This window comes from Toxorhynchites rutilus, chromosome 2 (genome assembly GCF_029784135.1).
Source record: "Toxorhynchites rutilus septentrionalis strain SRP chromosome 2, ASM2978413v1, whole genome shotgun sequence".
In the NCBI taxonomy this organism is placed as follows: Eukaryota; Metazoa; Arthropoda; class Insecta; order Diptera; family Culicidae; genus Toxorhynchites; species Toxorhynchites rutilus.
In genome coordinates, this window is record NC_073745.1 from 242,012,678 (window position 1) to 242,142,520 (window position 129,843).

At 38.1% G+C, this 129,843-nt stretch overlaps 1 protein-coding gene across 2 annotated transcripts; it reads left to right on the forward strand.

Annotated features, from left to right (window-relative positions):
* Window positions 1–6,741: 6,741 nt before the first annotated feature.
* LOC129768605 (LIM/homeobox protein Awh-like) lies at window positions 6,742–102,517 on the forward strand. Of its 2 annotated transcripts, XM_055770356.1 has the most exons (7): window positions 6,742–7,257; window positions 54,470–54,755; window positions 83,953–84,134; window positions 101,434–101,651; window positions 101,735–101,956; window positions 102,028–102,153; window positions 102,213–102,517. In XM_055770356.1, the coding sequence occupies exons 2-7, from the start codon at window positions 54,744–54,746 to the stop codon at window positions 102,236–102,238; spliced, it is 786 nt and encodes a 261-aa protein (XP_055626331.1). In that variant the 5' UTR covers window positions 6,742–7,257; window positions 54,470–54,743; the 3' UTR covers window positions 102,239–102,517. The 2 variants fall into 2 exon arrangements, with proteins under 2 accessions (XP_055626331.1, XP_055626330.1); XM_055770355.1 differs by lacking the exon at window positions 54,470–54,755.
* The last annotated feature ends 27,326 nt before the right edge of the window (window positions 102,518–129,843 follow it).

Consider the following 129,843-nt stretch of genomic DNA (forward strand, 5'->3'; position numbering starts at 1 on the left):
TGTTACTCTGACGTCTTATTACGAATCGATGTGCCCCGACTGTAGCGTCTGAAGCCGTGTTGCCAGTACCAACAATCATAGTAACCCATGAGTCGCCAGAAAAAAATAACAGCTTTATCAGACGAACTCTAACCGTTATGGCGAAAACAGTGAAGCTACTCCGTTCAGAAGTGTGCGGTATCCCGCCATTTTTTTAACGCAAACGTTATGGAATACATGTTTAATACAGAAAATATAATTAATTGAAGACATCTCAAATCGGACGATTCCTTCCGCGAGTTCCGCGCTTACCAACACATTTGGCGATCCGGTTTTATTTATATAGTTAAGATATTGGAGTGCGTTTTTCCACCTGAAAATCCATTTCCACCTTCGAACAAAAATCAATTTCGTTAGCGCAAACATCAAATGGACTAACAACGCTTGGCACGATGTAATTGTAAAACAAAATGGAATTAATTTTTCCGAATTTTCCCATTTTCCTTCAGAGTTTTCCGAAACCTTCACATGCCAAATTTGGCTTCATTTGCTTGATTAGTTCTCGAGTTATGCAGAAATTTGTGTTTCATTTGTATGGCATTTGCTTGATTAGTTCTCGAGTTATGCAGAAATTTTTGTATCATTTGTATGGCCCTCCTTAGAGAAAGAGAAACCCCCATAACAACGTTTCGTACTCCCTAAAACCCTAAAATGCCAAATTTGATTCAATTTGCTTGATTAGCTCTCAAGTTTTGTATAAATTTGTGTTATTTGGCAGTTATATTGCTACCCACAAAAAATGTACGATATTAATTTAGGAGTCATTTTTATGTAGAAAATATCGATTTTAGTGCGCCGGCGAAAAATTCTGTTTGAATTTGTTGAAAATGCAACAAGTTGATATTTTTTTCACTGTAAGTGTTCTATTCAGGATATACTGTGTAAGTTCATGCAGTTTAAAAAAAAGGTGTATTTGACGAAAAATTCAAACAATCAATTTTTTCTTTGTAAGCCTATATAAAACAATATTTTTCATATAGCACCAGAAATATTGTTTTAATTTTTGCATACCTAAAGCCGCAATAAAGTGAGCTTACAAGGCAGGGGCAAACAGTGTTCTTGGGGTTAACGGGCAGTGGAAACTACATTGCCACGATTTTTTCAACTATTTCAATAGTTTTTTTTTGTTAAAGGTAAATATGTGTTCTTCTTCGCGTATGGGTCATGTTCTCTGAAGTTTGAGTCGATTCCTTGCTTAGTTTCCAAGGGATTGAAAAAATCTAATAGAATCATCGATACGTTTTATTCCTATATTTATTCATTTACAGTTATAACCAGGTTAAATAAGAACCCTAAAGATACAAAATTATGTTAATCTTGTGGTCGGTTAAGGAGAAGGCGATTTTTATTGATTCTCTTGTTATATAGGAGTCAATGAGCTCGATACGTTTATTAAATACGCGAGCCATGATTGCAATCATCTATATGTTTTGACTTAGGGTTGCGTTTTCCGGAATATCTAAGGAGTACGAATTATAAAAATATATATCGTTTGTTATCGAATTTTGAGCTTAGCCATTTAATGGGCGATTCATGATATTTTGCATCTATCGGTTTGGATACTCCCTAACAATGTATTGCAATATAATAATACAATTCCCGATCTACGACTGAAACCAAACGACCAAACAACTACGATCGAAACGAACTTTCAATCATTCGAACGACTCGATGACCAAACCTATTCTACTGTTTTCGTACAATGTTTTTCTATTGTTTGTTGGATTAGAAAAACTGACAAACTCGATTTTCAAACCAATCGGATTCCGGAATATGTACAAAGCGATTTCAGAGATTTCACCAACGACACGATCGCAAGACTAGGTGAATATCTAATATATCAACGAATAAATACTGAAAATATCATTCACAAATACTAACAACGCAGACATTAGCATTGAAAATCGTTGAGTAATACCATATTCGCCTCAGTTGAGTAAAGACTAATTAATACATTTGCAAGTCTGTGGATAAAGTAAGTGGCAATATGGCTGTGATGCTAAATTAGAATACCGCTGTGAATACTCCTCAATTGAATGACAACAACGAAGTAATATGGTTCCAAATAAGAACTATACATCAGCTCCATTGTTGTCTGGCGTATTTTCCTCCAATGAGACAGCATTTGAACGATATGAGTATTGATTTTCTTTATTTCGTTTTTCAACTTGACGACAAAAATCAATTACTTTTTGTTCTTTACATTTAACTTAAATACATTAGTTATGTTAAAATACATTAGTTATGTTTTATTTAACACCAATACTTGCAAGTAAAAAAATCATGCTACATGTTATTTAGTATTGTCTCAGTTAAACCGCATGTCTAGACATCCTTCGTACAACGAAATCCAACTAGCACCAAACAAGCGTTCAACATAGCATGCATACAGAGCCATACATTGGTGGCTTGAAGCAACTGAGATTATCAACACTTCTCATCATTTTGCTCTACTCTCAAAAACTCTCTCAGAAATGGTTCTGTTAATATTACTGGCCTCGAAAAAAGTTGCACCACTTTCTCATGCTCGAGATAAGCGCAGCTGTTGTCCTTAGTGGAGAAAGTTTCCCTACTGGCAAGCTAAACCGAATGCATCACTTTCTCATGCTCATGCCATCATTTTTGGGTGAATTTCAAAATCATATGCTTCGGATTCTCCGATTTGGGTCAAATATGCACCGTTTTGTTGTAAAAGGTAGCTTCATAATACCTCTCTCATAGAAATATTGGTTCTTATTGGAGAAAAACTCTAGCAATAGATTTTTACAATCTTCTCTTGATCCCAATTTCTAAGGAAGTTTCACAATGCGAGAAAAAGGTGATAATCGCTTGGCGCTAGGTCCGGACTAAATGGTGGACGCATTAAAACATTCCAATGAAGCTCCCGAAGTTGTGTGGCCTTGAGTTGTCCTGATGGAGCACAACACCTCCTCTGTTGGCCAATTCTGGACGTTTCTGGTGTTGCGCTTGCTTCGAACGGTTCGTTTGATGAGTGTAGAGATCTTAATTTAGTGTATTGCACTAACAAAAATAAAAAATAATATATTCAACATTAAAAAAAATAAATTAAAAAAATGAATTGCATATATTTTACTGTTACAGTATCGGCACCACTAACACCATTCACAATTTGTTTTGTGTTCTATTTATTTATGAATATATCTAATTTTCTTTTTGTTGACACCCATTGTTAACACCCTGTAACAATGAACTGGATGGAACAAACAAAAAACATCAAAAGATTTTGACGTAGAACTACGTCTTTCATTAAGGGTGCCAAATCAGAAAACAGGTCACCTTTTCATGAAATAAAGTTAACGTTAATAACTATTTTGCCGCGAACGGATTTTGATGATTTACATACCACCCATCAGAAATTCCCTAAGCTTTGTATTTTATGCTATATATTACAATCTCCTGATGTGTAAACGATTTAAATTGATGAAAACTAGAAGCATTTCCATTTTCCCATACATGTGTTCTGCTCATTTGTGAGCTTCCCTACCCATGCAACTTATCGGCGATCAACGGAGGGGAATGATTTGAAGTCTCCGTGAACAAAGAAAAGAAGATGAAGAAGCAAATTATTATCGTGGTGCGAATTATGCAACCACGATAATAAATATATACAAAGAGGGAGGTAGCGGAAGAGGAATATTTGCGCTAGGGTATGAATAAAGGATCTTTGTAGAGGAAAATGTTTCAGACATTCGAAGCAGTTAACATCGCTTGTTTTCTGTCATCATAAGGGTTTCGTTGATACCTTTGACATTGCATCAGTGCATCGAAATGACGCTATGGCGAAGTAGATGTTAAGGTTGTGCTCCACATATTTATTTGAGGATTATCAAGCTAAACCGTGCTGGAATGTTGTGAGTTATATGGGTCCGTGTGCCAATCGCCAAACTGCCTTTAACAAGGATGGAGTTTGAGTTAATCTTGATCATAATCAGATTAGCATACAGAATTTATTTCGTTCATTTAGTCACCAAAAAAGTAAATGTCGTTCTAGAATTTTGTATGTGATTCGGTTTAGCTTGCCAGTGAGAGAGTGATGCAACTTTTTTCGAGGCCAGTAATATCAACAGGACCGTTTCTTTTGAGAGTGGCGCAAAATGATGAGAAGTGTTGATAATCTCAGTCGCTTCAAGTCACCAATGTATGGCTATGTATGCATGCTATGTTGAACGCTTGTTTGGTGCTAGTTGGATTTCGTTGTATGAACGATGTCTAGAGGTGCGATTCCACTGAGACAATACTAAATAACATGTAGCATGATTTTTGTTACTTGAAAGTATTGCCATTGTTGTTGTTTCCATTCGGTGCCAAAGAAAGATTGATGTAGTTATAAGATGTGGAATAATGGTGCTGGTGCAACATATATATAATTGCCTGTAGCCGAGTGTATGTCAATTGGGAAAATAGAGGAATAGCGTTCGAGGTAAATTATCAATGCATTGACATGAAACAAAATGCGACATGCGATCAGCTTGTGTATTGTTCTGCGAGGGTAAGAATGAATCATCAATCAATCATCGTTAACTGATTCTACAGTAAAAAAAACATTTCAAGGCGACCAAGCCATTCTACTAAACAGTTATTTCTGAAATTTCGCAGCATTCTAAATTATTATCCGAAGTTATTGACAAGTGAATTGAACAAAATAACAGCGTAGTTCTGCGTCAACAATGTGGTCGTGTCTTGGGCACAACCTCCTATTTTTTAGTGTGACCTTTACCTTTACTGCGAGTCTAAACTTGAAATTGTATGATCGATATTACGCGAGATATTGATCACTAAAGCCAGCTATCGAGCTAATAATGGATAATATTTTCCCCAACCTAATATTAGCCTTATTCGGCTTCATTTTCAAGTGTCGCAGACGTCAAAATTCGAGTTTTTGAAAACCGAAAAATCACCCAAGAGGGTTGTATGAATTCATGGTTTTCAAAAAAAAAATTTTGATGCCAAATTTCTTGAAATTGCATGAAACGTCGGGATTTACTGTTATCTCGAAAAATTTCTTTAGTCAAAAATTTACTTTTGCTCTCTTTCATTTTTCCGTTCGATGAGTCGGTTTTTGATATTTTTTTTAGATAACAGCAATTCGCAACGTTTCATACAATTTTAAGACATTTGGCATGATTTTTTTTTTCGAGACACATTAACGGAAAGAACCTATGCACACAAACTAGCGTTAGTAGAAACCATCCTCGGCAGAAAAAAATGCTTTTTCGTGTCCTAAAAGGTTAAGTGAGCAAATAAAATCATCTGTTTCAAAAACCCTAAAATATTTGTATGAATGGGAGCAGACAAGAGATCTCTATTGGGATTGCACCCAAAAAAATCCATCTGATGTCAACGGGAACCGAACCAAAGTCGACTGGAATGCAAGGCAGTCGACCACGCTATCCGTATAGGCACTGGTGCTGTTGCATAAATGCGTGATAATATTAAGCCTCATTATAAAATGAGGTTAGAGAGCGTTTTCTGAGAGTAAGAAGGAGAGCAAAAACGTAAATCTATATCCTTTTCGGTCTGGGCCGTATATGTGGCAAAGTATGCGAAAAGTTTAGATGCGTATTTATTAGCAATGTGTCTCATGTTTCGCTTGCTCATATTGTTCTTATATTGCTATAGCCTATATATTATGCAAATACTATGCCAGTATGGAAGAGTAGCACTGGCATAGTATTTGCATAGAGTAGAGTAGTTTTTTGTTATGTTTAAGCTCATTTAACATAATAAATCGGGATGCCAAAACATGTGTAAAAAATTAATTTTGGGTGTCGAGACTTCATAACCAAATCGGAATATATTTTTTTCCATTTTTACTTCAAAGTGCAGTAAATGACTTTCAATTCAAGTACTTGAAATTTTTATTTCATGACCTGATTTCTTTCTGCGTCCAGATATTAAATGACTCAGGCTTTATCTCCATACCAATTCATGCTAGTAATGAAGTACGGGCATTTTTGTAGGCGAAACTTTCTAATGTCCACAACCAGTGTTATTCGAAACAACATTTTGCCCAAGAAATTGTAATCAAATCAACAAGTTGCGAACGAAATGCTACAAACTTTGCTTAAAGGTTCACTTGTGTCACATAACTTCCCTTTAAATTTAGCATCCCGTGGTTCGTTGTAGAGTGAGTAAATTCATTATTCATTCGTGTAGTAATTTAATCTCAATTGCTCTCAATAAAAAGGCAAACTTTCGACGAGAATGAAAAAATATCGCTCGGAAATATCGGAGAGGACAAGAGAACACATACACACACTGTCTAAAACTCTCCCCCACTTGAGCGCTCTCGACTGAAGGATCGTTCTCATCCCTTAATTTAAAATTCATCAATGCCCAAATACGTTCGTATAGATTAAACTTCTGTATATATAAAATAATATAGAAGACATGAAAATTTCTGCGCTGCTTGGTTGTGAGGAGGGATCACAGGTCACGCCCACTCTCTGCTCGTTTGTTGTGTTGTTCTTTCACTATGTGTTATCATCTTCGCTTATATACTCTCTCGAGAGAGCGGAAGAGAGAGCACGCCGGCACCGCGCTGGTTCTCACGAAAGCTCTGGCTCAATCCGGGAAGTTCTCTCGTTCACTCGCTCACGGTCCGTTGTGATGCTGCATGCAAAATCCAAAATGAAAGGCCACCAAAGCTCCTTGGCTCATGAATGGTCGGTCGGTCGTCCGCCGTAGGGGATATGCGTTGCTGCGCGTGGAGGCCAGCGCAAACAAGTGGAAGAAAAAATAATCAAAACAAAAGATTTCAGCAGCATCCCCCGGTGAGGAGACTGAAAATAATTTGCTAGAGAGAGTGTGTTGGATAGCGCGCCAGAAATGGTGCTCCAGTCAGTCGTGCTGATTTGATCGAATTAGACCAGGTGTTTCGGGTTGTGACCCATACTACGTGCACCGGGTTTCGCGTGATATGTTGCGATAACTCGCAGATCTTGGACCTGGGAGATTCGTTCGGTGTTGCTTGCGTGTGATCAGTGGCGACGGTTCTGTTGAAATACTACAGGGTAGGTTGTGACCGTTGTTTTTAATTACGACCCACAAAAGCCCCTCAGTGCGGTTATCAATCAAGTGATAGAATTTTCACTGCAGTCTGAGTGCATGGTGAAAATAGGTTACTGCGAGATGTGATTTTGTAGTGATCCTCAATGAAAAAACGAAAAAATGGATATCAAATTAGAAAAACTGAAGGTATGTTCTAAATAATAATATGTGGAGATATAATAATCCTTATTTCAAATGAATCATTATAATTTATGAACATTGAGCAATTTTACCAAAATTTTATTTCACAGAAATAATATTGTACCACATTTTTTCTCTTCGGTTAGTAATAATGAGAACGGCATTAAATGGAACCACTATAAAAAAGAAAAAAAACACCATTCATACCTTGACGGTTCATTGCTGAGACGAACGAATCGAATCGAATAAAATATTTCGACTTATGAACAATCAAAATGTGATAAAAAAAAAGTACGCCGACGCGGGGTGAGGCAGAGAAATCGAAAAAGTACAAAATCATTTCATTTTCATTATTCAAGGCATTTAATTTGATTTTATCGCAGTTCGCGGCCACGGTTTTGAATCGCGGATCGAATTGTGTGTAGTCGCGCGCCTTCGCGGTGGATCTTCGGATAATCACGCACGCATACAATGGTGTACCCAACAGTATGCCAGATAGTAGAGTGTGGGGTCCGCAACGTGAGCTCCGCCGAAAGGTGTTGAAATTAGAAAATGACACGAAGCCTTCGGTGGAGGTTTTTCTTTTCTGTTTCGTCATGTCCAATTTGGCCAGTCATCCTGGACTGTGATGCTCTGTGATGGTCCAGATGGATGGCATGCGGAGTGACACCGGTTGCTTTCTGGGGATCATGGTGATCGTGGTGTTGTGGTTTTTTTTTTGTTTGTGATTTTGACCGGCGGCCCGTCAAAATATTTTAAATGCCAACGGCGGGGTTTTGTTGATTCTGGCTCTCTTGTTCTTGGGAATGTTGTGACGTTGGGGATTGTGCCGTGGAGCCGCGTTTTAAGTTATGTTGATGCATAATATCATGAAGGAAAAAGATTAATGCACGAATCGAATGGCATCGGGTTTGCCTTCCCGGATTGTTTCATTTGTTTCCCATGTTTTCTTTTGATGTTTCGTTATGTTATTGCAGATTAAGGATCTTCTTAGAATAAAAATAAATATTCAACTGTAACAGAGAGAAAAATCGGTACATTCGTTCTTCTTTGTTAACGGTAAAAGAATCTTACTTGGTTGGATCTTACTTCAAAATATGAATATTGTGTATGTGTCTGATACTGTTACAGGGAAACTTCGATATAACGTACCCTCGTTATAACGTACCCTCGATATAACGTCACTCGATATGACGTACATTTTACCTCGATATAACGTACACATTTCCAAAGTGTAAAGGAAAATTTTTTTCAATATTTTTTTTCTGATAGAACAATGAATTACCTGTATTGTGATGCTAAAACAAGTTTTATACTTTCAATAAATCCCGAAATACACCTGGTTTTGTGATTCCGGATTCTAAATGAATCAAGCTTTAATCAACAGTACGAAGGAAAACATCATGAGAAAGGCTGGCTTCGTCTTCTGATTGAAGTTAATCATTAACTTTACTAAAACAGCAACACAATAATGTGTTATAGACTACGTTTGTGAGTACTTTATTATGCTTCGATATAACGTACAATTCGATACAACGTACAATTTTGAAAGTGAAATGTACGTTATATCGAAGATTACCTGTATAGCTAATAGAGGTCCCAAGTACCAAGTCAAAATTGCCACTTTTAAACCGTGCAAACCACGTCTGACACGTTCGCTCAGTTGGCGCCTGGTTACTATAAACTTCCACCAAAATGCGATACATTTCCGCAGCTTTTTTCTCCATATTGAAGTAATGAAGTAATACTCCTCGCAAAAACACTCTCGTTGGTACGAAATTCGACATATTTGAAGTTGTATACGCTTCAACTTTTTGACGTATACTGAAAAAGACGCGCAATGACAGTAGCTTTCCAACGAATGCCTGAAAATTTTATTCACTGGAATAATATTCAAGTTACGCCATCTGTAATAAAACCGAAGGAACTTACCGGTGCACCTAATATTATATTATACATGTTATTAACCTATTTTAGGCCAAGCGTTCGAAAAATCGAACAACAACTTTGATAATTTTTCATGTCTTTGCAAAGCTACTATATGGTAATGTTTTTGCATCAAAAGATAGCTTAATATATTAGCTACCACTTACCATCAAGTTCAGTTTTGTATAACTTTATTGGGCAATAAATTCGATTTAAAGAGTATGTTTGGAACGTGTTTTTAATTTCAACTAAAAAACCCAATAAAATACAAAATTATGTGAACTTTTCTAATGTATTTATTTTATAAAAGAACATACATTGCAATATGGGGCAAAAATCGTTCGATTGAGCCTCATACATGAAAATTACAACCGGGAAAATTGAGTGTTCGAAAAATCGAACGTTGGCCGTAACGAACATTTTTTTCTGATGAATTAATACCAACACATCTAACCTCTGCAGCGCCTTTCGGTTCATTTACTTTGGAAGACGGAAGTTTTTTCATTTGTTTTTGCATTCTCATTAGTGAATGTTTGCAAATATCAATAAATTCAGTAAATATTATTGAAAATCTGTATGATTTTTTGTCCGTAATAACCTTAGGTAATTCTGGCCCGTAGAATTTCGTGTGTAGAGGAGCTGGAGGGAATGATCAGTACATATAACAAGGATTTTGATGAGATTGCTGGTGTGAATATTCTTTCGCCGGACCGAATAATAACTACCCAATCCTCGATTCTATTGTTTTTTCACATCATTTTGGTACTTTGCAGGTATTGGAAAATGTTTTTTTCGGGAAATGGATACTTAGAAAGAAATAATTCTTAAGCATAATCTGTCCACGGCCAACAATAAAAACAACAGCATATGCTTGCCAGTAATAAGTTGAAATTACATCAAATAAGAAATGTCACATCTCATCTTAGGTGGATTAACTTAGGTTTATACTTAGAGACCTCTATCCTCCTGTGCTTGTTCGTTCGTGAATATAAAATTGATGCATTTGTGAATACCGTATATTTGCTAATTGAACTGATTCTCAGTTCGCGGTATGTTTGTGCTTGCAAAAAAAAAATGCGGGTTTGGCCAATGTTCGATTTTTCGAACAGTCATTTCCCATAAAATGGAAAATGGGAAAAAATAATTCTTGAACATTGGGGTTTCTTTACCATCAATAATCCAAATTACACCAATGGCTTTCGTCAAAAAAATAATTTTGACAGCTTGGTTGTTAATGGGTTAATAAAATGTAAACCCTAGAAACTTTTGTTTGCGTTAATTGGCAATTGTGAGGCGTTTGGTCATTGATTGAGAACGATTTGTTTTGTTTTGTTTATACACTCAGTGTGTCAATTAGGGCTTGATTGATTTTGAATCCGAAATAACAAAACCAGTTGTATTTCGGGATTGGTTAAAAGTACATAAAATGATTTTTTATATAAAAATACGGATAATTTATTTTACTTCTGAGAAAAGTGTTGATGAATTGAAATCTGTCCAACATATGAAACTCAAATTTCTGCATAATTCGAGAACTAATCAAGCAAATCGAGTCAAATTTGGGATGTGAGGGTTTTTAGGTACAAGAAACGTTTCTATGATGGTATGATACCCCTCCCTCCTCTGGAATGGAGAGGGGGTCCCATAAAAATATTACGCATATTTCAACCAAAAATATTCCAACCAAACATGATAATAGAAAATTTTCGGAAAACTCTGAAGGAAAAAGGGAAAATTTTGTAAAATTTAATTCCCATATGTTCTCCAATTACATAGTGACAAGCGTTGTTAGTCCATTTGATGTTTGCGATAACGAAATTGATCTTTGTTCGAAAGTGGAAATGGGTTTTCAGGTAATGAAACGCGCTGCTATATCTCCTTCTATCTATACCAAGAAAAATGTGTCGCCGAATGTGTTGTGTTGATAAGTGCAAAACTCCAGGAAGGAATTGTCCGATTTTGGGCTGTCTTTATTTTATCATTTATTCATGTAACGGAGAAACATGTTATTTGCAAGCGGTTGAAAAATATTGAACGAGAATTGTGTCTGAAAATAATCTGATATTATAATGATGAGTTTTGGTAGAAGTACTAGGAATGTTATAGTAAAAGGTAAATTCAACGGGGTCGATTAAGAAGGTCAATCAATGAACAGTTCTGTGATTGGACCCATGAGCTTGCGCATAGTAAGAAAACGTGAATGTTTGAAGGTATTGGAAACAAAAAACAAATTTTTGGCGGGACTAAGTTTGCCGGGTCAGCTAGTGTAATATAAAATGCGTGAAAATTGCAAAATAATGCAAAAAGTGCTCTGGGGGGAAGACGGTCCACTTTCGACGGGGTAAAAGCGCCATATGTCGTGATATTAAATGTTTTTCATATCAAATAAAATACCATCTTTTTGCTCGGCTCTTTACACACAAATGCCCCAAAAGTGCATAAGGAAATCGTCGAATAATCGTCCTTATAGATTCCGATAATTTGGTAAATTTTTCACAAATATTCGCAAAACTCTGCACGTGGAATATTGATGGTTTTTTAGAAGTTCGTGTGTAGTTTATGAACAACCTTAAACATTTAGTACCTTAGACAACACTGGTCCCTATTATTTTTACTAGACTAAACTGTTTGAAAATAGCATCGCTCCGTCTTACCCCGTCATGGTCCGTTTTGCCCCACGCGTGGTCCTTCTTACCGCCCGCCTGTGAAATAAAAAGCATTTTTTTTATCATTTCAAAAATTAATAAAAAAACGCAAAAAAGTTATACAATCAACAGTTACACATTTTTTAGTGGTAGACTATTAGATACTCAATGATATGCAGTACAACAAATAGGGGAAATCCTGAAGGACGTTTAAATGAAAATTGGTTTTCTTAGGGGGACGGTCATATCCCGCCTTCCCCTACATCCTATTAAAAACAAAACGGATCAAAGTGAAATGTTTACTGTCGAAAGATACAGGTTTTCCGAACAATTTGCTGTCAAAAAAATCAGATACGCCTCCTATGACCGCTGCTTTAAAACCAACAGTGATCCCGGATTCTAAATGTTTGCATGTGAAGCTTTATGTCAACGCGAATTAAACAACGTGCTGTTATCGAATTTTTGATTTTTTTAAATTTTTTTTGAGAAAGTGAGATTAATCGTCGCCTACAGGTTGTTCATTGCGATGACACTGTTGATAGGTCTACTGTGTTTCAATGGGTAATGAAATTTCGTGATTACCAACCTCGAAACCTCTTAATTGTTGCAAAAAACACGTAGCGAATGCCTAGTTTGATTCAAAATTACCAGAATAATTGTATCAGAAGCGTAGTTACTTAGTTACTTATCAGCGTACCGTCGCACTTTCGTTGACCGTTCAATGATCACTAACTAGTTAAACCAAATGCAACTTCACAATTTCTTTTGTTAGTATCAATAAAAGTGCTGAAAGTCCAGTGGAAAGGTTTGTTGCACAACTTGAGTGAGATTTTTAGATATATGCCAAGGATTTTTCGAAGTCTGTCGATTGCTAGGAATGTAGAAAACAGTGAAATTCTCCTCCGAATGAATAATTGTGAATTATTCAAATAATAGTATAGAAGGTGTAAGATGTTAGTGGTGGGAAGAGCATTCAGCTCTTACTCTATTTTTCCATGTTTGTTTATATTGCATTTGTTGGCCAGCCCAAAAACGAGAGAAAAATAGCCATTCCATGCCAAAAAGATACAGTGGTTCTCAGATTCTCGCGAAAAGTCGTAATTTTGTTCTTTATCGCAAAACATTGGACCCGTATTTTTTCGTGGTCCGAAAAAACAATTCTCATTTTTTTTGACGTAGGACTACGTCTTTGATTCCTATATAGGGGGTCACTCTACGAAAAATGTAACGTTTATTAAGAGTTTTCAAATGCATATTACGCAGAATCGTTCTTACGATATATGTTAAAATATATACCATTTGACGGCAAATTTATCCAGCATTTTTTTGCCCCAGACATCAACAGTGGAAATAATAAAACAAGTGAACAATTTAACAAATGAAAGGATATGTGTTGCGAGCGGATGCGAAGGTAAATCATGTATTATACATTCTTTCTTTCAACTTCGTTCCCATGAATGTTGTATGTAACACAAAATTGCGTGCTATAATTCGTATCTAACGTATCTAACCGTATCTAACAAATTACCAAGATGTTGAAGTAATCAGATGCAAGATTTCATGCATCACTCAAACTTCATGAAAGATTTCATCAAAGCAACGAGGAAAGTGTCACCCATGCATTGATCGTACATTAATTAGGAGGAAACAGCGATTATCATGGAAGACTTATTAGGATCGGCATTACATCGCATCACAAAAATGAAACGAAATGAAATATTAACCCTTTGCGGTCGTTTGTCTGCTCTAAGCCACCACAGCGAGGAATCATATTAAATACTTTATTCAACGATGTAATAGTGTATATTTTTTCTAAGCGAATTTTAATGTCTACTGAACTTTTTCACGAATGTATACGGAGTTTTCATGAATAAGAGGTAACGGTACTCGGTAAAAACAAAATAGTATTAGCATGGATTTCACTTAAAAGAGGATTCCGACCGCAAAATGTTAATATTCTCATATTCATAATTCTCGATGACTCAATTCCTTCTATGATAGATTGAGCAGTAGAACCAATACGACTTGATTGGGATTGTCTGTAAACGAACATTATTTCATCTAAAAAGCTACTGCGCCCGATGCCTAATAATAAGTATAAGACAATGGAAAGAAATCACAATACCATAGCTATCCATTCAAAATAGAGCAACTTCATGATTTCATGTGTATTTTACCTCAAAATATCACGAAATCGTGAGTATTTTTAACTTGTTTTTTCGTTTCTATCCCATAAATTTCATATTCAATGTAATCAACGACGATATAACTTTTTTTTTGGTTACCGATTCACATATACTTCATCGACCATTCCACCCTGTGATGTGTTCTACTGATATTCATCAATCATTTTCAGTTAGACAGTTGAACTTCCTGCCAGAAGCTTATTCTCTTTCTTTGTTCGTTACAAACCGTTTGGAGGTTATGCGTATATACAACAAACGGCCGTTTTCAGGGTTACTATTTAGAGTTTCAAAATAGTTAAACTAACAGATTTCTCAATAATGAAAAGAATTACATTTAAAATAACCAAGTGTCCTGAACAATCACAGTCCTACGTCAAACTTCCGTCCGTGCCCCTAGGCTCAGACCCTTCTACCTTTTTTTTTCTCTAAAAATGACATTTAAACTACTGGTCCGATTTAGAATATCGATATATCAAATTAAAGAAAATTGCCTCGACATTTTAGGAAAAATACAACAGTTGCAGAAAATTTGAGTTTTGTTTTCATTACATTTGTTTTTATAGTTTTCATTGTCTCGGGACCAAGGGTACTATATATTTTTTTATATTATTTCTTGAAAGCTGATAATATTTTACATAACGTATCTCGAAATCAGAAAGGTGTTTTTTTTTGTTTTTGGGTTATTTTTTTTCGAAGTTCAAAAAGCTGTCTTCGTTCAATATTTCCATGCGATTAGACTGAATCCATGCAACTAGAATCCAGTTTTTCGCGAGTTTCATATTTTTTCAAGGAAGAATAGCTAATTGGCTTTAATTTGATGTGTTGATCAAATAAATTGGTCCCGCAGTTCAAAAGTAATAAATTTTTGAGAAAAGTCATTTTTGGAAAAAAAAAAAAGGATGAAATGATTTTTCGGACCATCGGTTAACTTTGGAAAATCAAAACTCAATTTAATTGGATATATCGATCATTCAAATCGGTTCAGTAGTTCAAAAGTTATGGATTGTTGAAAGTTCGAGGGGTTGTATTCGAGACACGACCGCTTAGGACGTAGGACTACGCAATCTTTTTTTTTAAACTTGTTGGTTTATCATTTCGGATATTTTTTTGAAATTTCATAAATAACTTTTTAGTAAAAAGTTCCCGGGATCCCGAAAAGGTTTATTGGCTTGCGTGGTTTTGTTGAATCATTTCGAGAAGCAACGATTCTTTCTTGCCTTTGCGTGAACCATACACTAATAGGTCATATGCCGCAATTTGTTTCTTTATATCAATGCACGCATTGCACTGAGTATTCAACGAGAGGCATCTTCCGTGCATCGCCATTCAACAAGCACCAAACACGAACAGATGCACACAGTTGCAGCGATAAAATTGAAACATCGCGAGAATGACCGTTTATGAAAAATCGTTTCTCGACCCTCGGTCAAAACCGTCAACAAAGCTAGGAGCTTGTTGCATCAGAACAGAGCCGATGAGCCCCTTCGTTGTTTCTATTATAGTGGCTGCATAAGTTGCCCGTTATAGACAGCTCTGATCGGGAAAGCACACAAATGGACTGAACAAATGTATGGGGAGATTGGAATGCTTCCAATTTTCATCAATTTAAACCATATACAGACTATGTGATTGTAATGTATAGCATATAAAAAATAGTTATTAACGTTAACTTTATTTCATTATTTCATTATTTATTTCATTTCAGTTTTCTGATTTGGCGCCCTTAATGTAAGACGTAGTCCTACGTCAAAAACACGCTATTTACACAACCACAACCACAAAGCACGAAAATATTACACCACAATTGTAAAATGAAGTTTTATCTAATGAGTATATACGGGAAGTGTTTTCTGAGAGTAAACGGGAGAGCGCAAACAACGAGAAGCCTTTGATACGTGTTTATCTGCAAAGTGTCTCTTATTATTTAAATTGCTTTTGAATTGCTCTTTCAAATTATCTTCATTGAATTTCCATACATTATGCCTGCTAACCCCTTCCGCGTACGATTTAATTCTCAAAAGACCAGACCAAATGAATATGCTTCGATGGGTTACGCATCGAGTAATTTCACTACTCTGCTGGGGCTCTTAGCGCCTTGTGATGCAATGCAAGCACAACACGAGAGAGACTCGATGTTGTACGTTTTGGGACAATCATTTCACATCGAGGTTGACACGATATTGAACGTGAGAGGGTTAAACAATACATTCCTTATCATATACGAAAAGAGATTTTGGTTGAGTTTGAAAACATTTTTCTGCAGCTTCCCTAATAAGAAGTAATTTTTTTTGATAGACTGAATTTCCCTAATACTCGACTACTTTGATTATATTTAATTGTTAGATTTCTTAATGTTGCATAAATAAAGGGTGTGTCACATCAAATTGCATCACGGAAAAAACGCTGTAGAAATTCGCCCAGTAGACCGATCCTTTTGAAAATTTTAGACAGTAAAATAAAAACTATTAAACAACTTTTGGCATTTTCTTTTTATTCATACTTCGAGCCCAAGTCCGTATGCTCGCACCTTCCTCTTTACCCCGTCCATAAGGTTCTGTACAACGTCAGGTTGTAGTTTTTTTGAACAGAAATCCATTTTCTCTTGAAGTCCGCCTCCGATTTGACAACTTTTGGGTTCTTCCGGAGGGCCTGCTTCATAATCGCCCAATATTTCTCTATTGGGCGAAGCTCCGGTGCGTTGGGCGGGTTCATTTCCTTTGGCACGAAGGTGACCCCGTTGGCTTCGTACCACTCCAACACGTCCTTTGAATAGTGGCACGAAGCGAGATCCGGCCAGAAGATGGTCGGGCCCTCGTGCTACTTCAATAGTGGTAGTAAGCGCTTCTGTAGGCACTCCTTAAGGTAAACCTGCCCGTTTACCGTGTCGGTCATCACGAAGAGGGTGCTCCGCTTTCCGCAAGAGCAGATCGCTTGCCACACCATGTACTTTTTGGCAAACTTGGATAGTTTCTGCTTGCGAATCTTCTCTGGAACGCTAAATTTGTCCTCTGCGGAGAAGAACAACAGGCCCGGCAGCTGACGAAAGTCCGCTTTGACATAGGTTTCGTCTTCCATTACCAGACAATGCGGCTTCGTCAGCATTTCGGTGTACAGCTTCCGGGCTCGCGTCTTCCCCACCATGTTTTGCCTTTCGTCGCGGTTAGGAGCCTTCTGAACCTTGTATGTACGCAGGCCCTCCCGCTGCTTGGTCCGCTGAACGAATGAACTTGACAAATTCAGCTTATTGGCGACATCCCGGACCGAATTTCTCGGATCACGTCTAAACTGCTTAACTACGCGCTTGTGATCTTTTTCACTGACGGAGTATCCATTTTTCCGTTCTTCACCTTCCGGTCGATGGTTAGGTTCTCGAAGTATCGTTTTAGTACTCTGCTGACCGTGGATTGGACGATTCCCAGCATCCTACCGATGTCCCGATGTGACAACTCCGGATTCTCGAAATGAGTGCACAGGATTAATTCACGACGCTCTTTTTCGTTCGACGACATTTTTCCAAATTCACGAAAAATTGACAGTGAAGCATGGCCAACGTGATCTATACACTCTTATCTGATTATAAGCGAAAGCTGAAGATATAATTCCTAAAAATTAAATTTCTACAGCGTTTTTTCCGTGATGCAATTTGATGTGACACACCCTTTAATAGTGTGATAAAGTAAAAAGTCACAGGAGGGTTGTGTTCGAGACACGACCGATAGATGACGTAGGATTCCGTAAGGCTATCTGTTGATTTTGGATATGTTTGGAAAATTAATCTCTTTGATAATGATTTGGTGGCCCTCAAAAGGGTCGTTTTGTTTAGTTGTTGGGTATTGTTTGTTCACTCCATCAGTGTTTACAACCGAGCTATGATGACAGAATGATGGTAATTAGTCGTTAGATGGTGCGTATTAGATAGAAGATACCGAAGTGGAATGAGATATGATGAAAACCGCCCTTTGTGATCCTAGACGAGAAGCCTCCTGTGTTATGTATGGATAAAATAAAGAAAAAAACTCATCTATGTTATATAAGATAATTATCAATACCAAACACAATTATCAATTTTTCTTATCAGTAAAAACATGTTACTTTAATATAGAGAAAACATATTTGAAATGGAAAAGGAAATTTTCTTTTATTTTTTTTTACTTTCTGAGTGTTTATTTAACCCAATCCGAATTTTAATTGGACTAACAACACCTAATACTATATGTAGAGCATATGGGAAATCACTTTTTCGAATATTTCTTCACTTTTCCAACTTTTCTCGCCGTATGAGCTTTCCTTGGGTGAAAATGAACACAATAAAAAAGACAGCTAAAACCGAACGACCCGCTCTCGAGCGGGAACATACCTTGATTTTTATTTACGAAAATTGAAATAACACAACTCCTACAATATACAATTCAACACTTACACTTGTGCTAAATTTTTCACAATACATGATCGGTCATTGACATGAAATTTCACGAAGCAACCAACATTAAAGTTCCAAATTTAAATTTTATTTCCTAGAATTAATCGTATCACTTACCTTACATGCAATATAAAAACTTGCATATATTTGCAATGCCGATTTCCCCCGAGCACCTCGGTTTTGATGTCTCTGTTAGGGAACACATTTCGGTAAAAACAAAAGTTCCCCCTACTTTCATGTATTTGCAATTTTGTCAATTTCGACCAATCAGAAGTGAGTATTTCCGTTAGGATAGGGGTTGAGATTTTTGAATTGTTTGATGGTTAGTTTCATGGCATATATTCATTTATTCAATATAAAAAATTGTTATGGAGTGCTGAAATGGATTGACACAAAAATTTCATCAATTCAACATAAAATGACTGAGCAATAAGCGTTTGAAATTGGACAATTTTCACGATGTGCTCGATTTTCGATTTTAAATTTGTACCCCAATATGTTCCCGAAAGACGTAATCCTACGTCAAAAAATCGTCATAGCCTGATTCACTTTTGATTTTGACGTTGCACTTATACGAATATATTAACGGCAAGACATTCAGAAGCCAAATATATGCGATCATTTCACCAGTTTTTGCACGGGGTGCCTTTCTCCACCCAACAGTCTAAGATCACAACAGTTATTCGGCATCTTAAATATCTTTTGTATTGTTTTCTCATATCGTTCCCAACAACGTTCCACCGTATTCTTTTGTATTTTTTTTCCAGTTGAGTGTTTGTCCCCATCGCAAAACACGTACGTTGAGAAAATTAACATTTTATTCATATTTATGCTAATGAGGTGAATTCTTACATTATTTATGTTATGATTTACATACGAAATCTGTTTGCGGATAAGCAACAACAACAGCGACAGCACCAAGCTCTCGGATTCGGGAAATGCACCGTTCAAAACTAGTTCTCTGTGTGACAGCTCTTTAGTCGCGTTCCGTGTTTAACGTCTGGTCTGGTTGCTACCAATAAAGATCAAATTGTAATCCAGCGCGGCGGTCGTTTATGGCTTTTTAATAGTTTTAAATATTGGGTTACCGAAACGCGTATCGTATCGTCGAAGTGTTGACTCATTCATGCGACGAAGCCTTGCCGGAGCCATTACGAGTCCCCAGAAATTGATACCTCTCTGCAGAGAGATTGCGATCAACGGACCGCGAGCAGCAGTGGCGCAGCGTCTGGTCTAAGCTATCGAGTCCGGGACCGGATCAATATCTCACAGACGGCCGAAAACAACAAGGGATATGGGTGCCGAAGTTTGATGCCATGCGCACGCGGTAAAACAAACGCCTTCCATCTTAAGATCTTTTTTTTCCACTCTTAGGACACTTCAACGTGTTCCATCGGACAGATTCACGTTCGGGCGATTTCGCGGAACTAAAACGAAATTTGTTACTGATAGGGCCACTTTCGAGCCCCTACTTAAGCTCCCTCCAAACAACTTCTGTCCCTCTTTTCGCCACTTCTCGCATTGGGGCCAACATCCAAATCACGGAGGACTCTATCGTTCGAGTACTATTCAGCGATGGTTTTACGAAACATTTTATAAAGATGTCCGCGGATGGTGCGGTTCTTCTAATCTCGTGGCTCATAAGAGTGAAGCCGGCCGGAGGAAGAAAAACGCCACTTCAGTTTGAGCTGACTCGAGTTGTTTTAGTGGGATGGATGGAACCGGCACGTACTTCAATGGGTAAGTACGTTAGCGCTTGAACCGAACAGGGAAGGTAGCTACGCGGTCGATTACCAAACTTGTGGCTGGAGCTTTGGCGGCACTCGAGAGTGTTGGGGCGTCTGTCAGAGTGACTGATGGGTCTAAAGCTTCTTGAGCAGTGCGCGATGGATTTAGAAATTGTTTTGTAAACATGTGTTATTTTGGGAAGTGCAAACAATGCAGCGTGTTTACCGACATTTATGCGCATGGAAAATGGTTTCATGTTTATTTTCCACCAGAGTAAGCTTTCATGAGTGGGGCCGATTCTGGCGTTTGTGTGGATATACATATCATGAAGGTGCGTTTTGAGAAACTTATCCGTACTGATGATGATCTTTATCTTTTCTTCCACTGCTACTTCCTACCAGAAACATTAATACAATTGTTCAGGACATGTATATTTTCCATACTTCTAACATAGCATAGCTTTCTTCGCCTCGTAAAATAACAGTCTACCATTTGCCAAAAATGTTAATTTTAGATACTTTTATACCTTCAATAATACTTTTAGTTGTTTTTCTCATTTTGTTCTCGAGTTATCCAAACGACTGTAAAAGCTTATGGCTATACAGAGCAATGTGCAATTAGAAAAAAAAAACGATGAAACGAAAATTTGAAGCTAACAAATCTCTGATTTTCCTAGAGTTCTTCCTCTGTCATTCCGCCAATAACGATTTACAACCCCACTTCGAATTCCATTCTTTTCTAAAATTCCTGAAAATCAAAAGCCCTCCCGCATTCCCAAAATCATCCATAGGCAAACACACATTCGAGCGCACTTCGAAATATATTGGAAAACGATTGGCAATATCCAACTTCCTTGTTCCACCGAAGGTGCAAAACAACAAAACTAAACACAAACCCGCAGACACACTCGAGAGGGTATCATCTGTTTCAAAACAATAAATATCGGCACCCGGGTACCCCCCGTCGATTAGCCGGTCGGACGCTCAGTCGAAAAATATGTATCCTGCACCTTCACGAGGTCCGAAATATAAACGGCAAATGCCCACTTAACAACACCCTGAAAGTGAGGTTAGCGCTAGACAAAACGGCTGAAAGATAAATATATTTTTGACGTAATTTTTTTCCTCTCTTCTTGTCATTCACCTTTGTGTTGATTGTCCTTTCCGCTTTCATGACTCACCTGAGTACAAGCGATGGAGAGAGACAAAAAAAAACACAAAATTGTTAACTTATGAAGGGCGAGTGACTTCGGTTGGCAAATTTCACAACTGTCATGCCCAGGTGAGATTAGGGTATCGTTGGTTTTCGGCTCCTCTGTGCGCTTTCGTGTCTCCGTTCTCTATTTGTTATTTATTAACTTTTTATCGAAAATTAGTGTGAAAATCTGCAGTTTGGCAGAGGACAGCTGAGGGCCCTCGAGCAGAAGGATCGACCCATTGTTCATCTGGTCGTTGCACGCGCCCAAACCTCCGCCTACCAGATTCGATACACCCAGCAGGACTGCCTGAACTACGAACCGAAGATAAACATCGAATCGATGAATGGCCATTTGTTTGTTTTCAAGTGGTGCTTTACGGCGCGCCACATTCCCTAGACAGCAAAAAGCCTCCCGATCCCGACCCTCGTTTGTTGTTCCTCACTCGGCCAAAGGGGTAAACCGTAACGCCGAATCCCGAGCAGGTCTAGCCGATTTTCGAATCATCGTGCAGCAGCACACAAAATCCGTATCGAGTAACCTATTACTTAATCTTGACCGCGGGAAGCGGAACGCACCGTTCGAATTGGGAAGGCATTAAAATTTCATAGAAAATATTTCAACATTATCCCAGGATCATTAATAATTTATATGGCTGGGGTTCTTTCTTTGTTTTTTGTTTGTGTTTTTTTTGTTGTTTTCTGTGCTCACTCAGTCTTCCCCCCGGGCGCTGCATGGTTTCGAATCTATGACCAAGATTTCTCCACGGGTAAATTCCAATTTGTATGCTTAATATAGCGTGGAGAAGCGCGAGAGAACTGAAAAAACATGATCAGGGAATTGGTTGTAACCATAAACGTAATACAAACCAAAAATATCACCGTGAGCATTCATGTGGTAATGCAAAGATTGAATTTAAAAAATAGCTTGACAATCGATTAATTTATCAAAAATATAAAATGACAATATTGAAATGCTGAAAAGTTGTTGTAATGTGTTAATACACCCAAAATAAATATTCAGTACATTTTTTGGCATCATCATACAATACATTACATAAGTTTGAAAGTTTCATTAAATAGGCTATCAAGCGAGAGGCGAGTTTGTGTATAATAAAGGGTGTGTCACATCAAATTGCATCACGGAAAAAACGCTGTAGAAATTCGCCCAGTAGACCGATCCTTTTGAAAATTTTAGACAGTAAAATAAAAACTATTAAACAACTTTTGGCATTTTCTTTTTATTCATACTTCGAGCCCAAGCCCGTATGCTCGCACCTTCCTCTTTACCCCGTCCATAAGGTTCTGTACAACGTCAGGTTGTAGTTTTTTTTGAACAGAAATCCATTTTCTCTTGAAGTCCGCCTCCGATTTGACAACTTTTGGGTTCTTCCGGAGGGCCTGCTCCATAATCGCCCAATATTTCTCTATTGGGCGAAGCTCCGGCGCGTTGGGCGGGTTCATTTCCTTTGGCACGAAGGTGACCCCGTTGGCTTCGTACCACTCCAACACGTCCTTTGAATAGTGGCACGAAGCGAGATCCGGCCAGAAGATGGTCGGGCCCTCGTGCTGCTTCAATAGTGGTAGTAAGCGCTTCTGTAGGCACTCCTTAAGGTAAACTTGCCCGTTTACCGTGCCGGTCATCACGAAGGGGGCGCTCCGCTTTCCGCAAGAGCAGATCGCTTGCCACACCATGTACTTTTTGGCAAACTTGGATAGTTTCTGCTTGCGAATCTCCTCCGGAACGCTGAATTTGTCCTCTGCGGAGAAGAACAACAGGCCCGGCAGCTGACGAAAGTCCGCTTTGAAGTAGGTTTCGTCGTCCATTACCAGGCAATGCGGCTTCGTCAGCATTTGGGTGTACAGTTTCCGGGCTCGCGTCTTCCCCACCATGTTTCTGCCTTCCGTCGCGGTTAGGAGCCTTCTGAACCTTGTATGTACGCAGGCCCTCCCACTGCTTGCTCCGCTGGACGAATGAACTTGACAAATTCAGCTTATTGGCGACATCCCGGACCGAACTTCTCGGATCACGTCTAAACTGCTTAACTACGCGCTTGTGATCTTTTTCACTGACGGAGCATCCATTTTTGCCGTTCTTCATCTTCCGGTCGATGGTTAGGTTCTCGAAGTATCGTTTTAGTACTTTGCTGACCGTGGATTGGACGATTCCCAGCATCTTACCGATGTCCCGATGTGACAACTCCGAATTCTCGAAATGAGTACGCAGGATTAATTCACGACGCTCTTTTTCGTTCGACGACATTTTTCCAAATTTACGAAAAATTGACAGTGAAGCATGGCCAACGTGATCTATACACTCTTATCTGATTATAAGCGAAAGCTGAAGATATAATTCCTAAAAATTAAATTTCTACAGCGTTTTTTCCGTGATGCAATTTGATGTGACACACCCTTTATATATGTCATAGCAACATGAGAGAGCAAAACAAGAGACACTTTGCAAATAAACACGCATCAAGGGTAAAAATAAATTAGTTTGCGCTCTCCGTTTTACTCTCGGCCAAACAAGCTCTCTTCTGTGTAGACTTACAAGATCCAAATTCATTTTACAATGTGGTGTAATTTTTTAATGTATTGATATAACAGCATCAGTAGTTATGTGGATAGCATGATTGGGCGAAACAGCGTTACAACTAGGTTCAGGAATAAAAACAGGACACGTATGCCAAAAAATTTTACAATTTTGATATTTTTCGAAGAATTTCAATTTCGAAAACTAATCAAGAAAATGCCAAATTTGGCCTGCGAAGGTTTTAGGGGACACAAAACGTTTCTATGGCAAATAGACACTCCTCCGGTCTCTCTGAGGGAGGAGGGGGGCTGCCATACAAATGAAGCATACATTTCCGCATAATTCAAGAACTAATCGAGCAAACGGAACTAAATTTGGCATGTGGAGTTTTATGGGGAAGAAACATTTCTAAGGTGGTTCGACACTCCTCGCTTCTCTCTAAGGGGGTCTCCCATACAAACGAAACACAAATTTCTGCATAACTCGAGAACTAATCAAGCAAACGAAACCAAATTTGGCATGTGGAGGTTTTAAGATGCAATAAATGTTTCTATGGTGGTTCGACACTCCTCCCCTCTCTCTTAGGGTTGACTGTCATACAAATGAATAACGAATTTCTGTATAACTCGAAAACTAATCAAGCAATTGGAGCCAAATTTGACATGTGAAGATTTTAGGGGGCACGAAACGTTTCTAGGGTGAATATACACCCCTCCCCCCTCTCTAAGGGGAGAAGAGGGGGGGGTCTGTCTTTATTCTATCATATTTTCTGTATCAAACATTTATTACATGTAACGGAGAAACATGTTATTTGCAAGTGGTTGAAAAATCTTGAACGAGAATTGTGTCTGAAAATAATCTGATATTACAACGATGAGTTTTGATAGAAGTACTAGGCATTTTTTAATAAAAAGTAAATTCAACGGGGTCGATTAGAAGATCAATAAATGAAAAGTTCTGCGATTGGCTCATGAACTTGCTCATGTTAAGAAAACGTGGATATTTGAGGGTATTGATAATGAAATACAAATTCTGGGCGGGACGAAGTTTGCCGGGTCAGCTAGTATATAAATATAATATTTTGTGACAATATAAAAAATTAATATTTTGGGAATTCAGGGATGTGTTCGAGCTTATTGGTGACTTTTTTCTATCGTTCCATCAGTTTACGTGAATTTGAAAATTGTTTCCGGGTTATAAGTGGCGTTAAAATGCAGTGTATTTCAAGCCGGATGTAATGGAAATATTATCCAGAGATGTCAGCTCTCCTTCGCAGAAGAAAAAGTTTGTTCCGCAACACTTGTTCTCGCCAGAAATAATTTCGTAGACCTACGTTATTAATGCGGCCGAGTTTTTGATACCACTATTCTAATTTTTTTAACAATTTTTTTTAAGAAATCAAAATGGGTGGAAAGAAAATCGGCATGCATGTTCGAAATCTTGTTGTTCAGGATCATTTGTATCAGATTTCACAGCGGATGATTGCAGAGAAGTTCGGAATAAGCCGGGGAACAGTCCATGAAATTGTGCATAATCATAAACCTTACTGTTCGCTTGCTGACAGAACCGGAAGAGGTCGTTGTTGGAAAACCAATAGCCAGAAGGATCAATAAATCATGACGTTTTATATATAATATTATCCAGGTTTTATATAATACTAGCTGACCCAGCTAACTTCGTCCCGCACAGAATTTTTTTTTTGTTATCAATACCTTCACACATTCACGTTTTCTTATTATGAGCAAGTTCTGGGTCCAATCGAAGAACTGTTCATTGATTGATCTTCTATTCGACCTCGTTGAATTTACCTTGTACTATAAAATTACTAGTATTTCTAACAAAACTCATCATTATAATATCAGATTATTTTCCCCCTTTTTTCTTCAGAGTTTTCCGAAAATTTTCAATTGTCATGTTTGGTTGGAATATTTTTGGTTGAAATATGTGTAATATTTTTATGGGACCCCCTCTCCATTCGAGAGGAGGGAGGGGTGTCATACCATTATAGAAACATTTCTCATACCCAAAAACTCTCACATCTTAAATTGTGCTTGATTAGTTCTCGAGTTATGCAGAAGTTTGTGTTTCGTTTGTATGGCAGCCTCCCTTAGAAAGGGAGAGGAGTGTATTTACCATAGAAACGTTTCGTGCCCCGTAAAACCTTCACATGCCAAATGTGAAGGTTTTACAAATGGGTTTGATTAGTTTTCGAGTTATGCACAAATTTGTGTTTCAGTGGTGCTTTACGGCGCGTCACATTCCCTAGACAGCAAAAAGCCACCCGATCCCGACCCTCGTTTGTTGTTCCTCACTCGGCCAAAGGGGTAAACCGTAACGCCGAATCCCGAGCAGGTCTAGCCGATTTTCGAATCATCGTGCAGCAGCACACAAAATCCGTATCGAGTAACCTATTACTTAATCTTGACCGCGGGAAGCACAATCCTCTCCCCTTAGAGAGGGGGGAGGATTTGTATGACAACCCACCCTTAGAGAGCGGGAGGAGTGTCTAACCACCATAGAAATATTTATTGCACCCCAAAACTTCCACATGCCAAATTCGGTTTCATTTGTTTGATTAATTCTCGAGTAATGCAGAAATTTGTGTTTCATTTGTATGGCAGCCCCCCCTTAAAGAGGAGGGTGGAGAGTCTAACTATCATAGAAACATTTATTGTACCTTAAAACCTCCACATACCAAATTTGGTTTCATTTGCTTGATTAATTCTCGAGTAATGCAAAATTGGTGTTTCATTTGTATGGCAGCCCCCCCTTAGAGAGGGGGGTGGAGAGTCTAACTATCATAGAAACATTTATTGCACCCTAAAATTTCAATATGCCTAATTTGGTTTCATTTGCTTGAATAATTCTCGTGTAATGCACAAATTTGTGTTTCATTTGTATGACAGCCCCCTTTCAGAAAGGGGGGAGGAGTATTCTACCACCGTAAAAACATTTATTGCACCCCAAAACCTCCACATACCAAATTTGGTTTCATTTGCTTGATTAATTCTCGAGTAATGCAGAAATTTGTGTTTCATTTGTATGGCAGCCCCCCCCTTAGAGAGGAGGGTGAACAGTCTAACTATCATAGAAACATTTATTGTACCTTAAAACCTCCACATACCAAATTTGGTTTCATTTGCTTGATTAATTCTCGAGTAATGCAAAATTGGTGTTTCATTTGTATGGCAGCCCCCCCTTAGAGAGGGGGGTGGAGAGTCTTACCACTATAGAAACATTTATTGTACCCTAAAACCTTAATATGCCTAATTTGGTTTCATTTGCTTGATTAATTCCCGAGTAATGTAGAAATTTGTGTTTAATTTGTATGACAGCCCCCCTTAGAGAGGGGGGAGGGGTCTCAAACTATCTCGAAAACCTTCCCCAGCCCTAAAAACCCCTACATACCAATGTTCATGTTGATCGGTTCAGTAGTTTCCCAGTCCATAATAATCAGACAGACAGACAGACAGACAGACAAACAGACTGACAGACAGAAATCCATTTTTATATATATAGATCCGGCGGCCGGATATTCGGCTCTCTATTAGCAAATACAAAATTGTGAGAAAGGGCGTATGACACTTTTCGTTTAGAATAAGTACCCATAAAATTTTCTACAAGTAATTTAGAATAGTTTTATTTTGATAATAGTTTTATATTATTATAAATAGATTGTGAGTGTATTGAGATAATTCGAATACTGGCCGAATGAGAGTAAAAGTTACATTACACATGTTACAGTCTGAGAGGGGGTACACTTACTTCACCACAAATCGAAATTATTATGATCGGCGACGATTTCACTAATTTGAAGACTTGTCAACTGTTAGGTTTGGTGGAGAAGTGCATTGAGGTTTTATATATTCGAGGTAATTCCACATGTTCCGGCATCAAAGAAGTATTTGGATAAGCACGTGACTGCACAAAGAACACCGGACTTACTTCGTATGAGAACATGTTTAAACGTTGGAGCGGTTGTTTTAACTGCTTAGAAGAAGATCAAAATTATCTGATTGCAATCTTTTTAAACGCAAGGTTCAGGTCTGATCATAACAACTTATTGCCGTCTTTAACGAAACGAAACCGATGGAGCTGAATAAAACTTTGATGATATGAGTTGATAATAATTTAATTTCAATAAGATTTTGACATCACACCTTATTTTTAATCACGTGTAAATGAGGTTTAGCAGTTCGGCTGAAAAGTTATTAAGGTTGACGTATAGATGGCACCTCTTGCAAAAATCTACTTCACCATCACAAAGCACCATCTTTCAATGGATACGTGTTAAAATTCGACAGCAATCGGTCGAGTGGTTCGTGAGTTACAGCATTGAGAGTGAAGCAATTTTTGTTATTGTGAAAAAAATGAAAAAATCCAAATTTCGTGTATTGATGGCAAAATTGGGCTTCGAATTGCTTCCGCATCCACCGTATTCTCCAGATCTGGCCCCCAGCGACTATTATCTGTTCGCATAACTGAAGAGAATGCTCGTTGGCAAGAAATTTGAGACCTATTTTGAGGGAAACCGGAAAGAGTACTATAAAAATGGTATCGAAAAGTTGCAAGATCGCTATAAACGCTTTATCGCCCTCGAAGGCAATTATGTTGAATAATAAAAACATAATTGCCTATATTGCAATTTGCAAAAAAAAGAGTTTTACTGTATTACCTTATAAACTTTTCAGCCGAACTGTTATATGCAATTGTGTTATAGTTTATCTTATGTTAATAAGAATTTTGTTTTAGTTAGTGAGTCACTATCCGGTATCCGGCCGGATAACAAATATTGGCCGGATAGGCCGGGTACCGGATAGTTGCCGGATATACGTTTCATCTCTAGAGGCAGTGTAATGGTGTGGGGATGCTTTTTCTGGGCTGGTGTTGGAAATCTGGTGGGAAGCTATTATACTTGTTTTCTATTTTTATTTTGCATGTCATTCAATGGCTTAAGTTTTATGAATTGAATCCAACTAAATATGATGAAAATGCAATGAAAAAATGTTAAGACTCATAAATTTGCTATTTTCGCTCAACAAAATTGTTTTTATTCAATCAAAATTGAGAAAATCGTTATCTAATCAATACAATGTAAACAATACTTTACGCTTAATACGCTCAAGATGTATAGAAGTATTACTACTAGGTGGGCCAATCTGCTAAAACCACTCTGCAGCCATCTTGAAAGTCTACTGTGTTCTGTTTACAAACAAAACACAATACGTTTTTTATAACCAAATTGCCATATGATACGGCCATTTGCTTACAGACGTTTATTCGGTGGAAGCTAGTTTGATCTCGTGAATTTTTATTTCGTTTTGTTGAGTTTATTCGGTGCGGAATAAGCACACAACGTTCATAGTCGCTACAAAAATAATGGGCCTGATCACCAACGTCACTTCACGGTGAAAACGAAATAAATTGTATGTGATTTGTATGCATTCATTCCGTTTTCACCGTGAAGTGATGTTCGTGATCAGGTCCAATGTGCAATACGGCAATGGTCAAAGGACGGAGGAGCAAATTTTGCGAGAAAAGAAAATGCATCCCGGTTGAAGTGAGTAGCTAATAACAATAACATTTTCAATTAACAGTAATAACATTTGTTTAATCCCCAAGGAACCCCCACAATTTTCATTTATATACCTGGTTCTACGATGGCTTACTCTACAAATATACGCGGCTAAGTACACGATAAAAAATACGGATCCTCTGAAGCAATTCCGTGCAAACAACGTTATTAATCGCGATCTGAAGCCGTAGAACATTCTGCTGACGGACAATTGCAATGAAAAATTAGCCGATTTCGAGTAGTCCGCTCATATCCATTCGAATCGATGGAAAACGATGTGCGGCACTCTGGATTACCTGCTACAGGCCATGTGAAGATATACAATGACTCCGTGGGACAGCACAGTGTTTGATAATTCTGTGCTTCGAGTTTTGCGAGAACATTAAAAATGTTTGAGACGTTAGCAAATTTACGATATTGAGAGCAGTTCGGATTTGGTGTGGAGAGGAGACGATCTAGCTTTTATGATTATGAGCATAGGTGAAACTACGCCAAGTTGTATGAAGGAAGGAAGGAAAGTATTGAATTAAAGAGACTTTAAACTCTGAGAGTAAGTTGTATGAAGGTTCCCGAATACAATAAAAATTATAATTTTTATGTTTTTAATTATATTTTGTCGTTATAATGATTATTACATTTCAGTGTGGATCATGATACCAGTCAACTAATTCGGTGAGCTCGGTAAAGGCAGCAGAAAAGTCGAAAGTAAAAGAACCCCGGTAATGATAAGCTATGCTCTTATATTACATCAAATATGCTGATTTGTATGAACATCCCGATGAGAACTGTTAATCGGCAAACGATTCCAATACGGTCGAGATACTAGCGAAGGGAATCATTACAGGATTGAATTCATTCGTTTAGAACATATTCAAGAGGCGGTTGAACTTATTCAGCAAAACCAATGCATCGGAGTTAGCTGTTCGATTTGTAGCGAAGATGATTGTGAGGATAAATATCTATAGACAAGAAGAGTGACTCAAATGATTCGTATGTCTAAAACGATATGTAAGTTCCATGTTTTCAAGATGCAAATCCGTTTTTTTTATACCTCGTATAACTAAAAATCCATTATATTATAAAAAAAACTCTTCTAATTGATTATATCTTTTCGTACACTTGAATTATTGTAATACTATAATAGATCACTTCTATTTTTAGAACTGTTATCCAACAAATTGTGATCCATTAATTTCACGGCTTTTTCAATCCTTACTTCATTTATTGTCCACGCTAGACTGACATATCTAAGTATGAACAACGTATCTTCGAGTTCACCAATATACAATAATGACCCAGTTTTTTATTACCCCGTGGCACCATTTTTCTAATCGTAAAACATTTTTTTCTACTATACAAAATATTATATAATTATTATTATATCTTTGCGTGTATGTTTACATTGTTAGCTGGAATAATATATAAATTACATTATCGTACAGATTGGATCATCGATTTCCACGTCAAATGTGAAATATAAAAGGAATAATTTATTGGACCAAAGCAGCGTTTCAAACAAAATTTTTATTGCTGTATTCATCCTCGAAATGTAAATTTAATTCCACTAATACAATTTTGTATTTAAATTGGAATATTGCTGAATACCAATAAGAAAACTAGTTTTGTGATTTTAAACAAGTACATTCCAGGCAAAATAAATAAAAGTATATTCCTGAAGTTTCCGATTATGACAAATGTTTTAAATTATCTACAACTCGAAATGACTGAATTTAAGCAAAAAATAATGATAATAATTATTATTTTATCATATGAAGCATTTTTCCAATCCAATATCATTGCTTATTCGATTTCTCTATTCACTGTTTGCTAGAGATAATCACCAATTGCAATTAGCGTCTAGTGGTCCTTGCGGTTGATATGTTGGTCTCTGCTCCATTGGATCACTCGCTATCAACGCCAGACCCGAATCTAAGTCTTCGGATATTTTGTCGCAGATTATATCGACCAGTCTGAAATGAATGGCAATGAATTTTGTATAGAATCATAGCACCTCAACCATACCTCCACGTATACGTTCTCTAACTGTTTGCCACGTTTAAGAAATGCTTCACGCTCGTATTTCATACCACACTCACTTCTTATATGTGGTACATTGGTGTACTTAACATTCCACCAGAAAGAGTGGAGAAGTATCCTATGAGTAGCTCTTTATCTGCGTTATCCTGTTGGAAAATATTTTTATAGTGCATTAATTCTTACCGCAATATATCAATGTTCATAGTAAATATCAATCTTACCAATTCTGAATAGAGTAAGAGCTTTCCTCGTTCGTAATGCCATACATACGAATTATGTAGTTGTAATTATACGACATCGTTTGCTGTCCAACAGTGTCCTGTTGAGTCTATAAATTAAGTGTTGGATGCAGGAGTAGTGTTTTAACCGTAAAACCAATTCCAACCGTGAACACTAAAGAAACTATTAAAGCATCATCGGCTACACCGCTTCCCGTAACATTATAATTGAGCTGCAGTTTAGACAAAAAAGCGAATACACAATCTCTACTTTATGACAGCTTCCATGTACATACATATATATCAGCAATCCCTCTCCCGCCTTACTTCGAAAACAATCCCCTCTCATACTTTTCGCTACTTACCACTCCCCTCGCTAACTTATTGAAGAAACGGCCTCACCTTAGTAATACTTCCATTCATCTTGAATACGCTTAAAGATCGATTGTCAACAATACCGCACAGCTCTAACGGTCATAACATGAAGATACGAGGGGTTATTCAAAGGTTTTGAATAACATAAAGATACGAGGGGTTATTCAAAGGTTTTGAAATATTTTTTTATTAGGTTTATTAATATTTTTTTGGCGGTGGGCTCTCATTTTTGTTTTTGCACACATTAAAGAAGTCATAATAGGGAGTAAACAAAATCTAACAAACACGACAAAACTTGTTAATTACTTGATAGTTACTAAATAATGAGTGGAACAAAATCGCATTAGAAGTCACAACTAAGCCTGTTGAATCAATGCCACGGCCATGCCAAGCTGTCATTCATGCCAAGGATGGCAAGGTTACTTTCATATCACATGACTATGATTTGAATTCAAATTCACCGATTGAAAAATAAACATGATTCTGATAAAGCTTCTGGCATAATTTTGGTGAATTACTTGGGAAACTTGAAAATGAATCAGGGATGGATAAACGCTTTGTTATATACTGTATGTTCTATGAACATGGATGCTTTTGGTTCGTTGAAGTCGAAGTTCTGATTGTTGACGATTCTACCAGTAAAGAAGTTAGCCAGCATGAGTATCGATCTTCAATGGTTCTTGAGCTTGAGCTTGAGCTTGGGTAGACTGTACAATTCGTAGTTGCTCTCCGTGATTGACTTGAACCAACCAAATTGCACAAAGAACACAGAATGACGCTTGGGATTAGCAAATCATTCTCGTTGTGCAATTTTCGGTGATTCGAGCTTTAAATGGTCAATAACGACGCCGGCCACGTCCTTACAGTCACCAGAGGAAGGGAAGGAATGTTAGTACGATATTCGCCGCCCGAAGGCCAGAAGGGTCGCCTCTATAGCGTGGTTCCCTAGCGTTTATCATGGAAGGGATAGTTGTTAGTGGGAATGGTTAAGAAAAATCAGGATTCACTGCGGTAAGTGATGTGATTCTAAATATGTGAACTCTCAACTATTAGGCGAAATAAGATTTGAAGAAAATACATACATTCCGTTATTCATCGTGCGTAGTACATAGATATTTTTCCTAACCTGAGAAGGTCATAAAAACTCTAAAGAACTGGAGAGTTAAAGAATTGAATAATTGAAGAATGAATAATTAAACAATTATAGAATTAGATGAGGAAGAATTACAAAATTACAAGGTACTTAACACACAAACTACCTGTCCACAATCGGGAATACACTGCCTTGTTTTGTTGTCGTGCGCCACAAAAAAAAATAAGAATAGCGTGAAGGTAGAAGAGAATCGAGCCGTATTTATGCGAATAGAGCGTAGGATACAAACCCGCATCAGAATGACTCTCCACATATAAAACAATCATTACTCACAACTACACATAGAGTCTCAAGAACACTGTTAACACATTAAGGAGCGCACGTTTTGGGGCAAACTTGAACGCTTCATTTGTTCGGATTCCACGAATGAGATAGTTTCTTCCGATGTGGATGAGACGAAGGCGAGCCATCGGTAGTCCTTGTTAAGACGCGTCCACATTACGCCAATCGGCCTTGGCTTGCCGACGTGCCGAAAACCGACTCGAATCAAACCGAACCCAACCCGAAACAAGTGGGTCCGGTTCGAGAAAGTCGAACCAAAACAAAACGAAGTAAATTAGCGTTGACGACATTGTGCTCTGTGTGTTCGTGACGACTTCGTGCATCCGACGGGACTTCGGCTTCGTGCACCCGATGGGGCGTCCACATTACATAACGAATCGAATATGCCGCCTGGTACAGACCGATCGGCATCATTCGGCATGATGTGGACGCGCCTTTAGATTCTTGGATTTAACCTTCAAGTGTAAAAAACATTGAACGGTTCGCAATTGTTAAGAAGGTTTTAGCTTTAGAAGATTTGATATAGAGAGAGAGTAATAGAAATAAAATGGTAAAGTAAAACAAATGACTCTGCCTTTCATCGTCGACCTCCCTGCGTAAACACGTGCTTCAAATAAATAATCTGAAAACAAAACCTTGAAATTTTGTATTGCAATAACGTTAAATACGCAGTTTCGATTTCGGTAGTGAAAGAAACCAGTATTATACACAAGCGCACTATGAGTAAGGGGCAGAAAAACATGTCGCAACACGAAGTTAACAGCCTTCGGGACACTTTGCATCACAAACAGATTTTGAAAACAAAAATACCAGGAACATAAATCTTGTATACAGTGGTTGTGCTGCGAATGCAAAATAAATCTTGCTTGTATCAACGATGAATTGGGAAACAAAAACAAAATGTAATACTCTACGCGCGTATGTGCGTAGTGAAAACAGAAATACGGACACATATACTTCCAAAACTCTCCTTCTCCCCACCAACACAAAAACACGCCGCCGATGCATGGAGCACCTGTAAACCTTCCCGTACAGAAATGCACTAGAAATCCGAATCGGCACACAAATTACATAATCCAAAGATAGCTACACGTAAGGAACAGTCACTAGAACCCTCTAGCTCCCCCAATATTACAGAGTTATGCCTCTCTGCGCCCATCTCTTAAATAAATGGGAAAATGTTTGTGATCATGTTGACCAAAACCCCATGCAAATCAACAATCACACAGACACATGCATCTCACTGCATCGGCTGAATCGAACAAACACACATCAATAGGCACACCACTCGCATGGAAGAAACATCTAAAACACACACAGAAGCAAAAACGAATTGCGCACAAAATGCTCACGCCGAACCATGTTAAAAAGTTCACAGAATTCACCGATAGCCTTTGGAATTCTTCACAAATTTTCACCGTTTCCGTTGAAATTAGCTCCACCAAAATACAATTTCACCATCACTCAAGATGAAGACATCATGACGCGAATCCAGTTGGTATCGAATGCCATCGAAAATATGCGCGATCCCTGCGGGGGAAAGCACAGGACACTTTCGTTATAAACGCGAAGCGAATCAAATACACGTCCACACCGGGCGACGATACGATCGCAACTCCGAGTATCGATCTTCAATGGTTTCATGAAAAAACTTCACCGGTGTTTCAAAATAACATTAATTATTTTATATTATAAAAATTTCACAGAAGTACTCACAGCAAGAATATAATACATATTTGCTAGCCTGGTAAGACCAAATTTCTCCAAATTTCGAATATACCATTTTATGAATTTTGGGGTCAATGTGATCGGTAATCAGACTCTTAGAACTAGAGGAGCTGATGAATGAATTGCTCTTGCAATGCAAGCGTTAAGGAGCTATGTTATTCTTATAAAGTGGTTAGTCATGAACTAACTACAACGCCAATGTTTTCGTTGATATCCGGATGGCATGTTTTTTCTTCCTTTAACTTCACCAACAAAAAAAAACTTAAGCCGTTCAACCATCTCCGATCAAAAAGCCATAAGCACCAACAACTAGCATGATTTATTGCCGAGAGCATGAAAAAGAAACGTCTGCCACCTGTTAGTGACCGATCTCGTATTTATTGCATTCAAATGATACCTCTCAGCCTTGTTCGGTTCCCACACGCTTTTGCCACACTCAGAAAGCCGACCCATCCTACTCAAACACGAATGCATCAGTGTTAACGTGAAATCGCAGATAGGAAAGCAGTGCACAAGAGCCACCGCAGCGATTAATAACTATTATCATAAAGACATGAAATATATGATTTCAATAAAACAATAAATCAATAAAAAGCGCGCCCCGTGAAAGGTCTTCATATCGTCTCGTCAGACGAACGGCTCGAGAGATCGCGGGACCCCGAATCCACCTGAGCCGATATGTGATGCGCGCGATATGCATCCCATTCCTCCACACAGAAAAAAAAATATTATCTTCTTTTATAATGCTATCAACGGGATTCTGAAATCTCGCCCCGGCGGACAGTCCCACGAATCGCTTCAGGAGATTATATTTGGAATTGGAAAATAGACAGAACGGTAACCCTGCTGGGCAGCGGTACGTGGCGATATGGCGTCGTCGCAAACAGGAAATCGAATGAAATAAATTAATTGTGTCGGCTCGACCCGGTCACTTTGGGATCCGTGGACCAGAGAACGCAATCGGCTCGAGTCGTTTGATATAGAAATTAATAATTGTCTCGGGAGTTTACAGGCGGCATCAGGGTGGAGACATAGTGGACATGTTTGTCACAAAAGGTGCCCTGCGATCCACATGCGCAGGGGGCCCTTCCGATGACTGATGTGTGACCATTATATGGATTGGGTGAAAATTCGATATTGATTGGAATTGATACGCCACCATTTATTCTAGGTGAAGCAGAACGAGGAGAGCCCGATGGTGAAAGCTGTGCCTACATTTTCAATTGAAAATTTGTGCAATGAATACAAACGTTAGTGTAATGTTCTGCCATCATGTAAATGGATCGAAATATCGAAATATTAGCTGAAATAGTGGTTCACTGTATCGCTACTTTCTGGAAATTAATTACTGTTATATGGTTGAGTTCTAACATTATTTTTTATTCAACCTCCTTGAACTGAACCCTTTTGTCAGGTTTTGAGAAATTTCAGGACCAACTTGTTGAGACGCTTTTGTTTTCAATTACTTTTTGGGTTTTATGGAGCTTTTGGTTGGTATCCCTCGAGATGTGAGTTACATGATCCACCACACTATAGAATTATATACCTACAGCTGACCCGGCAAATTAAGTCCCGTCACAATTTATTTTTTTGTTATTAATACCTCCAAACATTCACGTTTTCTTACTTACGATCATGGGCCCAATCGCAGAACTGTTCATTGATTCATCTTCTAATTTACCCTTTACAATTTACTTTTTATATAAATTTCCTCCTACCAAAACTCGTCATTATCATATCAGATTATGTTCAGACACAATTCTCGTTCAAAATTTTTCAATCACTTGCAAATAACATGTTTCTCCGTTACATCGAATAAATGTTTGATACAGAAACTGTGATAGAATGAAGATAGCCCTAAATCGGATAATTACTTCTTCGAGTTTTGCTCTTATCAACACATTCGATGATCCATTTCTATTTATATAGATAGAAGAAGATATAGGAGTGCGTTTTGGTACCTTAAATTCCATTTCCACTTTCGAACAAAAATCAATTTCGTTGGCGCAAACATCAAATAGACAAACAATCCATATAATCATACCATCATAGAAACCTTTGTCGTACCCAAACACCCTCACATCCCAAATTTGGGTTCGTTTGTTTGATTAATTCTCGAGTTATGCTGAAATTTGTGTTTTAGAGAGGGGGAAGAATTATTAAACCACCACAAAAACGTTTATTGCCTCCATGAAACATACCAAATTTGGTTCCACTTGCTTGATTAGTGCTCGAGTTATGCAGAAAATTGTGTTTCATGGAAGTTTTCTTATTTTTATTAGAGTGCCCATTTCTATTTTAGGGTGGTCCAACTATTCTTTTAACCCTTTTTTTCCGAGAATCACTACTGAACCGATTCCGATGATCAACACATCAAATTGAAGCCAATTAGCTAGTATTCTCTGAAAAAATACGAAATGCGGAAACAAATTAATTTTGCTTTTGTAATTATGATTGTTTTTGTTTTTCTTAGTTTACATGGTCTCGCGACCAAGGGCGCTATATAACATCGCAATAGATCAAACTAATGGTCGCAGTGGTTCAATGCTCCTACATAAGAAGGGCGCTATATTTTTTCTTGACAGCTGCGAGTTTTTTACATAACATATCAGCAATTCCAAATGAAATCGTCCTAAAAATGCAGATTTTAAAAACTTGTATTTTTGATTCCAATGAAAGTGTGTATTCCGTTTGGGTTGGAGGAAATATGAGTTTTCGACTCAAGCGTAACTTCTGAAAAGGGCGTATCGATTTGAGTAAGAGAAGTCTTTGATAATTTATATCTCAAAAACTATGAGTCGTACCGAAATAGTGTCTTAGAAAGAGTTATAGGGTATTGATGGTTGAATATGGAAAAAATGTACACTGAGAAAAAAAAATTAGTACTCTTTTTTTATTTACAAAATAAAAATTCAATTTGCCATATCCAAAATACATATTTTTCAATTTTTTTTTATTTTTTCATACAAAACAGAAGTCATGTAGAGAATTCAAAAAATGGGTCCAAGATGGTAAAATTATTTTTGACGAACTTTGTGGAACATCAAATTTTTAGGAATTTTCGAAACTTCGAGTTTTTGTATGTTAGCAGTCATTTTTAATCACAACTTATGAATCCTGATGTTATTTAAAACAAAAAAGGTTATTATCAATCTCATCAAATCAAAATTCAACCATTCTCGAGATATTTAAAAAAATATTTGTAATTTATTGTCTTTTTAATAGTAAATAAGCCATTTGAATATGTTTGTCGTGTTATACCATCATGTTCATGAGATTTTATGAATTCGCTTATAATTTCCAACAACTTCTCCAAATACATCGTTATGGTAAAGACATATTGTTATCAGAGCGCGCCTTTACTCGACTGGCAGCGCTTCTCCATACATACAAACCAAACCGAAGAAACCATACCTCGACCAACAGTTTACACACAGTCCAAATGGTCAGCAGAGTAGTGGTCAATAAATATGGATAGGAATGATGAAGAGGAAAAAGAAGGAGAAATCGAAGAAAGGGAAAATAGTTTTGGAGAAGAACAAAGGTTGAAAATAAAAGTGATTTAGAAAGGAGTGATTTAGAAAGGAGGTCTAAAGAAATCTGTTAAAGCCTAAAGTCTAAAGAAATTGTTAAAGCCTAAAGATTGACTAAAGAAAGTAAAGTAAAGAAGTTTCAATAGCTGTAAACTATCTAACAGTTTATACAAAACGTACGGTGTCAAATAATCCTAACGCTACTTAAATCTAATTGCTATCATTAGTTATATTCGTCAAAAGGTAATATTTTGCCTAAATCTAGTAAAAATTATACCTAACTTAAAAATATTCTAAATCTAGTAGATTAATCTAGGAATTTGTAACCGATAATCTGAATTCACAACTTCAACGTAGTTGGCATCCCGAGAAAACATTCATCAGCTTTACTGATCAGGTGGAAATAGTAAACGTGAGTTTCAATTGTATAAGAAGAGAACCTAATCGAACTACATATATTGTTTCCTATAGGAATTTTATAATTCTTCATCCAAGTGAAAATACAAAGGATTTATAAAAACGGAGAATAGATTATTTCGGTGCGCCAACAGTTTATAAAATTCGTTACATATTACGTTACATACATATGTTTAGGAGTTACGTTACGAAACATTCGAAGACATGTGGGTTAATACAAAGTGTAGCGAAACTAAAAAATCTTTTTTATCTTAATACAAACTTCAATCAATCAAAAAATTGTTGGAAATTATAAGCAAATTCATAAAATTTCATGAACATGACGGTATAACACGACAAACATATTGAAAGAGATTATTGACTATTAAAAAGATTATAAATTAAAAATATTTTTTTAAATATCTCGAGAATGGTTGAATTTAGAAGGAGATTGATAATAACATTTTTTGTTTTAAATTACATCAGAATTCATAATTTCTGGCTAAGAATGATTGCTAACATGCAAAAATTCGAAGTCTCGAAAGTTCCTAAAAATTCGATGTTCCACAAATTTCGTCAAAAATAGTTTTACCATCTTGGGCCCATTTTTCAAATTTTCTACATGACTGCTATTTTATATGAGAAAATTGAAAATAATTTTAAAACATACAAATTTTCTTGATATCGCAAATTAAAATTTTATTTTGTAAATAAAAGAAAGGGGTACTAATTTTTATTCTTAGTGTATTTTTTTTTCAAATTAAGCCAACAATACTCAATAACTCTTTCTAACACACACATTTCGGTACGACTCATATTTTTTGAGATATAAATTATCAAAGATTTTTCTTACTCAAATCGATACGCCCTTTTCAAAAGTTACGCTTGAGTCAAAAAATGAATTCTAATGATGTATTTGGAAAAGATGTTGGAAATTATAAGCAAATTCATAAAATTTCATGAACATGACGGTATAACACGACAAACATGTTAAAAGGGATTATTTACTATAAAAAAGACAATAAATTAGAAATATTTTTTTTTCAAATATTTCGAGAATGGCTACATTGAGAAGGAGATTGATAAGAACCTTTTTTGTTTTAAATCACATCAGGATTCATAATTTGTCGCTAAAAATTATTGATAACATACAAAAATTGGAAGTTTCGAAAATTCCTAAAAATTCGATGTTCCACAAAGTTCCTCAAAATAGTTTTACCACCTTGGGCCCATTTTTAAAATTTTCTGCATGACTTCTGTTTTGTATGAAAAAATATAAAAAAAAAAATTAAAAAATATCTATTTTGGATATTGCAAATTGAATTTTTATTTTGTAAATGAAAAAAAGAGTACTATTTTTTTTTCTCAGTGTACATTTTTTTTTCATATTCAACCATCAATACTCTATAACTCTTTCTAAGACACTATTTCGGTACGACTGATAGTTTTTGAGATGTAAATTATCAAAGATTTCTCTTACTCAAATCGATACGCCTTTTTCAAAAGTTACTCTTGAGTCAAAAAATTCCCAATTGCTGTGGAAAACTCATATTTCCTCTAACCCAAACGGAATACACACTTTCATTCGAATCAAAAATACAAGTTTTTAAAATCTGCATTTTTAGGACGATTTCATTTGGATTTGCTGATATGTTATGTAAAAAAATTGGAATTGCTGATATCCAACACTCAGATAGGCGTTATTTTTTGTTCTTGAGTTAAGATTTTACTAAGTTAACCGAAGGTACAAAAATCATTATTCCCCTTTTTTCTAAAAATGATTTTTTTTTCAAAAATTCATAACTTTCGAACCACTGGGCTGATTAGGATGATCAACATATCAATTTGAAGTCAATTGTCAGTTGGTATAATTGAATTCTAGTTGCATAAATGTTGTATAGTCGCATAGGAATATTGAACGAAAATTGAAAACATTTTAACTTTGAAAAATCATAACTCATAAACGAAAAAAGACGCCTCTCTGATATTCGGATATGTTATGTGAAAAAACCTCAGCTTTTAAGAAAGAATATAAAACAAATATATCTCGAGACCATGTGATAAAAAACCAATTCAATTAATAATTACGAAAACAACGTCCATCTTTTGCAAGTGTAATATTTTTTCAAAGAAGTTCATTGCCTTTAATTCGATTTGTCGACCATCGGAATCGGTCCAGTACTTCAAAAGTTATAAATTTTTGAAAAGAAGGGGAAACAGTTGATTTTTCGAGAACCCTAAAATGAAAATGGTCACCCTAATGAAAAAATAGAGAAATGCGGGTCTAATGTTTTGCGGTAAAGAACAAGATTATCACTTTCACGATAGTTTGAGAGCCAGTATATCGATTTGGTATGGAATGGCTATATATTAGGGTTTTAATGAATGTATGGCAAAAAAACGACCCTAAAATTTCAAAAAGGTACCCTATACAAAATGTTCACCACGTCGAAAAAACACCCTATGCCAAATTTCAGCTCAATCGGACTTAAGGGAGAGTGTTTTTGAGTTTTTTGAAAATCGAAAAATCACCCAAGGGGGAAGTAAAGGAAATCGGGGTTTTCGAGAATTTTTTTTGATGCCAAATGTGCATGAAACGTCGAGATCTAGTGTCATCTCGAAAAATTTTTTTTGTCAAAAATCGGCACTCTGGGACTTTTTTTGGCATGCGAAACGGAAAGTATGGTTTAGGGTGTCAATGCAAATAGTTATCTCGATTTTTCATTCGGAACATGCTACGAAATGCTGATATGCACAATAATATACCCTATGCTAAATATTAGCTCATTCGGACTTCATTTACTGGTGTCGCATCGCAGACGTTGAAATTTGAGTTTTTTGAAAACCAAAAATCACCGGAAATTGGGTTTAAAAAAAAATTGATGCCAAATGTCTTAAAATTGCATGACACGTTGATATTTACAGTTATCTCAAAATTATTTTTTTTCAAAAATCGACTTTTCAGACAAAAAACGACCAAAACGACCAAAAACATTTTTTTTGACAAAAAAAAAATCGAGATTACTGTAAATATCGACGAGTAATGCAATTTTAAGACATTTGGCATTAAAATTATTTCTTTGAAACCTCGATTTTCGGTGATTTTTCGTTTTTCTAAAAAATTAAAATTCGAAACCTATATCATATGACATTGCCATTTGTTATTGTTGTCAGTTCGTCTTCAAATTAAAAGAAATATTGCGAGATAATGTAAAAATTGTCTACAAGCAAAGTTTGACCTTCGTTTAATAATGTATCCACTAAAGGGGTCTTGCAAAAATCTCAGCCGGGTCCCGTTGGGCGACAAACATGTTAAATCGTATAAGTTTTGCATATTTTAAGTCGCATTTGAATTATTTTCAAAACATTTTTTTCCCCTGTTGGGTGTGAACCACTGCGTCCTTTATTTTGAACTATTGTGGTATACCCCTTTTTTATACTACACTTCAAGCTTATCTACTACTTATTGATGAAGGAGTAGACTGAAAGGTATAGCGTGATAGGTGCCAATCAGGAATTTTTCAAATCATAGTTGTATGAAACAACAATCAAAGTTTGCATTGAGTCGTATATCGGTTCGACTATCATTATAATCTCGCTATATGCGGCATTTCATATGTATTTCGTATACATTTTACTTGTCATTGTAAGGTTGAATCGTACATCGACATAACAAGTATTTAAATACGCACTATCGTAAAATTGAACTAATAAAATCGAATGTCAGGCAGATACAGTTCGAGGGTCGCAAACATGTTTAATTTACTTCATTTTTTTCTGCGAAAAATCGTATTACAGAGTAACTTCGATATAACGTACATTTAACTTTCAAAATTAAACGTTGTATCGAATTGTACGTTATATCGAAGCATAATAAAGCATTCAGAAACGTAGCTCATATTACTTTATTGTGTTGCTTTTTGAGAAAGTGTAATGAATAAATTCAACTAGAAGACGAATCCAACCTTTCTCAGAATATTTTCCTCCATACTGTTGATTAAAATTTGATTCATTTGGAATCCGGAATCACAAAACAGTTGTACTTCGGGATTGGTTAAAAGTACAAGTCAAGCTTTAGTATCAAAATACAGATAATTTTTTGTTTTTTCAGAAAAACAATATTCAAAAAATTATTCCTTACGACTTCGAAAATGTGTACGTTATATCGAGGGTACTTTATAACGAGGGTACGTTATATCGAAGTTTCCCTGTATATGCTGTAGAAAATATTTCAACAGTAAATCATATTACATCGTAAATGAGGACATATTACATCATATTATGAATCGACGTCTGGTGGTGATTTCTATTTAGGGAAGCAAATTAATCACTACGACACATTTCAGCGAGTGATTCGTATGGAGTTCCACTGCTGTGTTTTACGTATGATAATGTGACAGAAACGGTTTAACACACATCAAAGTGAAATAAAAACGAATTCGAGTGGACAAACTTTTTTACATACAGAGTCTTTCAGATTAAACGCCGAACCGTGAACCGATTTTTATTTTTAAAAAACCAAAATAAAGCTTATTCTAGGATATTTTCGATGTGACCACCCCTTTTTTCGTTTTAAATGGCGAACAAAATTCTTCATGCACAACTCTAACATTACGACTTCGATGCTGTTGAAAATCCGAGTTATTGCTTCTTTAAGTTCATCCAAATTTTGTTACTTATTAACATAGCAACGGTCCTTCACGTACCCCCAGAGGATGTAATCGACGACGAGAAATGTTGAAATTCTTACCATAAGAGGACAATGTTTCATTAAGACTTCGGTTGCTCGATTGATACGATTTCACTAAAAATACACGTTCTAGTGAATTGTACATCTTGACACTAAAAACCATCCCATCAGACTGAACGAGTAGCCGAATATTATCAGTGTTGCAGTGTTGCAGGAAAATACAGTGTTACCATCAACGGAGCGAAAAAAAAACTTTTATAAGGAGCTATTCGATTTTTTTTTGCGTTAGTGTTTAATCTGAAAGACCCTGTAATTTTTCGAACGAAGGTATATTGCAATAGAATGAGAAAATGAGAAATATTTGAAAAATAACAAACCGGATATAAATATTATTAAAATTATCTATTTTTTTCGAAGATATCAAACTGATGGGGGTAGGGTTACTAGTATATCGTGTTCAAGACATTATTATAAGATCTTAGCTTTGATAATTTGTAAACACCATGTATTGAATCGTTGCAGGACGGATTTCTTATTTTTCGTATTTAGAGGTGGCCAAAAATGAGTCCCACGCTTGCAGCAGTGGTAAAATTTTGGGCTCCTAACCGTTTATTGCATCCTGACCTTTTGTTTCGTTGAAGAATATGACCCGAATAAAATACCCATAAATCAATAAATGTTTCCGTGGCACTTCTCATCGGATCACACTCGTTGGAAGCGATTACCCTGTTGATACCGCAGCATCACTAGCATCGATTCGTATTGATGTTTTTATGTCTGTAAGCGGATCGGGAAGATGAGTTGTACAAGCACAGTAGCTACCCATTTCAAATAATCCTCTTTGTTGATATTTTCGAAATGTGCTCATTTCAAAGTTTTAAGTCCAATCGAAATAAACAGACTGATTCATCGGAAGCAATAGGGTAAAAGTGCGCGCTATGATTGATGGCAACAAGTTGAATGTTTCAAGCATGTTTCTTCTCTCGACCGCGCCCGGAGATCTGCCCGGAAGCGTTGAAAGTATGAAACAAAGTGGCTACCGGCGTCGAACAACACAGAAGCTTTGTCAAAATAACGCGAATAGAATCATTAAGATGCGTAACCGGGTTTAACGTCGACAACGATCATTAGGGTAATTATCACTGGGAGCAAAATCGGGGCGAAAGAGAAAAAAAACTTAGCGTCGAATGTTTCCATTCAGGGTTTGGAAGATGACCTCTTGTCGATAAGAGTGAATCCAGGATGTAATTCGACCCCACCGCTGAGAAACGAACAAATTAGACGTCTTTTTGGTTCAAATTTTGTTTTTTTTAAAGACTCCTCTGTGACAAAAGCAAAACAAGAAGCGAAACTCGCAACGGATTCACCATTCGGGGTTGCAATCAATCAATGATTCAACCGGTATCTTCCGAACGAGCCAAACGAACACGCAAGTGTTGATAAAAATCTTCTGCGAAAGCCCTAAAAATACGACTCCGAGCAGTGGCTAGAGGATGTACCATTTTATTTTAATGACATCCAATTTGTTGATATAAAACAAAACGATGCTGTTGTTGAGTCGTCTTCAATGGTGTTTATTACAGGCAGGGTGGAATCCTCCGATCGAATTGCGTTCGTTTCTAAAGTTTTCCGGGTGAATACAACCCTTCCACCGCGAAGAAGTAGCCCGTGAGTAACAGGAACATCTATCCAACAAAAGCCACGACGACAGTTTTACAACCCCACTCTTCTCATTGGCGACATTACCGATGAGCATCAGGGTCCGCTTGGTTGGATAAGTCAGTCATTCGAGAGACCATGGCGAACGGTCTGAAATTTATTTCTTGTTGGTTTTGGAAGCATTTTTATTGGTATCTGCCGTTGTTATTCGTCATATACGATGACTAAATAAAATAGTGTGCACGCCTACTCTCCCCGAAGGTATGGAAAATAGTTTTCTGGTGAGCCACCACAGTCTGAGCCAAGATGTGGACTTGATTTGGAACGGCGCTTCCAGCTTCCAGCGGTGTGAGTTTTACTGTGGCTCGTTAATCGTTGACAGCGTATTAAAATTGTTGAACATGTCAATAAAAGCTACAGTTCGTGAGACCTTAGAACAAATTTGGGCTGTGTTTCTGGAGAGTGTTTAAATGGTGCCCGATAAGCGAATGGCAGTTCAGCTCACGGTTGGTGGCACAGTTAACTTCGACAATATATTGGTCTAGACCGAGTTTAAACACCTCCGATGGTCACTTCGCTGTGAAGCCTATAGTTTTGTCATCTCAATAAAACGCATGGATTTGGATGTTTTTCGTTCAAAATAATAGCCCCATAAGTTGTTCGAAATGACAGCCACATAAATGGTTTACATGAGTGTTCATAAGAGCGAGCGATTAGTTTATTTCAAAATTTTCAATAACAAACGAACGAACCCAGTGCAACCAATCCATGACAAATAATTTTAACGATTATGCGATTATTGACATGAACAATCAAAAACAAAGTTTGTGTTATATCCAAAATTGTATCATTAAGTTCATTATATATACAGCACTTATTCGCTAACTTGGCGCTCGCTAACTGGGCTATAGCCCAGTTAAAAATAAGTTAAAAGTCAAATATAAATGGCTGTCAGAACTGATGAGAGGTACTCCAATGCATCACGGATGCAGAGCTGAAGCATTCATAACAAATTATTATTAATGACGGATTTCATGCCAACTCATCTTAGCAGTTGGCAGCACCATTCCAGATAGCAGTGAAACGTTGTGGGTGTAAAGAAATAGGTCATTGATGCAAGTACTAGAAATCTTCAAAAAAGAATTTAACTACTTTTTGAAAAGGGCCAACAATTTTTTCTTGAGTTTAGGAATAAGATGTAGAGAATTGTTCAAATTTTAATGAAAAAATACCAATTTTTTTATAGAAAATTACACCGAAAAAAAATATTTTAAAAATTGAAAATCATTTTTCTCAAAAACGATTTTTTTCAAATTCTCAAAAAAATTATATGAATAGCCCTTACCATTTGACGAAGCTCATGCCAACTCGACTGGCCGTTGGCAGCACCATTTCAGATAGCAGTGAAACGTTGTGGGTGTAAAGACATGGGTCATTTAAGCAACTTTGCATACTTGAAATATTCGAAAAATAATTAGACTACTTTTTGGAAAAAGCCAAATTTTTTTCTTATTTTTTTTACTAAAATTTATAACATAAAAACTATGATAACTACAAAATTTGTGTCAAAGGATGAAATGTAGGAAATTGTTTAAATTTTCACAAAAAAATATCAAAATTTTTTAGGAAAAAAAGTTCGCTGACAAAAAAGTTATTTTAAAAATTAAAATTTATTTTTCTCAAAAACGTTTTTTTTAAATTCCCAAAAATATATATATGAATAGCCCTTAAAATTTCCAACAAGTCGTCCATACATCGGAAGATGGGCACTTTTAGAGGGAAAAAGTTTTTCGAAAAACAACTTCTTCATGTTTTTTTTTGAAAAAAATACAACCAATCCTAATTTTGTTTAAAGTCAAGATAGCGATGTAGCGTATTCGGCAAAGTTTTAGTTATTATTAAAATATGAACTTTTGTCCAAGACGTCAACATTCTATCTGTTATAGTTTCTGGAATATATGTCAGTTTTGTATGAAGACTCCTGGAAAAAATAATGTTTTGCCCGTAACATTTTTGTGTGTAAATTCTCACGTTTGACATGTTCTTGACATGTTTCTAAATAGAGAAAAGTTAGCAGATCATGCAAATTGCGATAATTTATACATAAAAATGTAACGAATAGAACATTAACAGAATTTTTTCAAAGAAAAACATGAAAAAGTTTTTGTTCGAAAAACTTTTTCCATGTAAATGTGTCCATCGTCCAATGTATGGAAAACTTGTTGGAAATTTTAAGGTCTTTTTATATCTATTTTTTCAGAATTTTTAAAACATATTTTTTCGCGAAAAATTAATTTTGGCAGACTTATCTCACTTCTTAACTAGGCGAACCTAGCCAGAATTTTCACCTGCCCCCGGGCTTCTGAATGCCAAAGGGAGACTAGGCTCTGCGGAATGCACGTATCTGCATGCTCGTGCTGTTTCAGTCCTGACCGAGAAATTGTCGGACAATCGCGCAGGTGCTAAGGATGACCGACTTTTGGATGCCGGCCAATTCCTTCTCCATATTCAACACCTTTAGCGCTTCCAGAAGTGTCTTCGGGACAATTCCAGTTCCAGAGAGAACGACTGGAACAATTCTTGGGACCTCCCTTAGCCCCCACAGTTCCTTGAGCTCCACGGCCAACGGTCGGTACTTGCAGATTTTGCGACCGTGGGTCTCCTCCAGATTCTGGTTCAGTGGAATAGCGACATCGATGATGGTGACTTTGCGGTCGCTCTTGTCGTAAACCATTATATCTGGCCGGTTGTGGTGGATCGAGAGGTCGGTCAGAACAGTGCGATCCCAGTACAGCTTGAAACGGTCATTTTCCAGGACAGGTGCAGGCAGGTACCGGTAGTTTGGTACGTTGTCTTCCAGTAGAGCACATTGGAGCGCCAGTTGTCGATGAACAATACGGGCCACGTTGTTGTGGCGCTCGGTGTAGGCTGCGTTGGCCAAAACGGGACAGCCTCCCATAATGTGCTCTATGTTTTCACCTGGTTGATGGCACATCCGGCAAATGTCATCAACGTCTTGATGCCAGACGTACCGCCTGCAGTTTCTCGTCGGCATTATCCTGTCCTGGATGGCTATCATGTCGGCTTCTACTACTGAAGAGAGTTCACCACGCGTTAGCCACAGATTAGATGCGGCCTTGTCGACGTGTGGCCGATCCAGTTGATGGGGGTGGGCACCATGCACTGCCTTCTGCTTCCAAGCTGCAATCTTCTCCTCCACTGTCTGCAGATTGCAGTTGAGTTGGTACTCCGCTTGCGCCAAGTGCAGAGCGCTGTATCCTCTGTCGGCGGCGCAGACAGCCCGGTATAGCGCGTTTTGGTTGGCGCGTTCTGCGAAGTACTCGCGCAGTTGTCGTACCTGGGCAACACACAGTGCAGATATGTCGACTATTCCAAGTCCCCCTTCTTTGCGTGGCAGTGAAACTCTCTCCAGTGCCGATTGAGGATGGTGCATTCCGGCCTCTTTAAATGCTTTCCTCATCCTCCTCTCAAGGTCCTCTAGGTCAGTTTTGCTCCATTTGACTACACCAAAACTGAAGGTCAGCAGGGGAACTGCGAATGTGTTGATCGCGCGTACCTTGTTCCCCGCGTTGAGGAAAGTCCTCAGGACACAGTTCACTCGACTCAAGAACTTGTCTCGCAGCTCCGTCTTGATGTCGGAGTGGCGAATCCCGGTGAGCTGTCGGAATCCAAGATATTTATAGGATTCGCCACGAACCATGTCTCTTATGAACTCGCCGTCATAGACCTCGTAACCTCCGGATTCGGTAAGCTGCCCTTTCAGCATATGGACACAGCGGCACTTGTCAAGGCCGAACTCCATGCAGATGTTCCTGCTTATGTCTTCGACAACCCGGATAGCTACACCTAGACGCTGACATGAATCAGCGTAGACCTTGAGATCATCCATGTAGAAGGTATGGGTCACTTCTTCGTGGGCGCCGTCGCCATACCTTATTTTATAGCCATGACCGTTTCTATTGAGCGTCCTACTGAGGGGGTTCAGTGCCAGACAAAACCAAAGCGGGCTGAAAGAGTCGCCTTGGAATATCCCCCTCTTTATCTGCAGCGTTCTAGACTGCAACACATTTTCCCCATCACTGAGGTGCAGAGACGTACTCCACTGCCTCATCGCATGCTGCAGGAACCTAACGACGACGGGATCAATTTTGTAGAGCTCCAATACCCGGACGAGAAACGAGTGAGGTATGGAGTCATAAGCCTTCCTGTAATCGATGTAGGCCATACTTAGGTTCCGCTGGTTATATACCGCCTGGCCGACTATGGCTGCGTCGATGATGGCCTGGTCTTTGCAGCCATGCGTATTTTTCCTGCATCCTTTCTGCTCTTCTACGATGATGTGATGCTGTTCGCAGTGAGCAGAAACTTTGGCGGTAATTATGCTGCTCAGTATTTTGTACAGACTCGATAGGCACGTTATCGGTCTGTACTTTGATGGGTTCAATGTGTTGCTGTCTTTCGGGAGGAGGAAGGTGACGCCACGGGTGGCGAATTCAGGAAGGTTGTGTGGGTCACGTAGCACCTTGTTGAAGCACTCAGCTATCTTTGGATGTGCGACGGTCAGCTTCTTGTGCCAAAAGTTCTGGACACCATCGGGGCCCGGTGCTGCCCAGTTCCTCAGGTACCGCGAGGCTTCGCGGACATCGTTCTCTCCGACGATGATAGCTGGCATCTCTCCAATTTCACCACAACTCTCCTCCTCCCGTCTTAACCACATTTGCCCGTCGCGATGTTCTACTGGGGTCTCCCAAATACCAGCCCAGAAGTTCGTCACATCGCTAATATCTGGCAAACCTTCGCGGTAGTCGGGCTTCTCGTCGCTAATGTGGTCGTAGAACGCTTTCTCGTTATCTCTGAACATCCGATTTTGTTCCTGGCGCTTTGCAGAGTCAGAGTAACGTTTCAGCCGTTTTGTAAGGACGCTCAATTGCTGTACCAGTGTGTCGAGTTTTTCCGTCAGCTGGTGAGCTCCCAGCTGGCGAAGTTCAGTAGGTCGCACGATCACAGCAACTTGGCGACATAATTTCACCGATCTGCTGCCTCTTTTGTACGCCATCAGTCTTCCAATTGCGGCGCGCTTGTTTAGGATCCGTTGCTCCAATCTCCTTCGCCATGGAGGCTCACGCCTTTCACGGAGATGTTGGAGCAGTCCGCCTCTTGGCCTAATACGGTATCCTAAACTTTTGGCGGTCGCCACAGCAGCACAGTAAACTTTCAGTTGCAGCTCCTCCATGTTCTCAGCATCAACCAAGTGCAGCGGAAGAACGTGCTCGTTCATGAGCTTTACTGCACTTGTCAGCCTGCGGGAATGCTGCAACTTCGGGATCCTGGGGCGCGACAAAGGGTCCGTGTCGCGGAACTGTGAGATCGCCTCGTCGTAATGGAAGACCAGATCGCGTAGTAGTTGTTGATCTGGCTGTGGATCTTCCGGCTCAGAGGGTTGTTGTACTGTGGCCTCCACTGGTGCTGATTCGCGTGCCCCACTCGCGAATGAATTGCTCAGCCGTACTGAACTTCGTCTCGACACATCGCTTGCTCTGCTTGTTCTGGAGCTTAGTTCTCTCTGCACCTGCTGCTTGATCTCGTCGACTTGCGTTTGGGAGAGCATATTGTTGCGTACAATCGCTCTACGCCTCGCGTTCATCGCGTTTTGGTCAAGCCTCCCGACGAACTCTGGATACGCTTCCTCGAACATTGCGAGTATTCGAGGGCGACCGCTCATGTCCGTCTCCAAAGCAGTGCAGATGTAATAGGCGCGGATCGTTCATTTCGTGTGTCCACATGATCCGTCGCCTAGTAGTACCCACAAGTGTGGACGACTGTCGTCTGACAGTCGCAACACGCCTCGTAGGCGCAGCGTTTCGTTGGTGATGTCGATGGCTGCTGTTTCCGTGTGGCGGTAGCTCTTCGGGTTGAACCCGGCTGGTGGCCCGCTCTTGCACATCGCCCTCCAGCCGCTGGCCGCTCGCTCTTACGCCCGTTCCAGGACCAGCTCCAGTTCGGGGACCCTCCTCGGGTGATCGCATTCGTAGTATTCGTCTTGACTTTAGCTCCATTGTCTGGGTGTATCTCCTTTGCCCGGGAGACAGCGGGTTGGCAAGGCCTCCATGACCCGGGAGGCCTTCCCCGGGAGAGATATAGCGCTCTGACTCGCTCGCACCCCCTCACTTAGCCACTTTCGACACCCGTTCTCGGAGCCAAGACCAGGGTTGTGTTTCCAGTTCACGCCCGATCTAAAAATGTCGTCATATGATCTTCGTGGAGGCGTGAGATAGGAACATTTGAGACCAACAGGTAGGCTCCTACCCTAGTGTTGATCCCCATTTGAGAACCGTTTTAATTTTCAATTTTTTTTTTATAATGCTTTTTTTTTCCAAAAAAAATCTTTGATAATTTTTGATGAAAACTTAAGTAATTTCCTACATTTCATTCTCTGACCAACTAGTTTTTATGTTTTAAATTTTATAGTTTTCACGTTATAAATTTTTGTTAAAAATTCAACTTTTTCCAAAAAGTAGTCTAATTCTTTTTCGAATATTTCAAGTATGCAAAGTTGCATACATGACCGATGTCTTTACACCCACAACGTTTCACTGCTATCTGAGATGGTGCTGCCAACTCCTAAGACGAGTTGGCATGAAATTCGTCATTTCCAACAAGTCACCCATATATTGCAAAATGAGCAAAAAGTTTTTCTAACAACAACTTTTTCATGTTTTCTTTGGAAAAATTACAACTAATCGAAAGTTTTAGATCTTATTGAAATATGAACTTTCTATCTTTCATAGTTTCTGGAATACATGGAATTTTTGTATGGAGACTCCTCAAAAAATATTGCTTTACTCGTAATATTTTTGTTTGTAAATTTTCGCGTTTGACATGTTCCTAAACAGAAAAAGTTTGCAGAACATTTAAATCGTAATAATTGTTACATAAAAATGACGAGTTAAACATTAATTTCGAAGGAAAAGGTGAAAAAAAATCAAGATTTCAAAGAAAATCATTCAAAACTATAAGACCTACAAAATGTTGGTTGGAGATTATTTAAGTTTTCATTAGAAAATATCAAACAAATTTGAAAAAAAAAATTTCTTCGAAAAAAAATAATAAGAGGTTGTATTCAAGACACGGCTGCATTGTTGACGCAGAACTACACTGTAGTTTAATTCAAGTTGCTTGTCTATAACTGCGGATATTATTTTATTTTAGAAATAACCATTCTACCAGTTTGGTCGCCCTGAAATATTTTGTTTGATTGCAGAATCATTTGACGATAATTGTTTGATGATTCATTGTTGTCCTCGCAGAACAATATATGCTCGAGATAAGCGCAGCTATCATCCTTAGTGGAGAAAGTTTTGCTACTGGAAAGCGAAACTAAATCACATACAAAATTCCCGGACGATATTTACTTTCTTGGTGACTAAATAAACGAAATAAACTCTTTTTGTTAATCTCAACAACCTCGAAAAGAGTAGCACCGCTTCATTATGATCAAGATTAGCGCAAATGCAATCCTAGTTGAAGCGAGTTTTGCAACTGGCACGCGGACCCAAATAAATTAATAACTTATTATAACTTATTGAATAACTTGGTATTCCCTAAATAATTTTTTGGTGCACAACCTTAACACCTGCTTCACCATAGCGTCATTTCAGTGTATTGATAACGAAAAACAAACAATGTTAACTGCTTGGAAAAAGGAATGTTTTCATCAGCAGAGATTCTTTTTAAATGCCCTAGCACAAATGTTTTCCTCCCGCTATCTTCCCTCCTTGTTTACATTTATCATTACGGTTGCTTTACTTTATTTCATGAAAACGTGACCTGTTTTCTGATTTGGCACTCTTAATGAAAGACGTAGTTCTACGTCAAAAATATTTAGAAAATCAAATATCATTTTTCTCAAAAATAGTTTTGACGCAGGACTACGTCTTTGATTTCTATATAGGGGGGGGGGGGGGCGTCACTACATTACTCGAGAATTAATCAAGCAAATGCAACCAAATTAGGCATCTGGAGGTTTTAGGGTGCAATAAATGTTCTATGGTATTTAGACACTCCACCCTCCTCTTTAAGGGGGGGCTGCCATACAAATGAAACACAAATTTCTGCATTACTCAAGATTTAATCAAGCAAACGAAACCAAATTTGACATGTGAAGGTTTTAGGGTGCAATAAATGTTTTTACGGTGGTTAGATACTCCTTCCACCTCTCTTAGGGGGAACTGCCGTACAAATGAAACACAAATTTCTGCATTACTCGAGATTTAATCAAGCAAACAAAACCAAATTTGACATGTGAAGGTTTTAGGGTGCAATAAATGTTTTTACGGTGGTTAGATACTCCTTCCACCTCTCTTAGGGGGAGCTGCCATACAAATGAAACACAAATTTCTGCATTAGTCGAGAATTAATTAAGCAAATGAAACCAAATTAGGCATGTGAAGATTTTAGGGGACACGAAACGTTTCTATGGTGAATAAACACTCCTCCCCCCTCTCTAAGGGGAGAAAAGGGGAGGGGTCTGTCTTTATTCTATCATATTTTCTGTATCAAACATTTATTCCATGTAACGGAGAAACATGTTATTTGCAAGAGGTTGAAAAATCTCGAACGAGAATTGTGTCTGAAAATAATCTGATATTATAATGATGAGTTTTGGTAGAAGTACTAGGTTTTTTTTTAGTAAAAGGTAAATTCAACGGGGTCGATTAGAAGATCAATCAATGAACAGTTCTGCGATTGCACTCATGAACTTGCGCTTAGTAAGAAAACGTGAATTTGAAGGTATTGATAACAAAAAACAAATTTTGGGCGAGACGAAGTTTGCCGGGTCAGCTAGTTAAACGAATAAAAGAAGCATGTTTTGCGAGCGAATGCGAAGCTAATTCATGTATTGTGTATTTCTTCTTTCAGCTTGGTTCCCGTGAATGTTGTATACAACACAAAATTGTGTGCAATAATTCGTTCTATCAAACAAATTCCAGTCATTGTGTAGGAATAAGGGTGATGCAACAATCTCACTAACCCACTCCACCATCTACAATTTCATAGAGATAAAATCATTATTTCAACGATACCAAGGTGATATTGTCGTTGCTCACAGTGCCAGTGTGTGCGACGTGAAATATAGTCTGCAAACGAACACGTTGACTGGCACATCAGTCACCAGTGACTGACAGTATAGCATATGATAATAAAGGTAAATAACATAAGCATATAAGCTCATAAGCATTCCCTTTCGAACAAAAATACCTTCCACTACGGTAAGAAACGATGGTCCTAATGCGTTTGAAAATGTCCATCTAATCGCTATAAAACCGTGGCACTCAGGGTGGTCATCATTTTCAGTTAGTCAGTTGAGCCAGGAGGTGTTAGAAGCATTTTTTGTTGTTCGGATCAAACTAGTCGGAATGACATTTGACTGCTGTTTACAATCGTATTTACCATCGCAATAAGCGCAATTGCGAAAATGGTGCTGCTGCTGATCCATCATCCACCGTGCTGCACTTGGATTCTCAAGCGGGAAATTCTAACATTCTGGACAATGAAATTGCGGATGACACATCTTACCATTCCAACTGTTTTTAAATTGTTTGAGGGATTTCACTACTGTTTACAATCGTATTTACTATCGCAATTGCGAAAATAGTGTTAGGCTGCACAGAACAGACGTCTGAAGCTGCTGACCCATCATCCGCCGGGCTGCACTTGAATTCTCAAGCGGGAAATTCTAACATTCTGAACAATGGAATTGCGGATGACACATCTTACCATTCCAACTGTTTCAAATCGTTTGAGTGATATCAGTACATATAACAAATAGGCCTGTCCAAGGTCACTATTTGGAGCTTCAAAAGAGTTGAAATACTAGATTAATGAGCAATGAAAAGAAATACATTAAAAAAAACAATTGAACAATCACAGTCGTACGCCAAACTTGCGTCCGTGCACCTAGGCTCTGGCCCTTCTACTTTTTATTACAATGTTGTAAAATTTAACTGACATAATGCAGCACATCAATTTATTCTAACCGATTAAGACTCGTCTTCAGTGGTACAATTAACGTTTAAGTTCAAAAAATTTTAGTTAACTTTGACAGGTACGTTGCGGCCAACGTTGCCAATTAGTCAAACAGTTAAATCCTAAGATCTACCAGTTTTTTTTTAAATAGTATCCATTTTTATTCAGTTTTCTTTATATGTGTGCTTCAGTTTTACCCATATTGTGTAGAAGAAAGTCACAATGTATAATTATTATCTCTCCCTCACCTTTCCTATCCCTGTGGGGCTGTGTAAATAACTTTTTCTGAATGTATCTTCAGTAAAACGATGAATATATACAGGTTGGGAACATAATGATGGAAATAAACGTTGAAATATAAGAAATGTGCGAACAGGTTCAAATGATACATATTTTTCGGCAAATTTTCATACAGAATTCAGTGTATACAGACTACAGATTTTTGTTGAAAATATGCAAAAACATACATATTTATACAAATTTTCGGAAAAGTATACAGATTTTTGAGCGTCGAAAGTTAAGCATGCCAATCACCACCATTTTGCATGAAGTGATGGTATTTTGAAAACAACATCATTTTGATTTGTCCTATTATGTAAATTTACCGCAATTCAATCCGATTCCGAAATTGTTCAGGGGTAGCTGATATTTGTTTCGATTTGCTATATTTTTCACTGATGCTTAAACACATTCTTGCATAATTACCATTGACTTGACATAATTATTGCAGTCCATAAATTTACTGTACTTCAAATATGTATACCGTGGGGGACCGCAATCAGTACAGCATCAAAATCCGTACGGATTCCGGTCCCGCACATTATACAAATCGTATTTCAAAATTTTAACCGCTATTATCTTTGAGACAAATCTCCCAACTATATCATGTTTGATGCTGATATTGCAAATTCGTTTATTTTGCGTCCAATATTTTTTCTTCTTGTGAATCAGCCAATTCATAAACTTATTGTTTCTTTTCAGAAAATTTATTTGGCAAAATATGGTGTACAATGTTCAATGTATACTATACAAATTAGGTGATATAGATTATCTTGAAACGATCACACATAGTCATTATTTTCTGAGCCAATTTAAGGGAGCATTCTAGTCTAGAAATTTAAAAAATGTTCCTTCATATTACTGTAGTTTAGGCATTCAAAAATATACCCTAGAAAGAAATCCTATTATTTACCGAGTTGTAGCCATTTTAGTGATGCGGTATCTAACCTATCTGTATCTAACAATGAACTTCAAACGCGTTTTTCTCGAAACTGTTTTTTTTTCAAACTGGCGTACACGATATCTCAAGTTCTACTGAAACGATTAATGTCAAATTTATATGGATACAATCTGCAGGCATCCCTCTATCACATGAACCTCTGAAAATTAACATTTTTTAAAATTTTACTATTTTTACGTTACGTTACTATAAGTAACGTTTACGTTTACTTATTTACGTTTACGTTACTATAAAAACGTAAGAAAAAACGTTTTAAGCCGCATTTTGTTTTTCTAACGGTCACCATTTTATCAAAAGAAATGTTTTTGACTTGTCCGAGGTTCATGCGATAGCGGCATCTTTATTGATTCAGAATCTGCTCGATTTTTTTTTGTTTCAGATAACCAGAAGGGCTGGAATCGTGGACGCCATGGCACAACTTTTTTTTGAACCCTCTCACTTCATCAGCTTTTACCTATTCTAGTTATGAATATTTTTTCTCCGTTCAATTTTTGTTTTATTGTTAATAGATAGATGAACAAATAGTGATATAATGGACAGTAACAATATTCTTTGTTTCATTTTTATGGAACACGGAAAAACGTCCGAAATTCGTGTATCTACACCAGAATACTTCCTTAATACACCAACATTTGTTTAACCTTCATACATTCGCTATAGTCTGAACGCTATATAAACGTTGTACTTCCACCACTGAGCATCATTATAATGCACTTCATTGTAAATCTCAAATATTTCAACACTAGCCTGATTTATTCCACTTATCTAATAAATTGATTCGTGCCGGGAAAATTATCATTCCTTGATTAAATACATAAATAATTAATAACAATACATCGTAGCTTCCATATTTTTCAATTAATACTTTTTGAGTGTATCCATTGATGTTCCCCTCAGTGTTTATTGAGGTTTAAAAAATCAGACCAGGTAACGACCGGAATTCTTCACAGGGCTGCGCTTCCAGTCCAGCTAGCGCAAAAGTGCGAATATAATCCCATGTTCTTCTAAAAGGCTGGAATCGTTTTGAAATCTTTTGAAATAGCACATCACATGGGTACCGAAAGTGCGTTTGATATATGAGTGAACTCACTATAGCAAAATGTCAGGTCAACCAAAACCAAAAAACTTAAAGAAACCAATGTAAGTCCAGCTGATATTTATGAGAATAACGACGATGCTGAAGCTAAACCTGTTGCTCCAGACTCTAAGCAACCATCGAGGGTAACGTGCGGCTTCGAGTCTTTGGTCTTTTCGGGGGGATATCACTTATGACGATGATAATCGTTCAGAAAAATCATTCCCAGCAGATTTCCTCTACAGTGCGCCACCGAGAGACGAAGACGAGCGAGAAAACCAGATTGGTACCCGCTTGGAACCGCTTGCTCGGGGATGAGTTGCCCGACGACGAGACTGAACCCGATATTATCTAAATTTATCGGTAATCGTCACAATAACTTGCTACGATGGTTAATAACTGTCACGAGACAAGGTGTAGAAAGCCGGCCGGTAAATAAACGCGGTCGGGGGTCCACTCGGGCTCGGGTGTTCGATCAGAGATGCTACAGATGCCGTGGGTCGCCGTTCGGGAATGGAACCCGGCGCAAGGAAACGAACGGATTGGTGTTATTAAAACATAAATGATTCGAACTTTGTCTCACCGGGAGCGTGGATCAATCTTGCTTTATGAAGGAGATTAGTGTTTCCAAGAATCTTGGCTTTAGATAATCTGCTGGAAGATCTGGAAGTGCATCATGACAAACTCTTCTAATGCAAACTGATATGTCAATCACAACACGACTCCATTTAAACCATAAATAGGAGAAACTTGGATTCTTCGTTTCGAAATGTGTTTCATCAACTGACGTTGTTTCAATATTAAAAGTGAAAGTTTCCATCGATCTTCTTCTGCATACAGATGTACTGTACTGTTAGAAAAAAACCGATCATTGTGGATTTCTACAAAAACTGAACGGTATAGAAAATACTTCTGCTTAAAACTATCCAGTAGCCTAATGCCTTTGTAGTGCCGCAATTGAGTTGCCAACTTGCGACGCTAAATTACTTTTGAAGTGGAACTATCGTGATTTCTAGTTTTTTTCTTCTGATATGCTCTTCATCCCAATTATTTTCCATTTTTAACTTGCATGGCGCATGAATGCCACAAAAAAGGCCCAGTAAAATGTTTGGAAGATGATTGATGGTGAACTGCGCACTAAATTACTTACTTACCTCGGTGCTTCTAGGAACAACAAAAATTGCGAAGGACGAGTGCGACGACTTTCGGTTCCCAAACCACACCTAATACTTCCTAATCCGGACGGCTACCGGCCGCCAACAGCAGCAGCGGCGGCGGCTTTTTTCAGTTCTCCATTTCAGCTTTGATATTTATTGTTTGCACTATGATGGTCAAGTTTCTCGATTCGTTTCTTTTGGCACAGAGCGATGTGTAATAATCGATCAATGAATTTTGGGTGAGAAACTCACCTTCCATTCGGACGGTCCGTATCATAGGAGATCTCATTATGGTCACGATGTTTGCTTGATGGAATTATGTTCGTCTCATGTTACATGTAAGACAAAATATCCATCTCAACTGCCTTTTAGTGAATTCAGAGTTTGGATATTTTAGGTACACAGTGACCAGCAACGAAAAAAAACAACCCGAATCCATTAACTTTTTCATAGTCAAATGATAAGAAATGTGTGAATGATAATTACGTAACTTCTCAAACGGAAGTTCATATCAACCGTTTTTGAACAACATTGAACATTTTCAATTTCATTCGTAATTTTCCAAGTTTTATGCATATTTGTCGCACCCCTTGTTATTGGTGCAACCTTATGTCAGAACTATTTAGAAGCGCCATTTAAGGCTCGATTCAAGCTGTGCTTCAATTGCTTATGGTTGAAAAGAGTGTTGGAAATCATTGCTGGTTAAAGAATATCTATAAGACCAGATGATGATCTTGCTGCTTCGTGTCATTGTAAACATACAATGCTTCAACTTATATTCTAGTGTGTAGGTATTGGTGACAACCATACACTGCATGATTTTCATATGGCGAGAGTAAACGAAATTTTTCAAGTGTCAAGTTTCTATAAGACCAGTTATATTTTCCGTTGTTTTAGTTGTTTTGATCAATAAATCTGGAAAATGCCGAAGCGAAAAGTGCTTACGGAGAGAGAAGAAAGACAAATCGATGCATTACACCAAAAAAAATGTTAGTATCAGAAAAATTGCTCGTCGGATTGGGCAATCCCATCAATTAGTGCTCAATTATTTGGCGAATCCTTAAGGATACGGTAAGAAGGAGAGAGTTGCGCGTAAATCGAAGCTCTCCGATCGGGATAAGCGGGAAATAGCTAGAACAGCTTCGAATACCTCAAAATCGCTTATGCAAATAAAGAAATATTTCAATTTAAATGTTACTCGGGTGAAAATTCGTCATGTTTTGGTATAAAATCGTCACACAAAGAGGGAAATTTTCGATTTTCAATTTGTACCCCAATATGTTCCCGAAAGGCGTAATCCTACGTCAAAACGGATCGAGTTCACAAAAAAGTGTAAACAAGCCGGTATCTTTCTGGAAATGTGTTTTGTTGACTGACGAATCGAAGTTTAAGATCTTCAATTAAAAACGACGAGTAAGAGTTTGAAGAGTATCAGGGCGAGGGCTACAAGATCGTCATCCACAGTCTACCTGTAAAGCAAGGTTGAGGATACATCATGGTTTGCTTTAGACATAAAATCGGATGAAAGTTCGGGAATAGCCTGTCCAAAGTCCGGATTCAAACCCTATTGAAAATCTGTAGGCTACTGGCGCAACGAACAAGGACACGTACTTCACAGCTTTATCGAGAGCCTGGAAGGAAATTGACGCACAACTTCTGAATAATTTGGCGGAGAGCATGTCCAAACATCTTCAGAAGATGATTGAGGCTCACGGTGGACATATTTCATACTGCAGATCTTAAGTTTGCATCATCCCATCGTTTTTCTTCTGTTATGAATGTTTAAAGTGTTATGTATTTTTAAGAAATTATCAAAGCTTTAATTTTTTCAATGTGATATTCTTATTTCCTACTGATTTAATTGATATATCAGGATAAAATGTTTGTATTTCACAAAATAACCCCCATAATGTTTCGAAAAGTTGGGAAAGTGTAAACAGGTCATTAGATATAAGAAACTAGAATAGTAGCCTAGAATATTGTTAAAATAGCGTAAAAAAACATTGTGGTGCTATTTTTATTTCGTTCAGTGTCCTCTGCATTTAAATCGGGATGCATTGTATTATTCGTTATAGGTACGGAATTTGTACCGTTCGAGGTTCTAAGGTTTCAATGATTATTCATTTGCATATATCAATTTTGAAATTCCAATGTCAACGCCCCACCATTCTTCTTAGGATTGAAGTTCTTCCGACGTTCGTTTCACGAAAATTCGCTCAGTTTATTGAGTTATTTCGTCTGTATGTTAACATTGTTTGCAAATCCTTGTCCTCTGATTACGTTCACCAGGAATTGAAGAGGAAATGTGTTATTTTTCGAAATTGCACAGGGGCTATGTGTATCGCGACGTTGTAGTAAAGTTGTTTACGAGAGGTGAGTAACCCGGCGACATATTCCCCCTGTTGAAATCCCACGGGGTGAAGCGGAGCTTCATCTATACCACCATCTGTCGGTACCAGGAGACGGGCTCGTCCAAGGACCGTGTGCAATCCGGGCGGCAGCGTTCGGTGAGGACGCCAGCAGCCATCAAGGTGATGAGAGAGCGGGTTCATCGAAAAATGAACTGCTCGATCTGCAAGACAGCAGCTGACCAGGATGTGTCGATCGAGACTGCCCACACCAGCATGACAAAGGATCTGGGATACAAGCCGTACAAGAAACGCTAGATTTACGGGCTGACGAAAGCTACAACGAAGAAGAGGCTAGACAGAGCCAAGCTGGTAATTTCGCGGCACGCAGGCTAGAAGTTCGTGTTTCCTGGTGAGAAACTCTTTGTCTTGCATTGGTCAGCATCCCCCCGTTCCACATAAACATGTCGCGGTTCCAGAGTGCCGCGTCGGTAATGGTTTGGGGGTCGTATCCAGGCGTGGGAAGCTCCCACTGGTGTTTATCGCGAAAAACGTGAAAATCAATGCCGCGTACTATAAGACCGAGGTTCTGGAGAAGGTTGTGACCCGGCACTTCGGGACCTCTACGGTAAGGATCATTACATCTTTCAACAGCACGGTGCACCGACCCACACGGCGAATATCGTTCAAGCTTGATCCCGGGAGAATTCCACTGATTTCCTCGAAAAGACTTTTTCCCACCCAGCTCTCCGGATGTTAATCCCCTGGACTTTTATGTATGGTCGTACATGCTGGCCATGCAGAGCGATCATAAAGTGAGAATTATGGACCAATTTTAAAAGGTTATTTCCAAGATCTGGGACGAGACGCCGATGGACCAGGTGAGTGCCTCGTGCAATTCTTTTGAGAAACGTCTCAAGCTCGTCATACAGCACAAAGGAGGGTGCTCCCAGCTAATATGTCGTAAAGGTTCTCAATAAATATTGCCTCAATAAAAAACGTAGAAAAGAATCCGACCTTCGTATTTTCATTTTTTTAAACAAATTTTTAAAGTGTATTCGAACTTACTGAACACCCTGTATGTATGATACTCCTTTCGGATCAGCTGTATAGATAACTGTTATATAATAATTATTATTTTTATTTTTATTGTTGGGTATTGTTTGCCCACTCCAAAATATGCCATACAAATGAAACACAAATTTTTGCATAATTCGAGAATTGATCATGCAAACGAGACCAAATGTGGCATGTGGAGGTTTTGGAGTGCAATAAATGTTTCTGTGGTGGTTAGACACTCCTCTCTCCTTTCTAAGGGGGAGGGAGCTGCCATACAAATGAAACACAAATTTCTGCATAACTCGAAAACTAATCAAGCAAATTAAATTTTATAGGAAAAGGTAATTTTAAAGGGTCAATCAGAAGATCAATCAATGAACAGTTCTGTATTTGGACCCATAAACGTTCGATTAGCAAGAAAACGTGAATGTTTGAAGGTATTAATAACAAAAAATATTTTTTTCACGGAACGAAGTTTGCCGGATCAGCTAGCAATTATATAAAACATCATCACACAATATTTTCGTTTAGATTTTTCTCACCACTTGCAAGATCAACCTTCCATTCTCCCCACACAATCAACCCGCCAAAGCGGAGCTTACGTTGCCATATTTTATGTGCGATTTTATAAATATCGTACCAATCAATATCGTCGTTATAACTTCAAGTGACCAAGGCAACCTAGTACTTGTGGGCAACGTTGTCAAATTATTGCTCTGCGTCGACCCACCTGGCCTGATGTCCAGAATAACACTAAACACTGGACACCAGCCTTCAACTCCTTGCGGTAGCTTGTCTGCCATCAGTCACCATACCTTTTTTACCGTTCTGGTCGTTTGTCTGCTCTCAGCCACTATGACAAGGAATCATACTAATCTTATACTTGATTCAGCCAATTTAGACTTTTTCTTGACGAATTTTATTGTCTGGTGAACTTGCTCACGAGTTAATTTTGTGCTTCTATGAATAATGGATGACGGTACTCAATATAAACAAAAGATTATTAGCGTAGAAACATAAAAGGATAGTCAAAAAAAAAATTATCGACTCCGCTATTCTCCTAATACCGTTTGCTTGATAATATTTGCACTATTAATTAATGTCAAAAATGAAAAAAAAAAATCAAAAAGTTCGTTTTCCATTTTTTTTAATTTATTCAATAGTGCGATGTTCATGAAATTTATGAACTACATTTATCATCGACGGAGTTTCCACTTGCTGCAATTATGGCCTCCATATGCTCCGGGAACGCACGGTAGGTCCTAATAATGTACCCTGGATCCATTTCTCTGCAGGTACGGGTCAATGTGAACAGGATTACTGGATTTTTTCGCTTGAGGAAGTTCAAGATTTCCTTACATCGCTCGCCTCTTAGCTCCCAGATGCAATTGTGCACGGCAATCTTCCTTTACGATCATCCGTGCCGTAAAATCGCTGATTATTTGTTCCTTGGTCATTTCCATCAATGAATGCACTGGATTCGTCCGAATCTTCCTTTTGATGGGAGGAATAACTCTTTGGAATTCGAACTGACCTCGTGGATAGTTGTTTTCTTTCCTCGATCTAAGACCCTTTTCACGGTCCACCGAGACATTCCAACGGTGATTGAAATGTCTTTTGTCCGCCATTTTCGCGTGGAACCAATCACGAGTACGCTGCTACTTCGACATGGTGCAACTGTCAAACTTTTACTCGCAGTTCATTATGATATGAATTATATGAATTATAGTTTACTTTTGAATGCGCAATAGAAACTAAAGCATTGTATGCACAGGTGAAACGGGAACTTTATTTGTACGATGGTGCAAACATTAATACCCATTCAGTAGTCTTTAGCTCAAACAGCAACATGAGGCTGAGTGTTGGCATGTTGGAATATTACCGACTTCCCGCAAACGATGAGCATTTGCAAAGAAGCTCGACATTTTCCACGCAGTAAAAATTGAAATTGTTGTGCAAAACACAAAGACTTGTAAACAATATTTGGTTGACAGATGGCGACACTTCGCGATTCAGCACACATCAGCTGTCGCCGTCCAACGTCCTTAGACAGTTACCAGGTATGCTAAAAAGGCCCTCGCGTTAATGTTGGAAAATAGCGTGAAAATTGTCTGTAAGGAATTGTATGGAATTTCGAAATTTATTGTCAATTAATGGAAAATGGATAGATATTTCTTCCTAAAAAATATCATATTTGATATAAAAAATTCGAGGGGTTGTATCCGACACGACCGCTTAGGACGTAGGATTACGCATCTTTTTTTTTTAATTTGTTGATTTGTCATTTCGGATATTATTTGCGAATACGTCGAAATTTCATAAATAACTCTTTAGTAAAAAGTTCCGAGGACCCTGAAAAGGTTTAATGGCTTGCGTGGTTTTTGTAGAATCATTTCGAGAAGCAACGATTCTTTCTTGCCTTCGCGAGAACAATACACTTGTTGGTCATATGTCGCAATTTGTTTGTTTATATCAATGCACGGATTGCACTGAATGTTTAACGAGAGGCATCTTCCGTGCATCGCCATTCAACAAGCATCAAACACGCGTCTAACAGATGCACACAGTTGCAGCGATAAAAATGAAACATCGCGATAATGATCGTTTATGAAAAATCGTTTCTCGACTCTCGGTCAAAACCATCAAAAACGCAAGCAGCTTGTTGCATCAGAACAGAGCCGATGCGCACGAGATCAAATACGAATGGCAACAAAAAGTATCGAAGGTGTGCTATTCACATGTACAGGAAATGAACAGGTTCTAAGTTACGCGCAACGAAAACAAGCAACACACACAAAGCCAAACACTGATGGCTAGAAGGCTTCAAGTGAAATATTCGCTAGCGTTCACAGCTCGAGGGGGAACATAAAACACAAAACGAGCAGAATAAGCGACCTTTGTTGTTTCTGGCACAGAAAGATTCTGAGAATTTTCCTCAGAGGAGATGCATTACTTATACGCTAGCAACAACTTACTTACTATGCAAGGGTGGAGTTTACATCGCAAATTTTCTTTTTTCGCTTTCCCTGTTCGTTGTTTCTATTCTAGCGGCTGCATAAGTTGCCCGTTATTAACAGCTCTGTTCGAGAAAGCACACAAATTGACAGAACAAATGTATGAGGAAATGGAAGGTTTCCAATTTTCATCAATTTAAACCATATACAGACAATGGGATTGTATATAAAACAAATCTTAGAAAATTTCCGATTCGATTTGTATGCAAATCGTTAAAATCCGTTCGCACCCAAAATAGTTATTAACGTTAACTTTATTTCATAAAAACGTGACCTTATTTTATTTATATGCAGGTCGGACTCGATTATCCGGAGACTCGATTATCCGGGATTCGATTATTCGGAATTTTAGACTCGATTATCCGGAATATTTTATTTTTGATTTTCGGAAATTTTGAATAATTTGTATAATAATTCTATATTGAATAGCTAATATGGGTATCAAAAGAAAGGGATTAACTAGTAGAACACAGTTATTTATGAAAATTCAAATCCAAGATGGCGGCCACTACAAAATGGCGGATTTCATATTTTCTCAGAACCCCATCAATATGGGTATCAAATGAAAGGGCTTGACTAGTAGAACACAGTTATTTATGAAAAATGCAAATCCGAGATGGCGGCCACTACAAAATGGCGGTTCCATATGTTCTCAGAACCCCATCAATATGGGTATCAAATGAAAGGGCTTGACTAGTAGAACACAGTTATTTAAGAAAAATGCAAATCCAAAATGGCCGCCACCGCAAGATGGCGCCATATATATTTTTTTAAACCCCATCAATGTGGGTATCAAATGAAAGGGCTTGACTTGTAGAATACAGTTATTTATAGAAAATGCAAATATAAGATGGCGGCCACTACTAAATGGTGGATTACATATTTTCTCAGAACCCCTTCAATATGGGTATCTAATGAAAGGGCTTGACTAGTAGAATACAGTTATTTATGAAAAATTAAAATCCAAAATGGCCACCACCACAAAATGGCGCCATATATATATTTTTCACAACCCCATCAATATGGGTATCAAATGAAAGGGCTTGACTAGTAGAATACAGTTATTTATGAAAAATGCAAATCTAAGATGGCGGCCACTACAAAATGGCGAACTACCTATTTTCTCAGAACCCCATCAATATGGGGTGGACTAGTAGAACACAGTTATTTATGAAAAATGCCCAAAAATGTATCAAAAGAAAGTTGTCGACTAGTAGAACATAGCAGATAATCAATTCAATTTCAAGATGGCTTCAGTCCCCAAGCAACTAATTAATTTTTGAATGGTTTCATTCAGCTTGACATGTTTCTATGTATGTTTGAATGTTTGTTGGGTAATTATTAATATACATTAATACATTAATAGAAAATGGAACCCGTTCCTGTTGAATGATGGATCTGAAATTTGGAACATACATTCAATTCTACTGTCATTATAAAACTGCGTATTCCATGATCTTGAAAAATTCAATTTGGCCGCCGCAAAAAATAGCTGAATGGCTTGATTTGGAGGATACACTACACTATGAACAACATAAATTCGAAAAGGTCGCCGCCACAAAATGGTATACTATGTATTGTTTGCAATCTCCTCAGTATTGGTATCAAATGAAATGATTTGACTAATAGAACACAGTACAGGTCGTACTTGATTATATACAGTCTCGATTATATGTGTTTCGACTATATACAATTTTGGACTCCATTATATTCAGTTCGGATTTTTTTCAAATATTTCAAATATGGCTTATTTCATGAAGAAATGTAACCTTTCAACCTTAAGGGTAATTCGTGTACAGTGGGGTAAAAATCGTGATTATTGAAGATTTTGCTTGAATTTTCACCAGGAATTGTTGATATCGATATTGCAGCCAAATTAAGAAAGATAGAAGTTGTGCATCAAAGAACAAATTGTGAAGCGATTAAAAAACTTAATTTTAATTGATAGAAACAATCTAGTTTAACATAAATTTTTAGGATAAAAATAATAATAACACATTAAAAATTATTAACTTTTAAGTGTTTCACTTCCGAAATGTTATTAAAATTCACTATTTTAGTTGTTCCACTACTATATCCTGTACTAAATTTTCTCATCTTTCAAATGAAAGCATCGGAATCGTCTTCCGTAGCGTACTTTTTAATGTAGAGCCAGTTTGAAGCTACAGAGTCCAAAACAAAAAAAAGTTCTGTAACTCTGTCATTGTTGTAATTCGAACATATGCGTAGGAGGATTTTTTCCATCAAATATGATCGTCTATCATCTCCTGAGAGAATCTAGATAAATTTTTTTTTCATGTGAGAAAGGAGTTTTCTGACTTTAAGGAGATGAATCAAAAATAAAATTCCTCTTTTATTTTCAAAAAACACATGCAAAAAAAAATAAAGAAAAAAATTGTTTTGACTCGATTATAAGGAGGATTCGATTATCCGGAGTGAAAAAAAAAATCAATACTCCGGATAATCGAGTCCGACCTGTATTTACAATGAAAAGAATGGTTTACATGGCATATATTGTAAACATAAGACCAACGTTGTCTCTGGTGCAGTCTGATACGACTGACCTTAATCCCAGCACCGGAAGCCTTGCTGACAGCTTCCACAAACTATAGCTTATAGCTTTTAGATGCATGAAACGGTTGCTATTCCTTACCTATTCCTCTAATTCCCACATCGAAGAAATCATTGGTTCCGATTAATAAATCAGAATCGTTCATGTAACTTTTTGTTAATTATTTTCCAGGCGGAGCATCTATTTACTCGATATTTTTATGGGCCAAATTCAAACGTTTTCTGAATTAAAACATGGCAATAGTTATCACTTTTCAGTATTTTTTTCTCCGAGCTCAATGTTGTGAGAAAAAAAACATACGGAAAACGGGTTTAAATCAACGAAATTTATAAATTTGTTATAGTTTACGAGCAAGGTACAGTGATTTTGTACGCAATTTCATCTAGTTGAGTGATGTTCGTGTACGATACAACAAATCTAGCTGACCTGTAGCATATGTCAAATCAAGTTGGTCGCCATCGACTACTCATAGCACATCGAGCCATCTTGTAGAACGAATTATGTTGCACATCCAATATTTAGAATGCCGAGAGATATCTTGGCAATTATTCTTCTGATTTGGTTGAGTACTGGTATGTTCACGTATGTTTAAGTATATATTATAAAATCCTTAACATATTTAGCTGTCGAGGTAATTTTCAATTGCCAGATTTGGTTCGGTTTGTTGAATGACCAAACGGTATCCGTTCTGAGGAACAACCAATGTAATTTATTCTGGTAATACATAATTAGGAATAAATCATATCAATCTTCAGGTCGAATTTGCGGTAGAGTAAGAGTATAAAATCTTGACTTGTTAAAAAAGCAAAAGGAATATTCCATTCCAAACTGATCAGTTTCCGATCCATAACTGTAATAATATTTGAACTAAAAACAAAGGCAATGTTGATATCCCCAATTGATTCCTTGACCTACCTAAACCCATTGCTCGCAGGCAGGTATTTGAAATTCTGTAAGTCGATGGCCAAACATACAATACATTTCCACAATGAATAATCATGCGTTCAACCAGTCCGATGTAATCCTCTAGAAAGCATAACGTTCCGCCCTTTAGTAGAGGAGCGCATCGATCATTTCCGAAACGAAAGGCGTTACGGAATCGTAGGCCTTAAGCCTTAAGCCACTTTATAACCACTGAAAAATCATTACAATCTCGTTGGGAAAATAAAGTTATAAAACCGAATGCAGGTACAAGATACATAAAATACAAAGGCCGCATCCCGACACTCACAAGCTGACCAGGAAGAGGAGGGAGGCATCATGTATTTGTTTCAAACATCCATAAATACATCGTCACCCACCGGAGGATATCCAGCGGAGCTGAAAAGTGCCAACAACAGAGATAGCCCGGGATAGCAGCGGCGCGTTGACCAGCTGTTAAACCGCGCGATAGCAGGTATCGAAAGCAGAACAAAACAAAATTTCCCAATCCACGAAGAGAGAGAGAGATGGTAAAAAATAAATCCTTCCCGAAGTTCACATATCGAGGCGCAATAAAAGAACGACCTAAATATATTCCAACTGTCCGAAAACTGCCCAAATGGGAAGAAAGGGTATAAAAAGATTGAACCAGGCAACAGTTTCAAAGGAATTTGAAGGAAAAAAACATATGAACAGGTTAAAAATTTATGGCTAAAATATTCTAAATCGTTTTGTCTTTGCCGAGATATATGATATATATGTCCCTACGATTCCGGTGCCATAAGGGGAGATACGTTTTTTTTTTCTAAATAGACTTGTGAAACCGTGTACACGAGTTTTCTTCTTTCGGTGAGAATTAGTCCATGGTCTATTAGAGTGCTTGAACATTGAATTTATGGCTACCAGAGGTGGCTTCTTTTAGTTGGCCGCTGTTCAGCACCGATGACGCAGGCTTCGGCGAGGTGTCAAATCGTTTTCTGGAAATTGTCATAATCCTGTCCTGCTCTTAAGCACCTTTCAATCCGAAAAGCAAACACTCTATTAGCATAAACATACAGCGCAGGCCATTGATCCGCGCCTATTCGGTCGATACTTTCTGTAAGCTATGTGGAGAGCAAAGCTGACATTGATGTAAAATCTATATCACATAGCCTGTCTCGAGGTCTCTCGATAATCCTCTTCGCATATTTCCCGTCTGTACTCGACCAGATGAGCTTAAGTTTGTGCCGATTAGCTTTGTGCGCACGATTGTTGTCGTTCCCCGGCACGCTATTGAGCCAAGGACGCTTTGAATTGGTGATCGACTGTATGGATTTGCGGTGCTAGTGCATGTGGATGTCTTCGAAAGAAAATTATTTTCATTGAGATACACTGATAATATCGTGTTGTACATGAATACAGTAATTTTCTAATATGTAGTATGAAAAATGTTTCGCGTGTATAATTTTATCGCCGTAGTTTTTTCTAAATAAAAATCTCACAATTTATCCACCGTGTTTTAACTAAGCCAAACTTGGTTTTTCTGGGTATGCTAAAAAACTCTATGAAAGACCTTCTCAAGAGACCTTGGCGGAACAAAAAACGAAACCTGTGTTCGGGACATATGTTGAAGAATGGTTGTCCAGCTGGTGCCATTCCGCATGACAGAAGCATGCCGCGCTACTGTCTACCGAATAAGCCGACAACATACGACGGCAGTGCCTTGGGCCACATTCACATTCTCTTGACAATGTGTCATAGGTTTTGTTCTTGCATTGATCGTCAATTTCTCCGGACGGCCCCTACGATATTGAAGCTTTTGTCGCATTTGCCATTCACACTAGGAAATAGAAATGAAATGAAATTCAGAATGTGTCAGATTGGTCCTCGACGGCACCACAACTATTTGAGTATGATGTCAAACTGTTCGAACCCGGCGAAGAAAACATCGTGTAATCCGATTAATGTGTTATTATTGGGATTAGTTCGATTTTGTTTCCTTCTTCGCTGTTTCGTTGTTAAGGTACGAACGCGACGTTGAATGTTTATTAGAAGAATTTATTTTGTTTGTGTTTAATTTAATTTTCGATCTTCCACTTCATACTTCATAACTTCAACTTTATAACTAAAAATTTGTTCAATTGCGTGTAATTGATAAGGAATTACAGCCACAGCCACCCACAACGCGTAGAACAGCCACCCTCAACGCGTGGCCCGGCGGGCTCTTCTGATTGGTCCACCTGGTTATACTTTATTTTGCCAAAAATTGTACAGCGGCGTAGCGTAAACGGGTGACACCTGGGGCGGTTGTTTTAGGTGTCACCCCTCCAATCAAACCTTGTTATCAAGTCTTTGTTTCGTTTGTTTCGTAATGAAAGATCAAATTTATCGAACGCGGAAATTTATATATTTTAATATTAGATCAAACGAACAAGAAAACACAATATTTTCACGCGTCTCGTCTGAACAGCAGCAAATTTCTGAACATAAAAGCACTACCAACAGACATTAGTACATTCACTTTCAAATGACTACAAAGTCAATTCAATTATCACGTTGAGCCTCGCGTTGGTCCATGTGCACTGAAACTGAGTTTTCTGTTCGATTCGCACCGGTCTCATTGATCCGACAGCTACAAAATTATTTTGAGAAAAGTCCTCTATCGTTGCATCAGACTTTCGTGAGCCAGGAAAATTCATTGGCGGACCCCTAGCTCGGTCGAAGCTCAACGTGTCAAGCATGTCCAATCCATTGTTGACAGCAGGATTTCCAGGAGACGCCACAAAAAAGTAAACGGCTAGTAACAGCTTCAAACTAACTTTATGATTTGGAAGCGTTTCGTGGAAGTCCCGCAATCACCATTTTATGATTCATTCCATATTCGATCCATGTATGTGAAGCATCGCGTAAATAAACCATCCATTATTTAGTTAGTATTCCAGTGTGTTTTAATTTTCCAAAGTATATTATTTCTCCAGTGCAAACTGTATCCAAAAGGTCTTTTTCAAGAACAGAGTACCAGATTTATCCAACTCCTGAGCTATCAACATCGAGGCCTCCTTTAGCCAAAGGTTCCGGCATTCCCGTTAATGGTCAAAGTTACCAAAGTTCCTTTTAGCAGCAAAAAAAAATTATCAGAACATTTAGTCTAGTCACAACGTTATCCAACGTAATCCTCTGCTTTCCAAAAAGATCTGCGCAAGTACATCGCACCTTGAGTACAGATAACACAGAAATTTCGAATCACGAACTGCTAGTAGAAGGAACTTGTGCACTCGATCTATTATTTAAGCTTTCGGCAGGATCTTACGAAATTGCAATGGCTCAATGCAGCCCATCGTAGTGCGCATAAAACTCCGTCGAGTTTGCAAAAATAAGGACATTCAAAACGACTGATCGAATAAAAATCGCCGCTTTGTTCCCTGCTCGTAAAAAATTTTTTGTACGATATGCATCAAAATATATTGTTGCATTTGCCTCTAAAACGCTTGCTGCCGGTATGATAATTGTTTAAATGAGTGCAATCACGGGAAAATTATTGCTTGGCGATCCTTCTCTGTCTCATCCGCACACAAATCCGATCGATTAAGAGTGAATCATTGGCCGACAGAGCTGCTGTTCGTTCAACTCACGAGACAGAATGAATTTGTCTACCACGTGTTCGGATTCGTTCACTCATTGAGTGGTATCGTATGATGCGAGACCAACACATTGATTGAAGATGCTGTATTCACATACTGAAAAAAGTTGGATGCTTTCGTCGATTCTCTCGTCAATCACCAACACTGCCCTTACTTTTAAAAAAATGCGATTAAAAATATTGTGTAATCAATGATCATTTGGCACTGCAATTTTCAAAAAATAGAAATTAGAAAGTGCGTCTTCAGAATAAGCTTTATAATAAAAACCGCTGCGAATTTTTCACAGTCACCATTTTTTTTCTCAACGCCTGATAGAATATTTTAACAGTTCTTCAATCATTCGGGGTCCTGTTACACTAAAACATTATATGAAGAATACATTTTTAGATTCTGTTATTTTTCATCTCATATTCCATTTTTCGAACACTCCCATAACCCCAAATTGCATATTCCATAAGAAGTGGAGCCAGAAGTTTTTGAAGAACATGATACACCGTTTTTGTTCAAAAATGTGCAAGTATGAATAAAACTGCAGTTGATTCAATTATGTTGGTGTTTTCTAATATGCAAATCAAGAAAAGAAAAAAAATATACCGAAGACAACAATCCGATGTAACTGAAACGTTCACTTTTGTAAACAATTTAATATATGTGACCATACTCAATTTCATCCTTTTATTATTTTGAATATGCAAATATACTCATTTTTTCTCTTCTTACATATTACTTGGAAATTCTTGCAATTTGAAAAACATCGAAGAAAATAATAAAACAAAATTATATTCAATTTACCCATATCTGGTATCCCTGTTTTCGTTATTGGGAGCGGTATTAAGGGAGCGGTATATGACAACAGTTCGGAAGAAAGCAGAAGGGAAGTTATTGAACTGAAGCGTGAATCACAAGCGAGGTTTCGCACAACCGTATACACACATATACTTTCAAATAGCTACAGAATGGTTTTCACATATTGGTCCATCTTAGAATATATTTCTAAGTGCCTTGGTCTCACGAATGAATGTTGTTGAAACTAACTGTTCAACATCTAGCGAGGATCGTTCAACATTTGGTTGAATGGATGGATATGTGTTCAACATTTGGGTGCCAGAACACCAATGGAAAAATATGTTTTCTTGAACAATGCAATTGGTCCAATATGATAAGTACACCAAGAACTGATGCCTAATTTTTGCTATAGAGTGAAGCTGGGGAGTTTTCAGTAATTTCATGTGTCATCTCGAAGAAATCAAGAATATGTAAACATACCTAGCTTAAGCGTTCAACATTTGGCGGGTTATCCTACATGTTAAAGATAGCTCAGATCGAACTCTCTTCTCGAGTTTTGCGGTTATCTACACATTTGGCGATCCATTTTTATTTATATAAATATTTATATATAAGACAAAGCAAAGATCAATTTCGTTAGTGTAAACATCAAATGGACTAACAACGCTTGTAACTATTTTTCCCATTCTTCTTCAGACTTTTCCGAAAAAGTGGAAAGGAAACTTGACGCAGGACTTTGAGAAAAACTGTGTCTAAGTGTTTAAGTGTCTTAATTTAGCAATACACCGGGTTTTTACAAGCAGTGCACTATTGTTTGATATAATGTGAAAAGTTTCCCTCACTGAAGCTTGATTCGTTTGATTACAGGTATGCCTAGATTATCAACATGGGACAATTGAACTTGATGTTGTTTTTTGGAATACTGGGAACAAACAATAACTTTTTTTAGCGTTTTCCGAAAGATTAAGCATAAAAACATCGTTTTATGAAGAAGGGAGAGGTCTGCAACACCTTTGCAGAATATAAATCTCTATGTTATTATATATCCACTAACATTGCACCTTGTTCTATTATGTTATTTTCTTTATTGGTTTGAGAATTAGTTCGTTCTTCCAAACCTAAAATGAGTGTGTTAGCCCTGCTGGAAGCGTGACATAAAATTGTACTTCAACCGATTCAGTTATTATTGATCTACAAAAAAAACACGGTGGGACAGTTATGCTTGGAATATCAACATGAGACAATTGAGCTTGATGTTTTTTTTTCAAAATCTGGGAACAAACAATAAGTTTTATGTGTTTTTCCGGAAGATTACGCATAAAAACATAGTTTTATGAAGAAAAGTGATAATTATCAAAAAGTAACATGGGACAACTATGCATAGAACGACAGATAATTTCTTGTAAACGTCTGTTATAGGTTGATTCCTTTGGAATCTCATCGATGCACGTTCAACACCCGTTGAACTGAAACTGATCGTCCGTGACCCACAAAATATAGAACGCAAAATCCGAATGATCGATTATACTAATCGGTAAATTTGCATCGAGAAGGATCAATATGTCTCGAATGCAGAGAGGACACGGATTGCATCACAATCAGCTTCCGGTCTTACCGGTAGCTTTGTGCCAATCCAGTCTGCCAGCCCATGACATTGTGCCCGAATAATCTCTTCTCTCCCTTCTCGCGTGGCAATTCTCACATACTTCATTTTTCCATAAATTTGAATAAGACACGGCCGTTGAATCAAAATTCACAGCTTAGAGCCCACGCAGAATCTGTCAAACCGAAACTGAGTGATGCCCAGTTATTTTTTTGATTGCCTACCTGCGGTTCATTTTGGCAGCCCGAGCACAAGCCCTACCGGCGGTGGAGCGACTCCTTCAAAGTGTCCAGATCGAAATGTCATATTTATCTTTTCTTACGTGGTTTGTTTTTGTTGTTTGCTTTTACGAGTTCGAGCATTTTATTGTACGGACACATCCCACTTGCTGAACCAAATCTTTCCAGTGGTAAACAAGACGAATAATGCACCCTGCACTCACTCAGCTGTACGATTATAGACCTGAAAAACGCCGAAGAGGAGTTCTTTTGCTCTCACTCTTCTTTCAGCTGCCTAAAGAGAGTCAATAGCGTGTGTGCAGAAGCGAAAAGGGATAATCTCCAAACCCGAACCGGATTAAGATTAATGTCTGCCTGACTTTCAGGATTAACGTTCATATAAGCGATAACCACTTATTATTGTTATGTTGCAATAAGTGTGTGTATATGGTTCCCTATTATAACATACCGTCCTCGTTTCCTGTTGCGATGTTTGGATCGTTTTCCTTGAAACGTAAGCTGATGGTTATAGTAAAGGGTGTGTCACATCAAATTGCATCACGGAAAAAACGCTGTAGAAATTCGCCCAGTAGATCGATCCTTTTGAAAAATTTAGACAGTAAAATAAAAACTATTAAACAACTTTTGGAATTTTCTTTTTATTCATACTTCGAGCCCAAGCCCGTATGCTCGCACCTTCCTCTTTACCCCGTCCATAAGGTTCTGTACAACGTCAGGTTGTAGTTTTTTTGAACAGAAATCCATTTTCTCTTGAAGTCCGCCTCCGATTTGACAACTTTTGGGTTCTTCCGGAGGGCCTGCTTCATAATCGCTCAATATTTCTCTATTGGGCGAAGCTCCGGCGCGTTGGCGGGTTCATTTCCTTTGGCACGAAGGTGACCCCGTTGGCTTCGTACCACTCCAACACGTCCTTTGAATAGTGGCACGAAGCGAGATCCGGCCAGAAGATGGTCGGGCCCTCGTGCTGCTTCAATAGTGGTAGTAAGCGCTTCTGTAGGCACTCCTTAAGGTAAACCTGCCCGTTTACCGTGCCGGTCATCACGAAGGGGGCGCTCCGCTTTCCACAAGAGCAAATCGCTTGCCACACCATGTACTTTTTGGCAAACTTGGATAGTTTCTGCTTGCGATTCTCCTCCGGAACGCTGAATTTGTCCTCTGCGGAGAAGAACAACAGGCCCGGCAGCTGACGAAAGTCCGCTTTGACATAGGTTTCGTCGTCCATTACCAGGCAATGCGGCTTCGTCAGCATTTCGGTGTACAGCTTCCGGGCTCGCGTCTTCCCCACCATGTTTTGCCTTTCGTCGCGGTTAGGAGCCTTCTGAACCTTGTATGTACGCAGGCCCTCCCGCTGCTTGGTCCGTTGGACGAATGAACTTAACAAATTCAGCTTATTGGCGACACCCCGGACCGAACTTCTCGGATCACGTCTAAACTGCTTAACTACGCGCTTGGGATCTTTTTCACTGACGGAGCATTCATTTTTGCCGTTCTTCACCTTCCGGTCGATGGTTAGGTTCTCGAAGTATCGCTTTAGTACTTTGCTGACCGTGGATTGGACGATTCCCAGCATCTTACCGATGTCCCGATGTGACAACTCCGGATTCTCGAAATAAGTGCGCAGGATTAATTCACGACGCTCTTTTTCGTTCGACGACATTTTTCCAAATTTAAGAAAAATTGACAGTGAAGCATGGCCAACGTGATCTATACACTCTTATCTGATTATAAGCGAAAGCTGAAGATATAATTCCTAAAAATTAAATTTCTACAGCGTTTTTTTCCGTGATGCAATTTGATGTGACACACCCTTTATAACAGAAAATAGGAACAATTTTGCAAAAGAAATATTCGTTTACCCGAGGCCGAGTGGCTAGCGTCACGACATGATGGTGGGAACTTCGGCTTCGATTTCCGTTCTGGCTAAATCCAGCCTAAATCCAGCCGAAACTGAAGGCCCTACATCCAACCTGCAGTAACGTATCAACCTGAAATCTAGAATGAGATCCACCACAATACAAAAAAATCACGTTATAATTATCTGTTGAAAAGATGTATTCACGAGTATTCCGGCTTAGCTATCCCTAGCTTCACTCCAGTTCCCACATTCAACCCCTTGGAATGCTTTTATTTTATTCGCGAAAAACTACTTTTGCTAATGTTGGATATCAAGTCTTTCTATGTTTGTGAACGCTCGCGGGCTCAAACTATTGCAGACTTCACAGAACGAGGAATGAATGAGGAAAAAAAATATATATGGTTTGTTTTCCAATGTGTTACATAACGTGACTACTTTTTAGTCTAATTTCTGACTATTTTCTATTCATACAATAACGTTTGCATAAAAAATGTACTTTTTTCGGATGGTGACAAAAAAAAGCTAAGACAGGAAATTAAGTTTGATAAATTTTCCATGGAAGGTAATTATATTAGCTTACTTGCAGAAAAAAGTCTACGCCCTTGCGAGCGGCCTTCCGGAAATTAACCAGAACATTCGCCATGGCGGACGAAAACATGCGTGTAGGCATGTTTTCTAGTTCTTTCTTCGTTTTATTTATCAATTCCTTCTCAGTTTTTGCGCCAAATTGTTGGAGTAGATCTTACGCTTTACGCTTGATGAACGATGCAACTCCCGGTAGGCTCTTCGTACTATAAATTTCGCCGTTCACGGCCTATCCGGAGCTAAAGAAGAACGGCTTTGATATCCCCTCCTCGCTGATTGTCAGCCACAGCAGCACCTTCTTGGGGAACTTGGTGTGTGAAATAAACTTCACTTCGGAGCTCACTTCACGGTTTGGCCGGTTGCACCAACCTCCCGGCCAAGGGAAAAGTGGCTACATCACGCAGCGATCGGTTTCCACGACGATTGGCCTACCAGTACGGGGTGTATCTTCGACAGCCACTACTCCAGAATGAAATCGGTCAAACCAACGCCGTGCTGTGCGAATCGTTACAGTATCAGATCCATAAACTACACTATTTTTTCGGTCGCCTTCGTTGCAGGCGGTAGTAAAAACGTAAAATATGGCGAATTTCTTGCTTGGTGAACTTCATCTTTGACGCGCCATAACTTGAGACTGAAAAGGACAATCACAACATTGTCCAAACGACACTTGTAGCATAGATTGTCGTCTTTAAATAGCCGTATAGTATGAAGCGATAAGTACAACACAGGATATGTTTAAGTGTTTCCATATATTTACAATATACGACATTTCTTTTCCCCAACCCAATATATGAAGCGTAGAGGTTTATCGATCATGAGAGGAATAATTTTATTCAACCAAGGTCTGAACTCATCACGAATGCCCGTTAAATGATGAAAAAATCGAATTAATCAACCTAGAAGTTATATCGTGCTTTTCAGCAGTATAAACGTCCAGACCCTCAACTATTTTGCTTTTGGTTCCAGTGTTTCCAGGTAGCTTTTAAACAGTCCACATTTGGCGATTTGATTTCCATTTATAGACGCAGGGCATTCCTTACGAATAGATTAAACAGAATTTTCACAGTCCATCTCACTACCACTGGCAACTGTTCGTTTTACCCCACCAGTACAATTATTTCAATAATTTAAATTTGACCACTCAAAAATTAATTTACTTTTCCGTACATAACTAATATCGCTTCTCTGTTAACTCACAAAACGAAATATAATTATCAGCGTATTGAATTTAGATATTAAATCACTCAAAATGCTTAATATCGAAGCAGCTAAAATTACATCCATACGCGGAATCATGTGTGATTTTCGGTTTTTGTTTCCCTTTTCCACTTCTGATCAGTATTCATTGCCACAGGGTGGCTTAAATATTATAGAATAACATGTAGAAGGTGTTTTTATTAACAGAAATCTGAAATTCAAAATGTAACTATACGAATCAACCACCTGTCCATATTACCCCTACTGTCCGTATTACCCGCGGTTCCCCTACCTACGTTGGGAATTTTCTTTTTTAGGAGATTTATAATTTTAAGTTCTACTTACTTATTACTTATTGTTATGTTTTTATATGAACGCGGACTAAGCGGATTGAGTAACGGCAAATTCCGCTCAAAAACAAAAACCTATATGTTCATCACATCAATGCGTTTCTTATCACCCCCAGTAGCCTTTTTAAAATCTTACAAATTCACAACTCGATCGTTTTCTGCTCAATGTACCAAGCGTCAGCGTGTATAACCTGGGGCACTTTCGAATTACCAGAAGGCGCTTTTGTATTCTGGTAGGAAAGCTGATGCCGTTGTAAAAAGTTTAACAAAACACGAATAAATAGAAAAAAGTTCAACAGAACACCTGTACACCGTGTTAGCGATTGCCTAATAACAATGAGATTTATATTTTTCAAAGGGGTTGTAGAGGAGATGTGTCTAAAACGCGCCTGCTGGGCAATTCGATCCGCCTGATTTTCTCGTAAACCAGCAAGAATAGAAATGCAATGGTTATAGGCAATCGTGCTAGTCAATGACAGAATCCTACCATGCAAGTTTTACACTTATAACATGCTTTAGAAAAATAAGAAAAATAATTTTCTTTGGAAGCGATTTCATCATTTCTGTAAAGTCTTTGTTGCTTGAAACCGATTCAGAGGCAATAACTGTGAGTCATATTTATTGAGTCGAGTTCCCAGTGGATATCTCAGATGAAGAAAACGGTAAGAAAGGTTTCATTACTGTCTAAATTTGATGTTTTCCGCATCGGCTTACCATCGGGCAGTACGGCATACCCTCGATCGGGGCAATTGGCTCGCTTTCGGCCGGATAACATTCTCACGAGAGAAATAGCTTGTATGTGAGGGATGCCAGATGGTTTTTTTCAAATATTTCTGCATGACACGAATAAATGTCTTCAAATGTAATCATAATGAATAACAATAAGCAAACCATCACGATATTCCTAAATCATGTTCGATAACTCACACAAAGAATTGTTTTCACATACTTTGATATGATCTCAGTATTATTTATACATTAAATGTCTTCAAAACGAAAACATATCTTCACATCTGGCATCTGTATTAAGTGCTCAGAGAATGTAGGAAAAAAAGAGTGCGGACTGGAGAACTAATGCATGAATGCTGGGAGAACACGATCACCGGAGAAACGGTTTCTTCTCTTCGCGAATAGAAGTGAATAGAATGAAGTGAATAGATTGATGGAATCTCTCATTCATACAAGCTGGTCCCTGAGCTTTATAGTCTCTGAGAGAAACAGTTTATGAGCATATTATACGTCTACTGGGCCATTTAACACCGTATGATTGGAAAATAAAGAATTTGGGCGCCTTACAAAATAAAACTAAAGGGTGTGTCACATCAAATTGCATCACGGAAAAAACGCTGTAGAAATTCGCCCAGTAGACCGATCCTTTTGAAAATTTTAGACAGTAAAATAAAAACTATTAAACAACTTTTGGCATTTTCTTTTTATTCATACTTCGAGCCCAAGCCCGTATGCTCGCACCTTCCTCTTTACCCCGTCCATAAGGTTCTGTACAACGTCAGGTTGTAGTTTTTTTTTAACAGAAATCCATTTTCTCTTGAAGTCCGCCTCCGATTTGACAACTTTTGGGTTCTTCCGGAGGGCCTGCTTCATAATCGCCCAATATTTCTCTATTGGGCGAAGCTCCGGCTCGTTGGGCGGGTTCATTTCCTTTGGCACGAAGGTGACCCCGTTGGCTTCGTACCACTCCAACACGTCCTTTGAATAGTGGCACGAAGCGAGATCCGGCCAGAAGATGGTCGGGCCCTCGTGCTGCTTCAATAGTGGTAGTAAGCGCTTCTGTAGGCACTCCTTAAGGTAAACCTGCCCGTTTACCGTGCCGGTCATCACGAAGGGGGCGCTCCGCTTTCCGCAAGAGCAGATCGCTTGCCACACCATGTACTTTTTGGCAAACTTGGATAGTTTCTGCTTGCGAATCTCCTCCGGAACGCTGAATTTGTCCTCTGCGGAGAAGAACAACAGGCCCGGCAGCTGACGAAAGTCCGCTTTGACGTAGGTTTCGTCGTCCATTACCAGGCAATGCGGCTTCGTCAGCATTTCGGTGTACAGCTTCCGGGCTCGCGTCTTCCCCACCATGTTTTGCCTTTCGTCGCGGTTAGGAACCTTCTGAACCTTGTATGTACGCAGGCCCTCCCGCTGCTTGGTCCGCTGGACGAATGAACTTGACAAATTCAGCTTATTGGCGACATCCCGGACCGAACTTCTCGGATCACTTCTAAACTGCTTAACTACGCGCTTCTGATCTTTTTCACTGACGGTGCATCCATTTTTGCCGTTCTTCACCATCCGGTCGATGGTTAGGTTCTCGAAGTATCGTTTTAGTACTCTGCTGACCGTGGATTGGACGATTCCCAGCATCTTACAGATATCCCGATGTAACAACTCTGGATTCTCGAAATGAGTGCACAGGATTAATTCACGACGCTCTTTTTTGTTCGACGACATTTTTCCAAATTTACGAAAAATTGACAGTGAAGCATGGCCAACGTGATCTATACACTCTTATCTGATTATAAGCGAAAGCTGAAGATATAATTCCTAAAAATTAAATTTCTACAGCGTTTTTTCCGTGATGCAATTTGATGTGACACACCCTTTAGTAGCACTTTTGTTATTCAGTATCTAAAATACAGAACGATTACAGATGACTGAGAGTTAACTAATCTACGTACTGACGTAGTTGTTGCCTTAATTTTTAAGCGCACGATAAAGATAAATCCATTCTCGCTTAGGGGGTGCGTATTACATACTTCACCTACAGATCACTTACTGTGCTCACACCACTGTGCGATTTACAAGCGACATCACTACCATATAATGCATACCGATGCGACTTGCTACGGCACCAATTGTGTTTACTTTTTTATGCTATTAAACTGCCGTTTTGCGTATAGTTCTCACATGTTACTTTTTGGCAAATTTCGTTCACGTTTTTAAGCATAATCTTTCGGAAAAAGACAAAAAAATTATTCGTTCTCAGTATCTTAAAAAACAACATCAAGTTCAATTGTCCCATGTTGATATCCTAGCCAGAACTCACCATGAATTTGAAGACCGTAACCGTAATCAAGCTTGATTGATTCAAGTGAGGGTAAGTTTCCACATTTCATTAAACATTGATTAACTGAAATGCTCAAAATTTCTGGTAAACAAATTTGGTACAAAAATTCGATTGCGTTACGATTGTGGGACAACTATGCGTAGAACGGCACTACTGGGTTTAAAAATGTTTGAGTATAGGTTAAAAAACGACATTTCGGAAATACCTACATTTTTCCTGTAAATCGTGGCCAATTTGTGCCCGGTTTACGGTTCTAATAATGATGTCAGATATGAAAAGAGCGACGAAGATGACGAATTAACTTACTGGGACAAGAATTCAGAAAAAAGAAAGATTTTAGGATTTTCGTCTGTAAAGTGTTAACCCCAGGGATATCTAGATGTATTGTATCATGATTAACGATGGCATCGATTTCTTTCTTCAATCGACGGTGAAGGTTGAGAATAAAAAAAAATTTTAGAAAATAAATTTAGGTATGCGTAACAGATACACAAAACCTTACGAAAACAAAATATGAATATATTACAGACGGTCGGCAATCAAAATTCTGATAGGTCACTCCCTTTTCATATTCTAATCCACGGATGACACCAGAAGTTCCCGGCGCACAATAAAAGCCAAACATATGTTTTCCCACCTAATTATTGTGCGTCGTCTCGGCGTTTAAAAGGGGGCCAAACACTCACTCGAACTCCGCGCGGTGTGGCATGATGCACGCTTTCCCTCTTGAGACCATAATGGAGTGGAACAAAACGACCGTTTGCAATACAAAACCCATCTATCACAGGGAAGAGACCTCACCCCACTGCTGTTTAACAGATATAAGAGGCCGAGAGGAGACTGGAGAGAAAAGCAAATCACGCTCTTCTGATGTGGTTGGTAGTTAATATCAAGATAATAAATAATAAATTTGTTCTGAATGACATATCCGCAAACCGTAAAGAGAGGAAAAAAACACAGTGGCAAAAAGGGAGTGAGGGCAAAACCGTAAAATCTGGAAATTTGGCCTTCATCATTCAGTTCCAACGGAGAACCGCAGCAGCTGGCCTGGAGGTTGGTGATAGGGGTGGTCATGATTTCGACCATTTCGTTGCAGAAAATTTCACATTTTCATCGATATGATTCCTCATAGTTTGAGCTTCAGAATGACAATCCCTAACATGGGCAGATCATCGAATAAGTATCATGAAAACGATGCTTCGATATGTTTGACCTGGTGGCGTGAAAAATGGCGCCGAACCGGTGTGTGAAAGTAGAAGTCATTTTCTGCCAGCCCAAAAGCACCCTTCCCATAGACAAAACATTATTGTCATGTCTGGCTTTTCGGGCTTTTGTTACATAAGTGACAGTTTATTATTTTTGCCACATTCACGCAATAAGAAGGGCCCATAGAGGGTTTCGAAGTGGTTTAGCTGGCGCACGATGCTGCGTAAGATTAAACTTGTGATCGTTGTTCGCGTATTCGTTTTTAGTCCCCGATTTTGAGACTATGGCAATTTATCACTTAAAAAAATGTCTCTCCCCATAGCCGGGTGTCATTTGTTCTAGACAGGAACCATTATTGAACAGGGATTTCCCATGTTTGTTCCGGAATGAGGGTTGATTCATGTGAGAATCCTAAGTTAAGTTTTATGTATAGTTTGTACTATAGATCTTTTTTCTTTGTTTTATGCTTTTTACAGACTGAATTGAGGACCTGTGCGGCGTGCGGAGAGCCGATCGCCGATAAATACCTCTTCGACGTTGATGGATGTTCGTGGCACGGTTCCTGTTTGCGCTGTTCCGTCTGTCTCACCTTACTGGAGCGCCAGCCGTCCTGCTACTTTCGCGATCGACAAGTCTACTGCCGAACGGATTACGCCAAGTGAGTTACGTTTGCCTAATTGTCGGGGCGATTGTTGTGGGAGCTTTTATTTTAAGAATATTATTAGGTGTACAAGTATGACTATGTAGCGAACATCATGCAGTTGGCGTTATGTTGAAGTTACATGTATTCAAAACCCGTGTACTTCAGCTTCTGAACGATGACGGTTAGCTCTGAAGTAAAAATGACCAGAAAGAGAGAATAGACTCGATAAGATAATTTTACAGCATGACAACGCCAGAGCACATGTTAGCCATAGCACAAAATAAACAGCATTTTTGATAATCTACCAAGGGGCATTCGTATCTTCATACGCGCGGATAATGTGATGCTAATGGTAGTGAGCGATGTCATCTAGCTGGCGAGCAAAAACTCGTCCGAGCCGCTTCCTGAGATTATCCTATTCACGAGAAAAAAAAATTACACGAAAACCCTATTGTCTATTCGAATAAATGACTCAATTCTATTATTCTCCTGATCTCTCACAAACTCACGATTTTTCAAATATTCATATAAAAACTCCGAAAATTTCTTGAAAAGATATTTCAATTAAAATTACAAAAAATTCTCAACTGCAAATTGTCTCACTTAGATCAACCAAAAAAATCACTTCCATTCGTCACGCAATTAACTTATTCGCTCGGTGACTCAGACGGAAAAGATCGATTGAGTTTTGCTTCGTGAACTCGCAATCTATCGAATCGTCTAGAAAGATTTTTTTTTGTCCTTTTTCCCTACTACCTCCGGTTTCACGAATGTTGTTTCGCGACTTAATTCCCGCCGCGTCATTTTTGAAATATGGGGTCTTCATCGAGTATTCTCTTTAAATCTGAATACATTAGGTTTCTTACTACTAGCAATCTACCACTAGGCGTCAAATTGTCTTGAGTCTATTTGAAACGACTATGCTCGTTTCAAACTATGAGTCGTACTGAAATAGTGTCTTAGAAAGAGTTAAGGAGCATTGATGTTTGAACGTGAAAAACATTTACACCGAGGATAAAATAGTACCCTTTTTTTTGAACGAAAAACTTTAATTTGCTATATCTAAAATATGTATTTTTAATTTTTTTCATACATATATTTTTCCATGTATAGAAATGGAAGTCATGTAGAAAATTAAAAAAAATTAGTCCTTGTTTATCATCATTTTTGATGAACTTTGAGGAACATCGATTTTTTATGAATTTTCGAAACATGGAATTTTTGTATTGTAACAAACAATTTTACCCACAAATTATGAATCATTTAAAACAAAAAAGCTCATTATCGATCTCCTTTTATATGCAGCCGTTCTCGAGATATTTAAGGGAATATTTCTAATTCATTGTCTTTGTTACAGTAAATAGGTCCTTTTAACATGTTTGTCTTTTTATACTGTCATGTTCATGAAATTTTATGAATTTGTTCATAATTTCCAACAACTTTTCCAAATACATCATTATGGTAAAAATATATGTTTAGGAGTTACGTTGGAAAACATTTGAAGACATGAGGATTAATACAAAACGAAGTGATATTAAAAACAAGGAAGATTGTTCGACTGATGAATGATGATCAAATCTGAGTAACTTTCTATACTAAAGATACCTGACTTCAGGTACAATCTAGGCATAACGTAAACGAGTTAATCATTTTTTTTATCCATCGGTTGAATCAACGAGGTGTATTTGTTTTGTTGAGATTTCAATTCTACTTCGAAAACTGTTCGTGTTTTGATTGTACAACACGAATAATATGTGAAATGTTTGTATTAAGATAAAACAAGATTTTCAATATTCAAGATTTTCAATATATTGTATTAACCCACATGTCTTCAAATGTTTCCCAACGTAACAACGTAACTAAACATATATTTTGATACCTATTTACTATAAATAGACAATAGATTAGAAATATTTTTTTAAATATCTCGAGAAAGGCTGCATTTAGAAAGAGATTGATAATGAGCTTTTTTGTTTTTAATTACATCAGGATTCATAATTTGTGACTAAAATTGATTGGTCACATACAAAAATTCTATGTTTTGAAAATTCATAAAAAATCGATGTTCCACAAAGTTCGCCAAAAATAGTTTTACCATCTTCGACTGATTTTTTAAATTTTCTACATGACTTCTATTTTATATGAAAAAAATACATATTTTAGATATTGTAAATTGAAGTTTTTTTTTAAATAGAATACTGATTTTTTTGAGTATATATTTTTTTTACGTTTAAGCATCAATACATCAATTTTCTAAGACACTATTTCAGTACGACTCATAATTTTTGAGATATAAATTATCAAAGATGTCTCTTACTTAAAAAAGATGTCTCTTATTAAAAAATTACACTTGAATCATAAAATTTCCAATTGCTATGGAAAACTCATATTTACTCCAATCCAAATGGAATACAAACTTTCATTCGAATCAAAAATGCATGTTTTTGAAATCCGCATTTTTAGAACGATTTCATTTGGAATTGCTCAGCTATGAACCAAGTTAAATGTTGTGAATAAGATCCAATCTCTTCATGGGATATATCCCATCATTGTAAATAAATAGAATAGAAAAAATAATCAAATCATATATTCGTATTCTTCGCCATGGAAACTAGTTCGAGAGAGTGTACCGTGAGTACATTATGGAGAAGTGTACTACTAAATATTATTGGCAACCCTTCAGAATTGACCAACACTGAGAGAAATAATTAGTAAACATAACGATCTACAGCTATTTTCTACCCTGCTAATAAACACATATGTGGAGCAAAATCACGATTCTTAAGTTCAATATCGACTTCATTTTCTCGGAGAAAATGCAGGTATTAGTATTATAACAAAACTCTTATCTCCGTATTGTCTTATGGGCACAATAAAAAGGGTTAATACACGCTTTTCTTACCAGTCTTCAGATATGACAACATTCAAGTTTACTTATGTTATCGATAAAAATATATTTTCCTCTGGAAGGGATTTGGAACAGTTGGTAATATGTACAAACAAATTGGAAGGGTTGTATCCCAGACACGATTGCTTAGGACGTAGGACTGTGTAATCTTTTTTTTTTTAAATTGGTTGGCTTATCATTTTGGATATTATTTGTGAATATGTCGAAATTTCATGAATAACTCTTTAGTAAAAAGTTCCGGGGACCCTGAAAAGGTTTAATGGCTTGCATGGTTTTGTAGAATCATTTCAAGAAGCAACGATTCTTTCTTGCCCTTGCGAGAACAATACACTAATTGGTCATATGTCGCAATTTGTTTCTTTATATCAATGCACGGATTGCACTGAGTATTTAACGAGAGGAATCTCCGTGCATCGCCGTTCAACAAGCATTCAACACGCTTCTAACAGATGCACACAGTTGCAGCGATAAAAATGAAACATCGCGAGAATGACCGTTTATGAAAAATCGTTTCTCGACTCTCGATCAAAACCGTCAACAAAGCTGGGAGCTTGTTGCATCAGAACAGAGCCGATGCGCACGAGAGCAAATAGAAATGGCATCGAAAAGTGTCGAAAGTGTTGTATTCACATGTACAGGCTATAAGCGACCTATAATCATTAGCATTCTTCTCTTTTTTCGCCTGCTTTGCCATGGCTCGGATGGTTGTGTTATTTGCAATTTCAGATGCTCGTTCACAGCTCAAGGGGAAACATAAAACATAAAACGAGCAGAATAAGCGACCTTTGTTGTTTCGGACACAGAAATATTCTGAGAATTTTTCTCAGAGGAAATGCAATACTTATTCGCTAGCGACAGCTTACTTTCTATGCAAGGGTGAAGTTTACTTTGCAAATATTCTCTTTTCGCTTTCCCCTTTCGTTGTTTCTATTCTAGCGGCTGCATAAGTTGCCCGTTATTGACAGCTCTGTTCGGGAAAGCACACAATTCGACCTCCTTGTTGTCTGGTCTCTATTAAACTCTATTAATCTCTTATTCGAGTGGAAAAAAAATTACTCATAATATAAATTAACGGTAGCATTTTTCGTTTGTCAGGATTTTTACGTATCTAACCTTCGAGTTTATCGTCTTGCACATTTAACGTACTTCCTCTTGCAACGTCGAACGCAGAAACCTGGTAAAGAACAAAACTATAATTAGTATTGGAATATCGTTTGCATTAAAAAAATGGACAAAATTTGCCGATTTTGCATGGGTTTACCTTCACACACACTGACGGAACTACCCATGTAGCATCAATCATAGTAACCCATGAGTCAGCAGAAAAAAATTGACAGCTCTATCAGTCGAACTCCCACCGTGATGGCGAAAACTCCGTTCAGAAGTGTGCGCGTTCAAAGAACGGTACCCTGCCGCGTCGAAAACGGACATCGTGCGGCACTTTATAGACGCCGGATACGCCCGTTCCGGCATCTACGGCATCTTGGCACGATTGGACAACAATCAGAGCATCGAAAGAAAGCCCGGTTCCGGACAGATAACGACTCTGAGTAACAAGAAGGCTAGAGGATGCTGAAGAGGAAATGTGGCTACATCGTTGCGTGCGCTTGGCCGGGAGGTCGGTGCAACCGGCCAAACAGTGGAAAAGTACCTGGCGATCATGGACATACATGTCAGGAAGCGGAAGACCCGTCCACTGGTCTGGTAGCTGCAGGTAATGAAGCAGCGGCAGCGGTTAAATAAGATGGTCTAGTCGATTTTCTCGGCGAATCGCGACGTGCCGGTGGCGATGGACGACGAGACCTATCTCACCCTGGATGGCAACGCCTCACTCGAAGCGATCGTTAGAGGAGATGGAGCGGCAGAATATCGATGTGGTACTCAAGTCGGCGAATCCGCCCAACGTCCCCTAGCTGCGTCCCCTCGAGAATTTCTGAGAAAACCTGAAGCGTAAGATCTGCACCAACAATTTTGTCGTGAAACCTCATAAGGAATTGATAAATAAAACTAAGAAAGAACTCAAAAACAAGGCTACACGGATGTTTTCGTCCGCCATGGCGAATGTGATTTTTTTTTTGGCAAGTAGGCCTTCCATGGGAAATTAATCAACCTCAATTATCTGTGTTTTTTTTATCACCATCCGAAAAAGTCAACGTTTTAATGCAAACGTTAAAAACTATTTAATGTTGGCTTCGATTGTACTAATCTCATAAAATATTCTTTAGAAATCAATTCTGCTCTATTTTAAGAAAGAGCGCGTAGATTGGACTATACAAGGTAGCCGGTGCATGTTGGAACACGGGGCAAGTTCAAACGCAAGACCATAACTTTTACTAGGGTTGATAGATTGACGTGATATATTTTTTAGTAAACAGTAACTTTCAGCCCACCTTATGACAGTTATAAGCAGAATATTAGGACGCCTTAACGTAAACCGTGCCTTTGTTTACTTTACGTCGTTTGTGAAATCAAAACAAACGTTTTTGTACTCTGACTGAATCGGTCAAATAGTTGATCACATAGTTATAATTAAGTATAGCGACTAAACCGAAAATTCTTTTTCCGTATAGCACTCCGAGCATCTCAACTTATCCCCAGTTTTTCAACCCTGGGGTAAGTTGAAACAGCAGTGATAATCGACTATTTTTGACACTTTGCTGCAGGTTTTGATATATGAACTCTCGCCGGACGTTATTTATCGGTGATTTCTGTATGAATGAAACATTATTAATTAAAAAATAAGAAACATTTTCACTCCGTTCCTCAGTATGTCAGGCAGGTCAAGTTTTTCAAGTTTCAACTAGGGGTTGTTCGAATAATACGTAAAGCAAATTTTCCGCTGCTTTCTACAGCATATCACGTATCTAACACGTACCAAATAGTTATTTGCACGAAACTTTTTGGACTCATTTGGATTTATTTTTGAACAAGATTCCACAAGGCATACACCCTTCCTGAGTGCGTTACGTAATATTTGGGTGTTTAATGATCCCATAAATCTCATTAGTAGCCGTTTCGAGTGGCTCTACATCGATATGAAGATAGTAATCTTGATTATATTGTTTCCGATTGCATTTTGCGTGTACCAAAACCCAAATCCCTTTTCCCAACATTTTATATGTACTTCTTTTAATTTAACACATTAAACTTATGATAATTCAGTGTTCTACTTACTCCGCTCTCCGGGCCACAACGCTATAGAGACGACATCTTTGGCTACGAATATTTCCTTACTTCACGTTCGAATTGGTAGTTGTAAGGTTATGACCTACAACAGTAACTATTCGAAGTTAAAATTGTAGGGTACTTAGAATTGTAATATGATGCTATTGATCAGTATATTCAAACAACTGTTTTGAACTTCTGTTAAAACCTAGTTCTTGGGTTCAAAGAACTTAAGCGAAAGTTATTCGCAAAATTCATTGATGCTCGACGATTCGCTCGATTCCACACCTAACCATCTAACCTAAAATTAGTTCAAGTCGGTAACCTGAAACAAGTTCTCAATTCTTTGCAAGCCCACTGTCGCTGGGAACCTCGATGTTCAGACTGAACTCCAGGAGCCAGAAGGGTGGCTACTCTCGTGCAGCGAAACCAATTATCATATTTATCAATTAAACTCTATAAATAAAACAATATTCCACTGCGGACACGTCGCGAGAGTAATAAAAAAATAAATCCATCAATCTTGGTTCGGACTGGGAAGTAAGGAAGCAGCGAAAGAGACACCCAGCGCCAAATGGGGTGCAACGGGAAATAAATATTCATAAGTTGAGAGTCATATCAATAGTAACAGGGAGAGATAGAGTGAGTGAGTGAAGGTGCAACTTGGGCGAGGTGAGACTGCAGACGGCAGCATCCTTCAATCTCCCATGGTCTCCGGGATTTGAAGATCCGGCCGTCGATGTGGATGGCGATAGCGTGGCAGGCCTCTTTCACGCAGCTGACGATCATTGTTCTGGCTGTCCGATTCGCGCCGGGGACGTGAATATCTGGCTTGACTTGAATTTTCTGCGTCTGCGTCTTTCAGTAGCGACAGCGAAGAGGGGACAAACATTAAAGCTCATATCAAATTGTAATTAAGCAAGACATATCGCGCCTTGTATCGCATTTTGTCCATGTCCCGGCGAGGAACCCATTCCCCGACACCCGTTGGTACGGCAAAAGTTTGGAGCAAACAGCAATGCAAAGGGTTCGGCTGAACGTTGGTATCATTGTGGTTTCGCAAATATAAGAAAAAGAATGGTTACAAAATACGACTGCTTCTTTTCGCAGCCACAGCAAAGTTGACAGTTGGGAGACTCCCGACGGGGGCGCGTATCGAACTGTGGGCTGAATCTACACGAAGTTGCGAATCGTGAAACAAAAGTTTGGGGAAGAGTGAAATTTCAACCCACAGTCTTCCAGCAGGTCCAACAGCAGCAGCAGCATGTAATCTTGCCAGGAATGCTTAGTAAGTGAGCCAACCGATGCTAATGCGAGAGCACATGTGCAATCCCCGTTGTTGCTGTTTACTGTGTTTTTTTTCTCTCCATTTGATATAAGCAGCTTATACGCTATGAACGGAACGATAAAGAAAGCTCCATTTGAAACAAATTCCACGATGTTCTCGGATTCTGTCTGGGGGAAGGTGTGGGGGATACACAAGTATTGCATGTGTTTTGACCGAGATTAGATCTTGTGCCGTGTGTCTGTGTAACCTTCACTCGCCTTCTCGCCTTCTGGACCGGATAACGCCGTTGGATCGACAGCGATACATTTCGATGCCTCTGTTTCAACCGGTTGACAGGTATTGCGTGTTGCCATGAGTGTTCGTTATTTATGAAAATTTACTATACTGAAGTTCTGTTTATCAAATTTCAAAACACGTGCTCGTACTTATGAACACTTCTGTCCCTCCGATAACACAATCGCTGAATCCGTTTGGTTTGCGATTAAATAAATGGCCACTTGCGTGCTGGCCGAGACCTCTGGAAGTATATAAAGTGAGGGCAGCATCAAGAAGACCTACACGCTGGACCTGGTTGAGTGATGCATAGTGAGTGATAAATGTGTTTCGTATCTCGTGTAATGTGTTTATGATTTATTGTACGACGGCTGCAGCAGCAGCAAAATCGGTGTTTTCGAAGGGGATGTGTGGGGCTTTGTGTTCTGCTCGTACTCTTGTAGCAGATTTGTAGCCTTTGTATGCTCCTTTCGTGTAGATTAGCCGATGATAAGCGCACGTATCGTGTTGCATCTGCGAACATTTATCATGCGGACACCGAGGCTATTTGGACAAGGACGACTGCTTGAGTGGGTTCGGTAATGCGCGGAGGTGATTTATCGAATACAGTTCATAGTGATAAGTTTCGATTTATTATACACTAAAGTCGCTTTTTACGCGGTTTTTTATGCGAGGTTTTATTTTACGCGGTTTTTGGAATTTCCGCGGTTTATTTTTGAATTTAATGATTTTTAGTTACAATGGAGCCTTCTTTTTCATTTGACTACAATAAAATTGATTTACAAATACATATTCATGGTGAAAAACTAAAAATATGTTTAATCACTTTTGTCTCAAATTCCGTACAGCAAAAATATAATTTAAAAAAAAAAGTTAACTTTTAAACTACTGGACCGATTCATATGGTCGATATATCAAATTAAAGTCAATTAGCTAGTCTTTTTTGGAAAAATTTCATGCTCGCAAAAAAAAAAGGATTTTGCTTTTGTAATTATTGATTGTATTTGTTTCTTATAGTTTACATGGTTTCGGGACCATATCGATACTCGATACCTGTAAATGATGTTAAAATGAAACCTTTAACCCAAAGAATTTCAGGGTTTTAAAAATTAAATTATTTATAACATCAAAGTTCAGTTAATACACATTTAAAAATGAAGTGTTCACAATTTGAATCATGCGTAGAAACTTGATTCATATTCCGAACACTAATTCTAATGAAGATTTCTCCATAAAATATCATTTTATTTCATCCATTTAGTGTAGATTCTTGCCATTTCTAGCACTTAACATGAAGACAGCAGACAGAATAGTTGAAAGAACTACAAAAACTGAACAATTACAATGCTTGTTTTTTACGGAATTTGCTAACGCAAACATTTTGACTGTCACTTTTTTGCAAATGTTTAATATTGTAAATTACAAGCTGTATCGATACCTGTAAATGATGTTAAAATAAAGGCTATTACCCAAAGAATTTCAGGGTTTTAATTATTCAATTATTTATAACATTAAAGTTCAGTTAATTTGCATTTGAAAATGAAGTGTTCGGATTTTGAATCTTGGGTAGAAACTTGATTCATATTCCGAACACTACTTCAATATTAATTTTAATAAAGATTTCTGCACAAAATATATTTTTTTCACCCATATACTGTAGGTTCATACATTCTCTAGCACTTAACATGAAAACAGCAAACAAAATAGTTGAAACAACTACAAAAACTAATAAATGAACGATGCTTGTTTTTTACGGAATTTGCTAACGCAAACATTTTATTATTGGTTTTGACTGTCACTTTTGTGCAAATGTCTAATATTATAAATTATAGGCTGTATAGATAACTGTAAATTATGTCAAAATAAAGCCTATATCTCATAGAATGTCTGTGTTTCCTTCATTAAATTATTTATAACATAATTGTTTAGTAAACTTACATTAAAAAATGAAGTGTTCGGAATTTGAGACTGTTCGGAATATGAGAAAATACGGTATGCAGTTTTTTGTACGCGGGTTTCGGAATGCACTGAATAGTAGCTAAGAAATAAAAGGAGATACACATACCATGATTGCAGCATACAAAAAAATTAGTTAATCAATTATTAGAATGGGTTGCATTTTTAATTAATAATTCACTGTTTGTTAGATTTTTATACGGGTTTTGAAATTCACCCGGTTTATTTTTACGCAGATTTTGGAATTTACGCGGTTTTCTTTTACGCGGGATGTATCCCCCGGATTGTCTTTTAAGGACAAGTGAACAAAGAGTATGTAGAAGCGTTTCTTTCCATAAGGGCCCTTCTAAGGGCTAGAGGCGGATGAACTAAAGAAGCGCTTTGGAATGAAATGGGATGGAATGAAACCACAGTTGCGGGCGATTTATTCGTAATGCTGATTTCATCCACATATACACATACAGCCATTCAATGCCAAACCGATATAGTGGTTCTCAGATTTTCGTGAAAAGTGGTAATTTTGTTCTTTATCGCAAAAAATTAGACCCGTATTTTTCTATTTTTTCGTTAGGGTGACCATTTCCATTTTAGGGTGGTCCGAAACATCAACTTTTGCCCCTTTTTACCAAAGATGACTTTTTTTTTAAAATTCATAACTTTTGAAGTACTGGGCGGATTACGAAAAAAGTCCTTTTAGGATAAAAGGGGAAAAATTATTTTTCGTACCATCGGTTAATTTTGAAAAATTATGACTTAAGAATAAAAAATAAAGTCTCCGAAGATAAATTTTGGATATGTTATGTAAAAAATCCTCGGCTTTCAAGAAAACATATTTAAAAAAATAGCGCCCTTAGTCCCGAGACTATGAAAACTATAACAAAACAAATACAAACAATAATGACAAAACCAAAGCCCAAAATTTTTGCCAAAGTAATAAACGAGCGGATTGAATAATATCATTCCGTAGTTCTACGTTGAAAATACGGTCGTGTCCTAGGCACAACCCCTTACAATTCTTTAAATGAGTAACGATCGGCTCGAAAACCATTGTTTCAAATTGATGTAAACAATTTAAATATTTTTTTCAATGCAGTATTATTTGTATCACGGTTCACTTTAAATATTTCAACCATGCGCAGAATCTACTCAAGTTTTCTAAGTTACCCATCGATTTGTTGTGTGATCATTATTTTTTGAAATCGAAAATATAAATATCGAGTGTATGTACATCTACTCTGTAATAGTATTTATATGCTCGTAAATACACTTAGAAGTTGTCTTCCTTTGGATTATAATTTTTTGATGAACTATCATTTAGAATATGAATATGAAATCGTTTATTAATTTTGTCAAACTCTGTAGCAATTTTTCTTATTTATCCACTGTTCCTAGTTCCAACACCGTTATTCCAAAGCTTGAGCTTGAGCTTGGGTAGACTGTACAATTCGTAGTTGCTCTCCGTGATTGACCTGAACCAACCAAATTGCACAAAGAACACACAGAATGACTTACAGTCATCAGAGGAGGAGAGGGAATGTTAGTATGATATTCGCTGCCCAAAGGCCAGAAGGGTCGCCTCTATAGCGTGGTTCCCTAGCCTTTTCCGTGGACGGGACAGTTGTTAGTAAGAAGGATTAAGAATCAGGATTCACTGCGGTAAGTGATGTGATTATGTTAACACGGCCGGAGATTATTAATATTAGGTTACCTAAAAATATTATCGAAAGAACTCCTCTATGATGGCTCGAATCGACGATATATTGGGTTGGGGAAAAAGAAATGTCGTATATTGTCAGTATATGGCAACACTTAACCCACTACCGCCCGAGTTTTTTATTTGTCTAGAAAAACCTACTCCACTTTTATCTCGAATTTCCAACTTTCAACATAAAATACTCCTAGCAGAAAGCTGCCAGCATAAAAACAATGTGTATGTGTGATAGATGAAAATATTCTAAAGACTTTCTAGTGGGGGTGAACATAAACATGAAAATAATGTCTGAATAATTTACAAAGAGAATCCGCGAAGCCCGTCTAAAGGCGGGCTTGGGCTGTAGAGGGTTAAACATATCTGGTGTTGTACTTATCGCATCGGGTTATGCTATACGGCTATTTAAAGACGACAATCTGTGCTACAAGTGTCGTTTTGACAGTGTTGTGATTGTCCTTTTCAGTCTAAAGTTATAGCGCGTCAAAGATGGAGTCCACCAAGAAAGAAATTCGCCATATTTTAGGTTTTTACTACCTGCGAGGTAAAACTGCAACGAAGACGGCCGAAAAAAATCGTGTAGTTTATGGACCCGATACTGTAACGATTCGCACAGCACAGTGTTGGTTTGATCGATTTCATTCTACCCGTACTGATAGGCCAATCGTCGTGGAAACCGATAAAATCGTTGAAATCATCCGAGTAGACCGGCATGTGAGCACTCGCTCGATTGACCAGGAACTGGGTATTGACCATAAAACCGTTTGGAACCATTTGCAGAAGATTGGATTCCAAAAAAAGCTGGATGTATGGGTGCCACACGCGTTGACGTAAAAAAATTCTTTTAGGTCGAATCAACGCCTGTGATGCACTGCTGAAACGGAACGAACTCGACCCATTTTTGAAGAAGATGGTGACTGGTGATGAAAAGTGGATCACGTATGACAACCTAAAGCGAAAAAAGTCGTGGCCGAAGCGCGGTGAGCCGGCCTAAACCATCACCAAGCCCGGATTGACGGCCAGGAAGGTTTTGCTGTGTGTTTGGTGGGATTGGAAGGGAATCATCCACTATGAGCTGCTCAACTATGGCCAGACCCTCAACTCGGTTCTCTACTGTGAGCAGCTTGACCGTTTGAAGCAGGCGATTGACCAGAAGCGGCCAGAAATGATCAATAGGAATGGTGTTGTTTTCCACCAGGACAACGCTCGGCCTCACGCATCTTTGATGACCCGCCAGAAGCTACGGGAGCTCGGATAGGATGTCCTATTGCATCCACCGTATAGTCCGGACCTGGCTCCAAGTGATTATCATCTCTTCCGGTCCATGCAAAACGCTCTTGGTGATACTAAGTTGGTCTCAAAAGAGGCTTGCGAAAACTGGCTGTCTGTTTTTTTTGCAAATAAGGAGGGGAGAATTTATAAGGGGGCGAAAATGAAGTTGCTTCCTGAATGGCAACAAGTTTGCGAACAAAACGGCGCATATTTAATAAAGCGTCATATTTCGATCAGAAATATTATGGGGTCGTTCGCGCCTAGTGCTCTATTGTAATTCCTGAAGGTTCTGAATAAGTTACCCGAAGGATCTCCCCTACAATGACTCGAATTGCGTATTTACAACTTATTAAATGATTTTTCGCGCATTTAATTCCAACACCGTATTCCAAAGTTACTAAATTTTACTTCAAAACATCAATCTGATTAAGCAAACATACTGAGATAAGTGCTTTACACGCATAACGAAAACTAGAACCATATTTGCTGATTTTTCCAGGCTGTTGTACGCCATCATTACCATACTGGTTAGTCTCGTTTTTAAATCCGTTTAGAAGACATAAACACAGCCTAAACTACTCCCGGTGTGCTTGTTCCTTTCTTCTCGTTTCAATTTTAATTAAACTCTTTCCGTCTTATTCACGGCAACTTTTTCTTCTTCCTCTTCTCTGACCGTGCGCCTAATAACCAGCGCTGATTGTTAGACTTTAGTTTTATTATTTTCGCGAGAGCCATGTCTCCGCGTGTAGCGAGACTTGCGCGCGCGTCTTTTCTTTATTTATCCTATTTGTTATTTATTTATTTTTAATTGAGGCGACGCTCCACGAGGCGATATCGTTGTTTCGGAACCGTAGGGAGTCTGACTCATTCAAACGACACTTTCGCGAAGTGCTGGGAATGAACATCAGCACAAGTAAGACGACAGACAGGAATAAACATAAAAAACACCAAACAACTTTGCAAATCGGAACGAGGACGACGGAGACGGGTGACGAGAAACATTCGGAAACAAGCTTCAGGACTTTGTTGAGCACAAACATGGAAGTGTAAATCGCATTCGTTTTATCCCCTACGTATCGCGGAATGAAAACTGTTTTGCTCCTGAATTGCAAATTTGCATATTACAGCAAGATCGAATTATCGCCGATGTTTTGGGCTTGTTTGGCTACCCTCGCTCGGTTTGCGATCCCCCTCCTCGGAGGAGCTCTGGGATCCAGATTGGTGTTTGTTGTTGCGTTCTCTGGTTATTGTTGTGTTGTTGGTTATCATTATGACTATTTTGACGTAGAACTACGTCTACGAGAGCGTTACGCCGGAGCAACAAGACTTCGAGCGTTAATACCTCTTAAATAACTGAACGAAATAGTATGATAAACGCTTCATTCGAAACATAAAATGTCTACGTGTTAAATGCTAGTTACTGATTGATTCAAAAACTTCTTCCAATAGCCTTAAAATTGCTTCCAAAATAGGCTATTAAAATGACATGAATCTGTATATAAGCGGTGGGGAAATCGGCATTACAAAATAGATGCAAACTGAGGGTACTTTTGTACTCACTTGCATTTTTGCAGACCGGGATGTGTTTCCACCACACAGACTTCGAAACCAAGGAGTTGGGGAAATCTGCATTGTAGATATATGCAAACTGACGGTTCTTATAATGCATTTTTGCACTCCGGAGTGCGTTTTGCTAACACAATGCACAATGGTCCAGGAGATGCATTTAAGTGGAAATAAGCATTCAGAGCTTGACAGTTATTCTCTAGACAAAAACTGTCTTAGACAAAGTTGTTACATATGATAGAGCGCTCATTTTTATGCTATCAAAAATAGGGTGACCAAAATTGTCGATGAAATAAAAAATATAACTTTCTTATCTTTAGAGATAGAGGTTAACATAGTTGTTGTAGCACCAATTATTTGAGACGTCTTTGTAGAACAAAGTTTTCCTGTATCTCTTGAAATAACCGATATAGCGCCTTGTTTCTAAGTTACGTTAGGGTCACCATGAAAAAAACTGTTTTTTGCTCTAACTTTTATATTTAAAATTTTACATGCAAACTGTCTTCGAAAGACTTTTAGAGCTTACTAATACAAACATTTTTCGATGCAGAACTTGTCAATATCTCAACTTTACTCAAAGTTATTTATATTTCTTCCAAAAAACACGCTCTTTTCATTTGTTTGTCATTCTTTCTGGGGCAAACATAAAAAATGTTTCTTGACGAAATTTGAAAGAACGAATTTCACTCTATATAATATGTGATTTTCAAAACTATGTTATTTTTTGTGTTTGAGTAAATTAAAATTGGAATCATGAGTTTTTGGATGAAACCCCATCAATAACTTTGAGCAGGATTAAGATATTGACATGTTCTGCATCGCAAAATGTTGGTATTAATAAGCTCTAAAAGACAATTTTTGAGATCAAAAGAATTGATTAAACATCTCGAAAATTTTAATGAATGATACTATGTAATCTAGATTCAGAAAAATATGTATAACCATCATCAAACACACGAATGACAAATGTGCCAAATGTAAATGTAGAATTTGTAGTAAATACATGAACATTTTTTCATGGTAATAAAATAGATTTTTGTCTACAGCGAAAATTTTCGATGGTAGAGATTTTTGGTCCAGATTTTTGATAAAAAAGGTACAGATGAGAAAGATTTTCAACCCCTCAGGTACATATTCAGATGTGGCAATATTGCGTACCAATAGTGTTTCTAGACCACTCTTTGAACTTAAAAGGACCACATGGGATTCCACAGTGTTAGATATTTTTTAGAATTGTTGAATCTGTTTACTCTTTTTCCGCAAATTCAACGCATCCTTGAGCATCCTTGAGTAATGGTAAAACGTTTGACGCAAACTTGATGAAGCGCTCATTACAGTGCTGTGAAACCAATTTATGAGTTAATTTGTGCGATTCTGCCAAGAACTCGAATACTAGATCAAGTAAATTGTCTCTTCTTCTAGCATTTTGCAATTTGATATTTCTTTTCAATTGAAAGCAGCGATCGTCCTTTCACATGTGAAGCTGGAAGTGACATATGGCCCAAATGACAAATATTCAATCGTCAAATGAAAGCGTTCGCTTTCAAATTCGAAGGAAAGGACAACTGAACGAAAACGAAATTGAAGAAACGATGTTTCTATATGCCTAGTGAATACAAACAATCGAAATTGAATTGGCTGAAGAGAAAAAAAGAAGTAAAAAAATCATTTTCATCGTTTAGCTTCGAAATTGTGAAGCCCTGACTGTGAAATTTCCAGCGGCCCCTCTGCGGCAATGATAAATATGCTCGTAGACGTCTGATTTTCTGCTTTTATTTTCGAATAATGTCCCAAGTGAGATCATAATAAAAGTTTATTATTTTGAGATGATAATTCACACCAAACTGAATCCTTGCGGCGATTTGGCTTGAAACCCGTCAATGTTAGGAGCGATTATAGAGTGTAAGCTCCAGAATAAAAATTGTAATTGCAAATCCCGAATGTTGATCACAATTCACTTAAACAAAACCTGTCCACAGCCATCATTGAGGTTAGTTAGTAACTAGAAACAACAGCACTCGCACAACCACCGAAAATATTCAATAGTTGTGAAACATTAATAACCGTTGAAGTTCGAAGGTCTCACACAGGACCTGTCAGTCAAACGCGAAGGCCGCAGAACCAAACAAAAGCCCGCGATCATAACTCACACGGTGAGCTCAGACATTCAAGTTCGCAGCCACAACAGTACCACTTCGGGCTCGAGAAAGAGTATTCCCCTCAGAAAGGCCGCGCCACACTTCGAATGACCAATTCCTCCGGTCCTGAAGTGAGATATTTTCATGAAATGACTCAAAACACAAAATGTTGAACTGTTTCACTCTACCGGTGGTGAATTCGTGTGATATGTTCGTGCCTTATTGATCGGAGGAAATTAATCATTTAGCCGGGCTTATAAAGTGGAATAATTTATTGATATTCGTTTCTCGCTCTCTGAATCGCTTGGTCGGTTGGACTGTTTTTTTTCTCCGCTTATATTTTGCTGGTTTTGCTGAAAAGGGTACACATTCCTTTTCACGTGTCCACGGTTCAGATAACTCACTTCTCACCCGACCTCGTTCTCCCCCTCGGATTCAATTCTTCCACTCGCGCGAGAGATTATTAATCTTTCGCTTTTAGTGTACCCTTTTGATGTGTGTTTATGCTGCACGATCGCACATGCACACTCAATGAGTATTGAGACTTCGGCTGGTCAATGCAATCTCAATAAGTTTTCTTCTCTTCTCTATGAAAAATGAGGTGAGCCCGGGGAAGAAAGGCAAATCCATCTCTTTAAGTCCCCTTCTGCGGGTCGCGTCCAGTAGGGGTGGGTGGAGGACGCTGAGCAAAGTGACTTGTTATGACAGTTATTTATTTATATGAAAATGAAATTATTATATCAGAGTATTTTATCTGACGTTTATTCAATAAGTGTTATTGGATATAAACATGCCAAGGAGAGCTCGTGTAGGGATTTTCCTCCGCTTCACGTTCTGCTTTCAATCAAACTGTAAATAGAAGGAACAACATAAGCACATACTTCGTTGATTTGCAGATATCAAGTTGTTGTTTCACGGTCAACAATGTTGTTGACGGATGGACGGAGTGTACCTTCCTTGGCGCCATCATAGTGAAACTTTCAAATCATCACCCAGGAAGAATAACTGTCCCAATGTCTTCCCTCTTCTATTCCCCACAGAACGTTCGGCGCCAAGTGTTCCAAGTGTTCCCGTTCGATCGCTCCCTCTGACTGGGTGCGGAAGGCTCGGGAACTGGTATTCCATCTGGCCTGTTTTTCCTGTGACACCTGCGGTCGCCAGCTATCGACCGGTGAACAGTTCGCGTTGATTGATGACAAAGTCATGTGCAAGACCCACTACATGGATACGGCGGATGAAGGTTCCAATTCGAGCGACGGTAAGTTTATTTTTTTATTGATACTGTTGTTTTATAGATATTTAATGAAACATAATTTGAGCATAAAAAACTGTATCGCGCAGATGGCTGCAGCAGCATAGATGGGTTCAGCAAAAACAAATCGAAACGAGTGCGTACGACTTTCACCGAGGAGCAGCTCCACATTCTGCAGACGAACTTCCAAATTGATAGCAACCCCGATGGGCAGGATCTGGAGAGAATCGCCCACCTGACGGGACTGAGCAAGAGGGTCACCCAAGTTTGGTTCCAGAACTCTCGAGCGAGACAGAAGAAGCACACGCATAGTGAGTTACGGTGTAAAATAACAAAATTTAGAAGTGATCAAAGGAATGTTTTTTTTTCTCATTTTTCCCAGTTCCTCGCGACCACAATATGGCAGTATTCAATGCGCTCCGGCAGGATCTCAACAACAACAGCAACACAACTCTCGCTGACAACGACCATGTCATGGGAAAACCGCCATCCATGTTCAACTCACACGGTGAGTTACTTATAGGTTCACGAAACAACATTCTGTATCCAATTCGTTCCTCTCAACAGTCAATCTCATCAATCTGATGGTGTAACATATGGGAATGCAATCACTGTTACACTTGCCACCGGAAGCGCGCTGTCTAACGGATGATTGCTAAGCTGAGGACGAGACAATTGCTGCCGAGATCACAATGGTCACCAAATTTACAGATCCACCTGTGACTGGATGACCCTGGGGTCTTGGAAACCAAAGAAACACATCATTTGGGATTTTATATTATATTTATTATCTATTTGTTTAGAGAGTATTTTACTACAGTATTAGATTTTGTTTTTGAAGATGTTTACAGTGCGACCGCGACAAACCATTTTCTGTACGAATTTTGATATATCAACCGTAGAGAAAAGTAACCTTGTTAGATTTTAATCTTGAACTGTAAATAAATAATCTTGTTGTTCGAATAAGTTTGCATTTCATTGTTTCATACATTTTATACTTTATATATCTCATCTAAACATAAGTGTTCATTCCATCGTTGATCAGCATCGTTCAAGCTTCCGAACTAATTCGAAACAGAAAGTTATCGCTATCGTGTTATATTGGAAGACTTTGGTAAATGGGGAAGTTATTCGTACCTCAAAGGTCCATTTAAACGTTGCTAGTATCTGACATGATAGTGAACAGCTACTGACCCGCTGAACTCGTTTGACAATCAGTTGATTCAGCTAGTCCGTTCACACGGTGTAAGTTGCTGACGTGAATCTAGAATCTACTGCACGAGTTTGCCAGGGATGCCAGCCAATTTTTCAAATACCAATCAAATAATCTGAAACAGTAAGTAGTTTTACAGATAATTGACCTGGAATCGACTTCGAAATGAAAATCGACTCTCCTCTCAGTAGCGTCGCTTCGACAGCTTCGGTATTCGACGGGAACATGGTTTGAATTGACTAGAAAATGAATTGACGAGTGTTGAGAGCGAGAATGACTGATGAACTATTCTAGTCAATGGTTATATTGATGGACGTGACTAATGAATACAAATCTGTCCCTTCATTCAACCTGACTTCAATCCACACTTCTACTCCCCCTGACATGAATCTCGTTACCCGAGTACAAAATCTTATTTTTACATCCACTTTATGTGAAACGAAAACTTGATTTCTGATGCAAAAAAGTAGTTACATCATTATTTATTGTTTACCACCGTGAACTCAAACCAACGAACTTAGACAGTTATCGGGTATGCTATAAAGGTCCTCGAGTTAGTAAGGTAAATGATTTTGGTTTGTCCAGTCGAAAATATGATCATGGTTTGCCCACTTTTTTGAATGCTCTAATTCAGCGCTCTAGAGTCGAATAAAGTATTCGAATTTTATTTTAGTTTCAAAACATATAGATAAAATTGTCTTTTTCATGATTTACAGTAGTTTTATAGTATATTTTTACGGAATCACATGTTTTGAAGGATTATAAAATACACCTTCTATTTGTGTCAATGCGCCCCTCATTCGTGCTAACTTTTAATCGACCACCAGCTGATTATTTGGCACGTGTTCAGATCTTTTCTGGATTATAACACATAGAAATATTGTAAACACCATGCTTGCACACCATTTGTATCAGATTTACATAGCTAAACCATTGAATTAATGCATTTTGATGAACTAAATTCTGATCATGAGTTGTCCAATTCAATAATGTTATTTTGTCCACATGATTTCTATTAATATGAATGGATCAATATGATGACAGTAAACTTAAGCAATGATACATGCAACATCTACTTGTGAATTCGAATGTTTTCATTCAGAATGGTGATTTCTAAAACCGGACAAACCATGATCGGAGGCGGTCAAACCATGAACATAATTCCTCTTTAAGGAAAATTGTTAAAAAACATAAAAAAATTAATAATTTCAACACCTTATGGTAGTATTAGCAACTAGAGACTTGGGGCTTTTAAACAAACCCAAACCCGTATCGATTATGTGTGATTTTCATGAAGAAACCCCGATTTGCATTTACTTTACTAGTAAAAACACCCCAAATTGGAAAAACTAAGGTCATTTACCTTACTAGTAAATAGCTTGTAAAATAGCTTGCAGTTTGGAAGGAATTCTAAACGAAATTCCTGTTAACTTTGTCTTCGAGTTCAATTTTGTGAAAAAAACATACAGAAAAGCAGGTTTATATCAACAAAATTCACAATTTATCAGTGCTCACTTGTAGTATATGTTAAACCACGTTGAACTCAAACATTGATACATGTATACGTGATACATGAGAGAGAGAAACGAATTCTTTTTGGGGGGAATCACATCAATGTGAATAGAAGTCCATTTGACTGGGAAGAATGAAATAGATAGTCGAGTCATAGAGTGAGATAGCAACTAAACGCCCGAATGACTATTGAGTCATGTTGACGAAGAAACTGCTAGAAGAAGCCAAAACTTATTTCTAATTGAATACGAAGGCAAATTCGCTAACTATGCTCAGTTGAATATGACTTTACCGAACCCTGATTGGAAGGTCAAAAAAAAGTAGGGGTAGTGGGTGCAAAGCGGTCACCTGCTTGTTTGGTAGTATAACTATAGACTATAGATGCCGTATTGATAGTCACATTATGTTTGAAGATTTTCATGACTTTTGAGCAGCCCCGTACTTCAGTAGAACTGTCGCATGTCAAAATATAAATGAAAACAGAAATTGCTCTCTCGGTAGCCATCCGGCCGTAGTTTTGTGCGCATCGCATTTAAGGAATTTTTCGTGAAATTTAGTTCATTCGATCTGATATATTCGACATTTACGACATATTACCAGTTTGGACGACTGTTCGAATATTCCAGGATAGGTAAACAGATCTTTTGTTTTATTTAAACGATTAATTCGCATAGAAATTACTTCGATGTTTAGGGTGCAAAGTGGTCAGTGGTGGATAACGACTTACAATGTTCTATTTACTAAAACTAAAACACCTTATCACATTCTGCTTTTGAAGGGGACCTTTTGTAGCTTTGAAAAATATGCCTTACCAACTAAACTAAGCCTCATTATGCGAAACGTTAAGTGTTTCTTAGGGGGTCTCCGTAGCCACATTGCGCGTTCGCTTAGTAAGCGATCGATCGTGAGTTCAAAACTCAGGGCCCTCATTGACCATCTTTGTGTTGTTACAGAATAACTACTTCCGCGCAACAACCATCAGCGATGGAGATCGATCCACAGCAGAAATAAGATCGATTCATCCATACAACTGTTCTGCACTGCAGAACACATCGGGCTGCTGTTCTATAAATAACTCAACAATGATCAATCAACTATCTCCGCTGTCCGGTCTAACTGGATAATGGAAGAACAGAAAAAAAATCTCACGGCATGATGTGTTCACACGGTGTGGGTAGCTGCACTGTAGTAACTGACTAGGCCGACTCGCATGTTCAATTGTACCGTATAAGCTTAATTTATGGGATTTTACATGGCAACAACACAACTTTGCATAACTTTGATCGGATTTCAGGTAAATCTAAAAATCGAACATGTGACGAAATAATAAAAGGACGAATGTTTATAACTCGACTTTTTTTATACACTCAACAAGAAAATTAGAGGAACAGAGTGCATAAAGAGTAAATTCGCGAAAAATTAACGCATACAGATGAGATATACATCATTTGAAAGCTTTCAGGTATTAAAATATTTTACGTACATATTTTTTATTTTAATGTGTGAAAATGGTTATCTCTAATTTCAAAAAGTTACCCCATAAAACATGTTCACCACCTCGAAAAAATACCCTAAGTTTGAGTTTTTTTAAAATTGAAAAATCACCCAAGGGGGGAGTAAAGAAAATTGGGGTTTTTGAAAAAAAAGTTTTGATGCCAAATGTCTTAAAATTGCATAAAACGTCGTGATCTAGTGTCATCTCGAAATTTTTTTTTTGTCAAATTTCGACACTCTGGGGTTTTTTTTCGGAATACGAGACGAAACGTATGATTTTGGATACCAAAAAAAATAGTTATCTAGATTTTTCATTCGGAACTTGTTGCGTAATATTGATTTGACCGATAATATACCCAATGCAAAGTCTTAGCTCAATCGGTCTTCGTTTACTAGTGTCATTAAAACAAGACATTAAAATTTGAGTTTTTTTTTTTAAAACCAAAAAACACCGGAAATCAGGGCTTAAATTTTTTTGAAGCTAATTGTCTTAAAATTGCATGACACGTCAAGATTTACAGGGTGATTTTTCGATTTTCAAAAAACACAAACTTTGACCGCGATGCGCCACTCTTCCTTAATTCCGATTAAGCTGATATTCTGCTAGGGTGTTTTTTTTTCGAGGTGATGAACATTTTGTATAAGGTAATTTTTTGAAATTTTAGGGTCGATTTTTTCCCATACATCCATTGGCTCCCTAGTGTAGGTGTAGTGGGAAACCATACAGTGTAGAAATGAAAAATAGATTTTTTTCTGTTTTTTTCAAAGATTTTGTGAACTACCACATTTTAGCTTTCTTTTAGTTCCTAGAACATTCTTGTAGAACCTTTCATATACAGAGATATTTTTGTTCGAATGAAAAATTAATTAATTAGGCATATTGTTAGCCTAATGTATCTTCGGAATATCTGTGAACGTTTCATATTAATACGTTCACCCGTTTTTCAATCGATTTTCCAAAGTTTGGAGTAAATTAGAAGAGCACTTCGTCGCAAAACGACCCAGAAGTACAAAACGCTATGCGACGCTCAGAATGAACGATTCATATTTTTTTTTTGCGTTTGTAGGTACGACGGTTTAGGAAGATCTATCTTCTCGAATCGATTTTCCAAGAGGCGTAGGGATCGATCAACTGATTAAATCGGTACTAAAGAATCGATCTTTGTCGAAACGATCTTAGAAAAATCGAAAGCTTTTTTCCAATTTATTTGGTGATTCCATAGAAGTGTTGTCTTTTCTTCAAGCAGGGAATACAAAGTTCATATTCATAATGAAGCATCTAAAGCATTTTGTTTTGTTCCTCAGCGTGCAGACCAGACAAATTTTTAAAGTCCATGGCATTCATTTTGTGCCGCCAAGGAGTCATTTTATTAAATACATTAATTGAAAAAGCATTATTAGAAGCTCAACAATTAGTATCCGCCCAGAACTCAGCTGACAACGATCCCATAAAAGCCAATCGTGACATATGTCTGTCATTTAGTCGAAGCCGATTCTCGATTTCGGTGCCAGTTCTATAAAACAAATTTTCACCTGGAATTGATGTCAACATCTAGTTCAGTGGTCCTATGAGCCACTTGTTTCAGTACATCGCTTCAGTAACTGCTGCTAGTTCTGTCTCTGTCAGCATTTGTACGGAAATAAATCGTAGAAGATGGGATCCAAAGGTTGACACCATGTTTGAAAAAATTGTTAGGTAGACTTTGGTGTGATTGAAATCGATGTATACTGAAAAACAAATCTACAGAAAGATCGAAATCTAAGATCGAAATCATCAAAAGCAAAAAAAAATCGATTTTCTCGATTTTCTCCAGTAAAAAAAATCGGACATCGAAATGGAAAAGATCGATCTTCTGAAAATCGATCCGAGATCGTCCAATCCTACGAGGATTGTAAAGAGTGTTGATATTCACACGTATACATACGCATTCTCACATATGCATGTATTCCTCACCCGAAAACTCAAGAAGGTATAATGTGTAAAATGAAAATCTAAAAACTGTACATGTATTCAGAATTTCTACGCCTCTATCACATTAGAGAAAATAATATTTTTTGAAACAAATAATTGAAACGTCGATCATCATCCAAACGCTTTAAATCCCACGTTCTGATTGGCCCAATTTGTGATCCTCGAATAGTACCGACCAAAAGGAACAACTAAAGAAGCGGCGAAATACAATCTAAATACAGGCAAATCTTTTTTGTGGGAAAATCGTGCAAAACTTCACCAGTAGCTTTAAAAAATCGCGTTCGGTACACAAGTTGAAAAAACAATTTTTGGTGCGGTAGATAGGGGCCGCATAAAAAAGGTTTCCCTCAAGAAAATAACTCAAATCCACGCCGTTCGTCGTTCGTTTTCCTTTTGTTTCCCTGCTGTGCGTTGGGACAGTTTGCCCTTTCGGATGCGCGTGGCTGTGATGTACTTTTACTTGCATATCGAAACTTGTTTCTAACAGCAACAAGTTATGCGCAACTCAGAGCTTTTAATGGAAGGAGGGGAATGATTTGAGAAGTGAATAATTTAGACGCAAATATACTTTTTTCGCACTGAAATGCATATAAACTATCGAAAAAACTCAATTGAAAGGAATCTCGTCAAATGTGTTTCTTTTCATATACCGCACAAAAAAAATCGCGCAAAAAAACCGCACACAAAAATCGCACAAAAAAATCGCTCATAAAAAACCGCACAAAAACAGGTTTTCCTGTACATCAATACCACTGGAAAACAATCGAAGCCACCCACCGTGCATATCATTCTGTTCAAGGAAAATAAGCAAAGTTAAGAAAAAAATATAAACCAAATCAATTTTGGCGCCACTTTTGTGAACCTCAGTTCCACAACAGCTAGCGAGCAGACATGGGTCTTTCATGATTCTGAAATCAGCGTCATCACAGCATCACAATATAGAATAATGGTGCTGGTGGAACAAAATATTATCGTCGAGAATCAACGAACGATCTCCAGCAGCTTGCAGAAAATCCGATCCTTTTAATTGTGTTCACTAGAGAATTATTTCAGAAATTTCGATGTCTTCTAAAGTAAAGAAATAAAACGTAAATTGATTTTTTAAATTTTTTTCCGGGGGAACTTTTGTGTGGAAGTGCATTGGTTCTTTTTAAATTCCTGGTTAGAAATGGCATACACGAAAATTACTTACACGTATAAAATAACGTGCAGTGTGTGAGCGCTATTCTGCACGCCTAATACTAACTAATACTAACTCGAAGACCTTTATAGCATACTTGATAAATGTCTAAGTTCGTTGGTTTGAGTTCACGATGGGTAGACAATAAACCGTTGATGGGGTAACTTCTTTTTTGCATCAGAAATCATTTTTTCGTGCCTCTTTATATGGACGTAACAATAATATTGCGTACGCGGGTATGAATTAGTGTTAGGGGGAAATCGAAGTGTGGATTGAAGTCAGTTGAATGAAGAGGCAGATTTGTATTCATAAGTCGAGTCAGTTAAAATAACCACTGACTGGACTAGTTCACCAGTCATCCTAGCTAGTCAACGCTAGACAATTCATTTTCTAGTCAAGTCACTTTTTGTTGCCGGCGACTGCCGAAGCAGTTCTAGTCGAAGCGGAGCTGCTGAGAGTAGAGTCGGTCCTCGTTTTTCACCTTCGAAGATTTCGGGCCCTGGTGCAAACGCAAAAAAACACTCACTTACTTACATATTTCGGAAAGCTCTATATAATTACTATAGCACTCGCTTCAGCGGATTCTGCACATTCTGCGGGTTCTACTTTGCTCAATATGACCCCTTTGGTTTGATCTCGATAACAATGACAACGCTTCGGCATACTGGTCTAGCTCGTCCCAAGCCTTCTTTAACGCAGAAAAATAGTTTTGCTTGTTCGTAACGTCAATTTTATCCACCTTGTTGTCAAAAACAACCCATAAATTTTCAATAGGATTCAAGTTGGTGCTTTGGGGTGGCCACACCATTGGTTTTCCCGGATGCCCGGATGATTAGCGAGTCCGTTTTTGCATCAGTCTCACGTTTCGGTCCTCTTTCTGATCGATCTGCCACACTGCCGAGCATCTGATGTTTCCGAACGACCAGCTGGACCACACCACAACTTAAAAGTACATATTTAGGAACAAAAGTAATTTTTTGGTTTTCTAAAAAATTCAAATCAACGATACTGAAATGGCAAAATGGTCTACCAATTACCTGCTTTTACGTAGAATGGACTGGAATCCCGTAAAATTTAAAAAAACTTTTGATATTAAAACACTTTGATATGAATTGGTGGCGGATTTTTTTGTACTCATCACTGTATGTGTAGTTATGAAACTGACTTTACAATCCTCTGTAGATGAGAGATTTTTTAAAGCTAGGATTATGTCCACAGCACGATCGCATTTTTGACATTATTTGGCGTCGAGCAAAATTCACGTACAGTGAGAAGGAAGGGGGGGGGGGGCGAATAGGAATAACCAAGGAAGGAATCATGGAATTATCAAGCCAGTTCATCTATATAAATAAAAATGCAAGGCAAAATCTGTTGGTAAGCGGAAAACCCGAAGAAGGGATGGTCCGATTTCAGCCTTCTTTATTTTGTTGTATTCGTCTCTTCCCGTAGATCAATATAGTGGAGGGAAAAACCGGAAAATTTTCGGAAAACTCTGAAGGAAGGTCGAAAAATTCGGAAAATTGAATTCTCACATGTTTGAAAATTACATCATAATAAGCGCTGTTAGTCCATTCGATGTTTGCGCTATCGAAATTGATCTTTGTTCGTGAGTGGAAATGGATTTTCAGGTGAAATAACGCATTTCCATATCTTATATCTATAAATAAAAATGGAACGCCAAATGTGTTGGTAAGCGCAAAACCCGAGGAAGGAATGGTTCAATTTGAGTCATCTATATTTCGTTGTATTCGTCTCTCCCCGTAGATCAATATAGCGGAGAGAAAAATCGGAAAATTGATGTTCTACAATTAGCTAAGCGTTGTTAGTCCATTTGATGTTGGCGCTAACGAAATTGATTTTTGTTCGAAAGTGAATAAAGGATTTTCAGACGGAATAACGCATTCCTATATCTTCTATCTATATAAACAAAAATGGAAGACCAAATGTGTTGGTGTGCCCTAAACCCGAGGAAGGAATGGTCCGATTTGAGCTGTCTTTATTTTGTAACATTCTCGGTATCAAACATGTATTCCATGCAATGGAGAAACATGTTATTTCCAAATGCTTGAAGAATCTTGAACGAGAATTGTGTCTGAAAATAGTTTTATATTATAAGGACGAATTTTTGTAGAAGTACTAGACAATTTATAGTAAAATAGCTAGGTTATATGATATAACTATGATATAACGCAAGGTTGAAGTGGGACTAGCTTAGCTTAGCAATCATTTCGGTGTTAAGTCAGACCGGACCATGTGACATTTTTATGATTTCGAGAAAAACGAGTTTGAAGTTTGATGCTATAAAGGGTTTTTGTCGTGCAATCAAAACAATTTCGATAAGTTATTCCTGCTGCACGCGTGATTTTCCAAATCTGAAAAATGTGGAATGCAGTTTACAAAATGTTTAACCTAATGCTCAATAACTTGCATTTTTTAATTTTGTTACTTGGTCTGTTCTGACTTAACACCGACCATTTGTTTGCATTGATTAAAATTTGGATTGAATGAAACAATTTCCGAATTCAATTGAATTCAATATATTTGCTTTGTGAGTAAAAAGATTGCATAATGCCATGTAAGGATTATCTCCTTCGTTACAAGTAAATTTAATGACGGTCTTTCTATGTTTGGCAAGGGAACACATTTCGGTGCGAACAAAAGTCCCCATACTTTCATGTGTTTGCATTGCCGATTTCCCTAAGGCTGCTGGGTTATGATGGCTGTGTTGGGGAAACCGTAAATCGGGGCCAATAAAAACGAGGTAGTTAGAGCGTTTAGATAACGCTTAACATGTTTATCTAATGAATAATAACATTTCATTAATTGCGATAGAAGCGTAGAAATAATTCGTATCAATTGATGCAAACATCTTTCCGATCTAGTAAGAAATGTTCGAGTTGTAAGCATTCGGAATCTTTCATTTTTCATTTCATTTTTTCCTGCATGTTCTATGTTTAGGTTTTCATTTTACCCTTCATATACTGCGGTTAGACGTAGTCCCACTTAAAAAAGAAATTGTAAAGGGTCAAAGGGTAATCAATCAATGAAGAGTTCAGTGATTGGACTCACTAACGTTCACTTAGTAAGAAAACGTAGATGTTTGAAAGTATTCAAATCAAAAAAATCTATTTTGGCCGGGATGAAGTTCGTCGGGTCAGCTAGTATTTAATAATCAATGTGGATGGATGACCAGACGAGAACTTTCATTATTAAAAGATCTCAAATATTTTCGATTGCATCTCGATGTAATATTCGTTGCTACAAATACTCTAGGGCGCAGTACTTTCTATCGAGTTATACGTCGAATGGCTTCTCTTTACTTGGAGTTAGCAGGTTCATTATTTTCTCATGATCATGACGTATCTCACTTGGATGAAAAACTCGAAACAAGGGATCCGGAACTGGAAGCGAAGCATTTTTAGTATGCAGGGGAATCGTTAGCTGATGTGTGGAACAACCTAGCGATCCTGTCAATTCAGTATATATTGAGTCGATGTAGCGGAATTAATAGGATATTCAGCCGAGTGCTTTGCTTGTCACTCCAGTACTTTTTGTAACGACAGGAACTGCTACATTGAAATTTACGTTTCCTGGACCATATTTAACGAATTTGGGCAACTCAACTCCGTTTGGCCGACAGGATGGATACAATGCTGCTTTTTTGGTTTCGTTGTCAACTTTGAAAAACGCAAATGTTATGGTAGATATGATCTTGGAGTAGTCACCTTGGTAGGGTAAAGCTATGAAAACATCCCTTATCTCCCGAGAATCGTTTAAATTCAAGGACAGATTGAGTTAGGCCAATGATCTCGACTGATTTGAATCAGTTCGTATTATTTTCGCTTATCTATCTCATTTAAAATGCATTTATTTACGTGGAGTCTCTCTAGTATGTCCGTATCCTTCGGAATTTGCGAAGTTATCGCGTGTTACGTGATGAGATTGACCAATTCGGCGACCAATTTCTGTAATTGAAAAAAGGAAAAAAAACTCGTTTCGTTGTCCTTTTCGTACCCTATACACACTATAGCTTTGGCAGTTTGCAAACTTCCAAAAATAATTCGATGATGTGTGGCGTCCTAGTAATTACGGGAACGGTAAAATTGTCAAAACACAGCAACTGACATCTTTCTAGTTATTAACTCATGGAAAATATAATTCGTCAAGTTTTGTTCGTTTCCCATTTGAGATCATCAATGGAAAAAGAAAGTAAATGCGAATCCAATTTAAGGGAAAAAATCGCATTCAACGTTGGACCATTTAGGATTAGGTTCGAAATATTTATATTTTTTTTTGCTTTAGATCTAACGGTTCTCTTCATTCCACAAATCTCCCAGGAATCACTTGAATTGCCGACTAATAAAATGCACCAGAGAAAACAAATCACCTCCCGGGTGATTGTTCCAATTATCACACACTTATCCGATGTTTTACAAATCCCCTCCGGACAATCGATTGTGAGATACGAGAAGGCGACCCTCCGAATAAATACGTGCGTTTGCACGTAGGATCCTTTTCCCTGCCAAATTTACGCTTCAAAACTTTTCTTCGTCACGGAACCAGGGCGAAGTAACATAAGCAGAGTAAATAGCCCGCAGCGACGAGATCCGCAACAGCAGCAGTCATCGGTTAGAGGTGTAAATTGGACTCTGGCCGAAGTCTCTGTGCAATTCGAGTCCGCTTGTGGAGGCATAAATAAATGATCAATTTCAGCATGGTGCTAACCGTTTCTCTCGCACTCCTTCACTCATCCCTCAGCGCCTCAGGTGATCATCGATTTATAAACAAGTCGGCGACCGATGCGAGCGATGAGTTGAAGGTGTCTCGTGTTTCAAAGGCTCACCCCCGCAACTGGTTCTTCTCCCGACGGACCAATCCACCACCACAATCCTTCGTCATATCGTGCAAGTCTGCTGCGGTTCGAATCTGCTGCTCAGTGCGGTGGTGTTGGATGTCACTAATAAAGACATTAAAGTGGTGAATCTATTGACTACTGGAAGAGAGAAGTTCCGGGCGCGATAGAAGGTGGCAGAAGGCAACAGTCGCTTTAACCTCTATCAGGAGACGATGAGGATGATGACGATGATGATGAACAATAAAATCGACCGTCCCTCGTGTTTAGGGAGAGAGCAGGGAGCGCTTCCGGTAACTGACAGACAATTGCTACCGTTTTGTATCGTTGCAACACGGAAGGCGATTGAAGGATTAGGGATGCTTATTCGAAAGGGAAGGGCTGGTTTTATTGGATTATATTCGCTTGAAAGATGTTTGGGGTTTGATGTTCGGATTAGGAGTATTTCAGTTTTTAGTTTTTGATGCGTTGATTAATACAGGGAAGTTTTTTGACCCAAAGGTTCATTTTATATGAAAAAATTAAATTTTACACATCCTATTGACTGATTTTGCGATTGTTGTTGAGCTGTGTGAGACTGTGTGAGACTGTGTCTTAATCAAAACTGTTTTTTTCTGTAAAATGACCAGTTTCTTGACTGTACTTAAACTGACTATTGCCTTAACACAGCCATCAATCAACTACTAATCACTGCTTATTGCTTTACGAGCAACTCTATCACGCGTCACCCCAATGAAGGATTTTCACTTTCCGTTCCCCCTCAGACAGGATTCTAGGGCCGCACAAAAGGAGCTGTTTAATCCCATCGGCGTTTCGCTACGGCCCGCATCTTCGAACACAGAATCCGAACGGTAGCGTTCGCAAATCCTCCCACCCCGACGAGGCGAACAAAAATTATGCCAAACACGTCCGCAGCGGCCCTACTCCTACTCTGGGCAAATTTTCAGTCGATGCGCTTCGATGAGAACGGGACCAAATTGGTAATTAAATTAGGTGAATATAAATCGTTCCGATTCACCTCTCCTCCCTCTTCGTCGAGCGCCGTAAGAACGAGCAGCAGAGCCCTGTTCTGAGTTGTCTGGTGTATCGAATCAAAGAATGCTTTTCGTCACCCGCCCACACTTTGAGACTTTCGCCCGAAATGATGAGGGTGTGCATTTCGACGGAACACCAAATGCCCCGGTGTCTTCCGCTAGCTATTTGTTTGTGTATATTTATTTTATTTGATTTGCAGCACGTCTCGGGAAACTGGGCAGCGGAAAAAGTATGTTTCAAGCGAAAAAGTAAATCGGCAAACAAACAAATAATAATTATTGTTTGAATGCCTCGGAACTTTTGCTTGCCCTCGTTGATCGGAGATCGGAGGTGGGTGTCAATGGCCAAATGTTTGCGCCAGGCAGGGGTGCGTGTGTTTAGGAGGAAAGTTTCGAATTTCCACACGTATGAGCGAAAATAATAATCTTGTTTTGTTGGCGTAATTGTATCAAGCGAACAAGTTGTACATCTGTCGAGTTTTGGTGGGATTAAGGCGATGGTTTTGTGTATTTACATATGATGAACAAAGGACAATCACAGATGTCGAAAAAGGATTCTGTTTGTGCCGCAATTCGGCGGCAAGTTCAATCTGCTCCGTCTTCGATGAAATTTTTAAACCGAGATCTATTGCTATTTGAATAGCGTCTAATTGTGCAATTGAAACGATGTTCGGAAACTGGCGATTTCGCAATATCAGACTTGTAGTAGAACCCAGGAAACAAAAACATGACGGAAAAGAACGGAAGTCTTCAAAATCTTGAATAGACGTAAGCTGTGATAATCTGTTCCTTTGTTACTACACTTCTCTGCTCTGCAGGGGCATGTGGAGAAAAGTAACAGTTTTTGAGGATGCTTGTGAATATGGCTATGTACCGAGCGGAACTTTGTCGAAGTAGGAGAAACAGAAATCCATTCGTTACCGTTTTTTGGCTACTTGTGAAAGTTAAGTTGGTTAATCTTTTATGATTTCTGCAGTGAGTGAAGACTGAGCACAATCGAATTGTTTAAACCTAAGTGGTGCGGACTCAATTCACTTCATTTTCAAGCAAATTAATGCATGCTTTCAAGCGATTTCTCGCAATAAATTCTCAGACCACCAGAGATGCCAAATTTACAAATATGTTTGTAAATTTACAGACATATCTGTAAAACTTTTTATTTTTGTTGTAGACTTTTTGAATATAACAATATTTCACAGGGTTTTGGAAAATAAGAGGCTCTATTCATCACATCAAAGACATTTGACTCACCATATGACATTTTTAAATAGTTTTAATACAGAAAAGTTTTTTTTAATTTTTTATAAATTCGTTTATTTTTATAGGCTCAGTTACATAAGCTTAAAGGAGCTGGATTCTTAACTAAACATATTAACTATATCTATATTTTTTTTAAATTTATTTATTTATTAGGCTCATTAGCATTTTAGCTGTAACAGAGCCGGGTTTTAATCGTGTACATGTACATATGTTTATGTTTCTATAAATTGTAAATTACACAGTAGTTAGTAGTAGCCATTTAGGCGTCAAGTTTTCTGTTCCATTACATTATGGTAAATTACACAGTAGTAGTCATTTAGGCGTAAGGGTATTCTTTCTGTTCTTCCATTGTTCAGCAGACCGGACATCGGAGACAGTTGATATTGATCATTGTTGGGTTATTTATAGAACAGCAGCCCGATGTTTCTTGCAGAGCAGAGCAGTTGTATGGATGAATCGATCTTTGTTCTACCGTGGATCGGTTTCCATCGCTGATGATGGTTGCGTGGACGTAGTTATTCTGTAACAACACAAAGATGGTCAATTGAGGGTCCTGAGTTTGAACTCACAATCGATCGCTTGGTAAGCGAACGCGTAACCAAGTGGCTACTGTAACAGGTGTATAGCTGTATATGATATGTATTTAGCTTTTCATGTGTAATTTCCCATTTGTACTTATTGAAGGTTATATTTATTATATTTATTATATTTATAAATTATTCAATTATTTTCGTTATTTATTTATTCATAGAAATCTTTATTTTTCCGTTGTTGATTCTTCGTTATTTATTATGTAAGATCTTCTCCGTCGGTCCATACGTTCACACTTGCCATAATTCAAGGTTCACTTCCGCCAATTAAATTCAAATACGCTTCGCATATTCAAATAATTTGTTCGCCAGAAAGTAGGCAATCCGATAACTAGAGCACTGTGGATTTTTCCATGCACTTCATTACTATTTTCGATCATTTTCTTCTTCTGAGAGATGATTGGTCACAGCGAAGTTTGTCTTGCGAAGGTGACTCAGCCGAAGGTCGCGTCCTATTCGTGCCCTTGAGGGAAGGAGGAAAATGAGAAGGTCAAATTTGGGAAGTACTCGCGAAAGCAGGATAGATGTTTTAAGTGTCCACGTTTTTGAATTTCGGCCTAGACAGCAACCGAAAGATCGCGAGTTGTCGCGATTGCTAGCTACTTAGCAGACTTCCAAAAATCTCCAGACGTTTCTCGTCCATTTTGTCTCGATGCGTGAAACGTTCTGGAAGTGTGGACTTGGTCGCGAACGTGTAAGATTTGTGGTAAAACGTGATAGTTTTCTGAATACTCATTGTCCCTCAATGTTTCAGTTCCCGTGTAGCTAGGTATAATAGTTTGAAAACTAGCTGACCAGTACGCTTTTAAGCAAATAAAACAGAGGTAAATCTTGAATGGTGCTCATAGTAAACTCTGATTAATTATATCTCGTCGAATAGCCGTTCGACGGCTCTTTGTCTAGGATAGACAGTCATCGAGGCAAAACACGCGGACGACAATACCGCCGAGCTAGTTGGCTTGCTACGACAATTAGCAGAAACAATTAGCCAAGCTGAACCAATAGCTACAGCAGCGACCGTTTGTCATCTCCGGCGAACAGCGAGGCAAAAGCGAATTCGAAACTCGCAGAGAGACACAATCGTCTACTATAAGCTAAGTGTCGAGTGCCGTGAGTAAATTCTCTGTGTTTTATGTCCGTGTGCACATGTGACGTCCAAAAGCATTGAGTAAATGAGGGAGTACAGATAAAGGAACAAAAGAATGAAAACCTAGGTTAGAATAAATGTTATAGAATTGTAATAAATGCGTTTATGTTAATTATGGAGCTAGTATAGATCTCCCGAAGGACATTGTGGGTGGTGATGCTTCAGGAATTTTCGCGTTCGTGTTTCGTTTAGTTAATTTTCAAATTGTGTAGTGTTACGTTCCCCCTTCATATAGATTGGGAAGTGTTTGGAGAAAGCTTTTATAGTGAAGCACTAAGCCCTAGCCTCCGTAGTTTAGGGTGGAGTTCGGAATTGTGGACGTTTAGGTTTGAAATTCGTAAGTCTGGACGCGGGGAAACTTTAAGATTACTAGATTGAGTTCCGATATCTCTCAAAAAGCAATAGGACCTTCTGAAAGATGAGTCTCACAAGCTGGGCAAATCAAGCACTGGCGAGTGGTCCTCTCATGAGGTGGCGCATAAGCCACTCGCTCAAAGGGAACCGAATTTGAATTCTTTCAAGACCACGTGATTCGGTTTGAGTTTTTAAGCTAGCGGTGTTTTCATTACCGGTCTACACCAGACCGCTACACTACGAAGACCCCCTACTATATCTATATATCTATGAACAATTTTCCTTAATTCTATTGTAAATAAGTTAGAAAACCGATTACTCGCGGTAGACTCGAGTTTAGAAGGGTGACATATTTTTATCAGGAATTGGATATAAGGATATGTTGACAATGTTCACACTCACACTCTCACTCACACTCATCACACTTAATTCTTAAACCTATCTTATAACTACTATGTATTTACATTTCAACTAAATACAGAAATGTAATTATATTTAGTTTATATCAATACACATGACGTTAGACCAGCGATACTCAACCTGCGGCCCGGCAGACTTTCTGGTTGGTCCATCTGGTGTGTATGAAGTTTGGAACTCATACACATAAATACTTTTGCCCTGACATCATTGCAGACGGAAGAGAGGATACGATTATTCACAATTAATGAAAAATTGCTTCCTCTGTAGGTAGGGAAAAATCTTGAACGAAAATTGTCTCTGATAATTATTTTCTGTTATGGATAAGATTGTTTTGCTGAAATTCAAGGAGATTTATAGAAAAATTGTTAAGTTAGGGTCAGGACTATGTCTTCTCAGTATTTAAACAACATCGAATAACAATTTTCATTCTATTTTCAACAACTTACATTTGCATTCGAGTCTGCTTATGACGAAATTTGGGTTACTGTTCGATATTGTTACCACAGACATGGTTCACGGCCGTGTGGTGATCTAAAGCTTGCATAGCCTTTCATGGCGGATGAAAAATATACACTGAATTTTCTTATAAATTTCACCAACGACAAGACCACAAGCCTTGGTGGATGTCCAACATATCAACGAAGAAATACTGAAGCGATTTAGATGATCGATATATTGAATTTAAGCCAATAAGCAAGATTTGAAAAAAATATCACACTTGCGGGAAGATTGGATTCTAGTCGCATAGGTCTAGTTTAGTCACATAGGAATATTAATCGAAGACTTAAAACATGTTAAATTTACAAAATTATAATTTAAAAACGATAATTATAGCATCTCTGATATCGAGATATGTTAGGTAAATAATCCTCAGCTTTCCATAAAAAATATAGAAAAATATAGCGCTCCTATCTTTAACCGAGAAAACTAAGAAAAACTAACTCAATCAATAATTACAAAAACAAAAATTTTTTTCGCGAAAGTAATATTTTTTCAAAGAAAAATAACTCGTAAGCTTTAATTTGATATGTCGATGATATGAATCGGTCCAATAGTTCAAATATTGTACTTTTTGTAGTGGGAAAAATGGGGAAAAATTGTTTTTCGAACCATCGATTAGTTTTGAAAAATCATATTTCGAAAACTAAAAAGACGGGTGGGTAATGTCGGGGACATAACCGGAGTGACGTAGGACTATACAAAGGGGACAGCTTTTTCTAAATATATATTTTAAATATATTGTTTTTTCTGAAGGCTTTGTCCTTATTAAATGTTCAACGCCGGGCATCTTCTGGCGTATACACATATCGTACAATCAAAATGATGGCTGTGATAGGGAATGCATAGGTAGTCATCAGCTCATTCACTATCATATATTTCACTTTTGAGCACATTGCCGTACCTTAAACTGTGGTTTCGGAGACGAATGAATTGTAAGATTTCTAGTCTCTGCAAACAAAGTAAATAGAAATGAAAAAGAACTGAGGTTTTGGAGACGAACTCTACGATCTGTCGAGAAATAAACGAGCTATAAGCGTTCTGAAAAACCAACAGTAAATACAGGGACGGATGACCTTCTGATTAAAGTCCTTTAAAATAAGAACAGAGTAGCAGGAAATACATAGCTCATCATGTTGCTCCTTAGTTATTTTTCTATACAATGCAGATGTAACGTCAGTCAATTTTCAACATTAGTTATCAACCAAAGAAAGCAGTTCTTGCTATTGAGAAAATTCGTTAATGCAATCCTGCATACAATGTGTTGTAATTTGAAGCCACTTTTAATTCGGAAACCATATATGGGTTTGTGAAAACTGAATGATCAATTTAAAAGACCCTAACCACCAATAATCTCGAAAACAAGCATAAACAAAATAATTCAGTTCATATTATATGTCATATTATGTCACTTTAGAATGCATTGGTATTGTGAATAACTTTTAATAACTCTTCTTTGATAGGGTCAATGGCCCTGAAAAGCGCCGTGTTTTACGGTGGCTGGTTTTGCCACCAAAGCAGTCTGTATAAACAAACTTTTTCCTTCTTCTACCTGCTGCCGTTTTGCGATTGCGTTTGTCACTCGCTGGAACTAGTTGTTGCCACCGAACCGAATGTGGTATGTTCTGTAGGCGGGTTTTCTTATTGTCGTGAGCAGCTTTGCAAGCCAACTCGAGCACTCCGGCGGCCGAAACTCTATAACCGCTGTTAGGTATACTGGTGCTCCGGCACCAATCCGTTCGGCCTAGTTACCCTTGCGGAGCAGTCAGTGAATGCGACCAACAGGGAACTGCAAACCTGCACGATTCAAGTGGGACTTTGCCTTTCCCTTAACTTGTCCTCCTTTGTCACTTCCACACGTCCACGTTGCTGCTTGTGTTGCTTTGTTGATGTTATGCGATGCGATGTGAAACGATGCCATACAACCACACTGATTTACGGTTTGAAAGAGAATGATATATTTTTCAGCGGGTCCGCGCGTTTTGTACTATAGCGGTACACGCTCACAGGATAGAGACAAATCAGCAGACTCAGCCAAAGGGGCGAGTCCAACGAGACGAACGAATGAGCGTTAAAAGGCATCGAAGGCAAAACAATATATTCATTACGATTTGTTCGTTCACATGCAGTATTTCTAACAAACACGAAGGCACCGAAGACTAGTGGAATAGTGGAAAAGCCGCCAAAAAGTTCGGCACGGCGCAGAAGAATATCTCGGAAACCGACAAGAAGAAGGAGAAGGAATCATATGCTATCTACATCATAAGGTGCTGAATTAGGATCATTCCGACATCGTATTCTCATCGAAGGCGATGAGCGTCATGAGCTTCGTCAATGCATCTTTGAGCGTATCGTAGCGGAAGCCTCGCGTTTGACCCACTACAATAAGCGGTTAACCATTACGGCGTGGGAAGATCGCAATCAGTCTGTTGCTGCCCGGTGAACTTGCATGCGGTTTCCGAAGGTACCAAAGCGGTGAAGAAGTATACTTGCACCAAATAAAGATTCGTAAGCAAACCCAAAAAAGGGTCCTTTACAGGACCACAAAATCATCTTTAATCTAAAGAGTTTATTGTTTTGTTATCACTCGATATCCTCATCTTGTTCGGATAAACCTGTTTTTTTTTTATTCCATTTATTTATTTTAGGCTCCTTAGTATTTTTAGCTGTAACAGAGCCGAATTTTAATCGTGTTCATGTCACATGGTTATTATCATATCTATAATTATAGCACATTACACACTATTTGGTTGCCATTCGCCAGTATTCCTTCTATACCATTGCATATGGTACATTTTTACACAGTAGCCATTTAGGCGTAAGAGTATTCTTTCTGTTCTTCCATTATCCAGTTAGACCACCGGACAACGGAGACAGTTGATATGATCATTGTTGAATTATGTATAGAACAGCAGCCCGATGTGTCTTGCAGAACAGAGTAGTTGTATGGATGAATCGATCTTGTTTCGACCGTGGATCGATCTCCATCGCTGATGATTGTTGCGTGGACGTAGTTATTCTGTAATAACACAAAGATGGTCAATGAGGGCCCTGAGTTTCGAACTCACGATCGATCGCTTACTAAGCGAACGCGCAACCAATGTGGCTACGGAGACCCCCATGGATAAACCTGTTCAGCGATTTCGTTTGCCACTCGCCACAGGATTCACAGTTGGAAAATTTCTTCCCATCTAGCTTGGGACATGTTGTACTGTAAATTATATTTAATGCGACATGCCGAAGCACCACTCAGTGTCGCATTGGAGGCGATTTTAACCTGTAATTGAACATTTGCGATGACAGTGGTACAGCTTTCACAGTTGCAGAATTTATTCCCATTCAGCTTGGAACATGTTGGGTCATAATTTGGCCCCCAACTCTATGTTTACAAAAATGTCCAACTAAATATGTCACATTACAGGTCCGTCCAATTAGCTAAATGTCGAACTAAATGTAAATTACTGTACTTTCAATCTGGAAGCAATTTAATTGGTGAAAATTGAATAATCGAGAAAGTCCCCAACCATCAATAAGCTCAGCACAACTGCCAAATTCTCATACTCATCATATCCTGGCAACAAATTATGAAAAAATCAATTTGTGTTTAATTATTATTTTGAATAATATTTTAGAATGCATTAAACTGTATTTCGTAAACTCTTTTTTGAAAGGTTTAATAGCCCTGATAAGCGTCGTGTTTTATGGTTCCAATGGTTCCAATTTAGAAAACTTTGTACTCGTGGTTTTGAAAAAAACCATTTCGAACGCCCTCGATGCCGCCTTGTTCTGGATTTGCCACCAAAGCAGTTTGTATGAAGAACAAACTTTTTTCTTCTGCTACCTGATGCCGTTTTGCGATTGCGTTTGCCACTCGCCACTCGCTGCAACTGCCTGTTGTTTTGATGTCCACCGAACCGAATGTGTTCTGTTCCGAATGCGGGTTTTCTTATCGTCGCGAGCAGCTTTGCCAGCTAACTCGATCACTTCGGCGGCCGAAACTATATAACGCCGGCTAGGTGGACTGGTGCACTGGTACTAACGAGCTCGACCTAGCTACCCTTGCGGAGCAATTGGCGGATACACCTACGGGGAACTGGAGACCAACACTGTTCGAGCGAGATTTTGCCTTTCCCTTCACTTTTCCTCCTTTGTCATGTCCAGACATGGCTGCTTGGGTTGGTTTGTTGATGTGTTGTGATGCGAACCGATGTGGTGTACGGTTTGGATGAGAATGATCGTTACGGCAGCGGAGCGGGGATTTTTAAGCTGAATGGTTGGCTCGAGAATTACGCATGTGTGAGATTGCGACCAATGTTTCGTTCATATTTTTTCTTTTTCCTTTCCAATCGTGCTTCGTTGTATTTCGCTGCTGTTCTAGTTGCCCGTTTTGGTCGGTACGATTTGAGGAGCACAAAATGGACCAATCAAAAATGGGCACATAGTGCATTTGGACAATGCTTGATATTTCACAATTATTCAATTGTTTATCTCAAGAAAAATGAAATGTTATTCGTTATGATAGATGCGTAGATATATTTCCTATCAATTGATGCAAAAACCTTTGCGATCTATTGAGAAATGCTCGAGTTATAAGCGTTCCAAATCTTGCATTTTTTCCTACTTGTTCAGTGCCTAGATTTTCATTTCACCCCCTATATCTTCCGGTTAGACGTAGTCCTACGTCAAAAAATTACGTCTCTGATATCGAGATAGTTAATGTAAAAAATTCTCAGCTTCCAAGAAAAAATATTTAAAAGTATAGCGCCCCGAGTCCAAAGCCATGAAAACATTATAAAACGACTACAATCAATAATTACGAAAATAGGATCCATATTCTCTGCAAGTTCAATCTTTTTCAATTAAAGTTTATTGGCTTCAATTTGATGCGTCGATCATCTAAATCTGTTAAGTGGTTCGAAAGTTATAAATTTTTGAAAAAAGTCATTTTGTGAATAAGTGGAAAGAAATTGATTTTATGGACCACCCTGAAATAGAAATGGACACCCTAATGAAAAAATAAAAAATACGGGTCTAATGTTTTGCGATAAAGAACAAAATTACCACTTTTGACGAAAATCTGAGAGCCACTACATCGGTTTGGCATGGAATGGCTGTATATATACAAAATACAATCTTACGTGCATCGCGATGTACAAAGTATTAATGAATATGTGAAAATTAACGTTAAAAGACATTTCTATAGATCTGCACACTTTTACAGACTTTTCCACATTTTTAACAGACATTCACATGTTTTTACAGACTTTTTTAAAAAATCATCTGGCATCTCTTCGTTCCACTTTTTATCGAATATCTTCAAATCGCAGGAGTAACATTTACGTGACTCTTACTTCGTTTGTTTTTATTTCGTTCGGAAAAACGTTATGTCAAAGAAAGGGGACATTAAAAATGCGTTGCTCAGTGAAAGGCTGAGATGCTCTTTCAGAGATGCAATGGTCAATTAAACAATTGACGGAAAAATGTAGTTCTATCATTTCATAATTTTAATTATTTTTGCCCTTGATGACAATACCCTTTTTATAGTGTTGATTATTATAAGAAAAATAACACTTCTGATCGTTGGATCTCTTTTGACATTTCAATTGGATCTTTTTTGACAGCCGTTTTGATTCAGTCCGCGCTACCTAGGTTTAAACCAGTGATGATTGATCGCTAAAAGCGAACTACATTCTGTCAAATATATACCGGGAATTTGTAATTTTAAAGGTTCCCGTTGAACATGTTTCAATATTTTTCAAGTTTGTAATACTATCAGTGACCTCAATATCAATTTTGAGTGCGATCTGTCATTTAGTTTGTTTACAGCGTCATTAAGAGCAAGTTAACTTTTTTTGCTCGACGATTTTTGATATGACTGATATGATATTGCGTGAAATTTTGTTTTTGTAAACAAAACTTCTCGTGCCGAAACGTTAAAAATGTTGCAGAATACATTTGGTGACTCAACTAAGTCGAATGCGATTGTGTCATATTTACCCGAAGGACAGCTACATAAAAGACATTTACCCGAATTCCAATCACACGAATGCAACAAATACCCGAATGCGACAGGTACTTGAATAAAATCTCTACCTGAATGCAACATAAACCCAAATGGGACATTTACCCAAATGCAACATTTAACCGAAAGTAACTGTTCAAGCGCTGATTGCCGCAGGAACTGTAAAAAACTGATAGGTATTTCATTTAGTGTTTCTTATATTCTAGGTGTGGTGAGTGCGTCGTGTAGGTGAGTATTCATATGTTCAAATTTCATTTAAAATTAAGGTGTGTATTGAACAGTAACTCCAATAATCATTATCTGTTATGAGGCTAGTCAGTTGAATAATGGTCCCACAATAGTATTGAGTGCTCAATAAGACAATATGCTGAACTATATGTTGTATAAAAGCTAATTTAGACCAAAGTGGAGTTTTTGTTCAACCATCAATGTTTACCTGGGTAATATTAGGCTGTCAAAAAAGTCCTGCGGTATTTCCGCGAGGTGTCGTTGTAAGCGCGTAGTTCTAGTTGTATTAATTGTATCGAGTCATACTATAGCTTGTTGGAAAGGTATTTTTGCGCGCTATAATATATTCTTTGACAGTGTTTTTTTTGGTTAAGTCGTTCGTCAGTTATAGTGTCGCAAATATGGAGCAAAATAAAGAGAAAATCCGACATATTTTACAGTACTACTATGACAAAGGCAAAAATGCATCTGAAGCTGCCAATAAAATTTGTGCAGTTTATGGACACGATACAGTTTCCATTTCCACCGCACAACGATGGTTTCAACGTTTTCGTTCTGGTGTAGAGGTCGTCGAAGATGCGCCACGCTCCGGGAGGCCTGCCGTCGAAAATTGCGACAAAATAGCTGAATTAGCCGAGAAAGACCGGTATAGTAGCAGCCGTAGCATCGGCCAAGAGCTGGGGATAAGTCATCAAACCGTTATTAACCATTTGAAGAAGCAAGCTTGGATTCACAAAGAAGCTCGATGTATGGATGCCACACACGTTGACGCAAAAAAAAACATCTTTGACCGTATCGACGCATGTGAATCGCAACAAAATCGACCCGTTTCTGAAGCGGATGGTGACTGGCGATGAAAAGTGGGTCACTTACGACAACATGAAGCGCAAACGGTCGTGGTCGAAGCCCGCTGAAGCTGCTCAGACGGTGGCCAAGCCCTCATTAACGGCCAGGAAGGTTCTGCTGTGTGTTTGGTGGGATTGTCAAGGAATAATCTATTATGAGCTGCTTCCCTATGGCCAAACGCTCAATTCGGACCTGTACTGCCAACAACTGGACCGCTTGAAGGTAGCACTCATGAAGAAGAGGCCATCTTTGATAAACAGGGGCCGCATTGTCTTCCATCAGGACAACGCCAGGCCACACACTTCTTTGGTGACGCGCCAGAAGCTCCGGGAGCTCGGATGGGAGGTTCTTTTGCATCCGCCGTATAGTCCGGACCTTGCACCAAGTGACTACCACCTGTTTTTGTCCATGGCGAACGAGCTAGGTAGTCAGAAGTTAGCCACAAAAGAGGCCTGTGAAAATTGGCTATCCGAGTTTTTTGCCAATAAGGAAGCGAGCTTCTATAACAGGGGTATTATGAAGTTGGCATCTCGTTGGGAACAAGTCATCGAACAAAACGGCGCATATTTGACTTAAAACAGATGATTGTAGCTAATTTTATGATCAAATGAAAATTTAAAAAAAAATACCGCAGGACTTTTTTGACAGCCTAATATGTCAGAGAAACGATTTGAAAACGCTTATTCAACTGCAAAGCAGCTTTTGTACAGCACATGACGCACTACCAAAATGAGCATTTGCTGCCAGTGTTTTTATGTTCATGTTCGATTGCTTGGCATTACATTTTTCAGTGTTTTAACGGAGCAAATGGTTTGATGAAGGATCATCGATGCAAAGGTACTAAGTTTGAATCTTGGTCATTATTATTTTTTTCAGAAGTTCATCAGAAACTGAACAAGTTTTATCTGGTAGCTGTAAAAGACTCTAACAAGCGTCTGTCAAGGTGCTAAAAACTATTTATATAGAAATTTGGTGCAGAAATGCTGTCAAACAGAGATCTTCGTCGATATCGCAGTTCAAGTAGAACCAATCAAATAAGAATATGATCGAATAGACGATTCCACCACACCTTGGAGTAGGATAATCGTTTTCTAATTGACTTTAAACTGCATTTAACGAACACTATTTGCTATAGCTTAATAATTTCACCTAAGTTGCTTGAACAAGGTTTGGATAGAGGATTCGATGACAATTAGTTCAGGCATTGTTGATCATAGAGCTGAATAAAACCATCATAAAAACGTTACAATGATGGGGAATTGTTAGTCGAGACATTTGGATCACGTAACGTTGAAGAAAGTTGTCGATTTCAAGCAGTCCCCATAAAATTCATAGATTGTTATATTGAAATCTGTTAAAAAAAACAAATGAACACATTTTTTAAATGCCCAAGAAAAGGCAATGTTTTGAAGAAAACTTAAATTATGAATGGATCAATATGATGACAGTAACAATGATAAATGAAACATCCACTTGAAAAATCGAATGGTATTCATTCAAAAATGGTGATTTCTAAAACCGGACAAACCATGATCATAATCGTTAAAAACATAAAAATTTTAATAGTTTCAACGCCCTATGATAGTATTAGCAACTAGAGACTTGTGGCTTTTCAACAAACCCAAACTCATATTGATTATAAGTGATATTAATGAAGAAAAATCGATTTACATTTACTATATTTACTATAATCGATTTGCATTTACGACAAATGTAAATTATTTTTCCGACACTGTTCGGAGAGAAGCGGGTTAAATGCGCGACAATGTATAAGAACTTTGCGAGATGAAAGATGAAAACGAGATGCGGTTAGTTCGACAGTATATTTTCGAGTGTTCCGTTTGGTACATATTCCAGCGTTATAAATGTTGACCGGTGGCTATCGGCGCTGAATTTGGATACAATAACAAAGGCTCCTTTTGACTGAACAATTGATTTCGCACTATTGGATGTTTGGAAAACAGAGACTTAGAAACATTCACAATCGGGTATATAAATTAGCCTTTGGCTATTCGGAAATTTGTCCGCATGATCTATGTCCCGTTATTTGTATCGTGGATTGAATCCTCTGATAATAATTGTATTTTGAATATTGGATCTAATTGAATTATTGTTTTTTTTGTGCAGTGCGAGATACGGATTGAATTCGTTTTGTTCGAATAAAGTATGAAGATTAAACATCGGGTAACACAGGTTTGCTTGCGAGAGGCCGCTGCTTCTGACGGCGGGTCGGCGGCCGGTTCGGATAGCTCGGCGGCTTGGGGTCGCCTCAGTTCCTCATTCTCGTTGAATGGGGACTTCTACCACATTACATTTGGTATACATACCATTCAAAGACGGCCGAGAAAAGATGAACGATTTGCCACGTCAAGGACGACTATCCACCTTTTTAAATGATCAAAACATCGAAAAAATAAAAGGAATAAAAATAAAGGGTGCCCGGATATCGTCATTTAATTCGAGAAAGAGAGAGAGAGAGCTAGCCCGTGAATTAGTTATCTCTCACGAAACCTTTCGTCATGTTTTGGTTGGCGTTTAGGGTATGAGAAAAGTCGCAGCACGACTAGTTCCAAAAGAGCTCTATTTTCTTTAAAATTTTCATCGCTATCAAGTGGCTGAAGCCATGCTTGAACAATAAAATTCTGATCCCACGTTCATCCAACGCATAATTACTGACGACGAAACATGAGCGTGACTTTTTCCTGTTTCCGAAAATCAAATTACCGCTTCGTGGGACCGTTCTGACAGTATTCAAGACATAAAAAAGATTTCGCTGCATGAACTGAATACAATTCCTGAATACAAAAAACCAAAAAACGATTCGATGACTGGGTTGTTTGTTGAAAGAGGTGTATTGCTTCAGAAGGGACCTATTTTGAAGACGATAATACAAGTTAATAAAGATGATAAATCTTTAAAGTTCATTTAGAAAACGATTTTTATATTTCACAGAATGTATGTTGATTGAAGTACTACTATTGAAATTATCCACGATCAAAGTCGTAATGAATCGATGTTTGTATATTTATTAAGTTATTCATAATCGATATGAGTCCTCTAGTATCCATAGAAAATACGAACAGTACAAAAAGGCTCGTATGACAAATTGTTCCACGTATGTCTACGTCATTATTTGTTACAAATTGCAACGGTTATGTCAGATTGCAGCTGCGCGTAAATCAAGAGCGTCTGACCTATAACTGACTGCCATGATTTTCCATTGCAAACACAAATAAGACTCTGTCCAACTATAAGACCACCCTAATTCTATTTCGTTGCAACACAAACAGTTAGAATTTCAACAAGATACATTCATACATTGTTGAATGCTTATAATATAGTATATTTAACGTCAATTCCGTTCAAAAGAGTTGCTTGTTTATTTATTGTGCTTAAATATGATAACTTCAGCTGTCCAGTTTCTATAAGACCACTTCAAAATTCATAAGTATTATCAATGAAAAATTCAAAACGATCGGTCGATTTACATGCCAATAATTGATAACCTTGCCATAATAACTAATAACCTTGAAAATTGGTGTTGGAATACTATTTACCAAATTTTGTTGAACGGAT

Coding starts and splice junctions, on each gene's coding strand:
- LOC129768605 (XM_055770355.1), top strand. CDS start 7,231: ATGGATATCAAATTAGAAAAACTGAAG. Junction 101,957..102,027: donor ACAGAAGAAGCACACGCATA/GTGAGTTACGGT, acceptor CATTTTTCCCAG/TTCCTCGCGACCACAATATG. Junction 102,154..102,212: donor ATCCATGTTCAACTCACACG/GTGAGTTACTTA, acceptor TCCTCTCAACAG/TCAATCTCATCAATCTGATG.